The sequence below is a fragment of the Lathyrus oleraceus genome, chromosome 3, assembly GCF_024323335.1.
Source record: "Lathyrus oleraceus cultivar Zhongwan6 chromosome 3, CAAS_Psat_ZW6_1.0, whole genome shotgun sequence".
In the NCBI taxonomy this organism is placed as follows: domain Eukaryota; kingdom Viridiplantae; phylum Streptophyta; class Magnoliopsida; order Fabales; family Fabaceae; genus Lathyrus; species Lathyrus oleraceus.
In genome coordinates this window covers 14,443,701-14,587,879 of record NC_066581.1, presented here as the reverse complement: position 1 = coordinate 14,587,879, position 144,179 = coordinate 14,443,701, and the positions used below count along the sequence as shown (strand labels likewise).

Below are 144,179 nucleotides of genomic sequence, written 5' to 3'. Positions count from 1 at the left end.
ATGCTTCTATAAAAGGGACATGGAAAACCTGATTTGATACACAAGAAATACATAGCGAAATATTGAGAGAGAATAAGGGTTTAAGTCTTGTGTCGTCGTGTGACTTGTAAGCCATTCAATTCATCCATAGATGATTGAATTTGGTCTGATTTTTGAGTTGTAATTTGTCACTCAAAGCTTTTAAGCATGAGTGTGTGTCTACTTGATTGAAGCTGCTAAGTAAGATCAAGTGTGTGTCTTTGAAGAGTGTATTATTTTCATAAGTAATTCTTGTTTAATATCACTGGCGTGATTGAGGGGGGGTCAGTGGGATCTCATATCTAAGAGTTCTTAGGTAGAAGTCACACGGGTAGAGATTAGGAGAAAAAGACTGTAATTTGTGTAGTTTACTGAGAGTTTTTGAACTGATTCTATTTAGTGGGTTTCCTTCCTGGCTTGGTAGCCCCCAGACGTAGGTGAGTTGCACCGAACTGGGTTAATAATTGCTTGTGTCTCTTGCATTACTGTTCTTTATCTTTATCCTGTTTGTATTATTCAGTATTAGTGTCGTGACATTACCTTCGACATCTCATATCTGATACCAGAGTTTCAATTGGTATCAGAGCAGGCATCCTGCTCTGGTTCTGGGTGAGATCTAGGGACGATACTTTCTGGTACTATGGAGAGAGATGGAGGATCTGTTCACAGGCCACCAATTTTGGATGGATCTAACTATGACTATTGGAAACCTCGAATGGTAGCTTTCCTAAAATCTCTTGATAATAAGGCTTGGAAGGCTGTGTTAACAGGCTGGGAACATCCAGTAGTTACTAAGGAAGGAGAAGCCACAACTGATAAGAAGCCTGAAGAACAATGGTCCAAGTAGGAGGATGATCTAGCCCTTGGAAATTCTAAAGCATTGAATGCTATATTCAATGGAGTAGACAAGAATATCTTCAGATTGGTAAACAATTGTGAGGTGGCTAAAGATGCTTAGGACATTCTCAAGACCACTCATGAAGGCACCTCTAGAGTGAAGATGTCTAGATTGCAGCTGCTCACTACCAAGTTTGAAAATTTAAGGATGAAAGAAGATGAAAATATTCATGAATTTCACATGAATATCCTTGAAATTGCTAGTGCCTCAGGAGCTTTGGGAGAGAAGATGTCAGATGAAAAGTTAGTCAGGAAAATACTCAGGTCACTCCCTAAGAGATTTTCTATGAAGGTGACAGCCATAGAAGAATCTAAAGACATCTCAAATATGAGAGTTGATGAGCTAATTGGATCTCTCCAAACATTTTAGATGGGAATGTGTGATGGATCTGAAAAGAAAGCCAAGAGCATAGCCTTCTTGTCAAACACTGAAGGGGAAGATGAGGAAGGTAGTCAAGATATTGATGAAGATTTGGAAAATGATGTAGCAATGCTGGGAAGACAGTTCAACAGACTTATGAAAAAGATGGATGTAAGATCTAAGGCCAATGTCAAGAACATCGCATCTGACATCAGTAAATCCAACAATATTGGAAGAAGAACAAGGTCAGATGAAAAACCCAAAGAAGGAAAAGGAGTTCATTTCCATGAATGTGATGGGTATGGTCACGTTAAAACTGAATGTGGGACCTACCTCAAGAAACGGAAGAGGAGTCTTGCTTCCACTTGGTCTGATGAAAGTGAAACAGAAGAGGTTGCAAATCTTGTGACTGCCTTGACTGGAAGATGGGGTTCTGATGAAGATTCAAGTGATGATGAAGTAACCTTTGAAGAGCTGGCCACTACCTACAGAGAGCTGTGTCACAGGAGTGCAGAAGTGTGCAGACAAGTTGAAAGCCAGAAGAAAGTGATAGCTCAGCTGGAGAATGAGAAGGCAGAACATGCGGAAACCATCTCCAAGTTGAAGACTGAAGCTGTACTCTTGAATTCTAAACTGGATGAGATGACCAAGTATGTAAGAATGCTTAACAATGGATCTGACACTTTAGACAAGATTCTCCAGACTGGTCAAATAATAAGAGATAAATCTGGCATTGGGTTCAATGAATCTAAGGCTGAGTGCAGTTACACTGGTGGCAAACCTAAATCCAAACCTAAGTGCAACCATATTGATAGTAAACTTGCGGTGTCACATCACATGTCACAACATCATAAAGGAAGACAACAGAAAGGGAAACACCAAAAATGGAGATGTCATTACTGTGGGAAGTTTGGCCACATAAAACCCTTCTGCTATAAGCTCTATGGTTACCCTCAGCCTGCTCATTATAAACCTAGACCCAAACATCACAGACCTGTCAATAAAAAGCAATGGGTTCCTAGGACTAATGTTACAAGTTTGATAGCTCACACTTCCTTCAGAGTTTCAGCCAAAGAAGATTGGTATTTTGACAGTGGGTGCTCCAAACACATGACTGGAAACAAAAACCTGCTAACTGGCCTTCATCCTCATGCCACAAGTTATGTAACCTTTGGTGATGGAGCAAAGGGTGAAATCAAGGGGATTGGTAAGCTTGATTGCCCTAGAGTTCCTGACCTTGATAATGTCCTACTTGTTAAGGGATTAACTACTAATCTAATTGTAGGAGAATTGTCATCCAAGGCGCAGCGGAATTTAAAAATTTCTCCATTTAGTGATCCTTACGAATGGGCATGATGAGAGATAGAATCGTTACCTCTTGTGGCGATTCAAACCTTTGGTGCAGATCTCTGATAATGATCAAAACCTTTGATACAGATCCACGGGGCGATCACGAACGTTGAACGATGACAACGTCTCTACTTAGTCCACACGAACGGATTCCTTCAATCGCAGTGCTAGCTGTTATGAATGAAGGCTTTGAGTGAGAGAGAGATACGAAATTCCAACTCTGCAGTTGTGTTGTCTGTCTCAGTGAGTTACTGTGGAGTGACAATGCTTCTACCCAAGGGGTTCTATTTATAGAACCACTTGTGTGGGCTTCAAGCCAAAAAGCCCACTTAAGTGCATTTTGGCCCATATCTCATAATATGCCAAAATCACTTAAGTATTTGGTACCTTACCATATTTCGTATTCTACTTAAGTACACCGTACCTTACGATGTTCCTTAATTATTCTATCTCTCATCAATCCGTCCTTTGTGTGTGACCCTATATATTTTCGCGGCGTTGGCAATTATATTAAATCACGCATTTAACATAATAAACAGTGAGCGGTATCTAGCAACACATCACTGCTACCCAAGTCACGAAAATGTCATGTGATCTGACAAAACCTCCTGTGATAATAATTATGTGTATAATTACCCCTTTGCCCTTATGTCTATATTGAACACAAGGTATAGACCGTGTTACCCTTGTCCAGTTCAATATTGGGTCCATAGACATTTATCCTGTTACGCAAGATTGGAAAATTCCATCTAGGACACTCATGTCCCTCAGCATGCTTCGTGGAGTACCCATCAACTGTCTTTATGGTTATCCAGTTACGGACAACGTTGGATCAGCAATAAAGCACTCGACTCTACATCTAGGATCCATAGTGGTTTCAGGTCGAAGAGTGGTATACACTATTATCACCATGAGAATAACTTATGACACTTTGCATAACTTTCTATATAGTATTCTCATAGCGGGTCAATCCGGTATAAATATTACTCCTAATATTCATACCTATGTTTAAGACTTGATAACTCTTTATCCATGATCTATGAGATGTGATCATCAGTCTACAAACATAATAGTCTTAATGCTTTAATGTTATCCCACTTCACATTAAATCTCGACTACTGATACTTTAAGAACAGTGCCCTTATATTTAATGTGTTCTCATGATTAAGTCACACTTAATACATTAAACGGACTATCTATTCTAGGGACTTTATTAATCAACCATAATAAAGAAAACGCCTTTTATTATTAATAAATAATTCGATACAAGTACCAAAAGTATTGGCCTCTAGGGCTTACACCAACAATCTCCCACTAGCACTAGAGCCAATCAGGCATACCCCGTATGCCCATTGATCCAGTATGGCCATCATGCTTCTGCTGCGCAAGAGGCTTTGTCAGTGGGTCAACTATATTGTCAAGTGTAGGTACTTTACATATTTTCGCACAACGCCTAAGTATGTGTTTGGATCGTTGGTGAGATCTAGGCTCCTTAGCTTGTGCGATAACACCATTGTTATCATAATAGAGACCAATGGGATCCACAATGCTAGGGACTATGCCAAGTTTAGTGATCCAAACAGCTTCCTTTGCTGCACTTAAGGCAGCAATATACTCGGCCTCAGTTGTAGAATCAACAACTGCATCTTGCGTTGAACTTTTCAAGCTCACAGTGCCACCATTTAAGCAAAACACATAACCAAATTGGAATCATTCATATTAAAGCATCTCAGCACTTTGTCTATGTATGTACTCTGACTTAAGCAGTTTTGTGATCTATCTCTATAGATTCTGATTCCTAATATATAGGCTGCTTCACCTAGGTCCTTCATAGAAAAGCATTTCCCCAACCAAGACTTTACTTGTTGCAGGGTAGGGATATCGATTCCAATGAGTAATATGTCATCTACATATAATACCAGGAATACGATCATGCTCCCACTAACCTTCTTGTAGACATAAGGCTCATCTTCATTCTTGATGAATCCATACAGTTTTATTGTTTCATCAGAATGAAGATTCCATGAGTAGGTCATAGGCTCATCTTGATCCATGAGTAATACATCACCTTGATCAGATATCCATATATCTCAGGTAGGTGACGTATCTTGCCTGACCTACGCTGGTCTTGTTCTACTTGAGTAGGTTGCTCTTACACAACTACTTGTGTTTCCTGCTCTAATTCCTCCATAGGTGTATCGATACTTTGTGATTCTTGAATTTCTTCAAGTTCTACTTTCCTCCCACTGATTCCTTTGGAAATAAAATCCCTTTCTAGGAAAACTCAAGTTCGAGCGACAAACATTTTGCCCTCAGAAGGATTGTAGAAATAATATCCTCTTGTTTCTTTAGGATACCCCACAAATAAGCATTTGTCAGATTTGGGCTCAAGCTTAGTTGAAATTTGTCGTTTCACATAAACTTCGCAACCCCAAATCTTCATGTAAGACATATGTGGTCTCTTACCACTCCATATCTCATATGGTGTCTTTTCAACCTTTTGGATGGAACACGGTTAAGTGTGTAAGCTGATGTCAATGGTGTATGTCCTCAAAAGGAGTTTGGAAGATTGGTGTGACTCATCATGGATCGGACCATGTCCAACAGGGTTCGATTTCTTCTCTCAGATACACCCTTCCATTGGGATGTTCCATGAGGAGTAAGTTGGGATAGGATCCCACACTCTTTCAGATGGTCATCAAACTCTAGGATTAAATACTCATCACTTCGATCTGATCGAAGAGTTTTAATATTCTTACCTAGTTGGTTTTAACTCGTTAGGTTTCACCCTTTTGTATTAATGTTATTAATAGGCATTTCAAGATCAAGGACATATAGTCCATTGTTCATTTGTGCAGTAGCATAGAATATATCATTCAAATAAATTGAGCAACAATTGTTCTTTATTATAAATGAAAAACCAAACTTGTCCAAACAAGCAATGGAAATAATATTCCTGCTAATTGCAGGTACATAATAACAATTCTCTAACTGAATTATTAAACCATTAGGTAAAGTCAATACAAAAGTTCCTACGGCTAAAGCAGCAACCTTTGCTCCATAGCCAACTCGTAGGTGACTTCACCTTTTGCCAAATCTCTACTCCTTTTTAGTTCCTGCACATTTGTACAAATGTGAGAAGTGCATCCAGTATCTAATACCCATGATGCAGAAGTAGATAAATTAATAACAAAAATACCTGAAGTTGAAGTCTCTACTCCATTCTTCTTATCTTCCAGGTACTTTGGGCAGTTCCTCTTCCAGTGTACAGTATTACCGCAATGGAAGCAGGTGCCTTCTTTTGCTATGCCTCCACTAGGATTCAAAGCAGTAGTGGGTCTGGGATTGGCAACTTCCTTGCCCTTCCCCTTATCACTCTGCTTAGTGGGCCTTTTGTTCTGTCTCTTTCCATTTCCGATCATCATAATGGACTTCCCTTTTGACTTCAGATTCTGCTCGGTAGTTCTTAACATGGCGAGCAGTTCAGGAAGAGATTTGTCCATATCAATCATATTGAAATTTAGGACAAATTGACTGAAACTATCTGGCAACGATTGCAAGATCAAATCAGTTGCAAGTTCCTTTTCAAGGGGAAAACCCAATCTCTCAAGGTTTTCCACATACCCAATCATCTTGAGTACATGGGGACCTACAGGGGCTCCCTCAGCTAACTTGCTTTGAAAAAGGGCTTTTGAAACTTCAAACCTCTCATGCCTTGCTTGCTCTTGATAGAGCAACTTCAGGTGTTCGATCATATCGAATGCTGACATGTTCTCATGTTGCTTTTGCAATTCTGAGTTCATGGTAGCCAGCATGAGACAAGCAGTTTCATTGGCATCATCGACATGCTTCTTATAAGCATCTCTTTCTGCCTTAGGTGCAGAACTAGGAGGTTCCTCTTCAGGAACAGGTGTCTCCAAGACATACAGCTTTTTATCATGTTTGAGGACAATCCTCAGGTTTCGGTGCCAATCCAAAAAAATTGTCCCAGACAATTTTTCCTTATCAAGGATTGATCGCAGGATGTTGTTAGAGGTGTTTGCTGTCATGGTAATCTACATAAGGATTAATGAAAATATAAGTATCATTGACATATTTAATTAGGCCTTTTAATTAAATATGCTCCCACTATTTTACTCAAAACAAATGACCCTTATCATCTGATTCGGAAAATCCCGTTGGAAGATTTTCTAGTGGGTCGAGATCCATATTTCACTTCGTTCTAAGTCCGCGTAGGCGGATTACACAAAACTAGGTTATTTAGGTAGGAACTCCTTCCAATTGTATCTCATACAACTCTCGAAAATTTCAATTGGGTGAATAACTCCTTATTCCAATCCATCATATGGATCATTCCCAACTCTTGCTTCTAAACATATATATAATCTTATTATAATTTGTTTAGTTAAGTTTGACCCATTGTTTTAACAATTGGATATTACAATTATCCCATCGCACCTTACTAATATAGAACATGCACCTCGCGTAGGCGAAACCTACATTATTTGATACTAGTCTTGATGAGTGTTAAAACTTGGAAAGCTTAAAACTTAATATTTATTTTGAGGGAATTGCAATTTTTCTGATCTCATCGGCTTGTTTATCATATAAACCGTCTCTCACATGCATCAACATACATTCACATGCATCAACATACATACATACATAATGAAACAGTTATGGCCCCTAGCGCAATTGTTCTCCCAAGCCAATGAGAGAACCTAAGCTAACCTACAACGATCTAAGCTTCTCCAAGCAAGATCTTCAAGGTTGTCCTCCTTTGGCACTGACTTCTTTGCTTTATTCATATCATTACATTACATGAAAGAAACTCGTTTTACATACGAGGGAGTGAGATGAGAAAAGAAGTTACATTTGGGAGATTAAGAGAGAGGCACGACACGCAGGTCGTATTTTAAAAACCCAAAACAAAACAAAAGAAAACTAAGGCCATAACCGATCACCACAAGACAATAATAAACACTTTATTATTATTATTATTATTATTATTATTAATTCCTTTAATTAATTAAAATCAAATTAAATTTCGACGACCGATCACACTACGTAGAGTTAGCCGGGGGTCCGCTGCCCGGTCAGCGGACGGTGGTTCCGCTGACCGTTCAGAGGACAGGGGGTCAAGGGGGCAGTGCCCCTGCTCGAAAATTTTAATGAACAATTCATTTAAAATTGACGTCGTTTTTCGTATCAACACTTGATACTTCAAAGCACTTTTTCTAGCCGAACGGGTGAATTTTTCCTTGCGTTAACCGGTTAACCATATGCGTTAACCGGTTAATAATGTTTGAAAACTTTTAGAAAATTCTTTGCTGCCTTGCGTTAACCGGTTAACCATATGCGTTAACCGGTTAACACTGTTGAAAAATTTCTTGAAAAACTGTTTTCCGCCTTGCGTTAACCGGTTAACCAAATATGTTAACCGGTTAACACTGTTTGAAAATTAAAAAAAAATTATTTCGTATTGCGTTAACCGGTTAACCATACGCGTTAATCGGTTAACACTGTTCGAAAAAGTGTTTAGAACGCACAACTCTTGTGTAGTCAAACCCCAATCGCATAACTCTCTGACAACACAACCCTTGTGTCGTCACTAACCCTGATGCACCAATTTTAGACCGTCAAACACATCTCGATTGTTAATTCAGTATGATTGATCAACACGTCATTGCTTCACCATACTAATGTCGGATCAAGAAGCAAACGATCATTGATCGCTCAAAGGAAAACAATCATTGAGGGTTTGAATGAACGAAACGAGAACATTATATCTTATATAATGTATTTTGCATCAGGATTACATATATCACATATATGTAACTTGATCGATCTCAATTTAACCTTTGATTCATTTTGTCTTTAATCATATTATTACAGAACAAAACCAGTTATCAGATTCATGGTTTCCTAAGTGGCTCTGATACCACTGTAGGAGAATTGCCATCCAAGGCGCAGCGAAATTTAAAAATTTCTCCATTTAGTGATCCTTACGAATGGGCATGATCAGTGATAAAATCGTTACCTCTTGTGGCGATTCAAACCTTTGGTGCAGATCTCTGATAGTTATCAAAACCTTTGATACAGATCCACGGGGCGATCACGAAAGTTGAACGATGACAACGTCTCTACTCAGTCCACACGAACGGATTCCTTCAATCGCAGTGCTAGCTGTTATGAATGAAGGCTTTGAGTGAGAGAGAGATACGAAATTCCAACTCTGCAGTTGTGTTGTCTGTCTCAGTGAGTTACTGTGGAGTGACAACGCTTCTACCCAAGGGGTTCTATTTATAGAACCACTTGTGTGGGCTTCAAGCCAAAAAGCCCAGTTAAGTGCATTTTGGCCCATATCTCATAATATGCCAAAATCACTTAAGTATTTGGTACCTTACCATATTTCGTATTCTACTTAAGTACACCGTACCTTACGATGTTCCTTAATTATTCTATCTCTCATCAATCCATCCTTTGTGTGTGACCCTATAGGTTTTCGCGGCGTTGGCAATTATATTAAATCACGCATTTAACATAATAAACAGTGAGCGGTATCTAGCAACACATCACTGCTACCCAAGTCACGAAAATGTCATGTGATCTGACAAAACCTCCTGTGATAATAATTATGTGTATAATTACCCCTTTGCCCTTATGTCTATATTGAACACAAGGTATAGGCCGTGTCACCCTTGTCCAGTTCAATATTGGGCCCATAGACATTTATCCTGTTACGCAGGATTGGCAAATTCCATCTAGGACACTCATGTCCCTCAGCATGCTTCGTGGAGTACCCATCAACTGTCTTTATGGTTATCCAGTTACGGACAACGTTGGATCAGCAATAAAGCACTCGACTCTACATCTAGGATCCATAGTGGTTTCAGGTCGAAGAGTGGTATACACTATTATCACCATGAGAATAACTTATGACACTTTGCATAACTTTCTATATAGTATTCTCATAGCGGGTCAATCCGGTATAAATATTACTCCTAATATTCATACCTATGTTTAAGACTTGATAACTCTTTATCCATGATCCATGAGATGTGATCATCAGTCTACAAACATAATAGTCTTAATGCTTTAATGTTATCCCACTTCACATTAAAGCTCGACTACGGATACTTTAAGAACAGTGCCCTTATGTTTAATGTGTTCTCATGATTAAGTCACACTTAATACATTAAATGGACTATCTATTCTAGGGACTTTATTAATCAACCATAATAAAGAAAATGTCTTTTATTATTAATAAATAATTCGATACAAGTATCAAAAGTATTAGCCTCTAGGGCTTACACCAACACTAATAAGCATCAGTCAACTGTGTGACCAAGGTCTAAATGTAAACCTCACTAGAACTGAATGTCTGATTAGTAACAAAGAAAATAAAGTGATCATGAAAGGAGTTAGGTCTAAAGACAACTGCTAAATGTGGAGTTCTCAAGAAACTGGTTACTCTTCAATATGTACTTTGGCCAAAGAAGAATAAGTGAAGATATGGCATCAAAGATTGGGCCATCTGCATCTTAAAGGTATGAAGAGGATTATATCTGTTGAAGTTGTTAGAGGAATTCCCAACTTGAAGATTGATGAAGGAAAAGTCTGTGGAGAATGTCAGATTGGAAAACAGACAAGGATGTCACACCAGAAGCTCAGACATAACACCACTACCAAAGTTTTGGAACTCCTCCATATGGATTTGATGGGACCCATGCAGGTGGGAAGCCTTGGTTGAAAGAAGTATGCATATGTAGTGGTGGATGACTTCTCCAGATACACCTGGATCAATTTTATAAGAGAAAAATCTGATATTTTTGAAGTCTTCAAGGATCTTTGTCTAAAACTTCAAAGAGAAAAGGAAAGTCCAGTTATCAAAATTAGAAGTGATCATGGGAAGGAATTTGAGAACAACAAATTTGCTGAATTTTGTTCTTCAGAAGGAATTCATCATGAGTTCTCATCTCCCATTACTCCCTAGCAAAATGGTGTGGTGGAAAGAAAAAATAGAACTCTTCAAGAATCAGCCAGAGCTATGATTCATGCTAAGAAATTGCCCTACCATTTTTGGGCTGAAGCCATGAACACAGCCTGCTATGTTCACAACAGAGTGACATTGAAGAAAGGGACTCCTACAACCCTATATGAAGTCTGGAAAGGAAGAAGACCTACAGTCAAATACTTCCATGTATTTGGTAGTAAATTCTATATCTTGACTGGTCGTAAACAAAGAAGGAAGATGGATCCCGAAAGTGATGAGGGAATATTTCTGGGTTACTCAACAAACAGCAGAGCATACCGAGTCTTTAATTCCAGAACTAATGTAATGATGGAATCTATCAATGTTGTGGTTGATGACCAACAGACTGATGTCACAGACGATGTCGAGACATCTCTGAATGATTCCCCAGCGGACTTCTCAAACAAAAATAAGGAGAGTGAACCTCCTCAAGCTGAACCTGAAGATGACAAAATCAACAAGGGACCCTCCATCAGAGTTCAGAAGGATCATCCCAAAGATCTCATTATAGGAGATCCAAATAAAGGGGTCACTACTAGATCAAGGGAAGTGATCTCACATGGCTGCTTTGTGTCCAAGATTGAACCTAGGAATGTCAAGGAAGCCTTGACTGATGAGTTCTGGATCAATGCCATGCAGAAGGAGTTAGGTCAATTCAAGAGGAATGAAGTATGGGAACTGGTTCCTAGACCTAAAGGAGTAAATGTCATAGGTACAAAGTGGGTGTATAAGAATAAATCTGATGAACAAGGGGTTGTTACTAAAAACAAAGCAAGATTAGTAGCACAAGGATATACTCAAGTTGAAGGAGTGGACTTTGATGAAACATTTACTCTTGTAGCTCGCCTTAAGTCCATTAGATTATTGCTTGGAGTGGCATGTATTCTGAAATTCAAACTGTTCCAAATGGATGTAAAAAGTGCCTTCTTGAGTGGCTACTTAAATGAGGAAGTATATGTTGAACAGCCTAAAGGATTCACAGATCCAAATCTTCCAAAGCATGTGTACAGATTGAAGAAAGCCCTCTATGGGTTGAAGCAAGCTCCTAGGGCTTGGTATGAGAGACTCACAGTGTTCCTCACTAACAATGGATACAGGAAAGGAGGTATTGACAAGACCCTATTTGTGAACAATGAAGAAGGGAAGCTCATGGTGGCACAAATATATGTAGATGAAATTGTGTTTGGTGGGATGTCGGATCAGATGGTTGAACATTTTGTTAGACAAATGCAGTCTGAGTTTGAGATGAGCCTTGTTAGAGAGTTGACCTACTTTCTTGGGCTACAAGTCAAGCAGATGGAAGATTCTATCTTTCTATCTCAAAGCAAATATGCCAAGAACATTGTTAAGAAGTTTGGCATGGAGAATGCAAGTCATAAAAGGACACCTGCTCCTACACATGTGAAAATCTCCAAAGATGAAAATGGTGTCAGTGTAGATCAAAGTCTATACAGAAGCATGATAGGTAGTCTGCTATATCTCACAGCAAGCAGACTTGACATTGCATTTGCTGTAGGTGTTTGTGCTAGATATCAAGCTGAAGCAAAAGTCAGTCACATAAACCAAGTGAAGAGAATACTGAAATATGTCAATGGCACCAGTGACTATGGGATGTTATATACTCATGGATCTGGATCTATGCTGACCGGTTACTGTGATGCTGACTGGGCTGGAAGTGTTGATGATAGGAAAAGCACATCAGGAGGATGTTTCTTCTTGGGGAACAATTTGATATCATGGTTTAGCAAGAAACAAAATTGTGTGTCCCTATCCACTGCTGAAGCTGAATACATAGCATCTGGGAGTAGTTGTTCTCAACTGGTTTGGATGAAACAAATGTTGACTGAATACAATGTCACACAAGATGTCATGACATTGTACTGTGACAACCTGAGTGCTATAAATATTTACAAAAATCCTATTCAGCACAGCAGGACAAAGCACATTGATATTCATCATCACTTTATTAGAGAACTTGTGGAAGAGAAAATCATAGCACTGGAGCATGTTACTACTGAAATGCAATTAGCTGACATATTTACAAAAGCTTTGGATGCTAATCAGTTTGAATGTTTAAGAGGGAAATTGGGGATTTGTATTCATGAGAATTTATAGCAATTAAAGTGGAGTGGAAAAGGTAACAAAAATATTGTCTGCCCACTTAAAAGAAAGTGCCTCATTTATGGTAAATCATTACCTAGTATTGGAACTAGTATCTACACCATTTCCATACACTACCTCAACACAACCACTTCCATCTTCATCAAACTGCTCAGACCATCTCTGCTAGGGCAACAAGATTTTTCTCAAAAGTTCAACAAAATGTCACAACATCCCTCATCCTCTGGCATAACCTCCAAAATGTCTTCATCTAGAAACTCCATGGAGGGAGTCCTTGCTTTGTGAGTAGGTTGTGCTCTCTAGGAAAAACCATGCCTAGCAAGAATCCTATAGATGCTTCTCATTCTAAGAAGCCTGACACTGCTGAGAGAGTAATTAATTTGGAGGAAGAGAGTTCAGAAGAAGAAGATGACACCTTGGTTCATCATTTGAAACCAAGTATTGCAAAGAAAATGAAGACAAGGAAGGGCAAGTCTGTGGCTGAGTTGTTGACAGCCAGAACTAGTTAGAAGGTTGCTGGTGTAGGACCTTCTAAATCATGGAGTAAAGTAGAGGTCAAGAAGAGGAAGGTCAGAGAAAGCTCTGATTCTGAAGATGATGTCGAAGACGATGTCCCAGACATCTCTCCTGCTAAAAGGCAAACTGTTAAAAAGTCTCCAGTTAAGGTTGCAGTTGTACATTTGGACAACATTTCCTTCCATCTGAAAGATGGTGCTGCCAAGTGAAAATTTGGTATACAGAGGAGAGTCGCTGTGGAGAGGGAGTTAGGGAAGGAGGCTGTAGAAGTGAAGGAGGTTATGGAATTGATCAAAACTGCTGGTTTGATGAAAACAGTTGTTGCATTACCCTAATATTTTGAAGGTTTAATGAAGGAGTTTGTGGTGAATATCCCAGAGGATATTTCTGACAAGAATAACAAAGAATTCTTCAAGGTGTTTGTGAGAGGAAGATGTGTAAGGTTCTCCCCTGTTGTTATCAATAAGTTCCTAGGAAGAGGAACTGAAGGAGGTGTTGAGTTAGAAGCCACAGACAATGAAGTCTGTAGGACAATCACTGCTGGTCAAATCAAGGAATGGCCAAGCAAGAAGCATCTATCAGCTGGTAAATTAACTGTAAAGTATGCCATCTTGCATAAGATTGGTTCGGCCAACTGGGTGCCAACAAACCATATCTCAACTATCTCTAATGGTCTTGGAAGGATAATCTATGTTATTGGAACCAGGCTCAACTTTGATTTTGGAAGGTTCATGTTTGAACAAATTGTTAGACATGCCTCCACTAATGCAGTAAAGATGCCTATTGCCTTTCCCTCTATCATTTGTGGAATTATTTTAAGCCAACAACCTGGTATTCTGAACACAAGTGATATTCCCAGCAGAAGGAAGCCTCCATTGTCCATTCACTACAAGTTATTTGAACGTAGTCATGTCAATGACATTGTCATGACATCTGTAAGGAAGGAGCCAGCCTCTCAAGATGGCCTGATTGCTCAATTGAAAGACACTTGTAAGGAGCTGGAAACTGGGATTAGGGTTGCCAAGGCTAGGAAAGAGGCTTTAGAGGTTCTCATTAGTAGCTTGAAGCAAGAAGAGATGGATAAGGTTGGTGAAGCCAAGGAGTCAGATGCCCATACCTCAAGTGAGAGGTCTAATGCTCAAGATCAATCTAGTGGCAGAAGATGCTACCTCCTCATACTAGGTTGTGGTGATGGTCCCCCTGTTAATGTTGTGTGATTCTGGATGTTGTTCTGGATGCTGTTTTGGCTGTTTTGGATGCTTGGATAATTTGTTGTTTTTCTGTTTGATGTTTGTAACTTTTTGCAGTCCTTTCTGATGCCATGATGTAATATTGGGGCTCTTTATAAGTTCCCTGGATTTCTGATTATCTCAGCTATTGCAACTGTGTATAATTATGGTTTGTACCACCTGACATTTATGTTTTAAAATTTTATATGTTATAACATCCCTTGAGACATTCTCTGCTAGACTAATTGACATTTATTTTGTCTAATTGGTCACTTTGGTTTATTTTTACTAAAAAGGGGGACAAGGTATTATGTGGAGAACTGCAGTTGTGTGGAGATGTGGAGAGCTGCAGTTATTATGTGCTGATGATGAAAACTGATAATGTTGAACAGAATGATATTCTATGATGTTATGTTCTGTGATGTTGGAGGAGATGTCTGATGGTGAACAGAATAATGTGTTACACAGGTGATGTTGAAGGAGATGTCATAGGGTGACTCTGAATGTTATAGGTGTTGTTGTTACAGGTGTTGTTATTACAGGTGATGTTGTTATTGAAGGAGATGTCTGTAGGTGAACAGACTTAGGGGGAGAAGAAGTACCCATGTGCATTTGTGTATTACTAGTTGCTATTATAGCTAGTAATTGTGTTTGCTTCTGCTGCTGCTTAAACTGTTGTTATGTTGTTTAACTGCTGATGTGTTTTTTTTCTTGTGAACAAAATGGACTGATATATGTTTTAGCCAAAATTTACCAAAGGGGGAGTTTGTTGGTTCTAGGTGTTGGCAGCAATTTTGGTAAAACCAAGAGTGTTCACAAGAAGTCACATGTGATATCTTGTACCTGCTGGATGTTGAAAAGATAATTATGCAGGATTGTTTCAGGATGTCATACCCGATGTCCTGACATCTGATATTATGTACCTGCTGGATGTTAAAAATATAATTATGCAGGATTGTTCCAGGATGTCAGATCCGATGTCATGACATTTGTATATAGAACATTCAGTCTAAATGTTATGTATTATGTGATTGCACTTTTAATGGCAATCTGTGTATGATTGATAAGTTGATTGAAAACGAAATCAATCAGTAAGTACAACGTGATTAAATTATTCTCCAAGGAGATCTAATCAACTGTCATAAGAAGATTTGAATGGAAAATAGTTTTAGGGTTTCATGATGTCCAAGCCCAGCTGAATGCTTCTATAAAAGGGACATGGAAAACCTGATTTGATACACAAGAAATACAGAGCGAAATATTGAGAGAGAATAAGGGTTTAAGTCTTGTGTGTTCGTGTGACTTGTAAGCCATTCAATTCATCCATAGATGATTGAATTGGTCTGATTTTTTAGTTATAATTTGTCACTCAAAGCTTTTAAGCATGAGTGTGTGTCTACTTGATTGAAGCTGCTAAGTAAGATCAAGTGTGTGTCTTTGAAGAGTGTCTTCTTTTCATAAGTAATTCTTGTTTAATATCACTGGTGTGATTGAGGGGGAGTGAGTGGGATCTCATATCTAAGAGTTCTTAGGTAGAAGTCACACGGGTAGAGATTAAGTGAAAAAGACTGTAACTTGTGTAATTTACTGAGAGTCTTTGAACTGATTCTATTTAGTGGATTTCCTTCCTGGCTTGGTAGCCCCCAGACGTAGGTGAGTTGCACCGAACTGGGTTAACAATTACTTGTGTCTCTTGCATTATTGTTCTTTATCTTTATCCTATTTGTATTATTCAGATATTAGTGTCGTGACATTACCTTCGACATCTCATATCTGATACCAGAATTTCAATTCTCAAGAGAAACTCGTCTGAGTGTAGTATCGCGTAACAACTGTTATCAAGTCTACACCTGAACAGTCTCCGCACTACGTTCTAAATAGGCCAAGAGAGGTTAAATGTTCTACGATCCTCAGCTTCTCGGACCCCAAATCAGAGATAGTAATGCCTAACCACAAATAACTTGTGTGACATTCATAACTCCAGAGGGGTCTTGTAACACCTCAAAATTTGCCCTCCTCTCTTGGGACTAGCTTAACATATTGCATTTCATTTTGTAGGTCATTAGTCATTGCATCTTTGCATATCATGTGGAAATATTAAGCAAGTCATCCTCCTAAGTCTTTCTCAGAAGATAGAGAGGTTAAAAGATTCAAGTTTGAGGGTCCTCATGAATTGATCACTAGCCATCTGAGGGTTTGTGCTTCAATTAGGGTTTCTTGGTTCCTCAAGGAGATTGGGTATTATCTTGGTTGAAGTGGTACATCACCATAATCATGGTCTTATCATCACCAAGAGGTTCATTATGCCTGATCATGTGCCTTGGGATTAGGGTTTTGACCTCTGGTCAACCCTAATCAATTGTTTTGTGCCAATCAGGGTTTTGCAAGGAGATGGGGTCTTTGTGGAGATGGGGATAATCATATGGTTTCATGGAGCTTGTATAAGCTAGGGTTTCATTTTGGAGCCATTTCATCAGAAGATTGAGGTTCAAATTCACCTGCGCATAGCCAAGTCATCTATCAATTGGAAAAAGTCAACCAAAAGTCAACTATTGGATTTGGGGGTGGGAAGTGGTTAGAAATACTTCATTCATGTTCAAACAAGTCTCATTTGACATTTCAAACATCATCAATGAAGGATTTGAGGTCAGATGAAAAGTTTCCAAAAATAGTAAGTGACCTGTAATTTGAAATTGCCAAAAATGGAAAGGTTTTCTCCTCAAGATTACATCATCAAGCAAGCTTCAAATGAAATTTTGTCCAACATGAAAGTTGAAGATCTTGTTCTCCCCTTTCCAAAAAGTCCAAGAACATGAATTTCTCATGTATGTTTGAAAAGATATGGATCAATCATTGCCAAGCTAATTTGAACTTCAAGAATGCATAACTTTCAAACCATAAGGCCAAATGGAGTGGTTCTTTTTGCAACATTTCTCTCTTGACATGAACTATCCAAAACATGCATCACATATCATGCATTTCCATCACAAAAATTTTGGACTTTTCATTTGAATTTTGGAGGGAAATTCCAAATTTGAAAATTAAGCTTTGTTTTCACTTTCCATCACTTGCATTTGGTTCAAAATAGCATTTCAAGTGGATTTCCAACAGAATTTGTGTATTGTTGGATTGCTTTCCATGCATGAGAGGTGAATTTGCAAATTGGCATAAACACTTGTTTTCACTAATTCCACTTGCATTAGCTTAATTGGGATTAAGAGCTTCATTAACAGATCATATATATAGATAATCCTAACAGAAAATTGCATCAACACATAATAATTTCCATATCTGAAAAATTTCACACATTGTGCTCTCAAACTTTTCTTCAATTTTCTTCATACACCTTGCCTTGTTCTTGATCAAATCATCATCCATGAGCATTGTGGAGCATTGTTGAAGCAGGATTTGAAGGATTTCATGCAGATTTGAGGACTGTTGAAGCTCACACTCATCCATGGCAGTTGGAGATTCAAGCAAGATCGTGCAAGATTGAGCTATCATTCTTCATCCATTCGTCCACCTAAGCATTGAGGAGCATCTGTTTCTGCTTTTCAAGACCTAAATCCATTGATTTCACTTCTGCATCTTCTTGAAGGTTAGAATTCGATTCTTATAATTCATGAAATTGTTATATGCATGTTGTAGATCCTTCATCACTGAGTACACTGAGCTTTAGATCCTTAAATTCCATGGAGAAATGAGTTAGATATGCTAAATTTAAAGTTTGATGGATGAACTTTCTTTTGCTCGAATCTTTGAATGTGTGTGGAATTAGGTTAAATTAGGCTTGGATTAGTGTTGTACGTTGAAGGATGAACGCATTGATGTGGTTGTTTTTAAAATCTGAGAAGTTTGTTCATGATGCATGAAGAACATGATGAACGCGTATGAATGCTAGGGTTTGCGTTTTCCAGAATGTGTTTGATCCTTTCAGCGTCTGTTTGCATGTTTTTAAGTGTTTGTCTCCATGCATTGGTCCACGCTGTCGCTGGCTTGGCATTATGATTGGCCCTGAGTGTTTCCCACTGCCACATAGATTAAATGAAACGGTGCGTTTCATTAGGAAATGCGCCTAGTTCAAATGCGTTCACCATTCGATTCCGGGCTCATGACATTTCCAAAATGCATTTTCATTTTATTCCATTTTTCTCATCCATGTTCATACATGCCATTTCATGTGTTTTTAATTTTTTATTCACTTCAAAAATTCATAAGTCAATAAATAATGATCCAAATGATGTTTGGTTTTTTGCATTTTGTTCCTCATCATGTCTAGTATTTTTTGACTATTTTTCCAGAAATTGTGCACGGTTGAAAAATGTTTTGGCCTAGGGTTTGTGTATGCATGTGCTTTTTGAACCTTGCTTGCCATATGCTTTATGAAATGATGAGTTTTCATCCAATGCTTTTGAAATTTGGTATGCTTAAACTAGACATCTTGTTGGACATTTTGGTGTTGAGTCTGAATTTTTCTCATTTGTGGTTGCTAAGTTATGATCCTTTGAATGTAGGTGTGACAATGTGTGTCACACCTTTGCTTGCTCAACTTGATGAATTTCTTTGCTATGCCAAATAAATGCCAAATGATGTGATTTTTTGCATGATGCTTCTTCTGGATGTTATGATTGATCATGAATTTTTGTGCAAGTTTTGGATTGATTTCTGATTTGTTTGGGTTTTTGCTTTCTGGATGACCATTTGTGGACTTTTGGATAGTCATGAACTTCAATGATTTGTGAAATGATGGTTGTTTATCATATGGATGTGAAATTTTGCACATTGTTTCTAGAAACTTTGAAGATTATTGTGGCTTTGGTTTGAGGCATTTATCATTTGTCAATTCTGTTTTAGGCTTGTGCTAAGTTGATGTAGCAAATTGTGCCCTATTTGAGCTTGTTTGTGCTTGTCTTGCCTTATGGAATTTTATTACCATGCTTAAACTTGTCCAAATGCCTTGATTTTTGGTATGCTGATCATGTGAGGTGTTCTGATTAGCCATGATTTTTCTTGAGGTTTATTGGATTATTTTTGAATTAATGTGGATTTGTTCATTTTGTTGCTTTAATGAGCTTCCAACTTGCATGCCTTGCCTTATTTGATTTGTGAAATGAATTTGGTTGATGCTATTGACATGAGACCTTTTGGATTATGTTCTTATTTGATTAAGGTTGATTAATGTCAATTTTCATGTTCTGTTTTGAATTATTTCTCCCTCTTTGACCCTAGGCCTTGTCCTAGTGGTTTGTGCTTATGTTTGAGCTTTGTTTTTAGGATAAGAAGCATATGGCCATGAGGAGATTGATTCACATTGCTTGAGTTGGAATATTTGGTTGATGTTGACTAACCTTGACTTGTTTTGTAGGTGGCTTTTAGCTCATTTGAGTTGAGCTCGTGCCTTGCATCTTGATGCATTGCTTGCTTGTCTGTTTGACTATGTTTGTTGACTGTTGACTATTAACTGTCTGTTTGACTTTGTGAATTGTATACTGGCTGAGTTAGATTGTTTTCAGGTACATTAGTTGCTTAAGTTCATTGTGAACTTGATTTTGCTTTGCTTGGTTGCTTAAGCATTGAGGTATAAAATCTCTGACTTCATGTAGTCTGGAAGACCTGTCCTGTTACTTGGGCAGGCACCTGTCTGAAGCCCTCCTTAAGAGGCAATGCTTGTGTTTGTTTAAGTTTGTGCCAAGCAGGAAAAGACCTCTATGAGGCAATTGGCAGACAAAAGAGATGTGCAATCCATCTCCTGCTATTCAGTGAGTCATCCACTTTGCTCACACCATTGTGTTGATGCATTGTGGATATTACCCCAAGATCATTGTTGAGTCAGTCATATGTGGAGAAGAGTTCCAACCTTCTGAACTCCCACACCTTCTATCTGAGTCAAGCTCTCCCAGGCCAGGGATAAGAGCTATGAGGCACACCCCTCATCTCCATTTCATTTGCTTCACCCTAACTCTCAATGTTAGGGTTAAGAGCTAATTGCACCCGATTCCAGTTGGCTTGTGTTTCACAGCCTAACCCTTGTGCGAGCCCACTTTGTTTGTATATAGTGTGTGTTAATTGTGTGTTTGTTTGCTTTGCTTTGCCTGTTTATGATAGCTTGCTGCCTGTGCAAGTTAGATAGAAACCTCAACCTAGGACCATTGTGGATTGCATGATAACTATTAGGCTCGAGTCAGTCTCCCTTCTAGTTTGTCATTTCCCAGTCTTTGGTTAGGAGAAAGTTTCTCCCCTGTTCAGGGGAACTACGTTGCCCTGATCCTCATACCAGATGAGGTACGTAGGCAGGAGGTCGTACGAGATCTCTCCGGGCACCCTTTTTGTTTTTCACCCTTTTTCTTTTTGTGTGTGTTTGCTTGACAGTTATTAGGCTCGAGTTCTCGACTCCCTATTAACTTGTTTGTTTGTTACCTTTCTTGTGTGTGTTAGGAGATGGATGTAAGCCCAGCGATTGGCATTCCATATCCTATTGTTGTGTGTGGAGTCCGACGTAAGTCCAACGATTGGCAGTTGGTTTCCCGTGTGTGTTGGTTGGTTCGGAGTCTGATGTAAGTCCAGCAATTGGCATTCGGTTTCCATGTTTGCCTGTTTGTGTGTGTTTTGTTTGGCGTGCGTGAGCCGAACTACGGTAGCTCTGATTCTCATTCCAGATGAGATACGTAGGCATAGGATGCGATATCCTAGCGAGCCCTTTCCCCTCTTTTCCCACCAGTGTCTTATTCTGGTGTGTGTGTGCATTCTTTTGAGCAGTGTTTTGCAACCTTTCTTCTATCTTTTTGAGCGTGGATCCCGTCGAGTACGACGGATGCGTAGGGGTGCTAATACTTTCCCTTCGCATAACCGACTCCCGATCCCATCTCTCTTTGGTCGCGAGACCATGTCTTTTCCAGGTTTACTTCGAGCGTTTCCTTTCCCTCTTTTGGGATAAATAATGCACGGTGGCGGCTCTGTTTGTTTTGTTTTAGCCCACCGGTTGTTTTTCGCGGATGCGACAGCTGGCGACTCTGCTGGGGACTAAAGAAGTTGACCTCTGGCTGGTCCACCTTCCCTAAGCGAGTCTCTCCTAGCGTTCTCTAGGACAGTTTAGGTTGCTTGTGTTGCTCTATTTATTGCATTTATGATTATTATGTTGTGTATATATTTGCATAAATATTTGCATGCATCATACTATCATGTTGCTGTCCTCTGTACAGGTGGTTCCTATGATTTGGGGTGGGTGTTCTGAGTGGGGCTAAAACCCAGGCCCGAGTATACACCTAGGATTAGTGTGGTCTCACGTTCCTCACATGCTGGTTAGGCATGTTGTTGCGACGTGACATACCACAAGCCGGATGAGGTTCATCTGAGAGAGCTCTTCCATTGTGGAGTATTCCACTTTGGTCTAGTTACCTCTTTTGAGCTATTGACTTCGGTGACCGTTCTTTCCCGGATCTTTGGTTTAGACGATCTTACGAGAGCTGCAACGGCACACCCGAAAGGGCAAACCCGTTGAGTATCTTTGCCCGATTGTCGAGACCATTATCCGCCTTAGGATGACTTGATTAGAATTCACCTGTGAGGGGAGGGTTGATTCTTACAAATGCATGTTCTGATGGTGACTTTGATAGAGACTATTGGTTCAGCCGTTGATCAGAGTCCTATTTATAAGTCGGATTTATGGATTTATTTCGGAGACGCCGGAGTTCTGTCCGTGTTATTTATCAGTGGGGATCCATTTATTTCAGGATTCCCCGGGCTGGTTCAGAGGGTCTTATGGTTGTCTGTTCAGAGAATCTCTGGCGGTGATGATGATGGTGTATTCTCCAGTTCCGTTTATTTCGGAACCCAGAGTTGGATCTATGATTGCTCAGTATCTCAGATGAGTGTGATCAGTTCAGAGGCCGTAACTCAGTGCAACAGATGTTCAGATGACTTGGAGGATGGCACTATGCATTGCATTCATACATCAGCATCATCCTCATTTTGCATTTATCCGCATCTAATTCATGTTTATTCATATGCAGGGACATTTTCGATTGAGATCCTGGTTGGGAGACTTCTTTGCTCAGATATGAGGCCCGGTTTGAAGGATGATGTTGTCTATAGTTTCTTCGACCCAGAGATCAGCGTACTGAGAGATATGATAGCATTGATTACACCCGACCATGTGGGGTTGTTCCGTGAGACGTATGAGGGTATTCTGAAGATGGTTTTCAGGCTCACTGACAGGGATAGGAGCGCCGTCCATACTTTTCTCCAGTTCTATGACCCGGGCTTGAGGTGTTTCGTCTTCCCGGATTACTTATTAGGGCCTTTGATGGAGGACTATGCTGGTATCTTGGGCATTCAGATCAGAAATCAGGTTCCTTTCTATGCTACTAAGGAAGAACCTGATATTGGTGGGATATCCCGTGTTCTTTATTTGAGTCCAGAGATGATTAAGGGTGGTTTGAAAGAGAAGGGGAAGTTGCCTGGTTTTCATCTAAGTTTCCTAGAGGCTAAGGCTAAGGAGCATGTTGTTTTGGGTGATTGGAAAGTTGTCTGTGCTTTGATTGCTGTGAGCATTTATGGTATCATCCTATTCCCTAACCAGAAGAACTTTGTGGATATTAATGTCGTCCGTTTGTTTGTTCAGAGGAATCCTATTCCTACTCTGGTTGGAGATGTCTATTACTCGGTTCATAATCGGAACGAGAAGAGGCGTGGGGGATTGATTAGGTGTTGTGCTCAGCTATTATATAAATGGTTTATGGGATATTTGCCTTCCAGGGGTGCTTTTGTTCTCCTTGACCATACTGTCAATTGGGCGACCAAATTAATGGGTTTGCGGGCCAAAGACATAGCTTGGACTCACAGTAGTGGGGTTGGACAGGACTTCATTTGCAGTTGTGGGAGTTTTCCCAATGTGCCTCTTATAGGGGTCCAGGGTTGCATTAATTATAACCCGACACTTCTTAAGAGACAAATGGGATTCGCTATGGAGGTTCCTCCTCTCAAGAGTGAGATTCAGGAAACTTTGTACTTCCCGGTTGAGGGCAATTAGGCCAGATTGAGGCAAGTATCTGATGCATGGCGCAGCATTCAAAGGAAAGGCAAGTTTTCTTGGGGTAGAGCTAATAACAGGTCTTTTCCTCCGTTTGATGACTGGCTCAACAAGAGAGTGGAGCTCACTTGTCTACCATTTCCTGTGGTTGATCCTTGGTATCCGTTGATTGAGGAGTCCCATCCTTTCGTCAGTATGGAAGAATTCCTAGAGATGAAGAGAGAGAGAGATCAGCTGCAGGTAGAGAAGACTGAATTGGAGATGAGTGTTGCTCGAATTCAGATGGCTAATCAGGAGATCAAAGGGAGAATGGAAGACCAGGATAACAGGCATGCTCTTGTGGTGAAGCGCTTTGAGATGGATACCGCTTACTATGGCAAGGTCAGCCAAGCTTTAGAGTCATCCATAAGGGAGCACGACATCACCAAGGAGAGGTTGGCCAGAGCTTCGAAGGTCATTGAAGATGAGAAGAGGAGGCAAATCCTTGTGAGGGATCAAAGGGAAGACAGAGTCAGAGTCCTTATTGCTGAGTGGGAGGCAAAGCTGAAGATTAAGGAAACAGAGAAGGTAAAGATCATTGCTGAGAGAGATCATTGTATCACCGAGAGAGATCATTATCAGGCTGAGAGAGATCACTACTTCAGACAGATGAAGATTCACCAGAAGGAGATAGGGAGATTGCAGCAGGAGAACACTGAGCTTAGGTTCGCGGTGAAGTTTACCAGGATGGTTGATGATGTAGGGCCTTCTGTGGGACCTTCATCAGATTAGACCTTTCTTTTGTGTTGAATTACCGTCAGGCCTGTTAACGGAATTCATTTTTTTGTATTTCCTTTCCGATTCTGGAGAATTGTATTGATTTGTATCAGACTTGATGTATGACTATGGCGCTCATTGTGCACTTTTGATATGCAATGGTTATTTTCATTTAGTGATCAATCTTCAAGCTTTATTTGCTTTCCTGTATGCTCTCACATAGCACACATGGTTGGGTGTTATTTTGCTAAATCATATATCTCTGATCTGTATGATGAAATCAAATGATGAATGTCAGAATATTATCGCCGGATTATTATCTGTCTCGATGAAGCCGGGATCGAAAGACAGAGTGTTCCTCATATGGATAGACATTGCATTCATGCATGATCATAATAACTTGTTTTCTATTTTGCAGGTATCAGTTGCTAACGTGCTTGATTGTTTCAGGAATCATTGCTCGTGCGCGTAGAGTTGTACCCTTGCACACAACCCGTCCACACAGATACTTCACCAGACGCAATACACCTAGGCTGATGGATCTACCGAATACAGATGTTCTCGAGCTGAAAGAGAAGATGAATGAGTTGATTAACATCATGCAAGGGTTTGCTGTGGGCCAGAAAGCACTGGCTGATAAAGTAGAGAAGCTCGAGCAGGCTTCAGCTGCCAACAGTGGTGTTAATCTGGATGGTGTCTCTAGGTGGTTCTAGGGACGGTGGAAAGAGGACAACTGGGGGTGTAGTGACTAACAATGCCGGTGGGTTTGGTGTTGCCACAGGTGGTGGACCCGGTCAGATGGGCAATAACATGAAGGACAGTTTGTTTCCTCCTTTCTTTGGGGTTGAGGATGATAAAGAGGAAGACCGAGAAGCTGATCAATTCTCCTTGATGAATGAGCCGTTTGGTCAGTACGGTGTCCAACCACCGAATAAAGAGATTCAGTTGCTGGCAGAGAAGATCAGGGCTCTGGAAAGCCATGCTACTCCAGGGTTTGTTAACATGTCAAATATGGGGCTGGTCGAGGGGATTGTGATCCCACAGAAGTTCAAAGCGCCTGCATTCGACAGATATAATGGGAGTTCTTGCCCGGAGACTCACCTTCAAGCTTTTGTTCGCAAGATTTCTACGTATACGATGGATCAGAAGTTGTGGATGTACTTCTTCCAGGACAGTCTGTCCGGAGGATCCCTGGAGTGGTACACTAAGCTGAAGTCTTCTGACATCAAGAGCTGGCAAGATCTTGGAGATACTTTCTTTAAACAATACCAGTTCAACGCTGACATGGCTCCTAGTCGTACCCAGTTGCAGGGTATGTCTCAGAAGTCTACTGAGGGGTTTAAAGAGTATGCACAAAGGTGGAGGGATTGGCTGCCAGAGTTCAACCTCCATTGGTGGATAGAGAGATGTCTGGCCTGTTTATGGGTACCCTGCAGGGGACATTTGCCGAAAGGATGGTTGGATGCCCGGTTACCAACTTCGCTGATATAGTGGTGGTCGGGGAGAGAATAGAGAGTTGGTTGAAGCTGGGGAAAATCCAGGGTAATGCTTCATCATCTGGATCGAATAAGCCCTTTGGAAATGGTCAGAGGAAGAAGGAGGGTGATACCAGCGCAGTGTATACCCAGAGAGGACCGAGTAGGGATCGTTACTACCAGCACACCGCTGCGGTAACTATTCCTGCTGATAATCAGCCTGCGCAACAACAGCAACAACCACAACAACAAAGACAGCCATTTCAGCAGAGGCCGCAGAGGGCTGGGTATCAGGTGCGTGGGAGGATGAATGATCGTCAGTTCGATAGGCCACTTGTGACCTATTCCTTCTTGTTGAAAAAGCTGAAGGACTTGAGGTTGGTTCAGCTGAGAACTTTGGCTCCTTTGAGACCTGATCAGAGGCCAGCCAGTTTTGATGAGAATGCTAAATGTGAATTTCACTCGGGTGGACCTGGACACAATATAGAAAATTGCAAAGCTTTTAAGCATGTGGTCCAGGACTTGGTGGATTCTAAAGCTATCAACTTTGCTCCATCTCCAAACGTTAATGCTAATCCCATGCATGCGCATGGTCAAATGGGGGTGAATGCAATCTCTGAGGAGGACAGAATTAGGCTGTTGAGTGTTGATCAGTTAAAGACTCCGTTGGCTGAGGTCAAGCGACAATTGTTGAAGAATGGGGTCTTTCCGGGCTGTAGTAATGATTGTGTTGCGTGCACCGTTACTCCTGATGGGTGTATATTGTTGAGGGAGGTTGTCCAGAGGTTGATGGATGAGGGAAGCCTCAGGTTTGAGAAGATGGATCTGGTGAAGGAAGATGTCTCCACCATAACTATCTACTTCAACCTGGTTGATTTGTCAGCGCTAGCAGATGCGGCTCCAGTTACTATTACGGTACCTGGGCCAATTCCCTATGACAAAGATGATGCCGTGCCGTGGCATTATGGTGGGGAGGTGTATTGTAATGGAGAGAAGCTGGAGGACCAAACTGCAAGTGAAACCACCGTTTCAAAGGTGGATAATGTCGGACCCAGTGGTTTCACTCATAGTGGAAGGTTGTTTGCTCCAGACACTTTGAGGGGTGGAGAAGGAGAAAAAGAAAAGAAAGAAAAGGCCGAGGCTTTAGCCAGGGCAAGGGGAAAACAAGTGGTGAATGAAGGTACTCCAGTGGTGACACCGGCGCCTGGTGGGTCGGAGAAGAACTTGATGATGAAGCGGAAGAATTCCTAAGAATCATCAAGAAGTCTGAGTACAAACTTGTTGACCATCTGCAGCAAACTCCATCCAAGATTTCGATCTTGTCCTTGTTGCTAAGCTCCGAGGGGCATAGAGAGGCTTTATTGAAAATTCTGAAGAGAGCCTATGTTCCCCAGGAGATCACAATCAATCAGTTGGAGACGGTGGTGTCAAATGTCAATGCCAGTCATGGGCTGGGTTTCACCGATTTAGATCTGACTGTGGATGGGCGTAATCATAACCGGGCTTTACACATTGCAATGGAATGTAAAGGAGCCGTGCTCTCGCACGTGTTGGTTGATACCGGCTCCTCTTTAAATGTGTTGCCTAAGAAAGCCTTGGCGAAGCTGAACTGTGAAGGGTTGATTTTGACGCCCACTGACCTGATAGTTAGAGCTTTTGACGGTTCGAAGCGGGCGGTGTTCGGAGAGGTTGAGCTCCCGGTGAAGATCGGACCCGAGGTGTTCAAGTCGGTATTTTATGTCATGGATATTCAGCCGGCATACAGTTGCCTGTTGGGTCGTCCATGGATTCATGCTGCTGGGGCAGTGACTTCGACTTTGCACCAGAAGCTGAAGTATATCTGGGACGGGCAGGTCGTCACCGTTTGTGGAGAGGAGGACATCTTTGTCAGCCACCTATCATCGTTCAAGTATGTGGAAATGGACGGTGAGATATGGGAGACACAGAGTCAAGCATTTGAAACCGTTAAGGTGGAGAATGCTCTTTTTGCTAAGGAGGAGGAGAAGCCGTCCATTTCTTCGTATAAACAGGCCGCCGAGGTGGTGAAGAGTGGGGAAGCTCCAGGTTGGGGGAAGATGATAGACATCGCCGCTAAGAAGGACAAATTTGGGGTTGGTTATCAGTCGGGCCGAGGCTCGTCTGGACAAGGCAGAGGACGTCGTCCGTCATTCACATTCACCAGTGCTGGAATGCTGGATCCAGATCACATCTGTATGGTGGGTGAAGAAGTCGACAGTGACTGCGAGATGGATCAGTGGATAAAGCCGTGCGCACCAGGGATGGGAGTCCAGAACTGGAAGGCTGAAAAGATCATCACTGTCACTCTGCTCGAAGAGTAATATTTTTCTTGTTTTCAATTTTGTTTGCATGAAAGCCATACGTTTTACCCGAAACGTAATGGTTCATTGTAAGGGTCACCTCATGTTTCATTTTGCAATATCTTGCATCATAAATAAAAGGATGTTTTTCAATTAAAAGCGGTGTTCCCTGTTTTTCATTTATTTTTGCAGTTTAAAAAATAAAATAAAAATGGCAATGTTTTCATTTTCCTTTTCAATTTGTCTCGCTCCGGTTCTAAAGCAATGCATGAATTAACATTCATGCAGATGTGATTTCTCTCCGGATCTCATTGATAACAATCCTGTTACACCCTCATATGACTTCGACAATTCGATCTATCATGCCGAAGAAAAAGGCGAAGAAGATTGTGAACTGCCGGAGGAATTAGCCAGGTTGTTGAAACAAGAGGATAAGGTGATTCAGCCGCATGAGGAGCAAATTGAGGTTGTGAATCTGGGTACCGACGAGGTCAGGAAAGAAGTGAAAATCGGGGCCGCTTTGGAGGAGAGTGTCAAGAGCAGAATGGTAGCATTGTTGAAAGAGTATGTCGACATCTTTGCCTGGTCTTATCAAGATATGCCAGGGTTGGATACCGATATCGTTATGCATAAGTTACCATTGCGAGCAGATTGTCCTCCAGTGAAGCAGAAGTTGCGCAGAACTCGACCTGAGATGGCCATGAAAATTAAGGAGGAGGTTCAGAAGTAGTGAGATGTTGGTTTCCTTGCGGTCACTAATTATCCGCCTTGGGTTGCGAACATTGTGCCAGTCCCGAAGAAAGATGGGAAGGTGAGAATGTGTGTGGACTACCGGGATCTGAACAGAGCTAGCCCGAAGGATGATTTTCCATTACCTCACATTGATGTGTTGGTAGATAATACAGCTCAATTCTCGGTGTTTTCCTTCATGGATGGCTTTTTTGGCTATAATCAAATCAAAATGTCGCCAGATGATATGGAGAAAACAACGTTCATCACACCGTGGGGCACTTTTTGTTATAAGGTGATGCCATTTGGTCTCAAGAACGCCGGCGCTACTTATCAGAGAGCCATGGTGACTTTGTTTCATGATATGATTCATCATGAAATCGAATGCTATGTTGATGACATGATAGCAAAGTCCCAGACAGAAGAGGGGCATTTGGTAGATCTGGCCAAGTTGTTCGACCGGCTGAGACAGTTCAGACTGAGGTTGAATCCGAACAAGTGCACTTTCGGAGTGCGGTCCGGTAAATTGCTGGGGTTCATTGTAAGTGAAAAAGGAATCGAGGTTGATCCTGCTAAAGTAAAAGCAATAAGAGAAATGCCTGAACCGAGAACGGAGAAAGAGGTTCGTGGTTTCTTAGGTAGATTAAACTATATTTCACGGTTCATATATCACCTAACAGCCACGTGTGAACCGATATTCAAATTGTTGAGAAAAGATCAAACGGTCAGGTGGAATAATGATTGCCAAGCGGCATTTGAAAAGATAAAAGAGTATTTGCAGAAGCCTCCGATTCTGATGCCTCCTGTGGAGGGACGGTCGTAATTCTGTACTTGACGGTCCTCGAGGGGTCTATGGGGTGTGTATTGGGGCAGCATGACGAGTCTGGTCGAAAAGAGCATGCCATATACTACCTTAGCAAAAAGTTTACCGACTGTGAAACAAGATATTCACTGCTCGAGAAAACTTGATGTGCTTTGGTCTGGGCTGCTCGCCGACTAAGGCAGTATATGCTGGTTCATACCACTTTATTGATTTCTAAGATGGATCCAATCAAGTATATTTTTGAGAAGCCAGCATTGACCGGACGGGTTGCGAGGTGGCAAATGATTTTGACAGAATATGATATACAGTATACCTCTCAGAAAGCGATCAAGGGGAGTGTATTGTCTGATTACCTCGCCCAGCAACCCATTGAGGATTATCAACCGATGAAGTTTGAATTCCCTGATGAGGACATCATGTTTCTCAAATCGAAAGATTGTGAGGAACCGATCCCGGAGGAGGGGCCTGACCCTGAATCCGAATGGATTCTGATGTTTGATGGGGCCGTTAACGTGAATGGTAGCGGAGTTGGTGCTGTTTTGGTTACGCCGAAAGGATCCCATATTCCTTTTGCTGCCCGGCTAACATTTGAGTGTACCAACAACGTGTCTGAATACGAAGCTTGTATACTGGGGATTGAAGAGGAGATTGATTTGCGGATCAAGAGCCTTGTCATATATGGAGATTCAGCTTTGGTTGTGAATCAGGTTAACGGAAAATGGTATACGCATCAGTCTCATTTAATTCCATACCGGGATTATACGAGGAGATTGTTGACGTTTTTCACTAGGGTGGAATTGCATCATGTGCCTAGAGAAGAGAATCCGTTGGCAGATGCTTTGCTTACTCTGGCTGCCTTGATCAAGGTGCAGTGGTGGAATCAGTTCCCCAGTGTTGAGGTGGGACGCCTGGATAGACCGGCTTATGTGTTTGCTATTGATACAGCGCCTGATGATGAGAAGCCGTGGTATTACGATATCAAGCGCTATCTGGAGACTCAAGAGTATCCTGAGGGAGCATCCAAGAAGGACCGAAAGACTCTGCGGAGGTTGGCCATGGTGTTCTACCTGAATAAAGATGGGGTTTTGTACAAGAGAAATTTTGATTGGGTTTTGCTCAGATGTGTTGATGATAAAGAAGCAAGCCAACTGATGAAAGAGGTTCACGAAGGATCGTTCGGTACCCATGCCAGTGGAAATGCAATGGTGAAGAAGCTGTTAAGAGCAGGTTATTATTGGATGACAATGAAGGCCCAATGTTTCAATTTCGTGCGGAAGTGTCATAAATGCCAGATTTATGCTGACAAGGTGCACGTGCCTCCAAATCCGCTGAGCTTAATGTCGTCTCCATGGCCGTTTGCTATGTGGGGCATCGATATGATTGGGAAGATTGAGCCTACGGCTTCGAATGGGCATCGGTTCATATTAGTGGCTATTGATTACTTCACCAAGTGGGTGGAAGCAGCCTCTTATGCAAACGTGACGAAGCAGGTCGTTGCCAGATTTCTCAAGAGAGACATCATTTGCAGATACGGGGTTCCCGAAAGAATCATTACTGATAATGGTTCTAATTTAAACAATAAGATGATAGCGGAACTGTGCCGAGAATTCAAGATCGAGCATCACAATTCTTCTCCCTATCGTCCGAAGATGAATGGGGCGGTTGAGGCGACGAATAAGAATATAAAGAAGATTGTGCAGAAGATGGTTGTGACCTATAAAGACTGGCATGAGATGTTGCCATTTGCATTGCATGGGTATCGAACTTCGGTGCGTACATCTACTGGGGCAACGCCTTTCTCTCTGGTATATGGAATGGAAGCGGTGTTACCGGTTGAGGTTCAAATTCCCTCTTTGAGAGTCCTGATGGACGTAAAATTGCAAGAGGCTGAATGGGTAAGGACTCGGTATAAAGAGTTGAGCCTGATTGAGGAAAAGAGGCTGACAGCCATCTGTCATGGGTAGTTGTACCAGCAGAGGATGAAGCGTGCTTTTGACCGAAAGGTACAACCCCGTGTGTATCATGTAGGTGATATGGTGCTGAAAAGGATCCTTCCTCCTCAGAACAATCGTAGGGGCAAGTGGACACCCAATTATGAAGGTCCATTCTTGGTTAAGAAGGTTTTCTCTGGCGGAGCCTTGTTGTTAACGACCATGGATGGCGAAGATTTTCCATCCCCTGTGAATGCGGACGCAGTTAAAAAATACTTCGTGTAAAGAGACCCGCTGGACGAAAAGAATAAAATAGTCCAGGAAAAAATGGGCATCCCGGCGAACCGGAAAAAATGAAAGGTTCGGGAAAAAATTAGGGATATAAAGAGAAAAAACTGTACACCCGGCAAGTCGAAAACCTGAAAAGGCGGCTTGGGCAAAAAAGGGTATCCCGGTGGACTGAAAACTCGAAAGGGCGGTCCAGGAAAAAGAGGGATTGAAACGAACAACTGCGTCTGGCATGATCGTTTGTACATTGGATATGACATGGATAGTCCCCGGTAGGGATCAGTCGGAAGCGTCTTGTTCAAAAGGCAGAAAGCACGGAGAGTCTTGGGACATATGGGGTGTAACCGAGTTGGATTTTCCTTTTGTGCGCAATTACCTCTTTTCAGGAATTGCTTCCTTTGTATTGCTCAGTTTGAGCCACATTTTTCAATCAATAAAATGCATATTCAGTCAAATAATTTTGCTTTTTGTTTTTCATTACCGCTTTGATTGCGAAAACATCCAATTGTTTGTGATAAAGAATCTTTGCATTTTAAGACATACAGGTCCCTTCCAATGCATGTTTATAAGATTGAAAACTTGAAATCTTATTCGGAAGGTTGAGTGACTCAAGTGTTGAATCTCGACACGCCTGGGGCACGTTTTTATCTAACGATCTCGTTTGCAGATACGGTTAGATATTCACACTCACTTGCAGGTTGTGGTGTGAGGTTTTGACAAAAAAATCTCCACGGAGTCCAATCAGGGACGAAAGAATTGAGGGATGGTGAAAAGACGACGATGAAGACGTAAGACGATCCTGGATATTAATCAAGAAGACTCTTCAAAGTCTGAAGATTTGGAAAGTCTGTATGAATCCAGAGAGTTCGATCTCCGTCGAGTACGGAAGTCGGGAATACAAGGTGATGAATCAGAAAAGTCCAGACGAGTCTGGGAGCTCTCAAAATTGGAAAGCTGACATTGGATTTGGATGTTGAATGCCATGGTTCGACTAGTCGGCGGGTGTTCTGTGCCAGAATTCCCTAGTTTCCCCAAGCAAGGTCGGGATTCTTACCTCCTCAGCAGATTCAAGGTCTGTGTTTCCCCTAGCAGGGTCGGGATGGTTATCCCCCAGCAGGTTTGAGATTGGTATTTCCTCAGCAGCCAGGCCTGAAGGTTGCTATTTCCAGTGGAGGTATCTGTTGGTAGTGGTTTCTCCAAGCAGAGTCGGGATTGTTGTATCCCCAGCAAGTCAGAGACCGTTGTTTCCCCACAGAGTGCGTTGGTGGTTCTTTCCCCAGAGAAGTCCCCGAGCGGATCGGGTGCAGAGGAGGTTATTCCTGGTAAGGGTGGCCTATTTCCCAGCAGCGGTGTTATTCCCCAGCAGGGTGGAGATCGGAGTGTTGGCGAGTTCCTCAGTAGAGTGCTTCGAGCTCCTCGGAAGAGTTCCTTAAGGGGGATGCTTTTTTATGCATTCATCATGTAGATAAGCATAGCATATTGCATAATAAATCGCGTAGCATTTCCATGATTATGGAGCATTACACTGAAAAAGTCATGCATCATTATTGCAAGCATAAGCTAGTCTCAGACCGTGGTTATTGTTTGAGAGATGGTTTCGCCGGATGGTGAAAATGTTGCTCCGAGGAGTTTGGCATCGTGATTTTAAATCAATGATATTCCCCAGTAGTACGATATTGGAGGAACAATTTCTGTCGGGCGGAGATGGAATGATAATCCAAGAAGTTTCGGGGTTCAAAAAGAAAAAGCAAACAAGAGAAAGAATAATCCCCAGCTAAATGCAAAGTGTTCGTTGGCTAGGGGTGAGTAGAAGATAGCCGGTTCATGGCTTGTTATCCCCAGCATGGGTCGTTGACACGTGGGCCGACTCATTTATCACTATTCCTTTTTGCCGACGCTGACAGGCATGGAAGTTTTTCCGGTGTTCAGACCGAGATGGCAGTCCGGCCAGTTTTCTGGTGTTCAGACCGAGGTGGGTATTCAGACCAGTTTCCGATTTCCAGATCGAAGAAGTTTCCGACGATCAGGTCGAAGTACTTATGGCAGTCAGGCCAGTTTTCCGGTGTTCAGACCGAGGCGGGTGTTCAAACCGATACGGCAGTCAGGCCAATTTCCGATATTCAGATCGAAGAAGTTTCTGATTTCCAGATCGAAGAAGTTTCCGACGATCAGGTCGACGCACTTGTGGCATTCAGGCCAAGTTCCGATTTTCAGATCGAAGAAGCTTCCGAAGTTCAGATCGATGCAGCTTGTGGTTTTCAAGCCAATCTTTCGGTATTCAGACCGAAGTGGTGTTCAGACCAAAGTGGCATTCAGGCCAGTTGTTGGGCCTTCAGGCCAATCTCCCGGTATTCAGACCGATATCAATACTCTCATATTCTGATGTTCAGTATTCAGACTAACGTGCGGCGTTCAGGCCATGGTATTCCTGTGCTACCATTTATTTTGGTATCCAGACCGATATTCCTGTTTCGGTATTCAGGCTGATTTTCTCCGTACCAGATGGATTCTTCTTTCGAGATTGCTTCTTTGCCGACTCCGACAGGCGTTGTTAATTATTTCCCATCAGAGTGCAAATTATTCGTCTGTTCTTGGTATTCAACCACTTTTCACCCTGATCATCTGAAAGTCGAGGCTATTCATATCGACAGGTTCACAGTGGATTGAATAGGGGCAGCTGTAACACCTCAAAATTTGCCCTCCTCTCTTGGGACTAGCTTAACATATTGCATTTCATTTTGTAGGTCATTAGTCATTTCATCTTTGCATATCATGTGGAAATATTAAGCAAGTCATCCTCCTAAGTCTTTCTTAGAAGATAGAGAGGTTAAAAGATTCAAGTTTGAGGGTCCTCATGAATTGATCACTAGCCATCTGAGGGTTTGTGCTTCAATTAGGGTTTCTTGGTTCCTCAAGGAGATTGGGTATTATCTTGGTTGAAGTGGTACATCACCATCATCATGGTCTTATCATCACCAAGAGGTTCATTATGCCTGATCATGTGCCTTGGGATTAGGGTTTTGACCTTTGGTCAACCCTAATCAATTGTTTTGTGCCAATCAGGGTTTTGCAAGGAGATGGGGTCTTTGTGGAGATGGGGATCATCATATGGTTTCATGGAGCTTGTATAAGCTAGGGTTTCATTTTGGAGCCATTTCATCAGAAGATTGAGGTTCAAATTCACCTGTGCATAGCCAAGTCATCTATCAATTGGAAAAAGTCAACCAAAAGTCAACTGTTGGATTTGGGGGTGGGAAGTGGTTAGAAATACTTCATTCATGTTCAAACAAGTCTCATTTGACATTTCAAACATCAACAATGAAGGATTTGAGGTCAGATGAAAAGTTTTCAAAAATAGTAAGTGACCTGTAATTTGAAATTGCCAAAAATGGAAAGGTTTTCTCCTCAAGATTACATCATCAAGCAAGCTTCAAATGAAATTTTGTCCAACATGAAAGTTGAAGATCTTGTTCTCTCCTTTCCAAAAAGTCCAAGAACATGAATTTCGCATGTATGGTTGAAACGATATGGATCAATCATTGCCAAGCTAATTTGAACTTCAAGAATGCATAACTTTCAAACCATAAGGCCAAATGGAGTGGTTCTTTTTGCAACATTTCTCTCTTGACATGAACTATCCAAAACATGCATCACACATCATGCATTTCCATCACAAAAATTTTGGACTTTTCATTTGAATTTTGGAGGGAAATTCCAAATTTGAAAATTAAGCTTTGTTTTCACTTTCCATCACTTGCATTTGGTTCAAAATAGCATTTCAAGTGGATTTCCAACAGAATTCGTGTACTGTTGCATTGCTTTCCATGCATGAGAGGTGAATTTGCAAATTGGCATAAACACTTGTTTTCACTAATTCCACTTGCATTAGCTTAATTGGGATTAAGAGCTTCATTAACAGATCATATATATAGATAATCCTAACAGAAAATTGCATCAACACATCATAATTTCCAAATCTGAAAAATTTCACACATTGTGCTCTCAAACTTTTCTTCAATTTTCTTCATACACCTTGCCTTGTTCTTGATCAAATCATCATCCATGAGCATTGTGGAGCATTGTTGAAGCAGGATTCGAAGGATTTCATGCAGATTTGAGGACTGTTGAAGCTCACACTCATCCATGGCAGTTGGAGATTCAAGCAAGATCGTGCAAGATTGAGCTATCATTCTTCATCCATTCATCCACCTAAGCATTGAGGAGCATCTGTTTCTGCTTTTCAAGACCTAAATCCATTGATTTCACTTCTGCATCTTCTTGAAGGTTAGAATTCGATTCTCATAATTCATGAAATTGTTATATGCATGTTGTAGATCCTTCATCACTGAGTACACTGAGCTTTAGATCCTTAAATTCCATGGAGAAATGAGTTAGATATGCTAAATTTAAAGTTTGATGGATGAACTTTCTTTTGCTCGAATCTTTGAATGTGTGTGGAATTAGGTTAAATTAGGCTTGGATTAGTGTTGTACATTGAAGGATGAACGCATTGATGTGCTTGTTTTTAAAATCTGAGAAGTTTGTTCATGATGCATGAAGAACATGATGAACGCGTATGAATGCTAGGGTTTGCGTTTTCCAGAATGTGTTTGATCCTTTCAGCGCCTGTTTGCATGTTTTTAAGTGTTTGTCTCCATGCATTGGTCCACGCTGTCGCTGGCTTGGCATTATGATTGGCCCTGAGTGTTTCCCACTGCCACATAGATTAAATGAAATGGTGCATTTCATTAGGAAACGCGCCTAGTTCAAATGCGTTCACCATTCGATTCCGGGCTCATGACATTTCCAAAATGCATTTTCATTTTATTCCATTTTTCTCATCCATGTTCATACATGCCATTTCATGTGTTTTTAATTTTTTCTTCACTTCAAAAATTCATAAGTCAATAAATAATGATCCAAATGATGTGTGGTTTTTTGCATTTTGTTCCTCATCATGTCTAGTATTTTTTGACTATTTTTCCAGAAATTGTGCACGGTTGAAAAATGTTTTGGCCTAGGGTTTGTGTATGCATGTGCTTTTTGAACCTTGCTTGCCATATGCTTTGTGAAATGATGAGTTTTCATCCAATGCTTTTGAAATTTGGTATGCTTAAACTAGACATCTTGTTGGACATTTTGGTGTTGAGTCTGCATTTTTCTCATTTGTGGTTGCTGAGTTATGATCCTTTGAATGCAGGTGTGACAATGTGTGTTACACCTTTGCTTGCTCAACTTGATGAATTTCTTTGCCATGCCAAATAAATGCCAAATGATGTGATTTTTTGCATGATGCTTCTTCCGGATGTTATGATTGATCATGAATTTTTGTGGAAGTTTTGGATTGATTTCTGATTTGTTTGGGTTTTTTCTTTCTGGATGACCATTTGTGGACTTTTGGATAGTCATGAACTTCAATGATTTGTGAAATGATGGTTGTTTATCATATGGATGTGAAATTTTGCACATTGATTCTAGACACTTTGAAGTTTATTGTGGCTTTAGTTTGAGGCATTTATCATTCGTCAATTCTGTTTTAGGCTTGTGCAAAGTTGATGTATCAAATTGTGCCCTATTTGAGCTTGTTTGTGCTTGTCTTGCCTTATGGAATTTGATTACCATGCTTAAACTTGTCCAAATGCCTTGATTTTTGGTATGCTGATCATGTGAGGTGTTCTGTTTAGCCATGATTTTTCTTGAGATTTATTGGATTATGTTTGAATTAATGTGGATTTGTTCATTCTGTTGCTTCAATGAGCTTCCAACTTGCATGCCTTGCCTTATTTGATTTGTGAAATGAATTTGGTTGATGCTATTGACATGAGACCTTTTGGATTATGTTCTTATTTGATTAAGGTTGATTCATGTCAATTTTCATGTTCTGTTTTGAATTATTTCTCCCTCTTTGACCCTAGGCCTTGTCCTAGTGGTTTGTGCTTATGTTTGAGCTTTGTTTTCAGGATAAGAAGCATATGGCCATGAGGAGATTGATTCACATTGCTTGAGTTGGATTATTTGGTTGATGTTGACTAACCTTGACTTGTTTTGTAGGTGGCTTTTAGCTCATTTGAGTTGAGCTTGTGCCTTGCATCTTGATGCATTGCTTGCTTGTCTGTTTGACTATGTCTGTTGACTGTTGACTATTAACTGTCTGTTTGACTTTGTGAATTGTATACTGACTGAGTTAGATTGTTTTCAGGTACATTAGTTGCTTAAGTTCATTGTGAACTTGATTTTGCTTTGCTTGGTTGCTTAAGCATTGAGGTATAAAATCTCTGACTTCATGTAGTCTGGAAGACCTGTCCTGTTACTTGGGCAGGCACCTGTCTGAAGCCCTCCTTAAGAGGCAATGCTTGTGTTTGTTTAAGTTTGTGCCAAGCAGGAAAAGACCTCTATGAGGCAATTGGCAGACAAAAGAGATGTGCAATCCATCTCCTACTATTCAGTGAGTCATCCACTTTGCTCACACCATTGTGTTGATGCATTGTGGATATTACCCCAAGATCATTATTGAGTCAGTCATATGTGGAGAAGAGTTCCAACCTTCTGAACTCCCACACCTTCTATCTGAGTCAAGCTCTCCCAGGCCAGGGATAAGAGCTATGAGGCACACCCCTCATCTCCATTTCATTTGCTTCACCCTAACTCTCAATGTTAGGGTTAAGAGCTAATTGCACCCGATTCCAGTTGGCTTGTGTTTCACAGCCTAACCCTTGTGTGAGCCCACTTTGTTTGTATATAGTGTGTGCTAATTGTGTGTTTGTTTGCTTTGCTTTGCCTGTTTAGGATAGCTTGCTGCCTGTGCAAGTTAGATAGAATCCTCAACCTAGGACCATTGTGGATTGCATGATAACTATTAGGCTCGAGTCAGTCTCCCTTCTAGTTTGTCATTTCCTAGTCTCTGGTTATGAGAAAGTTTCTCCCCTGTTTAGGGGAACTACGTTGCCCTGATCCTCATACCAGATGAGGTACATAGGCAGGAGGTCGTACGAGATCTCTCCGGGCACCCTTTTTGTTTTTCACCCTTTTTCTTTTTGTGAGTGTTTGCTTGACAGTTATTAGGCTCGAGTTCCCGACTCCCTATTAACTTGTTTGTTTGTTACCTTTCTTGTGTGTGTTAGGAGATGGATGTAAGCCCAGCGATTGGCATTCCGTATCCTATTGTTGTGTGTGGAGTCCGACGTAAGTCCAGCGATTGGCAGTTGGTTTCCCGTGTGTGTTGGTTGGTTCGGAGTCTGATGTAAGTCCAGCGATTGGCATTCGGTTTCCATGTTTGCTTGTTTGTGTGTGTTTTGTTTGGCGTGCGTGAGCCGAACTACGGTAGCTCTGATTCTCATTCCAGATGAGATACGTAGGCATAGGATGCGATATCCTAGCGAGCCCTTTCCCCTCTTTTCCCACCTGTGTCTTATTCCGGTGTGTGTGTGCATTCTTTTGAGCAGTGTTTAGCAACCTTTCTTCTATCTTTTTGAGCGTGGATCCCATCGAGTACGACGGATGCGTAGGGGTGCTAATACCTTCCCTTCGCATAACCGACTCCCGATCCCATCTCTCTTTGGTCGCGAGACCATGTCTTTTCCAGGTTTACTTCGAGCGTTTCCTTTCCCTCTTTTGGGATAAATAACGCACGGTGGCGGCTCTGTTTGTTTTGTTTTAGCCCGCCGGTTGTTTTTCGCGGATGCGACAGGTCTCCACTGAGTAAATGGGTCTCAATCCAACTTGTTAAGGACTACTCCACACAAGTCGAACATGACTATACCATCCTCCTATCTTAAATGCACTCAAGTGGGTTAGAACTTATCTCACCATTCAGAGATCACCAAGCACAACAAGCAGATTATATCACACAAACAAATATACATACATCAAATATACAATTATATACACATAAAAAAGTAGGCTAAACCCACTAGAGACTACTCCCCAGATGAGTCGCCACTTAATTTCTGTAGCGGTAAATTCATGACCATCAAGCTATGGGTAAGCTAGACGTCAGTTAAACCAGAGTCGCCACCGCGCTTTTATTTTTTCCAAGGGAAAAGGGAAAAGTACGAAAAAACCCAAAAATAAGAAGTTTTCAAATCAAAACTAATAAAATGCCAGAGATTACAGGTTAGGGGGTTGGTTACGCAGTGGGAAGGTGTTAGCACCCAAAGTGTCCTAGGTACTCCTAGGGAGCCCTTTCTTGTGTGCATATGTGTTTTGGTATAAAATGATGTTTGCAATAAATAGAGTGGAGGGATGAGAAAAGAATTAATTAATTATATTTTTGTGTTTGACATGACCTTCGTACTTGTGACTACGTACCAACATATAATGAGGGATCAAAACCTCGTAGTTCGTGGTAACAATTTCAAAGTGGATGCATTGCTTTTAGCAAAAATTTAAGTTTAACAAAGTCACAAAAAGCCTAAAAGTTTTGAATGAGTGTTAGTTCTTTTTGTCTTTTGAAATTTTAAATCAAGTATAGTTAGGTTCTTTTACAAGTTTGATTTAAGAAAAGAATTAAAAAAATGCAATGGCATAAGGCTAAAGTTTCTAATTTTGCAATATGGTATAAGTTTAGAAAACAAAAGCAAATAAGGTTTTAAAAGGAGGGAGAGATTTGAAATTAAAGAAGTGGGGAAGAGATGAAGAGACTAATCCTAAGCAAAAAATTAAAAGTTAAGAGTTGAAAAGATCTGACCAATGGGCTGCAATCCAATAGACAAGAATGTCATACAGAAACCGAAATTTCCCTTGGACTTTAGAATCAAGCAATATCAATACACAAATAGCAAGATGAAGAGCAAGGTATCAAATAAATATAGCCACATCCAAGCTTAGCAACTTCATGATCTTCTTCATAATCTCTCATGCATCAGATGAATTCAAAGATAGGCACCAGGCACAGGTTCAAAGTAATAGCTTCAATAAGATCATGTAGCAGATGAACTCGGATGGGATTACAACACTTGCTTCAAATGAAGTTTCAAATCACAAGCACTTGGTTTCATGAAAGTTGGCATTGGCCAAGTCCTTTTGCATAGGGAATGTTGCCTAATTCTAAGTCCAATGTCTCAGAGCAAATCCAACAGTTCACACAAATGTCTTTTAGGGTTTTGGTTATTATTATGTACATTAAGGCCAAAAGACCACAAACACAAACAAGTATATACAATCACAATATAATCACAAAATAAGGCTCAAATGGGCAAAGTGAAAATGGCATTGAAGTAAACAAGTTGAATGGTATGAATAATGGCAAATGAATAAGAACTTAAAATTAAAGTGCATAAAAGTAAATGACTTGAAATTAAATGTTAGTTGTTAGTTTATTAGGAGTTAGTATTGCTTTTGCTTTTGTTTTGTTTAAGTCATTCTTTGGAGAACACTCAACCCACTATTCACAAGCATGGATCCTTGAACCAAGACATCTTCCAAAGGAAGAAAAAAAGACCAAGTTTCCACATAATACCTTGAAAGAGGGGAGACTTACAATCTCACTTACTAGAATGTTATGCATTTTGTGTCAACAATTTAACGTTATGTTAAGCAATCGTAATTGGACTTATGTAGAAGTCTCAACTATTTGAGGCAGGGCAATAGAAATTTTAGTGTTAATGCATGTTAGAGATATGGTATTATGAACCATACTCCTAAAACATACCACACTTACAAGAATATGCAAAAGGGATGGACCTAATCTCATCCACACTTATGTTGATTTTGCAATCAACTAGCCTTAGGATATAGAGACACCATAGTTCCATGAAATGAATGAGAAGAGAATGGGATTGAGATGAAGAGGAAGGGGAAATGGAATCAACACAAATTGGTCAAAGGAGGACTTTTATCAAATTAAAATCACTCATTCATTTTGGGAGATGAAATGTCCATTTCATCAATCTCCTAAATCCAATGATTTTAAGTCAACAAAGTCAAATTAACCTTGACCAAGGCCTAACAACACAAGTCAAACTCCACAAGTCAATATCAAAAGCTCAACACAATTTATTTTGCATTTAAACAATTAAAATCAATTAAATAATGCACTAAATTAAATTATGGTTGGTCAAAATCCTAAAACCTCATCAAAACACCAAATAAATGGCCATGAGATTTATCATAGGTCAAACAACGTCAAAGGACCTTGGAGAAAAAATTTCATTAACTTTGGAAACTTAAAACTATTTTTAAACAATTAAAAGTATTCACAAAAACAATTAAATCATGAAAAATATTAATAATGATCCAAAAAATAATTTTAATTCAGAAAATGAAATAGGAATTTATTTAAATTTTTTTGGTGAAACTCTCATATTTTTTCGGATCAATATTAAAATTAATATGAATTAATGAAAATAAACCAAATAAAATGAAAATCAGAAAATAGAAAAAAAAACGTGGACCACTTGATCTCCCTCATTAATTGAGGTGGAAGATCAAGTGGTCCTCGGCGCGCATTCCATGATGGACACGAGTCAAAGCGCTGCAGGGATGGTATTCAAAACCAATGCACGAGATTAAAATATTTCAAAAGGATCTTCTCGTTCAGATGAATGCCAGCACACCACCAGAGTCAAAGCTCCGGTCTCCTTCTCTGGTGAGCTTCATCGGACTGGTTCACTCACAACCATCACCAAAATTAAAAAGAAGGACATGAATTTAAAGTAAAAATGCCCAGGAGCTCGAATCTGGCCTCAAGTTTTCCTAACTCCAAGTATATTGAAAGATACAGGGAGTTAAATTTTGAGGATCATGATCTGAGTTGCTTCGATTTGACCTCAAAGCAACCCAATCTTGTTGCCTACATTGGTAGGACTTCAGACAACCAAAGATCAAGAATAATTATGGAGAATTGAGTGAGAATCGAAAAGATGAAAATTTCTGGAAAATACCTTCAATGCAGGTTTGTATAGACTCGATCTTGCTTCCACTTGCTCTTGATCTTTCTCAGGACACTTGAAGGAATGGAAATGAATCAGCAAAAGGTACAAGACTCTTGGAGATTTGAATCTCAAAATAGTGAGATTCAAACTCAATTTCCAAAGGAAATTCTCAAGGTTATCCTTTGAATGAAAGGGTTTTGGAGATTGGGATTCAAAGCTAGCCCGCAGGGTTCTTAATTCTGATCACAAGAGTCTCTATTTATAGCCATATGATTGCTAAATGCACACTTGAAATCAAAGTTCCAAAAATAGCAATGTACATTGCATGGGTGCATGGGCGTGTGATAGTCCCATGTAATCATCTCTTCAGGTCCACAAATGAGTACAAACATTTCTGAAGTCACATTGGTAAGCCATGCAATTGTGTATGAAAGTTTCAAGTTCAATTGTGCCAAATGGTCATCCATGTTCAAGCCATGCACAAGTCACTCATATCTTTTCCAAATGGGATGAAATTTAACTTTTTGGAAAGGTTAGATCAAGAGGAATAACTTTCATGTTGAACACTTTTTTATTTTAAGCTTGGATCATGATGAATTTTGAGGTGGAAGTTGGGAAAATCAAACATGTAAAAAAAAATTCTAAGGATCAAGCCATATGTTCACTTATTCCACCTTGGCTAACTTTTTATGTGAGCTTCAAATGAAAACGGTTCCTTCATAAAAGTTGTATTTCTCTCATAGTCCTTCAAAATGGTAACAAATTTGACCTCATTTAATTTTAATATGAATGAGCTATACATTATTGAAGTTGAGGAAAATCACTTGCTCAATGGCATTGATCCAAAATGACCTATAATGTATCCTCATATCACATGCATATAAATGTTGAATTTGCTCATCCTCCAAACATAAAAGTTGAATTAGACATCTTGAATTTGATTGTGCAACTTGAATAGCTTTCATATCATGAAAATTGAGCAATTTGTGGTCTTGGGAAGTTGACCTCCAAATTAGGGTTTAGACAAAATGACCTATAATCTCTCACCATAAAACATGACTTTACAAGAAAAACTAGATCTTTACCTAAACATGAAAGTTGTTTGGAATGTCATTTAGAGTAACTTTTCTCTTGGAATCATTTTCATATGACAAAACGTGTACGAGATAGGGTCTAAGGGACCCCAGTTTTGATTAGTTGACTTCCTCTGGTCAACCACCATGAACCAACTTGCTAGCTTGATATTCTCTTGACTTTTGGGACTCATGGAGGATCATATATGCATAATATGATGAAATTTAAAGTATCCATTGAAATATTTGATCAATTGGTGAAGAAACTTGTTGAATAAGTTACACAAGATACCCAGATGAATTAGGGTTTCCAAGGCAAACCAACTCCAAACTCTTGATGATTTCTTGATCAAAATAACATGTAAAGATCATGGGTATCCATATATGATGCTTAGATCCATAGTAAACCAATTTTTATTGAACTCCTTGCATTGAGGGTCTTAAACCCTATATGTGAGCTTGATAGATCAAAGGTGAGCACATGCCCTACCTACAAAAGAGTTAGTTTATACAAAGACATATTTTTGGTATTTTGGTTACTAAAGATGATAAAATACAAAGTATGATACAATCAAATATGCTTGGTGATCTCTCCCAATGCAAACCCAATGAATGAGGGGTAAGGAGGATGCCAAGGTGTGATCCCAATGCATATGCGTATGATGAGATAACATGAGGGATCTTAGGGTCAAAATTGGGGTCTTACAGTCACCACCGAATTTTATTTAGTTTACCTCTATCGGAGAGGCGAGGGAAAATAATCGATAAAACCCTCAAAAAAGAGAGTGCATGGGAAGCGCTAAAAGAGAATAAGTAATCGTTCTCGCAACCGAGATTTGGGTTTGGAAGTCGGTTCCGCAAGGGGAAGGTATTAGCACCCCTCACGTCCATGGTACTCCATGGGAACCATTTGGGTTATTTTACACACATGGGGATTTATCTATCATTATTTTATTTTCAAAATAATATGTCTGAAAAGGGGGTGTTTTTATTATTATAGTTCTCGCCAAGGATTGGGGCCCTTGTGCCTACGTATCACTCATTCGGGGATGGGAAATCAGAGCTCCATGGTTCGGAGTAGAAAGTGTTTGTGTGTTGGTTGATTTTATCTTTGAGAAAAGGGTTTTCGGGATGATGTCCTAAGGCACAAAAATAAGTTTGATGAGTTGTATTATTTTCACCTTAAATAAGGGTTTTATGAAATGAATGTTTGTGATTATATTGCACTGAAGTCTATGGGCGTAGGCGATTATTCTAAACAACAAGCCAAGCGTCTTGCGTCTAAAATAATCAGAGTAAGAGTAGAAATTCTCCATTCTTACTCATTCTCCACCACTTAAGCCTCGTGACGCACAATAATAATCGTAATTTTATTGTATTTTAAGTTTGATTATGAAAATGCCACTTGACGTTGAATCAAGGGTTTGGTTTATTTGATTATGAAATTTGGCATATGCAATATGAATGCAAAGTAACCAACAAGAAAATAAAGGGGTATCATTGTAAGGTAGCCCAAGAGAAAGCCTTGTGTGTGCCAAAGTGACATATGCTAAACAAAGGATAATGGTCTTACAAACATGTCTCCCTAAGGTGATGCCATTCTTACAACATGCATGTAAGTTACAGATGAAAATCCAAGTGTTTACAAAGTATCACAAAGAATAATGAAAAGGCCTCCAAGCAAAGGTCCTAAGATGAAATCCTCTAAGTCCAAGTTGATTAAGAGTGAAGTGAATATTTTTGGTCTTATCATTTTATCATGTTTTTGTTGTTTTTAATGTTTGATGACAATAAAATAAATAACAAGTAAATAAACATGCATGATGAATTTGTACAATGATGATGGTGATGAGTACTTGAATGTAAATTACAAGGTAATTACATAAAAGTAAATTACAAGATAAAAAATAAGAATATCACAATAATAATGGTTAGTGAATATAAATGATATAAAACAAATAATAAGTCAATAGTACCAAAATCACAATAACAAAGGTTAATGATAAACAAAGTTAGTGAAGTAAAATCAGTGGTTAGTAATATGTACAAAATGAATATTTTTTTAGGACTATTTTTTATAGGTCAAAAAGACTCAAAATATGACACATTAAGGGATAACTTATCATTGATGCAAAGTATTGAAGATGATTAAAAAATCAACTAACAATAGATTTGTAACAAAGAAAGTTATGCAACCCTAAGTCCATCTATCAATATTTAAAAAAAATATGATTTGTTCTCTTCCTTTTATTTTTACTCCTCTTTTATTTAGCAAGATAATAAGATAGTAAATAAATTATCATAATGTAAATGATATAGTTAGATAACAATAAACATTAACATAAAGAACTTGAAATAAAGTGAACAATAAAATAAATTGCAAGGAAGTAAAGTGCAATAATGTAAATGTTAGGAGTTAGTAGATAATGAATATAAACATAAAGTAAATGAAATAAAATGAACAATAAAATAAATTAAAAGGAATTAAAGTGCAATAATATAAATGTTAGAAGTTAGTAGTTAGTAGAATAACAATAAGCAAATGGATTAGCAAGTTAATGTAGAGAATATGGTTTCATCTATGCATCAAATGACTCAAATATGGTTGAAATAAAGGCAGTCTATCAATACCTCAAAGTATAATGAATGATCTATTGATCAAGCATTAATATGTTTGAAATATTGAAGATTTAATCAACTCTAAACAACCATGCCCATGATCTAATAGACCTCATCAACCAAACAAATGCAACAACAAGTCCACAATAAAAGAAAATGATAACAAACACAAAGCAAGACTAAGGAAGATGAACAAAAAGGTAGTAAGAGCAAGAAATCTCAAAAAAAGTGTGTAAACCAAAGTTAACCATTTTTTTGCAAGCTTTAATCTAAAACCTCTCAAAAGATCAACCAAGAACAAACAACCATTTTCAACACAAAACAGAACCAAAAAGTTAACAAAGTTTAAGCTAAAATCATTACCCAAAAATGTGAAAAAAAGCTAGGTTGAAATGGTGTTGAGCTTGAATGTGAAGCAAGGGGTTTGGGATGAAAGTACTTATGGTGGAAATTTAGTAAATGGGCTGATTTGTGAGTGTTAGAGAGTGAGAAGTTTTGGAAAAAAATGTGAAGTGGAAAAAAAGTTGGTGGGGGTGACTTTTGGGAGAGAATTTTTTTTTTGGACCAATGTTTAGAGAGAAGAGTGAATGGTGTTTGGACAAAACTTTTGGGGGTTAGGAAGCATGGAAAATAAGGGGAAATAGCACCCCTATTTATAGGGAAGGCAAGTGGGTAAGGGGGTGAAATAAAAGTCACTCTGTGTAAAAAACAAAGTTACTGCTGTTGTCTTTGCAGGTGTAATCGCTTACCATGATTGGGGTAATCGATTACACACACCAAAATGGCCTGGGAGCCTAATTTTTTGCCAGGTAATCGATTACCATGATTAGGATAATCGATTACATAGTTCAAAAATTGAATTTTTCCTGTTTTGTTGGTGTTTTCTCATGTATGAACACCATGCCTTGAGCCCGTGCAACATGCCTTTGGTTATGGATGTTAATGCAATTATGGTGATGGAACGGTAAATGTATGTAGGGGTAATAGGGATACGGATTAGATGAAAGTTGTATGGGGGTAGGGTGATGGATCAAATGAAAATTGTATGGGGGTAGGGTGAGTTTTGGGGTATGACAACGTTAACCCCAGATCCTGTCCCTTGTACTAGGGAGGTTATGTTAACTACTAGTTCTGAAAATGTCGAAGCAGCGTTATCTAAACTTGCCATCACTGAAGTTGGCATTCCATATGGCTGTTCTCGACCACCAAAGGGTATAGAGAAACCAGGGGGTATCGAAGGCCTGTTTAGAACATTCCCAATCGGTGGGGGTGTGAGGAGGCCCCCTAGGCCCAATGTAAATCAAAATAGGTTCAATATGGGGAATCGAATGCGTAGGCATCGAACTTGCCATAGATGGAACCGGTTCAGACACATGCATTGTGGTCGTGTTCGCCCCTATCGAAGAAGAAGATGAGGTATATTGCTGGTTGATGGATTTTGAGAATTTTGGTTATTTGGCGCATTTAAATTCTCCATTCTCCTAGTGGATCTTCCCCTTGGTCTGTGTTCGTTGGTTGTGGCTACTTTACCACTCCTTAATAGAATACAACGAATTCTCTCGGAAGGGAGAAGATGAATGAATAACCAGAATGAGAAAGAACAATTTCACTTTTCTAAAAATGTTAGCACTGTCCCACTAGGCGTGCCAATTTGTTTACCGTGAAAATTGGTAAACAACCGTTGATCTTCCAAATTAATAAATTTGGTTACTTACAGGATTGATCAGATTGACCCTAGGACATGTGCTAATTGTTTAAAGTGAATTCTAGTAAATGTGAACACTTCGACGATGTTTGTAATGATGGTGATTAGTGAAAAATACTTAAACAGTAAAAGACCAACACAAATTAGAGAGAAGCATTGTAAGAACGAAGATAACTAGCAACAAATATGAATCCTTAAAATAAAGAAGTATTTCTGGAAAATAAAGATAAATTGAATTACTTCAAAGTAAATGACAATGGTGTAAAACAAACGTACATTTCTCAATTTACTATTTCTCTACACACGGGTACTTGGTAAATTTTTCAGATTTTGTACATACTTTGACACACACACGATCCTAACACTAAGACCCTCTATTTATACTAATCGAAATAACCGTTTCTAACGACCTTTCAATCACGCCGAGACAAATGGCACTTTGCATGGATGCAACTATCCATTATGCTCCACGTGTACCTTTAGCAATTTCAGATAAGAACAAAGTTCCCTCCTTTATTTGAATTTTGAATTTCTAGTCGAAACCGTCTTCAAACACTAAAGAATATTTCTAAGTCCCTAATGCATACTGATCCTTCTCATCCAGGAACTTTCGACTAGAGCTTCCAATATCAGATTCAGTCGAAAGCATCTTCGCATGAGATTCCTTTTTTTTTTAACTCTTAAAACGGGCGTCGAAATTAGGAGCCAACACCTATCCAATGTTTTCAAAATTATATTTTCAATGGTTGCAAAAGAGGATAACTGTCATGAATATCAATGGGACATTCTCTGACACAATGAAGTAATGCAAAGAAAGAAAAAGGGTCGCCCAAACACCACCCGTATTCGAACCCAAATGGATACGGCGAACAAAATGATTCGATTATGTAGTTCATGTCGATAGCCCGGTCACAATCGTAATAATTGTCCCAGTGTTGGAACAAGCACAACAAGATAATTTTAATTGTACCTCTTTTGCTTTATATTTAAAACAATATTTATTTCACGTGATAACTTTGTGAGGAAATACCATCACAAATAAATACAACACATTCAACACACAAGCAACACATAAACAACAACACAATATACTACAATAAATAAAATACCATTACTATAACTAAGCGATTACAACCTTCAAAACAATTTTGAACATATTATACATCATCCTGTGAACGTCTCTGTCAGTCTTAATATCCACTCATACACGCACTTCTCCATTTTGGTTGAACGTGGACTCAAGCCATTGAATTCTTCTAATTCTTTCACCATCTGCAATTTCTCCATCTAATCAACGGTTCAACGTCCGATTAAGACGTTCAAACGATTCTATATTCCAAAGTCGAATCTTTATCAGAGGCTGCACTGCTGAAAAGATTAAATCAACATTTCTCTTGTGAATGTATTCAGACATGGTTAAAGAACAAAAAATTGAAGGAGATTGAAGTAGAATGAAAGAAAATGAGGTTAGAGGATAAGAAATTGTCTGAAAAAATATGGGAGACACACATGTTATTTATAGATGAAACCATGAATGCATGCGCTAATATCCTAGGCGCCACACTAACCATCTGACACGCACACACTAAATCACACATGCATGCGCCAACTACCATGGCGCCTAAGGGCAATGCCATTGGGAGCATGCGTCAGCTCCAATGACGCCTCCTTTTAATGGTTATTGGATGCGTCAGTTTAATAACTGACGCATCAGTTGAAAAATGGTTATTTTGATAAAAAAATTAAAAATTTATAATTTTAGTATTTTATTTTAAAAAATGGTTATTTAAAAAAAAAGAAAATTTACCTTTATAAAAAAAGTTGGTAGTGTAAAACTACATTTGATTTAATTCGAGTAGTTGAAATTCTATATAACTTTCTTTTTAATTAAATTGATTAAGCATTTTATGAAAAATCATATTTCATTTTTTTTATTGAGCAAAACAATATCAAACTAATTGCAAACACCGATGTAAAAGATCACAGTATTAATCAATATCTCTCTTTCTGTTCATTTCCTTTCCGCTCTTATTGCTTTTCTTTCACTTTTCTTTCACTTTTCTTCTTAGTTTAACAAGTTGGTCACCTCTCTCTCTCTCTCTCTCTCATCTTGTTCTGTATTTCCATGGCCTCCAAGCGGATCCTGAAGGAACTCAAGGACCTTCAGAAAGATCCTCCAACTTCATGCAGTGCTGGTAAACCTTCCTACCTTCAAACACTACTCTTCCTTCCCGTTTTCTTCGATCTACGACTTTCAACTTTTATCTATGCTTTGAATTATGTGTGATCAACAACGATTTCTAAGTTTTCTGTTGTTTACTAGTTTTGTTAAATAAGTGCTTTTTTTTAATCTTTAATTTCAGTTTCGGAGTAATCAAAATTGATTCTAGGATTATAGAAGCTAATTCGATTGTCTCTTTGTGTGGTTGTGGATTTCAATTTGATGCATGTCTTGTAAGATAACTGTTGCTTTAAGATCAAGCTGATTTTATCTCTCTGATATTTGTAATTATTATTTTGTTTTGGTTTGTGAAAAATCTATTTATGAAACTGTTTAATGAGTTCATATTATCTGAAGTTTATGAAACAATTTTGCAATATTTTGTGATGTAAAGTTTGTTATTTTCTTGTGTTTATCTATCACTTTCACAGGCCCTGTAGCAGAAGATATGTTTCATTGGCAAGCAACTATAATGGGTCCCCCTGATAGCCCTTATGCTGGAGGTGTTTTTCTAGTTACCATTCATTTTCCTCCTGATTATCCATTCAAGCCACCCAAGGTATTGCGTTGGTCAATGCGATTTTAACAATTCGAACTTTTGTTGTACTTAACATTTCACGATTCGTATCAGATTTGCGTGTTCATAGTTCAATCGTTAGAGAGCTTTTCCAAGTTCTTGCCTTGATATAGCTAGTTGTACCTTCTAAGTTATAAAAGTCGCAATTTGTTCAATTTCTAACCTCTCTATTTTGCCCGTTTTTACTTGCAGGTTGCATTTAGGACTAAAGTTTTCCACCCAAATATCAACAGCAATGGTAGTATTTGTCTGGATATCTTAAAGGAGCAGTGGAGTCCCGCTTTGACAATATCTAAGGTTCTGCCACTGCTTAACTCTTTAACTCAAATCTGTCATGGACATCACTAATCACTTATGTTAGAAACAACATTTTGCACTGCAAAAATGCGTATAAGTATAAGCACAGTGAAATGCTTTTATAGTGAGTCTAGTTGTAAATGCTAAACATTTTTTGAGTATCATGTAGTACAAGGTTGCATGCATAACTATGATCTTTATGATGATGATGTTTATCCGGCATTGTCTCAGCTATGCATGATTACTTTTACTTTCTGTTGATTTATTATTACTGCTGTTTCTTAAGTGGGTGGGAAGGACTCGTATTTGGTTTTTCCAGGTATTGCTATCCATTTGTTCGCTATTGACGGATCCAAACCCAGACGATCCCTTGGTGCCTGAAATTGCTCATATGTACAAGACAGACAGGTCCAAGTACGAGACGACTGCCCGGAGCTGGACTCAGAAGTATGCAATGGGCTAGCAAGCATGTTGGAAGTACATGTTACTTCCATTCCATTTGCTAAGTGTCATGATGTGTAATATCATATAACATATCTTTTCATTCCTGCCTTTAGCACATTGAAGAGTAGATCTCTATCTATGTTGCTGGTAAGAGTCAAAACATGAGGATTTTATTTTGTTTGTATGAAGATTCTGCTTCTGATGTGAAATATCTGTAGTCAATAATATCAATATTCGTTTTTTTTATTGATAAATAATTGTATTTCCATATGCACTAATGAAGACAAATCCCTTACAATAAGATGTTAACATCAACTTAAGAGATTGTGTTGATTATGAGTTTGCAGTAATCTATGTGGTATTTATAGCTTGTCTTCTGCTTAGTTTCACTAAGCTAAACAGCCTACGAGTCCATTTCTTTATTACCATGTCTTTTCTGAGAGGAATCTTGCTGCCCCCACTCATTTTAAACCCAGCAACCTCCGTGTGATATTATTGCCCTTGTGAGAAATTAAGACCAAAAATCCGGACGAACTATCCGATAGTTGAAACAAAACATCTGGTTCTGACCAAAATATCTGGTAGTGTATACAAAATATCCGATGCACCGGATATTTGAAAATATTTGGAATGTTTACGTAGAATCGATTTTTTAAAAAGATCCGGGAACTATTGGATATTAGTCCATTATTAAAAAATCTGATAATTATGGAAGAGTGTGCAATCGAAAGGCTACGATTTTGTTGACACTTTTATATGGATAGGATTGTACGACGTATTGTATGGTCCAGAATGACTCCATAGTTATATAAATAGGGGTCATGTGTTCTTAACTTGCATAACATCATACAATGCCTCTTTCTTAGTTCCCGTTCAAGGCAGAAGTGTACTAGTTCCCGTTCAAGGCAAAAGTGTACTATGCCTCTTTCTTAGTTCCCGTTCAAGGCAGAAGTGTACTTTAATAGAATGAAAACTCTCGTAGAGTTTCGGCTTCCGGAGGATGTCACATGTCTCGCCTCCTTCACATCCAAGCTGAATGAGTTGTTGGAGTGTACTTTAATAGAATGAACACTCTCGTAGAGTTTCGGCTTCTGAAGGGTGTCACATGTCTCGCCTCCTTCACATCTAAGCTGAATGAGTTGTTGTCTGACATTGATAACATAAATTGGGAGAAATATTGAGTTTCGTGAAGATTTGATCGACAATGATGGCAGGGTGAAATACAATCTTATTGAGTTGAAGATTGGTGAAGATATGAAAGCTATGTGGAAGACATATCACCGTAAGCTAACTAAGGGGTCAATTAAGTTTGATGCAACAATCTCTAGATTTGTGGACGGCATAATCAAGATGTTGAAACGTCCAAAATCATCTAGTAGTGTCTAGGTTTTCATGTCCCTTATTGTTATTTTATGTTTGTTGTAATGTGTTAAGTTATGTTCATTTTCCAAACTTGTAATCGATAAAATATTATGTAATAAAAAGTACGGTGCTAAATAGTCTAGTCATAAAATATACAAATAAGATAAATCTAAAATCAAATATCTAAATAGGCCCCCGACGAGCACTGTGTGATGTCCGCGCTGCCAAACTATAAACCTCTCCATTTGGGTTCATCAAACCTATGAGGTTATCCATAATGAATTCTATTATCTGCATGTGCTAAGCGTCATCTGCATCATGTGGAAGCGGTGGAGGTGGCACTATGCCATCAGATGGTACCCCAACATCAGGATGAGAAGTACCATCATGTGAAGATCCAACATGAGAAGGTCCAACATCATCTCTATGATGCCTAGGTGAGATGATGCGAGAGTGTGATACAGTAAGGTATCAATCAAATTACTCATCCACATACTTCGCAGGGAACTGAACCCTACTGCACGATCTTTAATGGCACATGCAGAACTCGTAATGTTACCACAAAACCCACTATGAATGCCCTTAAATGAAATATTAGAGATTGGTCGGGGGATGTCATGTACATATCCAGACTAGCGCAAACACATCTTAGGTAAGCGTCTAGCCACTAACCCATCCCATCGTAGGTAAGCAGAAAAAGTATAGCGTCCTCGACCTCCTCATCCACTCTATGGCCTATGTAGGGTGTCCAGATGACATCATCTAGAGTCAGCGCATTAATCATCCTCATGTACTCCACGACACCTCCCTGATGTGCATGTCTGCTCCTCCATTTCTTGGCCCGTGGGGACCCAACAATGATAGAAACAACCCATCTGTCACAAATGGATGGAAAATGCTCGTATATCCAGTACTGGACACAGTAAAAAAATACTCATGTAACCATAAATAATATCATAAATATAAATAACATAATAAGAAATAATAATTTTAATTATACCTGAAACAAACTCATATAACTGGCAAGCTGCCTAGTCTAAAAAACAGTCGCCTCTCCAAGGGCAACATGTAGAACCGTCAATGCAGCACACCCCTATGCACATATGCAATGCTCAAGGGTGTTATACAACCACGTTCATTTCAGACCGATGTATACATGAAACTTATCCCATAAGATAATACATACTACAAGATGTAACATATATACCCTAGCACTTGCCTCATACATACTTCTATGCACTAGCTCGCCATACGTATCCCGCAACCAAGATAGGAGAAAATGAGCACCCCTCATATAATTAAACTCCTCAATCAAACTCTCCTCTGTAACCCCCATGTACTATACAACTGTCAAACATGCAGTCTCCTGACTAATGATATGAGCGGTGAGGAAAATACTTGCTAGCATAATATGGAAAAGCGATGAGACATCATCCAATGTAATCATCATCTCACAAAATGGAAAATGGAATGAAGATGTCTCCTTGTGCCACCGCTCAACAAAGGTTGTCAATAGATAACCGTCAAGCATGGTCAGCGAATTTCCTACCGGGAAACCCCCATTTGTGTGCACAGACAGGTTTGTCGAAGCAGTGGCATAGACATTTGTCTCAATAGAATGATTAACCTCAAAATCATCAGTAGGTGGCGCCTCAGTAGTCTCTAGAGTGACCACTACAGTACACGATGACTCTGCTCATAAGGATGGGGCACTTCTGCCATCTCAAAAGTATGAGCAACATCTATCTCTGTTGGATCATGCACATCTATCTTTGTCTCTGTCAGATGAGGCACATCAACTACCTCATCCTCAACATCTCTCATCCATACAGAAGCAAATCGAGATCATATACGTCAGATAGTGCGGGGTGCACGAAACTGAGTGTGATCGAGATCCTCCTGTGAGAACCAATCGATGCCACTCTCCCTGCCATGAGATGCGTGTCCTCCACATCATATACCCTCTCTCGAGCCCTGCAAACAGCTATATCATGCAGTCAACCAACAATCGTACCATATGCGCCTCTGGCCTTCACTGAAAAAAGAAAATAACTTTTTTTAGCCTACCATATTTTTAAAAAAATCCATAAATTTCAAACTTTTTGGATTTTTCAAAATGTGCAGTAACGATGCATACACGTATCCAGATTTTTCAAAAAATCTGGTTGAATGTATGCATTTTTATCAGACATTTCAAAAATCTGGAAAAATGGATGCATTTTTACCTCACATTTTGAAAATCGGAAAAAATGCAAAAAATCCAAAAAATACTTAAAAGTGCGGTAAAAAATCATACTTACTTGTCATCAAACGCAAAATATTCGGTAGTGTATGTGAAATGTCCATAAATTTACAGAGGTTTTGTAACAATTCGAATTTCTCCAATAGTTTTTGTGAAATGAAATATAATTTTGTTCAAGGATAATATAGTAAAAACATAAGGGTGTGGAGGTGCCAAGTACAATTTAAGGGGTGGAAGTAAGATTCCTCATTTTCTGAATTAGGGTTATTTTCATTTAATATCTCATAATATTGAAAATATATGATATTCTAAAATATTTTTCGGATCCGGTACATCACCGATACTTAGGATTGACAATGAATCGAACCAACTCGAACATAGTTTGAAACTCGATTCGATAACTAAATCGTTGAATTTGGTTCATGAACCAAATGGGTTGAATATGAACAAAAAATTAAGTTAGTTAACTAAATGAGCTGAATTTGAACTATATATAGTTCAACTCGTTAGGTTCATGAGTCAACTCGATTATATATATATGAGTTAACTAAAAGTATTTATATTTTATTGGAGTTTTTGAATAAAGATGAGAAATCAAAAATTTAACAAGTACCAGTTTTTTCAAAATAACCTTAAGTTACCAGATTTTTTATTGATCAGTAAAAAATTCGATAGTGTTAATTGAAGGATTGAGATTTTCTCAACAATTTTGTATGACTGTGATTGCACCGATAGTTTTTTGTGGTCCAAAATGAATTTAAAGTTGTATAAATAGGTGTCATGTGTTGTTAAGAAAAACATCTTATAAGACCTCGGTTTTTGTGTAAGATAAAAGTGTACTTCAACAGGGTGAAACATCCTATAGTGTTTTGGCTCCCGGAGGACACCGCATGTCTCTCCCTTCTGAGATCCAAGTTGAATAATATGTTTCCCGACATCGAGAATAGAAAGGAGAGTAAGATCGAGTTTTGTGCAAACTGGAGTGATATCGACGGAAAGGTGAAATACAACCTTATTGAGTTGAAGACTGGTGAAGATTTGGAAGTTATATGGAGAACATATCACCCTGGGCTAACTAAGGGACCAGTTGAGTTTGATGCGACAATTTATAAGTTCTTCGATGACACAATTAAGATGTTGAAACATTCAGAATCATGTGGTATTGTTTAGGTTTTCTTATTTACTATGGTTTTGTTAAGTTATGCAATCTTCTATCTAAGTTATGTAATTGTTTTTTAAATGTTAAGTTATGTTCATCATGCATCAATGGAAGTTCCAAAATGTTATCTAATCAACAATGTTGTGCGAATGTCTGAGTAATACCACACATAATATACAAATAGTACAAAATTGATAGAAGGTCTAAATAGGTCCTCAATAGGCTATGTGTGTTGTATGTGATGCCAAAGTATAAACCTCACAATATGGGTTCACCAAACCCATGAGGCTATCCAGAATGGTCGCTATCATATGTAGGCCCTAAGCATCATCTGCACCATGTGGAGGTGGTGGAGGCAGAGGCATGTCATCAGAAGGTTTGCTAGCATGAGAAGATCCAGCATAAGAAGGTCCAGTAACATCTCTATGTTGCCTAAGTGGGATAATGCGAGGGCGTGCTACAGTAAGGTACCACTCCAAGTACCCATCCACGCACTCCATAAGGAATTGAACATCCATTGCACAATCTCTATTGGTACAAGCAGAACATAAAATGTGACTAACAATCCTCAACAATTGTCTTGACCACCGTTGGCATCAAGACATTTGAGAACTTCATTAGTTTCCTCCATGGGTGGGCACCTTTAGCGGAATTTAGTCATGTAACAAACAAAGTAAAAAATGTTAGTTATTTTCAAAGTATGAATAATAAATAAAGTCACATCATCAAAATATCATATACGTACCTCTTCTTGCCATAATTTGAATGCCACATTATCAACATATCTAGTGGGCACAAAATAGTCATTAGGCTCTTCAGGAAACTCTCCATCAGTGTGTACATAAGGCTCTATGAAAACCAAAGTAGTGACATCTGTCTCAACTAGAGGAGTAACCTATGTAGTAGTCAGAACCTCTATCTCAGAAGGATGGGGCACCTCTGCCATCTCAAAAAGATGTGACACATTTGACTAATCCACCACCTGCATGGCATCCTCAACATCTGCTTGGACATCCTCAATAGCAGGGCCATCATTAGGATCTTTGGTACATCCAACAACAACTCTCAATCCTCTACTGTGAGTACTACGGGGTGCACGAAACTGATCGGTCAATGAACGCCTCATGTGAGAACCGACCAGGGCTACTCTCCCCGCACATAGATGCGAGTTCTCTATGTAATATCGCTTCGCTCGAGTCGTAGCTGCAACAGCTTCGGCTCTACTAGGTTGTCGAGAAGCAATCGTGTCATCTGATCCTCTATTCCTCACTAGAAAAATGCAATTATTTAACCTATCGGATTTTTGAAAACACCGATAACACTGACAATTATGGATTTTTCAATAAAAAACTAGTAAAAATGCATACATTTTCTAGACTTTTTTAAAAGTCGGTACAAACCATACTTGTTTCCAAATTTTCCAAAAAAACCGATAAAAATATATGAATTTTTATTGGTTATTTTAAAAAACCGGGTTTAATGTATGCAGTTGTTTTGTCAGATTTTTGGAATTATCTGGTAAAAACACATATTTTGTATCCATTTTTATCATATTTTAAAAAAAACTGTAAAAATGCACACAAAATATGTGTTTTTACCAGATATTTTAAAACATCCGACAAAATTGCATGAAAATATAATAAAAACAAAAAAATACGGTTAAAAATTAATGTTTACTGGTCATAAATTTTAAATATCCGGTAGTCTGTTTGAAAAATCTGGTTTTGATTGTTGGTGCACAAGAACGAAAAAGATGATAGAAGATGATGAAAGAGCGAGAAAAATGTTGTAACTAACTTCTTGATCAAAAAATGAAAAATAGTTACAAAATAAGTTCTAACAAACTGAATTTGGATTACACTTTAACATCATCCATTAATCCACGTTCAAGACTAAAATCAGCAACACCAATTCCATCCCTCAAATGGATAAAGTGTTCAATCTTGATAGGTTTAGTCAACACATCTGCAAGATTCTTCTGAGTGCTACAGTGAACTATTTCTAGCACTCCATTTTGAGTTTGATTTTGCATAAAATAGAAATTTCTGTCAATGTGCTTGCTTCTTCCAAGCAACACTGGATTCTTGGAAAGACTTATAGTTGATTTATTGTCAATCATCAACCTCACATTCTTTCTCACCTTGATCTTCAGATCCTGTAATAAGTTCATAATCCAAACAGCTTGACACGCAGACAAAACACCAATAATGTACTCAGCTTCACAAGTTGGAAATCAACCACTGGTTGCTTCTTAGAACATGAAGAAATGGGACTTCCCAGATACTTACAGAAATATCCAGAAGTACTTCTTCTGTCAACTCTGTCTCCACACCAATCAGAGTCTGAATAGGATATCAGCTCTGAATCAGATTTAGCATCAGAAGGGAACAAAACTTCATACCTCAGAATCCCCTTAATATACCTCAGTACCGTGACAACATCTTGATAATGTGGCCACTTTGGTTTGTTCATAAACCTACTCACCATTTCAACTGCATAGCAGATGTCAGGTCTGGTGTTATAGAGATATCTCTATGAACCCACAAAAGTTGTAGCATCTACATCATCATTCTCAACATCAGAATCAAACTTGTGATTTGTTTCAGTAGGTGTGATTGCAAACTTTTAATTTATTAGCTCAAACCACTTCAGAAGATCAAGTTCATACTTCAGTTGATGCAAAATTATAGCCTTATTAGAGTAGATAATCTTCATCCCTAGAAAATATACCATATTTCCTAAATCAGTCATCTCAAACTCATTCATCATCACCTTCTTGAACTTAGCTAACTCATCTGAACAACTCACTATTAGCAATATGTTATCAACATAGAGACACACCAGAATCATATTGCTATCAAATGTATGCTAAACATTAACACCATACTCCATCTCACATTTTCTGAATCCTAGAATCTTGAAAAATGAATCAATCTTCAGATTCTAAGCTCTAGGAGCTTGTTTCAGTCCATATAAGGCTTTATGCAACTTGTACACCATCGCTTCCTGATTCTTTTTCATAATTCCATGAGGTTGTGACACATAAACTTCCTCTTGTAAATGACCATTCAGAAATACAAATTTCACATCTAAATGCATCAGACGCCAATTTTTATTAGTAGTTATAACAATCATCAATATGATTGTTTCATATCTAGCTACAGGTGCAAACACCTTAAAAATAATCTAATCCATATTTCTGTAGAAATCCTCTAGCTACTAACCTTCCTTTGTGTTTTCCAATTGATCCATCTGGCTTCAGTTTCAACTTGTAAACCCATCTCACACTATTGGCTTTCTTGTTCTTTGAAAGTTCAGTCAACTTCCAAGTCTTGTTTCTTTATAAAACCTCAAGTTCTTCTTTCATGGCCTTCAACCACACTTCCTTCTTGAGAGGTTTTTCAATACTTATTGGTTTATAGTCTACCAACATGGCACACTGAATGACTTCCCCTTCAGAGTCTATCTCAGTATCTTGCAACATGTCAAACTCTACAAATCTTTTTGGTATTACTATGATTCTTTGTGGTCTCTGAACTTGTTCAGAATCTTCTTCAGATGCTAGAATAGTATCAGATGTTAGACTACCTTCAGAGACTGGACCACCTTTATAGGCATGATTACCACCAGAGTCTAGATCATCATCAGAATCAGATTCACCTTTAGAGACAGATTCACCTTCAGACTCTACTTCAGTATCAGAGTTACCTTCAGACTCTGACTCATCTCTAGAGACAGAATCTCCTTAACACTAGTGTTTCTCAATCCCTCATAATCAAGAAATGTGATTCTTTTTCGATTTCAAACGTCAATTCAACGTGAATTTAAAAAATGAAATCAATCACACACGTCTCACGTACACTCATGTTTCTCGTTTTTGAATCTGAACCGAAGCTCTAGATATCAATTGCTAGTGCATAATAATGAAGAAGATGGAAGATGATGAAAGGCAGAGAAATATGTTGTAACTAACTTCTTGATCACAAAATCAAAAATAGTTACAAAATAAGTTCTAACTATCTGGATTTGGATTACACTTTAATATTGATAAGAGGTTTTGCAAATATTTGAATGAGTATAACGATTATGTAAAATAAATTTTAATATTTTACAAGGTTAAAATGATAAATTTATACGATCCGTGGGAATGTTAGGTCAAAATAAGGGATAATAGGATAAAATTTCTATTTTATTTTATCTCGTTATGATTCATATTTAAAAAACACTCATAAATTTTTTTCCTCTTTAATTAATCTTCTTTATCCTCTCGCGACTCTTAGTATTTATTTATAACAAGAATCAAACTTTTTTTTAGTATTCTTCTCTCAAGTTTAATTATAATTTTTATTTTGCGTCTATTTAATATCCTCACACTATTACTATTTTATAAGTTTGATTTCTTATTTTCATAAGTCTTTTATCAGTTATTAAATTTTGCAAATTTAATTCAACTTTTATTTTATAGACTTTATTTTATATACATATCTGAAATATATTATCTTTTATATTTTTTAATGATTGACATTATTGAATTGTAATTCCCTGTGTCGAAGCAGGTTGCTCGAGAGAGCAAGGAAGTGTCGAACCACCTAGTGTATTGAGTTGTGTTAGTGTGTCAAAGTTACTCAAGAACCAAAATCCCAAAACTATGGACCACATTAAATTGTTTTTTTATTATTAGTACTTATTATAATAAAAATAAGAAACCGTTACATTCTCCCACTTGGTCCATAGAACTAATTATTGGCATAAATGAGTTATGGAAAACTTACTCAAGAAATAAATATGTGAATCATAGAGATAGTCCCTCTTAAAACGAGTAGTCTCATCTATGTATTACAACATGTCTATTTTCAAGTATATATCCGTAATGTGGTAACTAACTTGATGAATAAACCAATGTTTACTCTTGGTCCAGATGTAACATATTTTCTCAAACTGGTGTGCGCATGAAAATGAGAAAACATCACAATATAAGAGTTTTATTAATAAACTGTATGTATACAATCATAAGGAGGATCCAAGTCCCATGTTCTCTACATGATCCTTAAATTTTATTGGTGGCATGCCCTTAGTCAAAGGATCAGCGATCATTAAATCAGTACTAATGTGATTAATAACTACTATTTTATCTTTAACTCTTTCTCTAATGGCTAAATACTTTATGTCGACGTGCTTGCTTCGACTTCCACTTTTATTGTTCTTAGCCATAAAGACAGCTGCTGAATTATCGTAAAAAATCTTCAGAGGTTTAGAAACATAATCCATGATTCTAAGCCCAAAAATAAAACTCTTAAGTCATACACCATGAGAAGTAACCTCAAAATAGGAGACAAACTCGACTTCCATAGTAGAAGTAGCAACCAAGGTTTGCTTAGTACTTCTCCCTGAAATAGCTCCATCAGCCATCATAAAAATATATCTTGATGTTGATTTGCGAGAATCAACACAACCAGCAAAGTCGGAGTCTGAATAGCCGATCACATCAAGATTGTCCGTCTGCCTATACATTAGCATGTAATCTTTTGTTCCTTTAAGATATCTTAACACCTTCTTTGCAGCTTTCCAGTGATCCATACATGGATTACTCTGATATCTTCCTAAGATTCCAACAACAAATGCAATGTTGGGCCTTGTGCATACTTGAGCATACATAAGACTTCCAACAACAGAAGCATATGGAATGTTCTTCATTTGTTCCCGCTCAAAATCATTCTTAGGGCATTGATTCAAATTAAATCTATCGTCCTTGACAATCGGCGCAACACTTGGTGAACAATCTTTCATTCTAAATCTCTCTAAAAGTTTATTGATGTAGGTTTCTTGTGATAGACCCAAAATTCCTCGAAGTCTATCTCTGTGGATCTTAATGCCAATGACATAAGTTGCCTCACCCATATCCTTCATATCAAAGTTTTTAGAGAGGAATTATTTCACCTCATGTAGAAAACCTTTATCATTGGTTGCAAGTAGTATGTCATCCACATACAAAATGAGAAAACACATTTTACTCCCATTGATCTTCTGGTATATACATTGATCCATGGGGTTTTCAATAAACCCAAGTGAAGATATCGTTTCATGGAATTTAAGATACCATTGACGAGAGGCTTGTTTTAAACCATATATGGATCTCTTAAGCTTGCAAACCAAATGCTCACCACTATTAGAAGAGAAACCTTCAGGTTGTTTCATATAAACCTCCTCCTCTAAATCACCATTAAGAAAGGTTGTTTTCACATCCATTTGATGCAACTCAAGGTCAAAATGTGCAACTAATGCCAATATGACACAAAGAGAATCTTTCTTAGATACAGGAGAAAAAGTATCAGTGTAATCAATTCCCTCCTTTTGAGTAAATCCCTTAGCAATGAGTCTGGCCTTGTATCTCTCAATGTTGCCTAATGAATATTTCTTGGTTTTAAAGACCCATTTACAACCAATGACCTTTGCCCCATTAGGTAACTCTACAAGATCCCATACGTCGTTGTTTTTCATGGAATTCATTTCATCATTCATGGCATCATACCATAAATTTGACTCTTTACAACTCATGGCTTGTCTAAAGCTCTCAGGATCATTCTCAGCTCCAACATTATAGTCAGATCCTTGTAGATACACAATGTAATCATTAGGAATAGCTGATTTTCTTGTCCTAGTAGATCTTCTTAATGTTTGATCAACATTTTCTTGTGGATCTTGTTGTTCAACTAATTGTTCATCATCTTGATGACCAACTTGATTTACTGGATCATCAGTAGCTTGTGGAGTCTCGATGATTGGTTGATCAACATCCATTTGAACTTGAGGGATGTTGTAAATAGTAACCAATCTATTACTTGAAGTGGAAGGTTCATACTTTATATCATCATGCACAGAAATTGAATTTTTGATTTGATCGCTCCCACTAGTCAAATGATTTTCAAGAAACTTTGCATTTCTTGACTCCACAATCCTAGTTGTATGAGATGGACAATAAAATCTATAACCTTTAGACCTTTTGGCATATACAATGAAATACCCACTAATGGTCCTCGGATCTAGTTTCTTTTCTTGTGGGTTATAAATCCTCACCTCAGACGGACATCCCCAAACACGCATATGTCGTAAACTCGGCTTCCATCCTTTAAATAACTCAAATGGTGTCTTTGGGACAACCTTGGATGGAACCCGATTTAGAATATACACAACCGTCTTTAGTGCTCCATTCCATAATAATTTAGGAAGATTAGAGTTGCTAAGCATACTCCGCACCATGTTCAATAATGTTCGATTTCTTCTTTCTACAACACCATTTTGGTTCGGAGAACCGGGCATGGTGTATTGGGCAACAATCCCATATTCTTGAAGAAACTTAGCAAATGGACCAGGTGCTTGTCCACTCTCAGTGTATCTACTATAGTATTCACCACCTCGATTTGATCTCACTATCTTTATTTGTTTTCCACACTGGTTCTCAACTTCAGCCTTAAAGACTTTGAAGGCATCCAATGCTTCATATTTATTGTTAAGCAAATAAATATTCATATATCGTGAGTAATCATCTGTGAAAGTGATGAAATATTTCTGACCATGTGCATCCATATCAGGACAACATATGTCTATATGTTTTATTTCTAATATACTTGAACTTCTATTGGCACCTTTCTTAGACATGTTGGTCTGCTTTCCGTTAATGCAGTCAACACAAGTTTCAAAGTCAGCAAAATCTAGAGTATTAAGTACCCCATCTTTAACTAACCTTTTAATTCTCTCTATGGAGATATGTCCTAATCTCCAAGGCCATAACATAGAAGAATTCTCATTAATATTACACCGCTTAGTGCTAGTTTGAACATGCATTGAACTATAAATGGATTCGATTTGTAAATTAATACGATAAAGACCATCAGACAATATACCATTCCCAACACATTCCGAATTATAAAATAATTCAAACAAGGTGTCTTTAAAATTAAAGGAATATCCAAAAGGTACAAGTCTAGAAACTGAAATTAAGTTTCGTGAAAAACTTGGTACATAAAAGGTCATTTCTAATTTCAAAACAAAACCATTATTCAAAATTTTGCAAGTTCCAATAGCTTCCACATGTGAGCCCATCCTGCTTCCTGATAGGATAGTCCATTCATTTCCCACTGGCTTCCTTAGGTTTTGCATACCCTGTAAGGAATTTGTTATATGGATTATTGATCCAGAATCAATCCACCAGGTGTTAATATTAACACCGGTCATATTACATTCATAACAAACAAATGAGAATAAATTACCTTTCTTCTCAAGCCATTCTTTGAATCCAGGGCATTCCTTCTTCATGTGTCCTCCCTTTTTACAGAAGTAACACTTTGATTCTTTCTTGATATCACCTTGCGGTGGTATTTTGAATTTCCCTTTCTGATTGGCTTGTGACTTGTCAATTTTGAAAGCTTTGTTCTTCTCGCGAGTGCTTTTCAGCAATGCACTCTCACTCTGTTCCATTACAAGCCTTTCTTCTTCCTGAACACACATGGTCATTAATTTATTGATTGACCATTTATATTTATGTGTATTGTAGGAGATCTTGAAATGCCCATACTCAGACGGAAGGGAGTTCAGAATATAGTGCACCAGAAAGGAGTCAGACATATCAACCTCAAGTTTCTTAAGTTGAGCTGAAATGTCATGCATTTTCATTATGTGCTCACACACACCTTTCACACTGGTGAGTCGGTAGGAGGAAAATTTCATAATTAATGTGCTTGCCAAAGCCTTTTCAGAAGTGACGAACTGATTGTCAATGACTTTCAGCAAATCACAGACATTCTCATGCTGATTGACAGAACCACGTATTCCACTTGTGACCTTAGTCTTAATGAACATCACACTGAGCCGGTTGGATCTCTTCCACCGCTCATATAATGCGATTGCAGCTGGAATACTTTCATCTGTAATTGCAGGTGGTTCGTCTTTCCTAATAGCATAATCTATGTCCATCAATCCTAGATGGAGGAGAATTCTTTCCCTCCACACCTTATAGTTATCTCCTCTGAGCTCGGGAATATCACATCAGATATCAGAAAAATTAGCAGGTTGAGAAGCTAAAAAGATAAACAAAATTGATGTCAAAATTTGAGGCATAAATATTATCCAAATTGTATGTATTATTAATATAAACATACCATAAAATAAATCTTGCAACATAAAAATTACCTGTGCGCTAAATTTTAATGTAATAAGATTTCAAAAAAAAAATTGTGATAGATTTTTCAAACCTCATACTTTACGTGCATTATATAATTTTGTTTTTCTATCCAAAATTAATACTTTATGATAAAACTATCAAATTATGTACCAATTCATAATTCCTGTGGACAAGTTATGAAAATATTTTGACATTTTATCCCAATTAATCATACAAGTATAATAAAAATTCTTGTAGGATAAAATTCATTATACCACGTATAATTAATTACAATTTTGTGTCTAATAATTTATGTGATCTCAAAACTTTACAAAAAATAATCTCAATTAATTTAAGGATGCTATGGCTAATCCAAATTAATCAAAATTATAACGACCACTAGACATAGTAACTCAATTATATGAGAGAACAAAAATAAATAAATAAGATCTCTTATATAATTGCTTAACAAAATAATAACATTATAAATCAATTTTAATTTTTGCACAAATTGAATTCAAAGATTAAATAATAAGGCATAATAATCAATAAAAATGAAATCATATGGATATGAACATAATCAAAATACATGTTTAACAAAGTAGTCCAGTGGTAACATTAATGAATGCCATGAATTAAGACTTGGGTTCAATATCTAGCCATAGCAAAAATAAAAAAATAATTTTATTATTGCTCACGCGATTACTGTTCATGCCGTAAGTGAAAAAAAGTGAGAAAGTAAATTATTTAATCTTTTGATATGTTCCTGATAACAAAAGAACAACAAGATCAATCAAACAAAATGCAGAAATAGAATTAGAGGTTTTACCTCCAGCCATCTCTCTCAATATAGATGGTATATTTCTTTTGCGATGAGAGAAAGCTTTGATCTTTTGCAATGAGAAAAAGCTTTAGGGATCAAAGACTATTTACAGGCTTGATTCTACCATCAAGAATTTAAAGTCATTAAAACTCATTATCACCCAATTAAGTGGTCATATCAATTTACATTAAAACCAAAATAAATCATACCTTTTTCAGAACCAAAATCCCAAAACTATGAACGTATATTTCTTTTGCGATGAGAGAAAGCTTTGATCTTTTGCAATGAGAGAAAGCTTTAGGGATCAAAGACTATTTATAGGCTTGATTCTACCATCAAGAATTTAAAGTCATTAAAACTCATTATCACCCAATTAAGTGGTCATATCAATTTACATTAAAACCAAAATAAATCATACCTTTTTCAGAACCAAAATCCCAAAACTATGAACCACCTTAAATTGGTTTTTTTTATTATTAATACTTATTATAATAAAAATAAGAAATCGTTACATAAGGTAGGTTCAGAATAGAGATATGCTGTGACATAAAAAACAAAGGAAATAAACAAAAAAAAATAGTTAGATGATCAAATATCCAATAGTAGCAATATAATTAAGCCAAAAGGAACTTAAATCAAAAAAGACTTATGTCTTTTAGCCACCACCAAGAAATGATTATGACATTTTCAATCAACTACACAAGTTTTGATTCTTTGTTATCGAAAGCACACAATTTTACCCCCCTCTTCTATATATTTGTCAATGAAATGACTTGAAAGAACTTACCGGTCTCCTTATTAAAAGAATTAGATCCACAAATTTGAAAAACAAAGATCTAATATCAAACTTATTGAAGGACAATCTTTCAAATCTGAGACAAGTCTCCGATGAAGATGTTCTTCTAGAATATTCAAAGTTTCGAGCAACTATAGAAGAATTTGATTCGTTTCTTAGATGTAAATATATCTAAAGTTGAAAAAAATTATAAGTATTGAGAGACACGGTGTCCAATACTTATAAGGAATGCATAATCATCTTCCAACTGATGAATGCACAATCACTAGTCACTATGGAGACTGTTCACATGTTGTTAGGTGTGAGTGTGAATGGTTTAGTAGTAGTTGAACGCACAAATGTGGCATATGAGACGGTTCTAGAATTATTGGGGTGCCTTTAGAGGACAGTGATAGAAAAAGGCAAAACATTAAAATTAAATGGCTAGGGGACCATTACAATGCTATGAGATTAGACGAGAATTCTACTGAGAAAGTGAAACTTTGGAAAATTTGAATGTATATTTGATTGCTTTTTGCAGGCTTATTATTTCCTAATACTAATGGTAACACTATAATCTTCAGTTTTTACCATTATTAGCATACATAAATAAAATAGGTAGACATAGTTGAAACGTTGTTACTTTATCGCATCTATATATAAATTTGTGTAGATGCGCTAAAAAAATATGCATAATTTTGTTGGCTGTGGAGTTTTACTTCAAGCTTGGGGTTGGTCCAAAATATCAAAATTGTCACCAACAAATCTCAATCCATTCCAGTTTCCATATGCGACCAAATACGTATAAAAAGTTATTTTTTAGATATATTTTTTCTACGTATTTTTTAATAACTATTTCTTTTTTAGGTGGTTCGCATATGAGATGAATTACGAAAAAACCGTTCATCATTGTGCTCCTGCATATCAGGCGTTCTTCGATCATTTTGAGGCGGATGATGTATTATCTTCAAGACTTATACTACTAATATTTAAAGTTTATTTATATTTTTTTAACTAATCAGTTTTACTACTACGTAACAATTTCTATGGAGGCCCTATCTTGGACTTTAAGATGGGGGTCCAACTGAAAGTGACATGTGGAGTGCAATAACGCTTTTAATATGTTTCACTTAGTTGAATTGCATCATTCAGAAAGGGTTAAACTCCAATTTGGGATTCAACAAGAAATTTCAAGTCCACCTAGGTGCATGGAGGAGTACCACAAAAATTAGATGTCAGACCAATGAAAATTTCAAAATTGAAAAGATCATTATAGACAAGAATGTCAACAATGGAAAAATCATCGTGACACTGTCTTACAAGGGGATATCATGCCAAATGAATGTAAACCCAGTAGGGAATACATGAATTGGTATAGATTTGTGTCTAATTTGTATCTATCACAATTTTTTTTACCTATTTGACCCTTGTAACCAACACACATCTTTAAACTTCTAATACACCAAACCATCAACCATCACTTACACCCAACAACCTACATGTAACACCTAACAACTTTTCAACCTAACACAACAACCTTATACCGCTAGCCAACATTGCCATCAATCATACACATCATGTAACCTAACTCCCTACAACACCCAACAAAACAATCCAAAATTTACCCCTCAACATCATACACCTAACCACAAACACCATCCCACATCCATTATAGCCAATATTCATTCTCACAAACTACCCCCACAAGAACACAACCACCAAACACCCAAACCGCAAATGCCTTTTTACCATTCACAAACCCTTACCATAAATTCTTCTCAAGACCAACAACCATACACCCCATACATGCATAACTCAATGCCACCTACTACCCAACCAAATTAGAATAACGAGAGAACTAGATTAAGTTATAACAGTGCGGCGACGATAGAGGAGTTTAACGATGATATAGTTGTTGAATTTATGAATCCTATGAATGACGCGAGACCTTCTACTCAACCAACAAATGTAGATGAAAATCGTAGAAGGGCTACCCGAATTGTACATGTGGAACCCACCAACGCTTTCATCAATCGGGTCAAAATCAAGGTTGGATAGGAGTTTAATGTACTTTTTTATTACATAAATAAATAAATATTCCTTTTTATTATTATTTATTTGTTTTTATTGTTATTTTATTTATTAATTAAATATAACTTTAATTATAATAATTATTTTTATTTTGATTATTTAAATACATAATTAAATATAAATAATTATAATCAATTAAAATAAAGTAAAAATGATTAATATTATATTATTTATATTTAAATTTTAATTCAATTATAATTCAAAACAAATACAATACATTTAAAACATTGTCGCCATTCAATGGGCGGTTCCTCTTAATAGTAATACATTGTCGTCCATTCGATTAGTGGTTCCTTGCTTATTTATACACTGCCACCCTTTCAATGGGCGGTCGCTCTGAAATAATAATGATTTTTTTTAAACTATGGTACTTTGGTATATAATCGAAAATACATGGTACTTTAGTGTTTTTTCTCCAATACAATGGCAGGATAGTAAAAAACTCTCCATCTACACACCCCGTCCCTCACTCTAGCCAGGTCCCTTTATCACTCAGACTCCCTACTACTGTCACCCTTAATAGGACCACCTTCTACCCCATATTTCACTACTAAAACCTTGTACCACAAACCATTGTGGTAAACATTCAACCTTTACTACCACTTACCTAAAAAATTTAAATAAAAACTCCTTCATTATTTGTACCTCCTATGGATCTATGTGCTTGCCTGTATGAAGATAATGATCATGCTAATAACCTTCATAAACTTTTGATGACAATAACACCAATGATTATTGAAGTCGGTGAAGACAGCGGTAATGGTTTTCCAACTCTCTAATGATGGTGACCAGACTTAAGGACATCTCTAGTCTCGTCTAGTAGAAGACTATAGATTCCATTGAAGTGCTTATACAATAAATGTATCTAGAAAAGGATCTTGAAAACCTCAAAATTGTGAAAGAGAGGAAATGTGAAAACAAGTGTGGTGGTGTTTATCTGAGTGACTAGAGTTTTGTAAAATTAAGGGATTAACTCCTAAGATACTAAGGCAACTCTCTCTCTCTCTCTCTCTCTCTCTCTCTCTCTCACACACACACACACACACACACACACACACACACACACACACACACACACACACACACACACACACACAAAAGCCTTTTTCTAACATTTTTATATCTTAAAGAATGTTTTCTAGGCTAAGCCAAGTGATTAAAAAAATATTCAAACTCTTTTCAAAGGTCTTTTGAACTAATCAATCGATTTTGGACTTAAGCCAATCGATTGAAAAACTTTTTTTAAATATCCAATATGTTAGAGAAAGGCTAAATGATTAACTAAACGATTATAACAACACTTTAACAAAATACAATGGATCTATATCAAATATTTCCATATTGAGCATGATAATTGTCGTATCTCGAAAAATACGATTCCTCGCGATGGTCGCGGAAGAAATTTATGTTCGAACAGAGTCACCACCGAACTTTATTTATTCCAATGAAGGAATAAGAAAATATCAATAAAACCTTTCTAAAATAGAATAATGGTCGTCGCAACCATATTCGGGTTCGGGAGTCGATTACGCAAGGGAAAGGTATTAGCACCCCTCACGTCCGTTGTACTCAATGGGAACCTTTTAGTCCAATTTTGCGATTTGAATGTTAACTTATGTTGTTTGTTTTCTTTGAGTGAATAAAGGATTAAAAATAGAGATGGATGGAAACCTCAGGAGAGGGAAAATGGAGGTTTTTTTATTAGTGTGCTCGCCAAGATCTCGCAATCTCGTGCCTATGTATCCTTATAGTGCAATAAGGAAATCAGAGCATTCGTAGTTCGGGGAACTACGGTTTGGTTGGTGTTTTTAAATGAACGATTGTGTTAGATCGCGTTCTAAAGGCTAAACGTTGGCTTATCTACTCTCAGCGGAGGCTTAAACACTAGTTCGTTATGCGCATTAGAAAGAATTAAACAAGGTTCTTTTTTAAAAGAGTTTTGGTCACACAGTAGTGACAAGTTGAATTAATATGTTATATGTTTTGTTTGATTGGTTTTGATCGCACGGGGGCGAGGACAAATAGACTTGATGTATTTAAGATATTTTTGAAGAACGACAAAAGATTGAGCAATGTGGTGCACGCCAATCGTTCAATTATTTCGAGGAATAAAAAGGAGAATGCCTTCTACTCCTTTTTCGTTTAAATTATTATTGAAAATTTGTTTGCAGAATTTGAATATGCACGGTAGTGAGGTGTGCGCCTCCCACTCGCTTCTTCTAGAAATAATGAGGCATGCACCACGTATTCCTTTATCCAAATTTATTTAGCGTGTTTTAATCGGAAGTCAATAATTTGAGCAATGTGGCGAACACCAATTATTCAATTATTCGAGAGATGGTGAGGCGAACGCCTCCCATTCTTTTTTATTAGAAGTTTAAGGTGTAAAGTTTATTCTTAAGAAGTTGTGTTTGATATAAAAAAATGATTTACATGATTGCGGTTTTAATTGGATGACGAGAATTCGAACAATATGGCGTACGCCAATCATTCGAATACTCGGGAGATAATGAAGCAAACGCCTCTTATACTCTTTTCATCCAAAAGTTTATAAAAATGACCTTTTAGAAGTTATATTGATTTGAAAAGGATTTAAATTTGTACGACTAATTGGATTAAAAATAAATACTCGGCATTGGACCAAGATTGGATTTACTTTAGGAAAAAAATATTTGTTGGCATTAATAATTAATTTCTTATTTAATTAATTGTAATGTTCTAACGAAATGAATAAAAAAAATCAAAATCAAGCTACTAAATATTTCTACTATTATTATTATTTAATCATAGTTATCTTAATATTTAATTGAAACATTTAAAAATAACATAAACCAAATAAGATAAATCAGGATGTATGGGAAATAAAAGGGGTGAAGTTTAAAATAAGGCAAACTATAAACAAAGCCCAAAAGAAGGCCCCAACAGTAATATCTCGTAATGGGTCCTAAGGCCCAAAACTCCTCTATATGACCAAGTCAAATCGAGCAGGAAAGGAGAAAGATGAAAGAAAAAAACCATAGGTCAGAGTGGGCCTTAAGCCCAACTCCTCCCGAGCCCATCAGAACAAGGTGTAGCGGTGTATTCGTCGCTATATGATTTATTGATTAAACCATAAGCAAAGCATACAATGAATCGAGTCGCCACCGCACTTTTATTTATCCTAAGGACTGGTTAAAAAGCAAACAAAAACCTAAGAAGTTTTACACGTAGAAAACTAATGAAAAAGATCAGAGAGTCTGGATAAGGGGTAAATTACGCAATGGGAAGGTGTTAGGCACCCATCACGTCCTAGGTACTCCTAGGGAGCCCTTTTCACACTTGTTGTATAAGAAAATATTTATTTGTTTTGACATATTGTGCAAACATGAGTGGGATGATGAGAAAAGAATGTACAAGTTAATTATTTTTGTGTTCGAACGGATGAACCCGTTGCCTACGTACCTTCCATCAAAGGTAAGGATCAAAACGCCGTAGTTCGGCTAAAAAATTTCCAAAATATGTGTGAGTTCATTTTAAAACAATAGCACTAAGGCTTTACGTTATCCACGGGAGAAAACTCAACCTTATGAAACAACACGTCCACCATGTGAGAAAAGCTTCCACTCGCTAGTGAGGGGTTAACCCTATAATAAGCGAGGAAGACTTACAATTCAATCAACTTAGGACAAATAGGTGAGGTTAACATCAACCAACTAGGATAAATCAAGCCTATAGCTAATGTATGAAAACTTAATAAGCATGGACAAAGCCACAAAATCATTGAATGGATGAGGTTAATTGATTTGGAATTATTTACAAAATGGGGTCAAAGTATGATTAAAGTCAATTCAAAATGAAGTATTCACAAAAATGGGGTTTGGAAAAATCATGGACTTAAGGTCCAAGTTTCTAATTTGGAAAGAGGTGAGAATGTTTGCACAACATTTATTTCAAGTTTTAAAACATGTGTGAAAAGTTTATGACACAATGGGATGAATGGAATGGTGGAGTGAATGTAAAACTTCTTAGGAGGGTTCACCTCTTGAAATCATATAGAAGATGATTCAAGTGGGTCCTTAGGAATAGGCTACAAATGAGCAATGAACATGGTAATAGATGAAAGTCAATAAAAGCGGATACTGGATGCCACTCAATGGTCTTATACCTGTCTCCTAAAACAAGTAAGGACATCAGAAGCCACTCTATGGACTTACACTAATCTTCATCAGAATAAGACAAAAAAACAAAACAGGGAAGTCAACTGCCAATCTATCTGGACTTATGTTAACCTCCACAGTATGATCCTAGGAATACAAATGCCACATCACAGGGACTTATAATGAATCCTCACATACAACAACACTGCTCAAACAAAGAGCAAAGAAGATATGAGTGACCAATGAATTGGTCTTACACTCTATCTCTTCCATATCCTAGGAGCAAAAGCCAATCTACATGGACTTACAATTGTCCTCAATGGGCAAACGACAATGTGCCATAAAGACAAATGAAATGATCATGCACTAATGGCAAACAAAGATGATGAATGCACAATGGCGAACTCAAGTAATCATGTATAAATGAATTAAGTAATCAATCACATAAATTCAAGTAGCACACGCTATAACCATTCAATTAGGCTCAAGCAAAAGGGTGAGGCATTAAAGCCAACTGTAATAGGGTTAAAGTTGCTCTTAACCTTGCCATTGAGGGGCTAAGGTGAAGCAGATTAAAGGATATGAGGGGTGTGCCTCATCACTCTTATCTCTGGTCAGAGAGAGTATTGAATATCAGAAGGTGTGGGAGTTCAGGAAGTAGGAACTCTCTCCACATTTTATTGACTCGATAGATCTTGGGTTTGGATCTCAATGCTACAACCATGTAATGGGAGCAAGGAGAAGACTCACAGAATAGTGGGAGATAGGCTACATATCTCTTATATCCACCAATTGCCTCAAATGAGGACTTTTCCTGCTTGGGACAAACATAACAATCACAAACATCGCCTCTTAAGGAGGACTTCAGACAGTTGCCTGGCTAAATAACAAGCCAGGTCTTCCAGACTACATGGAGACAAGAGAGTCTACCTCAATGCAAATTGCTATTAAGCAAAGCAAAGCAAGTTCTTAAGAGAACTGAGCAACTAAGGGTACCTGAAATCAATCAAATATAATCAGCATCCCAGCATAAACAAAAAAACAACATAGGAATCAGCAACAATGTACAATCAATAATGCAATATGTGCATAGCACCAATCTCAAGTGAACCAAGCACCCTACAAAACAAATAGGTTAGTCAACAATAGTCAAATGAATTCAACTCAAATATGCATCAACCTCCTTAAGGCATTAGCTTTTTAACCTGAAAAGTCAAAGTCAAGCTCAAACATAAGTAACAAGACCACTAGGACAAGCCTAGGGTCCAAAGGAGGGAAAAAACTTAAAACAGCAAGTAAAACATAATCAATGTCAAGATAATTCAAATAAGAAGAGATCCCAAGTGGTCTCACATCCAAACTATGCACTAATCTCATTTTATGCACAAATTAAGACAAAGTAAGCAATGTTGCATCACATATGGACAACCAGAATGATTTCAATCTAAAAAATATCAAAACAGCACAGTAAATTCCACAAAAATTATATCCTAAACAGAGGGCATTCAATGAGCTACATATCAATTTTCATGCCATTTGGACTAGTGGAGCTATGTCAATTAAATCAACATGTTAAAGCATGCAAAAACGCAACCTAAACTAGGTCACAACATGTACACTAACTTCAATCAAATGTAAAACAGTGAGATTAAATTAGAAATGAGTGGGACCAAAGCCAAATCAAAGCTATACATGTTAGGAAGCACTCCATAAATTTTCATAATCATAGGATAAGGGATGAGCATTTAATGATACATGTACATTTTGTTACACATAAAACAAGCCAAAATTGCTAAACAGCAATCAAAAATCCAAATCAAATGGAAAATAGATCAATTAAATCCACAAAAATTCATGTTGAAAGTTAACATATACATTGTATCTCATGCAAAAATCAGAGCCATTGGCCTAAGGGAAGCATGGAAAAATAATTCATGAAGTCAGCATGGCATAGTGTGACACAAATTGTCACACTCAAAAAGAATAAATCATATCTACCAAACCAGAGGTCCAAAAATCACAAATGATACACCAAAATCTCCAGAAATGTGTCAAGAATCATCATATGAAATTTCATTAATTTTGGATAATGTATGAGTATTTGGTGATTAAAATGGCAAAACATATGAATATTGCACACATGTCAAAAATCAATATACCATTCTAAAATTCTACCAGGCACAACTTAAGTTTCTATGCCTAAAAAAAAGTAGATTAAATTTGGAATCTATCAAAAAAAATCCCACCTAATTTGGACTAATATTGAATTTTTTATGAATTTTGTAAGTTTGTTAAATTTATTGAGATATTTGTATAATGTTAATACGAATTAATTGTGGAATTTTTGAATTAATGGTACAATGAATTAACTAATAGCAATAGCAGTAACGTGAATGCATGTCAGGCCAAAAACAATACTGTGCTCATTAATGAGCTGTCGCGCAGGGATTGGAAGGTACAGGCGCTAAACACGTATCGAATTTGGCCATGCGAATTAACGGATCAAATGCAATAAATTTTCCAGAATTGCTCATCTTCTTCAAGTGTTCGTCGTTCTTCACCGCCAGATTCCGTTAGGAGCATTTCATCACCAAATCGCGTAAACCGTATACCGTTGGAACCGTTGTTCGATCAGGATTACAAATATGGCTATGGTTTCGTCTATAGTTTAACATACATAAAGATCCTCTCAAGAAAAGTTTTGCTACACAAATTTCAAATCCAAATATCTACATGAATACTCCATGAAAATGCAAGATTCAAACTCCATTCTACTCTACATTCAAGGCACTATCAAATCCCTATAGTAATTACAAGAATTAAAGAGGTTGAATTCCAACCTTCTTGATGGACAGTTGGAGATTCGGTGCGTTTTTGGATCCAATTCGTGCAAACAGATGGAGTATTGTGATTAGGAAGGTGAAGGACGAAGAATTTTCAGCTCAACGATGCTTGGATCATGAAGATTTGCCGATTGCCATTGATGCTCAAAGCTTGGACAGTTGCAATTGTGCGCGGTTCTTCCACCAATTACCAAAAACAGAACTCCACAAGTACCTGCAAATGATGAATACAACAAAAAATTCACAAAGATTGATGGATTCTTGATGAATTGAGCAAAAAAAGTTTGTGTGAAAAGTGGAGAAAATTGAGAGAATTCTAGAATTTTTGTGATGAATCTGAAATTGTGATTAGTGTTCTGAGTTTCTGTTATAATTAGACTTATATATGATTGCCTAATCCAACTCATAATCATGCTTAAGCCAAAAATGATAATTAGTGAAATATGCACTTGTAAGCAATTTGGCCTTTTTGCCCTTGGAGAGTTCCATGCAATGTAACAGTGATTTATCACTTCAAACAAGTCATAATTTGCATTTAGAAGCTATTGGAATTGGTCCCATGTCAAAATTCCATGTACTTTGAGTTTTGGACCATTTTGCCCCTGGTTTTTAATTGGTTCACTTAAAAAATGACCTTTTTATGTGAAGGTTTTTGGCAAAATGTGATGATGGATTATGAAAGTACATATCAAATTTGGTTTGCTCAAAGAAGAACCATCCAATTTGGCCATTCCATGTGAAAGTTATGCCACTTTGAATTCGGGCATTTTCTGAAATTGATCTGACCATATCTTGTCAACCACACATGGGAATTTCAAGTTCTTGGACTTTTTGGAATGGTGAGAACAAGATCTTCAACTTTCATGTTGGACAAAATTTCATTTGAAGCTTGTATGATGAAGTAATTTTGGAGAGAAAAACTTTCCATTTTTGGCAGGTGAGAATTATAGGTCATTTCCAATTTTGGAAACTTTTTGTCTGACTTCAAATCCTTCAACCTTGATCTTTGAAATGCCAAATGAGACTTGTATGGACATGAATGAGGTCTTTCTAACCATCTCGCACCTTCCAATCCCTGATTAAATGCACAGTTGACCACAGTTGACTTTTCTGGGGTTTTGGATGACTGAGCCATGTTCTGGTGAATCCCAATCCTCTTTCACATGAGATCTTGGTTCCAAATGATATCACAAGTTATATGAACTCTTTATGAATGATCATGGTGTCCAAATTCTTCAAGAATGGTCACCATCCAATGCTCAAGGCCTGATTTGACTATTTGACCTAGTTAGCTTCATCTGCAAGTAACATGGTTAGATGACAATATTTTTGTACTTTTGGTTAGTAAACATATGAAAAGCAATGATATACAAATGCAATACACGCTTGGTGATCAGGAACCACACTCACAAGGTAACCCACCCATTAGGAGGGAAGCTAGGGTATGCAATGATCCTTGAGGCCATGATATGATATGATATGGGCCATGAGGGATCTTAGGGCCAAAATTGGGGTCTTACAGATGCCCCTATTTAAGGTCATTCTAGCCGGAGAAGTGAAGTTTAGAAATCTTCATCTCGACGCGATAGAATGGGCTTAAATAATAGTAATGAGACGAATTTTGGTCCCTAAGAGACCTCATGATGCAGATGTATGCGTGCAAAAAGCAAATCCTGTGGGGAATATATGATTCACACAGAAGAAAAAGACGATCCATCGGAGTAATACACTCACCAGGAACAGAGACTCAACTAATAAGACTCTTATTGGACTCTATTAGGGGATAGTAAGAAAAAATGCGTGAGCAGGACACGACTCTGATTAGGGAAAACAAAAACTGACACAGCGTGAACTAGACACGACTCCGAGTGGGGATAACAGACATCGGGCTGGAGAGCTTGCTGGGGAAGCAAAGGACTCACACTGGGGGATAAAGAATTCCTGAGGAGAATAAATCCATCGGAAAGACATAAGCTGACTCAACTATCCATAAAGGATACTTCGGATAAAAATCCGGACTCGGACCAGGAAAGGATTCACATAGAACCTCCCCGCCGGGAAATGCATATATTGGGGGAAACGCCCATATAGTAAAAGGGTAAAAATCACCAAAGGAAACTCCGCAGGGGAATGTCTAACAAAGAGACTCTCCTGGGAAAGCAACAAGAAGTGAGGGGTTACCGGTATAAGGGTAACAAACTCAGGAAGAATGAATATCTAAGACCGGTATAAGGGTGAGAGATATCAATCAACCAACATCTGAGAAAGACCTACAAAGGGTATAATACTCAGGAAAATCTGACTCCACAAGGGACCAAAGTCATAATAGGGAGTAGACAGAAAGGAACACCAGGGATACCGAGGTATATAATAGGTGACCGACAGAACGTGAATTGGTATATATGCCAAGACACACATCATCCGAAAGGAGAGCTTGAAAAAGCAAATCAACTTAGAGGATGGACATTCGAATCCACAACGGGAAAACGAACCTTACTCAACTGGGGACACAAACCCAAAGAGTACATGAGATATAATATCCATTACCGGCAGACCGTGGATAAGATACTCGCATGAGACATATTATCTATTACCGTCAGAACGTAGATAATAAACTCGCATGGCAAGAAACACCAGGGATACCGGAGTATATAATAGGTGATCTACCGAAAACGTGAATTGGTATATATGCCAAAACACTCATCATCCAAAACACAAACTGGTTAAAGGATGGGTATTCGATTCTACAAAGAATACGAATCTTACTCTACTGGGGGAAGATCAACAAAGGATTCCAACCAAAGAGTGAAAGAGATATATTATTCATTACCGGCAGACCGTGAATAATACACTCGAAAGGAAAAGACACCAGAGATACCGAAGTATATAATAGGTGACTAACCAAAAAGAGAGACAATCGATACCAAGCATCCGGGTAAACGAAATACAACTCAAAGAGGATAAATTGCAAGCATCCGGCAATTATCCGACAAATATTCGACTCCGCAAAAGGGAAACAACGAATCTTACTCGACCAGGGAAACACAAAAGGCTTCGACTGAAGAGCGCATGAGATATATTATCCATTACCGTCAGAACGTGGATAACATACTCGCATGGAAGATTATCCACAACCGGTATAAGGGTTAATAAAGGATAAACCGACCGAAAAGAAAGGCATCGGGATACCAAAACTGGGTATATAATGATGACCAATCAAAAGGGAGCAACGATCATTACCAAGCAAACGGGTAAATGAAAGGCGATCCGCTGGGAATGAATTGCAAGCATCCGGCAATCATTCGCAGGGACTGGCTGGGGATACATTGATAAACAATCAATGATCCGGGGAACAAAACACTAGCAAACGGTGAAAAGACCCACTGGCAACTTCAAAAGGGATAACACTGCGAGCATACGGCAATGATCCGGAAGACTACTTGCTGGGGATAAATTGCTAGCATCCGGCAATTATCCAAAAGCAAAGAGGTAATATCAACATCGAACAACGAATGAAGATAACCACAAAGAGTAACCGTCATCGGTTAGGATGAACAACAAGGTTGACTCTGCAAAGGAGAGAAATTAGGGTTTACAACTACCGAATACGGGGTAGAATACCAAAAATCTGGCTGAAGAAACAAGAGGTTAACAATACCGACTACTGGGTAGAAACCAAAGATTCAGCTGGGATAAAATTACTAGCAACCGGCAATTATCCACTCGTACCATAAGGTACAAACTCCGATGGGGAGAACAATCACAACATGGGATTTACAACTACCGAATATGGGGTAGAAGACCACAAACTCCACTGGGGATAAAAATCACCACAGGGAAACGCAAACTCTGTGTGGGGATAAAAACCACAACAACAGAACATTCACCAACAACCAGACGAACCACAAAGGTTACCTCTGCTAGGGGAAAACAAGATAGGACTTACAACTACCGAATACGGGGTAGTAGTCATACTCTGGTGGGAATAACCACAAAATTGGGGTTTACATCTACCGAATATGGGGTAGAAAACCAAAAACTTTGCGTGGGGATAGAATAAATCACGAATCCGCACGAGAAACCAAAAATGAGTTTTTATAACAGACCGTAAACTCTGCTGGAGAGTAGGGAATTAGGATATACGACTACCGACTATCAGGTAGAAAACCAACAACTCTGGCTGGGGACTAAAAGGTATATAACCACAAGTTCTGCCAAGAAAGCCAGGAAAAATAGGACTTACAACTACCGGTATAAGGGTAGGGGCCAAAATCGACTCTTGCGGAGGAATGAAAGGTATATAACCACAAATTCCGCCAAGAGGAAAGGAACAATAGGACTTACAACTACCGGTATAAGGGTAGAGGCCCGAAACTCCGCTGGGGATAAAAATCACCACAGGGAAGCACAATGAACAGACGACAAATGTCAATTCAGGAAAGATCCGAAAAGACAGACTGAATCAAGACACGTCCTAATGAGGATATAACTCAAATAGGAACCTCCATCCCAATATATGTGTCGGGCGGAAACGGAAAAAACCGTCATCCACGAGGGTATATCTCAGTGGGGAACTGCAGAAGGAAAGACAAACATTTTTTGCTTATGGGCTGACTCTACATGGAGAGATTTAACACCCGACATCTGCTTAGGGAGATCTATAAAGATCTATATCACCATAGTAGGGAACAACAAACAAAGGATATATGGCAAAAATGCAACATGAATATCTGAATGTTTTATGAATATGCATGAATATGCGTGGTTTATGTTTGATGAATGCTGACAAAACAGACATATCTAACACAACAGGTCCAGGAATCAAACGTCCGGTATTACACTTCTGGGGGAAAAACCAACTGGAAAGCCAATCTGCTAGAGATCCGCATGCTGTAAAGCAAAGATCTGCGGGCACTGCTGAGGAAACAAAGAGATCAGGATACACTAAATCTATGAGCAATGGATCAGCAAAACAACCCAGACAGGGTACAGAAAGTCACAACAGGCAAAACCGCCACCAAGACCAATCTGTAGGGGATCAGGAGAATCCTGAGGATATCTGCAGGGGATCTCAGCATCAACTGAGAAACAAGAGTCCATATCTCAACCAAGAACTGTTGCAAAAGCAACTCCAAACAAACCCGGGGAACAACCCACTGAAGGAGAAACATCCGAGTAGAATCTAACTGCACAAGCAACTCTACCGGGGAAAGCTATCAGCTATCCTCTTGGGGAACAATCCACTGAGGGAGAAAGCACCACACAAGTAGATTCTGCAACAAGCCATTCTACTCGGGGAGAACATACATCTGACGGATCACACAAGTAGATTCTGCAATAGCCACTCTACTGAGGATCAAAAGTAATCAGGAAATCAATCCAATCTTCGGGGATGCTAGAGCCACCAACCGACCTTACTGGGGATTGAGGTACCTTCCAACAGACAGAAACTGCCACAACAACCATTCTGCAGACTAAGCTGGGAAAAAGGAAAGCAATCAGGCTGAGGAGAGACACAACAACTCTTGTCGGCAACTGCACTGGAGAGAGATTACTGCTGGAGAAGAAAACAAAGTCTTCAACAACATCTCTGCTCACGACTATACTGGGGAACAACCCCACCAACAGCTCTGCTTGCGACAATGCTGAGGAAAGCGGTAAAGTACTGGGATATCAACCCATCAACCACTGATTCTACCACAAGGAGAACAAACCATGCTGGGAGATTACTGCTGGAGAAGAAACTGAGTCTTCAACAACCACCTCTGCTTGGGGAGCAACCCCAACAACAAAGCGAGAGAAAGAGGATACAACCAAACGCCAGGAATATGAACTAATGTCTTACCTGTTGGGAATCATACCACTCTCGGGAGAGCACTGAGACATCCCTGAGTATCCTTTTGTCGTTGTGAATATTCACTTTGTTTAAAACAACAATTTTGAAAATTTTTGTTTTTAAAACAATGATATTTTATCAATTAAAACATGCAAAACATTTGTTGAATTGAAACAAATAAGAGTGCAAATAATCGGATAAAAAGCTCAAATTTATTTGATGGAATGGTAGCCTGCAAATGGCAAGACTCCATAGATCTGTACAAATTTGAAATCAGTGATATATATTGGAAGAGGGCTACATTGAACATAATGATCCTTTCTCTACCAATTTGAATCTCGATGTATTCGAAGCTTCAGCTGACGACGAATCGAGAATCCTCTGACGAAAAGACAGCTGGTGAAACAGAAAGTCTTGTCAGGATGCAGTTACTTGCCTGATCCCTAATTTTTGCCTAGATTGCCCCAGGGTGAGGTACTCAATCTAGCGGGATGCAAATATGCTTTTTTATCAAGTCTCTAACTTTTTCCTGGATTACCCTTGCAGGTTCTCCACCGAGACGCTCATTTTTGTCTAAGCCGCCCTTTCGGGTTTTCAACTTAGCGAGCTATTCTGATTTTCATTTGCATATACTTTTTTTCTAGGCAAAGTATTTCTTAACTGCATCTGAATTCACAGGACGAGTGAAATCCTCCCCATCCATTGTTGTAAGCATCAAAGCACCGCCTGAAAAGGCTCTCTTAACAACATATGGACCCTCGTAGTTTGGAGTCCACTTGCCCCTGGAATCGGGCACGAAAGACAAAACTTTCTTGAGCACAAGGTCTCCTTCTCGGAACACATGAGGCTTGACCTTCTTATCGAATGCTTTCTTCATTCTCTGCTGATATAACTGACCATGGCACATGGCAGTCAATCGCTTCTCTTCAATCAGATTCAACTGGTCATAACGGTTTTGAATCCATTCAGCATCAGTCAACTTGGGACTTGAGGGTATAATTCTTTTATTTATTTTTTTGAAAAAATCTTGAAAATTTTTTTGCTGACTTTTGAATTTTTCATCTTTTTTCACCCTCTTTTCCTTTTTTTCATCATTCATTTTTTTTACATTACATTTGTAATGCCCCAGTTTGACTGGTTTGCTGATTCTCATGATACATCTGAATGAGCTTCTCTGGTGCTCAAGAAGTCGGGTAATCTCATCAGGAATCCCCTTCAACATCATCTTCCTCTGCTTCGAATACAAGGAATTCAAGATTGGGAGATGGCGTTGGATCATTATGTTCAATGGGTTTAGAAATCCCTGCATAATGATTCTGGATAATGAAAAGCTTTTGAATTTAAACAAGCAAATCATTTATGCAGATGAAAAGATTGTTTTCTTGTTTTTCAGGGTTTTTTGTGATCACTGATTTCATGCGAAAAGCAAAAAGTGAAAACAAATGGAAAAAACAAATGTTTAACAATGCATTAACTGAATGAAATATCATTGTATTAAATGCTGCCAACAATGTCATCACTTCTCCTTTTGGCATGGGAGAAGGGTTTTAAACAAAGTGAACAATTACTCTGATCTATGGATAACTGTTGGAACATCCACAGCGACCCAATTGTGGCAGACACCACCAGGAATAACAAAATTGTTCAAATCCTCTGCATCTTCTTCAATGATAGCAGCAGCTTCCTCAGATTGCTCATCATACGCCCCAGAATAGTAGCCAATGCCAGCCCGGGATTTAATCCATCAAAAGCACTCGGTCGGGAATATTCCTCCTTGAGTTCGCAATTTTCTTGCTCAAGATGATCCATCAATCTCGAAGAATCGGCTCTGGTATAGTACCGGCGAGGTGCGTCTTCAAAATAAATGAAGATCGCAGGGTCAGACCACAGGACGGGAGACTGGAACAAAACACCCGCTTATGCAAATGATGCATGAAGTGTTTGTGCATATGCTTGTTTTTATTTCAAAGGAACTCGAGGGTTTTACTTGCAAACTTCGAAATGTTTAAGCATTTTGATCGTATATGAGAATATCTCATCAGATACATCAGGTGAAAAAATTTTCCCGGTTTTTCCCATGTTTGAAATTTTTTGCAAATAAACTCCTTTGAGTTCCATGAAAATTTTCTTTTTATCTGATGATATGGATGTAGATGAATGCATGAATGTATGAATGCAACAATCACACTCAAGGATCAAGCAAGGCACACCAAACAAAGGTCGTGGGAAAGCTCATTGTATCCCTAATATCAATCATCCATTTTGGTGGATTTAGGTTTTCACCTTATCAACACCCAAGTTTCATTGATATTAACGGTACATGAACCGGCTCTAACATCCTTAATATCAATCATCCATTTTGGTAGATTTAGGTTTTCCACCTTATCAATACCCAAGTTCCATTGATATTAACAATGTTTGAACGACTCAACCACAAATCACGGGTTTGCTGAGAGTCACGAGCATGGAGTCTCGGTTAAGAACCACCCAAAGGGAGTGTACTAGGGTTTGAACCTGCCAGACATGTTCTACCAGAGGTTCCCATAATCATCGTCCCATCTCTCGGATACTATCGGAGGAACGAATACTCGTATTCCAAAAATATTCTCGAGAGAGACTCTTATGAGTGTAGTATCGCGTAACAATCGCATCAGATCTTACATCTGAACGACCTCCGCACTACGTCCTAAAATAGGCCAAGATGGGTTTAGTAAACTAAGGTCCTTGGCTTCTAAGGCACATGATTGAACGAACAATGCCTAACCACAAATAACTTGTGTGACATTATCAATCCAACATGACCTCCACAAAGTGAATGGACTCGCAAGTCAACTGGCTAAGGAATACTCCACACCAGTCAACAAGACTACGCCATTCTCCTATCCTAGAGTGCACTCGAGTTCGGGTATAGAACTCATCTCACAGAGATCACCAAAGCAAACAGCAATTGTATATCAAGCAATTCAAGCATTACAATCAATACAGTTATCCCAAATTGTACAAAAATATGTCAAATAACAAATAAACAAATATCATACAACAAGGGTGAAAAGTAGGCAATACCACCAGGGAAGGTCTAATGTGATCCCCAGCAGAGTCGCCACTTTTCTGTAGCGGTGTATTCGTCGCTATATGATTTATTGATTAAACCATAAGCAAAGCATACAATGAATCGAGTCGCCACCGCACTTTTATTTATCCTAAGGACTGGTTAAAAAGCGAACAAAAACCTAAGAAGTTTTACACGTAGAAAACTAATGAAAAAGATCAGAGAGTCAGGATAAGGGGTAAATTACGCAATGGGAAGGTGTTAGGCACCCATCACGTCCTAGGTACTCCTAGGGAGCCCTTTTCACACTTGTTGTATAAGAAAATATTTATTTGTTTTGACATATTGTGCAAACATGAGTGGGATGATGAGAAAAGAATGTACAAGTTAATTATTTTTGTGTTCGAACGGATGAACCCGTTGCCTACGTACCTTCCATCAAAGGTAAGGATCAAAACGCCGTAGTTCGGCTAAAAAATTTCCAAAATATGTGTGAGTTCATTTTAAAACAATAGCACTAAGGCTTTACGTTATCCACGGGAGAAAACTCAACCTTATGAAACAACACGTCCACCATGTGAGAAAAGCTTCCACTCGCTAGTGAGGGGTTAACCCTATAATAAGCGAGGAAGACTTACAATTCAATCAACTAAGGACAAATAGGTGAGGTTAACATCAACCAACTAGGATAAATCAAGCCTATAGCTAATGTATGAAAACTTAATAAGCATGGACAAAGCCACAAAATCATTGAATGGATGAGGTTAATTGATTTGGAATTATTTACAAAATGGGGTCAAAGTATGATTAAAGTCAATTCAAAATGAAGTATTCACAAAAATGGGGTTTGGAAAAATCATGGACTTAAGGTCCAAGTTTCTAATTTGGAAAGAGGTGAGAATGTTTGCACAACATTTATTTCAAGTTTTAAAACATGTGTGAAAAGTTTATGACATAATGGGATGAATGGAATGGTGGAGTGAATGTAAAACTTCTTAGGAGGGTTCACCTCTTGAAATCATATAGAAGATGATTCAAGTGGGTCCTTAGGAATAGGCTACAAATGAGCAATGAACATGGTAACAGATGAAAGTCAATAAAAGCGGATACTGGATGCCACTCAATGGTCTTATACCTGTCTCCTAAAACAAGTAAGGACATCAGAAGCCACTCTATGGACTTACACTAATCTTCATCAGAATAAGACAAAAAAACAAAATAGGGAAGTCAACTGCCAATCTATCTGGACTTATGTTAACCTCCACAGTATGATCCTAGGAATACAAATGCCACATCACAGGGACTTATAATGAATCCTCACATACAACAACACTGCTCAAACAAAGAGCAAAGAAGATATGAGTGACCAATGAATTGGTCTTACACTCCATCTCTTCCATATCCTAGGAGCAAAAGCCAATCTACATGGACTTACAATTGTCCTCAATGGGCAAACGACAATGTGTCATAAAGACAAATGAAATGATCATGCACTAATGGCAAACAAAGATGATGAATGCACAATGGCGAACTCAAGTAATCATGTATAAATGAATTAAGTAATCAATCACATAAATTCAAGTAGCACACGCTATAACCATTCAATTAGGCTCAAGCAAAAGGGTGAGGCATTAAAGCCAACTGTAATAGGGTTAAAGTTGCTCTTAACCTTGCCATTGAGAGGCTAAGGTGAAGCAGATTAAAGGATATGAGGGGTGTGCCTCATCACTCTTATCTCTGGTCAGAGAGAGTATTGAATATCAGAAGGTGTGGGAGTTCAGGAAGTAGGAACTCTCTCCACATTTTATTGACTCGATAGATCTTGGGTTTGGATCTCAATGCTACAACCATGTAATGGGAGCAAGGAGAAGACTCACAGAATAGTGGGAGATAGGCTACATATCTCTTATATCCACCAATTGCCTCAAATGAGGACTTTTCCTGCTTGGGACAAACATAACAATCACAAACATCGCCTCTTAAGGAGGACTTCAGACAGTTGCCTGGCTAAATAACAAGCCAGGTCTTCCAGACTACATGGAGACAAGAGAGTCTACCTCAATGCAAATTGCTATTAAGCAAAGCAAAGCAAGTTCTTAAGAGAACTGAGCAACTAAGGGTACCTGAAATCAATCAAATATAATCAGCATCCCAGCATAAACAAAACAACAACATAGGAATCAGCAACAATGTACAATCAATAATGCAATATGTGCATAGAACCAATCTCAAGTGAACCAAGCACCCTACAAAACAAATAGGTTAGTCAACAATAGTCAAATGAATTCAACTCAAATATGCATCAACCTCCTTAAGGCATTAGCTTTTTAACCTGAAAAGTCAAAGTCAAGCTCAAACATAAGTAACAAGACCACTAGGACAAGCCTAGGGTCCAAAGGAGGGAAAAAAACTTAAAACGCAAGTAAAACATAATCAATGTCAAGATAATTCAAATAAGAAGAGATCCCAAGTGGTCTCACATCCAAACTATGCACTAATCTCATTTTATGCACAAATTAAGACAAAGTAAGCAATGTTGCATCACATATGGACAACCAGAATGATTTCAATCTAAAAAATATCAAAACAGCACAGTAAATTCCACAAAAATTATATCCTAAACAGAGGGCATTCAATGAGCTACATATCAATTTTCATTCCATTTGGACTAGTGGAGCTATGTCAATTAAATCAACATGTTAAAGCATGCAAAAACGCAACCTAAACTAGGTCACAACATGTACACTAACTTCAATCAAATGTAAAACAGTGAGATTAAATTAGAAATGAGTGGGACCAAAGCCAAATCAAAGCTATACATGTTAGGAAGCACTCCATAAATTTTCATAATCATAGGATAAGGGATGAGCATTTAATGATACATGTACATTTTGTTACACATAAAACAAGCCAAAATTGCTAAACAGCAATCAAAAATCCAAATCAAATGGAAAATAGATCAATTAAATCCACAAAAATTAATGTTGAAATTTAACATATACATTGTATCTCATGCAAAAAATCAGAGCCATTGGCCTAAGGGAAGAATGGAAAAATAATTCATGAAGTCAGCATGGCATAGTGTGACACAAATTGTCACACTCAAAAAGAATAAATCATATCTACCAAACCAGAGGTCCAAAAATCACAAATGATACACCAAAATCTCCAGAAATGTGTCAAGAATCATCATATGAAATTTCATTAATTTTGGATAATGTATGAGTATTTGGTGATTAAAATGGCAAAACATATGAATATTGCACACATGTCAAAAATCAATATACCATTCTAAAATTCTACCAGGCACAACTTAAGTTTCTATGCCTAAAAAAAAGTAGATTAAATTTGGAATCTATCAAAAAAAATCCCACCTAATTTGGACTAATATTGAATTTTTTATGAATTTTGTAAGTTTGTTAAATTTATTGAGATATTTGTATAATGTTAATACGAATTAATTGTGGAATTTTTGAATTAATGGTACAATGAATTAACTAATAGCAATAGCAGTAACGTGAATGCATGCCAGGCCAAAAACAATACTGTGCTCATTAATGAGCTGTCGCGCAGGGATTGGAAGGTACAGGCGCTAAACACGTTTCGAATTTGGCCATGCGAATTAACGGATCAAATGCAATAAATTTTCCAGAATTGCTCATCTTCTTCAAGTGTTCGTCGTTCTTCACCGCCAGATTCCGTTAGGAGCATTTCATCACCAAATCGCGTAAACCGTATACCGTTGGAACCGTTGTTCGATCAGGATTACAAATATGGCTATGGTTTCGTCTATAGTTTAACATACATAAAGATCCTCTCAAGAAAAGTTTTGCTACACAAATTTCAAATCCAAATATCTACATGAATACTCCATGAAAATGCAAGATTCAAACTCCATTCTACTCTACATTCAAGGCACTATCAAATCCCTATAGTAATTACAAGAATTAAAGAGGTTGAATTCCAACCTTCTTGATGGACAGTTGGAGATTCGGTGCGTTTTTGGATCCAATTCGTGCAAACAGATGGAGTATTGTGATTAGGAAGGTGAAGGACGAAGAATTTTCAGCTCAACGATGCTTAGATCATGAAGATTTGCCGATTGCCATTGATGCTCAAAGCTTGGACAGTTGCAATTGTGCGCGGTTCTTCCACCAATTACCAAAAACAGAACTCCACAAGTACCTGCAAATGATGAATACAGCAAAAAATTGCACAAAGATTGATGGATTCCTGATGAATTGAGCAAAAAAAGTTTGTGTGAAAAGTGGAGAAAATTGAGAGAATTCTAGAATTTTTGTGATGAATCTGAAATTATGATTAGTGTTCTGAGTTTCTGTTATAATTAGACTTATATATGATTGCCTAATCCAACTCATAATCATGCTTAAGCCAAAAATGATAATTAGTGAAATATGCAATTGTAAGCAATTTGGCCTTTTTGCCCTTGGAGAGTTCCATGCAATGTAACAGTGATTTATCACTTCAAACAAGTCATAATTTGCATTTAGAAGCTATTGGAATTGGTCCCATGTCAAAATTCCATGTACTTTGAGTTTTGGACCATTTTGCCCCTGGTTTTTAATTGGTTCACTTAAAAAATGACCTTTTTATGTGAAGGTTTTTGGCAAAATGTGATGATGGATTATGAAAGTACATATCAAATGTGGTTTGCTCAAAGAAGAAACATCCAATTTGGCCATTCCATGTGAAAGTTATGCCACTTTGAATTCGGGCATTTTCTGAAATTGATCTGACCATATCTTGTCAACCACACATGGGAATTTCAAGTTCTTGGACTTTTTGGAATGGTGAGAACAAGATCTTAAACTTTCATGTTGGACAAAATTTCATTTGAAGCTTGTATGATGAAGTAATTTTGGAGAGAAAAACTTTCCATTTTTGGCAGGTGAGAATTATAGGTCATTTCCAATTTTGGAAACTTTTTGTCTGACTTCAAATCCTTCAACCTTGATCTTTGAAATGCCAAATGAGACTTGTATGGACATGAATGAGGTCTTTCTAACCATCTCACACCTTCCAATCCCTGATTAAATGCACAGTTGACCACAGTTGACTTTTCTGGGGTTTTGGATGACTGAGCCATGTTCTGATGAATCCCAATCCTCTTTCACATGAGATCTTGGTTCCAAATGATATCACAAGTTATATGAACTCTTTATGAATGATCATGGTGTCCAAATTCTTCAAGAATGGTCACCATCCAATGCTCAAGGCCTGATTTGACTATTTGACCTAGTTAGCTTCATCTGCAAGTAACATGGTTAGATGACAATATTTTTGTACTTTTGGTTAGTAAACATATGAAAAGCAATGATATACAAATGCAATACACGCTTGGTGATCAGGAACCACACTCACAAGGTAACCCACCCATTAGGAGGGAAGCTAGGGTATGCAATGATCCTTGAGGCCATGATATGATATGATATGGGCCATGAGGGATCTTAGGGCCAAAATTGGGGTCTTACACAAGGCATTTAAAGATGAAACCAAGGGGGGGGGGGGCAGCTGTACAGCTGCCCTAGGCGCGTGTCACACGAAGTGTGACGGTTAGACTCCTATGGGAACACATGTGGTTTCTTGGGAAGGTGGAGCGACGATACTCATTGCATGGTGTACTGTTATCACCAATTAATGAAATTTCCCATTATTAAATATTCTACCATTAATTAATAGTAAAGCTTATAATTAACTATTCATTAACAGAAAGAAAATCAACGTATACAAAAGATGAAGAATTAATCTTCACTTTCTTCTCTCTCATTGAACACCCTTATCTCCTTCAAAACAACAACCCACTCGCAAACCATAACCACAGAATGAACACAAGACTAACCTTCACACTCACACTATCCAGATCGGAACACCTTGCTTTTAACTCAAATAAACAAAAACCAAAAGGAATCGAAAATTCCAAACATAACAATCGTCTCTGTTACCCAAATCAAAAATGATTTACAATGAGAAAAACACAGAACTAACATTCACCACATGCTCGAAGAATGAGATAGTAGAGAAATAAATGGAGGAACGATATGAATTTACCCAATTGGAGAGTCCGTATGTCCAAGATCAAACGCTTTTACTTGAGCTTTTCCGGCAAGGATTCCGGCCGCGGATGAACGTCCAGATGAGGTATGGCTTCCTTTCGTGGTTTCGCTCGTCACTTTCCTTTGTCTATTTCCTCTGTGGTATATGCTCCACTTGATCGTGCATTTGTTTGTTTATCACTCCTATTGATGGGATTTTAGCTTGTTCTCCTCATATTTCCAATATGAAACTCTAAAAGAACTAGAGTAAAAGCTTTTTGGTGAGGGCGAGGGTGAATTTCAGCAGGGTAACAGTATCCTTTTTTCTCCTCCCTTCTTACAATAATCGATAGTCTTTATATAGAGCTCTGGAGTACCAAGTTTCTCATCTGTGAGCTGGAAAAAATCCAAAATTCCGTTAGAATGAAATCTCCTTTAGATCTGGTGTGGTCCCCAAATCAATGCAAGTGGCAAGGCGAGTTTGTTTTGTTGGTAAGATCCCAAGGAAAATGCGTAACCGTTCTCAATAGCTCTTTTAAAGCAGTAAGACCTGCACTTGTCATGGTAAGAATTTCTATTTTACTGTCACAAAAAATGATTTTTAAATGGTATGTAGTTCGTATTTTCCTTGGCTCAAAGATTAGTGTAAGATCCCAATTTTGTCCCTAAGATCCCTCATCATATCATATCATTGCATTGTATAGCCTCAAGGATCTCTGAGCTTCTTGCTTCCTTTCCCTTTGGGTGGGATCCTCTTTTGAGTGGTTCTTGATCACCAAGCATACTTGCATTATATGTCATTGCTTTATCATTTTAATCACTAACCAAAAGTACAAAAATATGTCATTAACCTTTGTTACTTGCAGCTGAAGCAATAACAGGTCAAGGCAATTCAAGGCATTCATTGAGCAATAGATGGTGGTTATTCTTGAGATATAGACCCCATAATCATTTACATGAGTTCTCCTTCCCTGGTTATCAAGCCTGCAGGCCCTGTGCCTTATTCCTCTGATAGAGCAGTTCCGTTCCGTTACAGTGCTGTTACTGTTGAAGATGGGAAAGAAGTGTCGTTGCCTTCATCCTCCGTGGTGAATATTGCTGATGTGAGCGGGTTGACCCGAAGTGGTCGTGTGTTTTCAGCGCCTCCTAAGCCTCAGGCTATGACTGATTGTGTTGAGCGTCCGGTTGGGAATGCAGTGAATGCTCCGAATCCGGCACCTGTTGCTAAACCCTCCTCTATACAAAAGACTCATACTTCTTCTGTTGGCCCTAGTGGCACCGTGAATGAAGACTGCGATGAGATGCTGAGGCTCATCAAGAAGAGTGAGTATAACGTTGTAGACCAACTTCTACAAACGCCGTCCAAGATATCCGTGTTATCTTTGCTTCTGAATTCAGAACCCCATAGGGAGGCTCTGCAGAAAGTTTTGGACGTGGCTTATGTTGACCATGATGTCACTATTGAACAGTTTGACAGCATTGTTGCAAACATTACTGCTTGTAACACTTTGAGTTTCTGTGACTCGGATCTCCTTGAGGAGGGAAGAGACCACAACATGGCTATACATATATCTATGAATTGCAAGAACGATGCCATGTCCAATGTGCTGGTGGACACTGGGTCATCTCTCAATGTATTGCCGAAAACCACTCTTTCTAGATTGTCATATCAGGGGCCTCCCATGAGGCAGAGTGGTGTTGTTGTGAAGGCTTTTGATGGGTCGCGTAAGACTGTGATTGGGGAAGTTGATCTCCCAATCAAGATTGGACCTTGTGATTTCCAGATCACCTTTCAGGTTATGGATATCCACCCATCATATAGCTGTCTCCTTGGTAGACCATGGATTCACGAGGCTGGTGCCGTGACATCCACCCTACACCAGAAGCTGAAATTCGTTAAGAATAAGAAACTGGTAGTGGTAGGGGGAGAAAAGGCTCTCCTGGTTAGCCACTTGTCTTCCTTCTCATATATTGATGCTGAGGATGAAGTTGGAACTCCATTCTAAGCTTTATCTATTGCTGAGCCAATTGAGAAGAAATCTCCTTCATTTGCTTCCTACAAAGATGCGAAACTGGCCATTGAATGTGGTGCAGTTGCTGGTTTAGGGAAGATGATTGAGCTTGAAGACAACAAGTCCCGGGCTGGCATTGGCTATTCTTCTGGGGTCTTCAACGATAAAGGGCTGTTCAAGAGTGGAGGTTTCATCCACACTGCTCAAGCTGAAGAGACTGCTGCTATTCTGGAAGAGGATGCAGAGGATTCGAGCAATTTTGTCATCCCTGGCGGGATCTGCAACAATTGGGTCACTGTGGATGTTCCTACGGTCATTCATAAGTCAGCGTAATATGTTTGCTTTGTTTAAAAACCCTTCTCCCATGCCAAAAGGAGGAGTGATGACATTGTTGGCATCATATATACAATGATATTTTCATTCAATTGATGCATGTTAAACATTTGTTTTTCCTTTTGTTTTCACTTTTTGCTTTTTTGCATGAAATCGGTGATCACAAAAAACCCTAAAACAAGAATAAAATCAATCTTTTCGTCTGCATAATGATTTGCTTGTTTAAATTCTAAACTTTTCATTAACCAAAATCATTATGCAGGTTGATTCTAAAACCCATTGAACATAATGATCCAACGCCATCTCCCAATTTTGAATTCCCTGTATTTGAGGCAGAGGAAGATGATGTTGAAGAGATTCCTGATGAGATTTCCGTCTCCTTGAGCACGAAGAGAAAATCATTCAGCCGCATCTCGAGAATCTGGAAACAGTCAACTTGGGGTCTGAAGATTGTGTTCGTATGGTGAAGATTGGGGCACTCCTTGAAGAGTCTGTCAAGAAGGGGTTGATTGAGTTGCTACGAGAATATTCTGATATCTTCGCCTGGTCGTATGAAGACATGCCTGGTCTAGATACTGATATTGTGCAACATTTCCTGCCTTTGAAGCCTGAGTGCGTGCCTGTGAAGCAGAAGCTCAGAAGAACTCATCCAGATATGGCAATGAAGATCAAAGAGGAAGTTCAGAAAAAAATTGATGCGGGGTTTCTGGTGACTTCTACATATTCTCTATGGGTGGCCAATATTGTGCCTGTGCCTAAGAAAGACGAAAAAGTCCGAATGTGTGTGGATTATCGAGATTTGAATAAAGCTAGTCCGAAAGATGATTTCCCTCTACCACATATTGATATGTTGGTAGACAATACAGCTAAATTCAAAGTCTTCTCGTTTATGGACGGATTTTCCGGTTATAACCAGATTAAAATGGCACCCGAGGATATGGAGAAGACAACATTCATCACACCTTGGGGAACATTCTGTTATCGAGTGATGCCCTTCGGTTTGAAGAACGCCGGAGCCACATATCAACGTGCTATAACTACCTTGTTTCATGATATGATGCACAAGGAGATAGAGGTCTATGTCGATGACATGATTGCTAAGTCTAGAACGGAAGTTGAACATGTTGAGCACTTGTTGAAGCTTTTTCAGCGTTTGAGGAAGTACAAACTTCGTCTGAATCTGAACAAGTGTACATTTGGAGTCCGTTCTGGCAAGTTGTTGGGCTTTATAGTCAGCGAGAGAGGTATTGAAGTTGATCCTGCAAAGGTCAAAGCAATACAAGAGATGCCTGCGCCCAAAACTGAGAAGCAAGTCTGAGGTTTTCTTGGCCGCTTGAATTATATTTCCATATTTATATCCCACATGACTGCCACATGTGCGCCGATATTCAAGCTCCTCCGGAAAGATCAATCTCATGATTGGACCGAGGATTGCCAGAAAGCTTTCGACAGTATCAAAGAGTATCTGTCTGAACCTCCGATCTTGTCTCCACCTGTAGAAGGAAGACCTCTGATCATGTATCTGACTGTTCTTGAAGACTCCATGGGTTGTGTCCTTGGTCAACAAGACGAATCGGGAAAGAAAGAGTATGCTATTTATTACCTCAGTAAGAAGTTTACTGATTGTGAGTCTCGATACTCAATGCTTGAGAAAACATGTTGTGCTTTGGCTTGGGCTGCTAAGCGTTTACGCCAGTATATGATAAATCATACAACTTGGTTGATATCCAGAATGGATCCAATCAAGTACATTTTTGAGAAGCCTGCTTTAACCGGGAGGATTGCCCGTTGGCAGATGTTGTTGTCTGAGTATGACATCGAGTATCGAGATCAGAAAGCTATCAAAGGTAGTATCTTGGCTGACCATTTGGCACACCAGCCGATTGAAGATCATCAGTCTATTCAGTACGACTTCCCAGATGAGGAGATTCTGTATTTGAAAATGAAAGATTGTGATGAGCCTACACTTGATGAAGGTCCGGAACCTGGTTCCAGATGGACGATGGTGTTTGATGGCGCTGTAAATCAATTCGGAAATGGTATTGGGGCAGTAATCATTACTCCTCATGGCACACATATTCCTTTTACAGCAAGGCTAACTTTCAAATGCACAAACAATATGGCAGAGTATGAAGCCTGCATTATGGGACTGGAAGAATGCATTGATCTGAGGATCAAGCATCTTGATGTGTATGGTGATTCGGCCTTGGTTGTCAATCAGATCAAGGGTGAATGGGAGACGAATCAGCCAGGTCTCATTCCGTATAGAGATTATGCGAGGAGGATTTCAACGTTCTTTAGTGAAGTTGACTTTCATCATATCCCTCGGGAAGATAATCGGATGGCGTATGCGCTTGCTACGCTTGCATCCATGATTGTGGTGAAGTATTGGAATGAAGTTCCCAATATCACTGTGATGCGCTTGGATAGACCAACTCATGTATTTGCAGTTGAAGAAGTCGAAGATGATAAGCCTTGGTATTTTGATATCAAGAATTTCCTTCAGAGCCAGATTTACCCACCTGGGGCATCTGTGAAAGATAGGAAGACTTTGAGGAGACTAGCAGGCAATTTCTACCTCAATGGTGAAGTGCTTTACAAGAGGAACTTTGACATGGTTCTGCTCAGATGCATGGATAGACACGAAGCAGACCTGTTGATGACTGGGGTCCATGAGGGTTCATTTGGTACTCATTCCAATGGACATGCCATGGCTAGGAAGATGTTGAGAGCAGGCTACTATTGGCTGACAATGGAGTCTGACTGCTGCAAATATGTGAAGAAATGCCACAAGTGTCAGATTTATGCGGATAAGATTCATATTCCCCCGACACTTCTGAATGTGATTTCATCACCATGGCCTTTCTCCATGTGGGGAATCGATATGATTGGCATGATTGAACCGAAGGCGTCCAACGGACACAGGTTTATTCTCGTAGCAATTGATTACTTCACCAAGTGGGTTGAAGCCGCATCGTATGCGAATGTGACCAGGCAGGTGGTCGTGAAGTTTATCAAGAATCAGCTTATTTGCCGTTATGGTGTGCCAGATAAGATCATTACTGATAATGGATCTAATCTGAATAATAAGATGATGGAAGAGTTATGCGCTGAGTTCAAGATTGCACACCATAATTCCTCTCCTTACAGACCCAAGATGAATGGGGCTGTTGAAGCTGCTAATAAGAATATCAAGAGAATTATCCAAAAGATGGTTGTTACGTACAAAGATTGGCATGAGATGCTGCCATTTGCTTTGCATGGATATCGTACATCTGTCCGCACTTCAACAGGGGCAACCCCTTTTTCTCTTGTTTACGGCATGAAGGCTGTTCTCCCAGTAGAGGTGGAGATCCCATCAATGAGAGTCTTGATGGAAGCCAAGTTGACTGATGCTGAATGGATTCAGAGTCGTTATGATCAGCTGAATCTTATTGAAGAGAAGCGATTAACTTCCATGTGCCATGGTCAGTTATATCAACAGAGAATGAAGAAAGCATTCGATAAGAAGGTCAAGCCTCGTGTGTTCCGAGAAGGTGACCTCGTGCTCAAGAAAGTCTTGTCTTTCGCGCCCGATTCCAGGGGCAAGTGGACTCCAAACTATGAGGGTCCATATGTTGTTAAGAGAGCCTTTTCAGGCGGAGCTTTGATGCTCACAACTATGGATGGGGAGGATTTCACTCGTCCTGTGAATTCAGATGCAGTCAAGAAATACTTCGCCTAGATAAAAAAAATATTGCTCGCTAAGTTGAAACCCGAAAGGGCGACTTAGGCAAAAATGAGCGTCTCGGTGGATTGAAAACCCGAAAGGGCGTTCCAGGCAAAAGTTAGAGACATAAAAAAAAATGATATTTGCATCCCGCTAGATTGAGTACCTTACCCTGGGGCAATCTAGGCAAAAATTAGGGATTTGGCAAGTAACTGCATCCTGACAAGACTTTCTGTTTCACAACTGTCGTTCGTCAGAGATTCTCGCTCAGTCATCGTCAACTGAAGCGTCAAATACATCGGATTCAAATTGGTTGAGAAATGGTCATTATGTTCAATGTAGCCCTCTTCCAATATATATATCACCGATTTCAAATTTGTACAGATCTGTGGAGTCTTGCCATTTGCAGACTACCATTCTATCAAATCAATTTGGGCCTTTGTCCCATTATTTGCACTCTTATTTGTTTCAATTCAACAAATGTTTTGCATGTTTTGATTGATAAAATATCATTGTTTTAAACAAACATAATTTTTCACAAATTGTTTTTAAACAAAGTGAACATTCACAATGATGAAAGGATACTCAAAGAGATCCACAGTGCTCTCCCAAGGGTGGCATGATTTCCAATAGGGTAAGACTTTTGTTCGTTATTCCTGGCATGGCTGTATCCTCTTTCATCCATTTTTCTTTGGTTGGAATTGCTCCCCAAGCAGGTTTGTTGTTTGGATCTTCTCCCCAAGTGAAGCATTTGTTGGGATTTCTCCTGAGCAGAGCCTTTGTTAGGACTCTCCCCATCAGCGTTTGTTGAGGTTTTCACCTCCCCTCCCTTCAGCAGAGCAGTGATTTCTTTCCTCCTCAGCAGTTGTGGTATTTCAGAAGGTTTGATCTTTGGCGGCTGGTTCCCCATTCTCCTTCTCTTTCTCAGATAAATCCCCAGTAGATTTGTGGTGGTGGTTTTTATCTTTGACGATTCATCCCCTGCAGAGATTCTTGCTGTTCCCTGATCCCGTCAGATTTGGTTATTCTCCAGTGATCCTGGCTTTCTCTCCTGTGGTGTAGTACCGGGCGTTTGTTCCCTGGGTCTGTTTGAGTTAGAATTGTCTGTTTTGTCAGCATTCATCAAACATAAATCACGCATGTTCATGCATAATCATAAACATTCAGATATTCATGTTGCATTTTTTTGCCATATATCTTTTGTTTGTTGTCTCCTGCTAGTTGGTGATATGGATCTCCCCAGTAGATCTCCCCAAGCAGATGTTGGTGTGTCTGATCTCTCCATTTAGAGTCAGCCCCATAAGCAGAAAGTGTCTATCCTTTCCTGCCATTTCCCCACTGAGATATATCCTCGTGGATGACGGTTTGTTTCCGTTTCCTCCCAACACATATATTGGGATGGGTTTCCCTATTGAGTTATTTCCTCATTAGGATGAGTCTTGATTCAGTCCGCCTTTTAGTTTGATCCTGAATTGGCCTTTTTTGCAACTGTCTCTTGTGCTTCCCCGTGGTATAATTGAATAATTAATTCATATTATCCCCGGTGGAATATCTTTGTGGGCCTCTACCCAGTAACCGGTAGTTGTAAGTCCTATCTTTTTGGTTTTCTACCCAATATTCGGTAGTTGTAAATCCTATGTACCTTTTTTCCCGCTTTGCGGAGTCTGTGGTTGTTTAACCCAGTGATTGGTATTTGTGAACCTTGTGTTCCTCAGCAAGAGTTTGGTGGCCTCTACCCGTTAACCGATAGTTGTAAGTCCTATTCTGTGGTTTCCTACTCATTAGCCGGTAGGTGTAATCCCCTCTTTGGTGTTTATCTTCACTCAGTATTCAGTGTTGGTATTCTACCCTTTTGCGTGAATATTGGCTCAGTGTTTGCTTATTCACCTTTCCCTCAGCGGAGTTTGTAGGTCTTCTACCCAGTATTCGGTAGTTGTAAATCCTAGTTTTTCTTGATCTCCAGCCGAGTTTGTGATTTTCTACCCCGTAACTGGTAGTCATAAATCCTTTTGTTTCCCCCGTACGGAGTATTGATTCTTTCCCTCCCCACGTAGAGGCTTTGGTTTTCTACCCAGTAGTCGGTAGTTATAAATCCTATTTTTATCCCCTAGCAGAGGTAACCTTTGTGGTTCATTCTGGTTGATGGTGGATTTTGTGGTTTTCTACCCAGTATTCGGTAGTTGTAAATCCTATGTTGTTGTTGTTTCTCCCCATCGGAGTTTGTGCCTTCCTGTGGTATAGGTGGATAATTGCTCAGTAACCGGCAATCATTCTCCCTATCCTCAGTTGAGTCTTTGGTCTTCTACCCAGTATTCAGTAGTTGTAAACCCTATTTCTCCCTGTGCAGAGTTAACCTTGTTGTTCATCCTAACCGATGACGGTTACTCTTTGGTGTCTATCTTCATCCAATGCTTGATGTTGATATTCCCTCTTGTGCCTGGAAAATTGCCCTGTGTGTTGCAATCTATCTCCAGCAAGTTTGTGGTCTTCTACCAGTATTCGGTAGATGTAATCCCCCTTTTCAGGTTATCATTATCCAATATTCGGTCTTGATATTCCCTCCTTTTTGTGGATGATTGCTCTGAGTAAGCAATTTTATCCCCAACGGGTCCTTTTACCGTTTGCTAGTGATTGTGTTCCCCGGATCGTTGATTTTTATCAATGTATCCCCAGTGAGTCAGATTTCATTTGCCCTTTTGTTGGTAATGTCTGTTACTCCTTTTGATTGGTCATCATTATATACCTAGTTTTGGTATCCCGATGCCTTTCTTTTCGGATGATTTATCCTTTATTAACCCAGTGGCCGGTTGTGGATAATGTTCCATGCGAGTATATTATCTATGTTCTGACGGTAATAAATAATATATCTCATGCACTCTTCAGTTGAAGCCTGTTGTGTTTCCCAGTTGAGTAAGATTCGTGTTCCTTATGGAATCGAATATTCCTTTCTACCCCTTTTTTGAGCATATCTCCCAGTAACCGGTGGTATGTCTCCTGGATAATTGTCGGATGCTTGCAATTTATCCTCAGTGAGTCATCTTTCGTTTACCCTGTTGTTGTTGGTAACGATTGTTTCTCCTTTCGGTTGATTTATCCTTTATTAACCCAGTAGTCGGTTGTGGATAATCCTCCATGCGAGTATATTATCTACGTTCTGACGGTAATAGATAATATATCTCATGCACTCCTTGGTCAAAATCTTTTGATTGTTTCTCCAGCGGAGTAAGATTCGTATTTCCCTTTGTGGAGTCGAATGTACATCCTTTAACCAGTTTGTGTTTCGGATGATGAGTGTTTTGGCAGTAAAAACCAATTCACGTCTCGGTTGGTCACCTATTATATACCCAATAACCGGTATCCCTGGCGTTCCTCCCATGCGAGTATACTATCCATGTTCTGACGGTAATGGATGATATATCTCATGCACTCTTTGGGTCAAATCTTTTGATTTTCTCTCTAGCAGAGTAAGATTCGTACTTCCCGTTGTGGAATCGAATGTCCATCCTTTAACCCGTTTGTGTTTCAGATGATGAGTGTTTTGGCAGTTAAAACCAATTCACGCCCTGGTCGGTCACCTATTATATACCCAGTAACCGGTATCCCTGATGTTCCTTCCTGTCTTCTCCCTATTATGACCTTGGTCCCCTGTGGAGTCAGATTTTTCTGAGTTAAAATATACCTTTTCAGGTCTTCCTCAGATGTTTGAAGTTTTGATATCTCTCACCCTTATACCGGTCTTTGATATTCATTTCTTCTTGAGTTTGTTACCCAGTAACCGGTAACACCTCATTCTTGTTATTTCCCCAGGTTTGTCTTTTTAGACATCCCCAGTGGAGTCCCTTAGTGGATTGTTCCCCTCTGTTTCCGGATTTTTATCCGAAGTATCCTTTGTGGATAGTTTTGTTGTCTTGGGAATATTCCCCAATACATGCATTGTTCCCCGACAGGGATATTTTGTTCATTCTTCCCCAGCCCGTTTCCGGATTTTTATCCGAAGTATCCTTTGTGGATAATGCTGCTGTATTGGCGTATTCCCTGATACATGCATTTTCAGTCAGTCTTGAGTCTTTCCAATGGATCATCCCCTTTGGAAACCTTTTTCCCAGTTTTAAGTCGTGGCCTGCTCACGCATTTTTGAATCTTTGTTCCCCAGTAGGGTTTTTCCCCCATAGAATGAACTATTCTTGGGATTTGTTTTTATCCATTTGTTCTTTTCTTCTTTGTGGACATATATCCCCACAGAGTTTGTTTTGTTTTGCATACATACATTTGCATCATGAGGTCTCTTAGGGACCAAAATTTGTCTCTTTGTTATTATTTAAGCCCATTCTACCGCGTCGAGATGAAGATTTTAACCTTCACTTCTCCGGCTAGAATGTCCTTAAATAGGGGCATCTGTAAGATCCCAATTTTGTCCCTAAGATCCCTCATCATATCATAGCATTGCATTGCATAGCCTCAAGGATCTCTGAGCTTCTTGCTTCCTTTCCCTTTGGGTGGGATCCTCTTTTGAGTGGTTCTTGATCACCAAGCATACTTGCATTATATGTCATTGCTTTATCATTTTAATCACTAACCAAAAGTACAAAAATATGTCATTAACCTTTGTTACTTGCAGCTGAAGCAATAATAGGTCAAGGCAATTCAAGGCATTCATTGAGCAATAGATGGTGGTTATTCTTGAGATATAGACCCCATAATCATTTACATGAGTTCATATGAGCTATGGTGTCATTTTGAAGCAAAATCCCAAGTGGTAGAGGCTTAAATTTCATCAGAACATTTCCAGGTCATCTGAAGACCCAGAAAGTCAACTACAATGTCAACTGTGGATTTGGAGGTGGGAAGTGATTAGAAATACTTCATTCATGTTCAAACAAGTCTCATTTAACATTTCAAACACTCACATTGAAGAATTTGAGGTCAAACCAAAAGTTTCCCAAAATGGAAAGTGACCTATAATTTCAAGTTTCCAAAAATGGAAAGTTTTTGGACCAATTTCAATTCAATTTTACATCATCAAAAAAGTTTCAAATGAAATTTTTTTGAACATGAAAGTTGTATATCTTTCTCTTACCTTTCCAAAATGTCCAAGAACTTGAGCATCTGATGTGTGGTTGAGGAGATATGATCAAATCATTGCCAAGGGTGCTTGAAACTTCAAATGGGCATATCTTTTGACTCATAACTCCAAAATGAGTGGCTCTTTTTGCATTTTGCTCCTCATGACCTCTAATTTCCAAATCATTCATCACATTTCTTGAAATATCATCACATAATCATTTGATTTTCCATGCCCTTTTTGGAGGGAAATTCTCAAATTTAAAAATGGTGCATCATGGGAACCAATTGCCATTGCCATTGTGTGCATGGAGTGTTTTTAAGTGCATTTGATCATTGGTTTGGCACTGTTCACGTATGCATGCTTCACACACCACCAATTTTCCAATTTTGTCACAACACCTTATTTTTGCTAATTACCATTAACCATTGCTAATTAACATTTTCAGTGTGATTAGTACAACATATAAATACCATAATCATAACAGAATTGGGAGGTTTTTCTCATTCTAGATCCAAATTCTCTCTCCCTCCAAAATTTTCTCTCAATCATAATTCAAATATTTCTCACATAAGCCTTCAATATTCTTCCATATTCTGGTTCTGTGACATGGATTTGGTGTAGATCGAGCTCTCAATTGCAGAATTTGGCCAAGAATTGTGTGGTGCAAGCTCAAGAACTCAAGTATGGAAGTTGATTGTTAAGCAAGATCTAAGCTGTTTCAAGCCTGAATTCACTCATCAATCTTCATAACAAGTGTTCTGGAGTAGATTTGAAGCTTGCCAAGCCTTGGATCGTGCATTTCAAGAAACTGCTCTTCAAGAGGTTCAGTTTTCAAATCTCATAATTCTTCAATTCATTAACATGTTAGTGTAGATCTTGTGTTGCTGATGATTCTGGTGGAAATTTCATGTGAAATGGTGCATTATTGACAAAGTTATGTGGAATTGAAGTTTTGTAGATCTAGAATGTTTTGATTCGATTCTTAAGATTCATGATGAATTAGTGTGAAATATTAATGGATTTGAAATCTACGTTGCATAAGCTTTAAAATGATGTACTCATTTCAAAATTCTGGAAAATTATTTTGAGATTCATACTGTTCATCACCGTCTTCACGAAGAAGACAGTGTTTTCCTCCGTCCATGGCAGTTTCCGCCCGTTGCGTCAGCCTAGCATCGGCTTAGTGTCCATTCTGGTTGGCTAGGGTTTTATGTCCAAAACGACTGTGTTTCGTTCCAGGCGCGCCTCACTTGATTGGCCAGCGCGCTCCCTCCATTCGATCCTTGCCTATGCCATATTTCAAATTAATTCCTCATTTTGGCATTTCCCTCCAAATTCCATGTGCTTGATCTTTTTTATTTCATATTTTTTCTCCAACTTTAAAAATCCATATCTAATTGAAAAAGGATCCAAATAATCCCATTCTTTTTGAAAAATGATCCTTGGAATGTATAGAATTTTATGGTGTTGATTTCATAATTTTGCCATTTCTGGATTTTGAATTGTGTCTGATTATATGAACATGTATGATTTTGTGACCTTGCTCCCTTCTTTCTATCATAAAATGCTCAAAAATAATCCAATGGACATAAAATTTTGTGTGTTGATTCTTGACATGATAATTGACATTTGAGGCTTGGTTTGATAATTTTCCCATGTTCCATCCCTGTTTTGTGTACATGTTAACATGGTGTGACAATGTATGTCACACAATTTGTTGATCAACTTGTGCATTTTCATTTCCATATCAAATGAGCTCTTCTATTTATGATTTTTGGTATGATGATTGCATTGGACATGTTGTATGCTCATGAAAATTTCCATAATTGTTTGAGTCATTTCTGTTTTGATTTGGAATTTTCATTCTCAATGATCATTTGTGTGCTTTGAACTTGTCTTTGCCATACTTTGCTCATTACATGCCTTTGCTTATTGATTTTGATTTGGAACTTTCTATGACATGTTCTCATTTGATTAAGGTTGCTTCATGTTAAATATCCATTGTTGTTTTGATTTTTTACCTCACCTTTGACCCTAGGCTTTGCCCTAGTGGTTTGTTCTTATGATTTGAGTTGTGAATTTCAGGAACAAGCATCCATCTACATGGTTGATGTTGCCTCATCATTTGAACTTTGTTATTTGTTATGTTTGCTAACCTTTGGTTCTTTTGTAGGTCCTTTGGTGAATTGCTTGAGTGTTTGCCTCTTATGGCTTACATGTTGTACATATTGGGATTGTCTGACTGTTATTAACTGTTGGTTTTTTGTCTGAATATCCTACTGATGTTTTTGATTTTCTTACAGGTACCTTAGTAGCTTTAACTCATTATTTGAGTTGCTTTTCTTTGCTTGTGGTTGGTATACCACTTAGGTAAATTCCTTGAACTTCATGTAGTCTGGAAGACCTGCTGTTATTGGCAGGCACCTGTCTGAAGTCCTCCTTAAGAGGCAATGTCTGTGTTTGTTTATCTTTATGCCATGTACTAAAAAAGACCTCCTAAGTGAAGAGGCATTGGCAGATAAAAGGGATGTGCAATCCATCCCCTGCTACTCAGTGTGTCATTCATCTTGCTCACACCATATGTTGATGCATTTTGAATAAAAACCCAAAAATCTTGTTGTGTCAGTCATTGTGGAATAGAGTTCCTTATTCTGGACTCCCACACATTCTTTGATTAAAGCTCACCCAGGCCAGGGTTAAGAGCTATGAGGTCTAATCCTCATCTCCCACTTCATTTGCTCACCCTAACTCTCAATGTTAGAGGTTAAGAGCTCCTGTTTAAACTGATACAATGGCTTGTTTGTGGAGGTTGATATGACCCCTTGACTAAAGCCCACCCTTTGTGTGAAGCCCCCTTGTTTGTGTATAGTGTGTGCTTGCTTGTTCATCTGTGCATAATTGTTTGTTTGTGCCTTTGTGCATTTGTTTTCATTAATTGTATACCATGTTCATGATCATTTGTTCATACTTTGTGACATTTTTGTTTGTCCATTGAGGAGTCAATTGTAAGTCCAGCTATTGGCATTTGTCTCCTGTGATTTGGTGAGACTAGTGTAAGTCCATTGATTGGCATCTGGTATCATTTGTTTTCTTTGTTTTGTGAGACTAGTATAAGTCCATTGATTGACATCTGGTATCATTTGTTTTCTTTGTTTTGTGAGACTAGTGTAAGTCCATTGATTGGCATCTGGTATCATTTGTTTTCTTTGTTTTGTGAGACTAGTGTAAGTCCATTGATTGGCATCTGGTATCCATGTTTTGTTTGCTTTGTGAGACTAGTATAAGTCTATAGATTGGCATCTGGTATCCATGTGTTTGTTTGTTTTGTGAGTCTGGTATAAGTCCATTGATTGGCATCTGGTTTCCATTTTATTTTGGTTGTCTCTGATACCATGTTCTATCTGCTTTTAGCTTTGTGTTTCCTTATTCCAAAGGAACTTCCTTGGATCATTTCTATGATCTTGAGAAAGCAACTCCTATCCTGTGGCTGTGAACCTTTAACCCTTTTGTGCTTAACTTTGAACTTTATTTTCATCCTTAACCCAAAACCAGAAAATTTGTGCAAACATTCTGACATGCTTTCAAAACTAGAAACCTAGGCCTTGTGCCTTTGATTTTCCAACTTTCTTTCATAATACTCATTCTTGAATTGGACCTCTAATCAACTTTGACCACTTTTTGTGAATAATTCTAATTGGTTAATTCCACTCATTCAATTGTCTTTTGTGATTCCAATGATCACTTCTTAATCAAATTTTCATGCATTAGCCATAGATCTGAGTTATCTTAGTGGTTGATGTTAATCTCACCTGTGTCCTTAGTGGTTGAATTGTAAGACTTCCATGCTTATTATAGGGTTAACCCCTCACTAGCATGTTGAAGTTGTTCTCACATGGTGGACTTTGTTGATTTAGGTTGAGTGTTCTCCCTTTGATAACGAAAGACCTTAAGGCTTTTGTTTAAAATCAATTCATTCACTTTTTGAAATCTTTTACCCGAACTACGGGGTTTTGATCCTTTTCTTTCATGAAAGGTACGTAGGCAATGGGTTTCATCCATCCAAACACAAAATGTAAATAATTTGTATATTCTTTTCTCACCTCTCCAATCAATGTTTGCACAAAAATTTCATAAACCGATAACATTTTACAACAAGTTGTGAAAAGGGCTCCCTAGGAGTACCTAGGACGTTTTGGGTGCCTAACACGTTCCCATTGCGTAACCAACCCCCTTACCCAGATCTCTGACCTTTTATTAGTTTTCTTCGTGTAAAACTTCTTAGGCTTTTGTTCGCTTTCTAGCCATTCCTTTGGATAAATAGAAGTGCGGTGGCGACTCTATCTTGTATGCTTTGCTTTTGATTTAACCAATAAATCATAAAGTGACGAATACACCGCTACAATTAGCTTCGTGGCTTTCTGGTTTTCTCAATGATGTGTAGTTTTGGAACGTAAAGGATTTGATGTGGTTTGTGCCAATAACTGTTTTACTAAATCCACCAGGAGCTGTTGATTGACTCTTGGTTTCAACTTGAAGGTTTGAAACACTTTGGGGTATCCTGATAAATGAACATGGATGGCATCCAAACGAGGTATCCTTTTAGGGCGACTTGGAGATGAGGCTTAATCCCTTTCATTTGTTTGTACTCTACTCATACTATGTTGATCGCTTGGCTTATGGTTTTTAACAGGTATGGACTATTTGCAACTTGCTCTAATTGGTGTTCCTCTTATGGTTTAACATGGCTGGTGCATTACGTTTTCAAAGTGGTTGGCAAGGTTGTATTTACCCTGGCAATAGAGTTAGGTCATGTATGTTATACATGTTTGGATTTGGCCTGCAGCGGGTTATGGCTTGACAAATGCTGCTTTTGTTGCAGGTTCTACACTCATAGAGGATGGTGATAATCTTTAGGGAAATAGAAATGACCCATGTATTCATTTGGATTTGTCTTTGTGCACATGTACTCTTGTTCGCACTAACGACATGGCGCTGCTGGCTCTTGGATTTGCAGGTCATGGTATAATGCTAGAGGATACCCTGCAATTTCTTGGAGTGAGTTTGCAATGGTCTGTGGAGGCAAATGCAAGGAGAGGCATGGGCAAGTGTCATGGAAAAATAATATGTAGCTTTAATCTTGAAGTTTATTTCTTTCATTTGGCTTGGTTGTAACATAATTTAGAACCTATGATTGCTTATAGTCGACCATATGATGCTTTTATTAATGACATTTGAAGCAAGTATGTTTGTAAATCCAGAACTTGTAATCCAGTTAAATGTAATTTCAAGCTATTTATCCCAAACCATACGATGTTGTGCCATGAAATCAATAGTCATACAATGCACAAATGAACGCTTATTATTCATTCTAAAAGACTTCTCAATTCATCACCCTAGAAAAAAATGATGATTATAAATGAAGAAAAAAACTGTGAATTTATTTTAAATCATTCATCAATATCTCGTCAACCTTTGTCATCTTGGTTCGAAAAGAAGCAAGTTTAAAGTAAGCAATGCCTTCAAACCAGATGTGAAGTTAACAAAAATATGAACTACTTTGGCACATTAACGATTATTGCTTGGAATAAAACATGATCATGGCTATGCTAATGGATTCATCGACATGGTACTTGCATGATGAAACTCACCCATGACCTTGATTCAAATTAGTATTCCACCTCAGGTAGTATCCTTTCATTATATCCTTTTCCTCGTATTTGAAGGTGAGAAAAACAAGAAAGGGGGGGTTTGAATTGTTTGGAAAATAAGCGCTTTTTCAAAATGAAAATCACACAAGGATTTTTATACTGGTTCGCTTATAACACAAAGCTACTCCAGTCCACCCGGCCAAGGTGATTTCGCCTTCAACAAGGACTTAATCCACTAATCTTGAAAGATTGTTTACAAACAACGTCTAAGAGAAAGATCTCTTAGTCCTCTCAAGTCTACAGACTACACAGAGTCACTTGAGGAAAATAAAACAATAGATGAAAGCTTATGTAATCTAGAGTGCTTCTAAGATAAGCAAATATTACAACAATAAGAACAAAGTATTTCACGTACTAAGCAAAAGCTTCGTGAAGATTGAGAGAATAAACAGTATTTTTGTGTGTTGATGTTTCAGTAAAAATCTTGTTGTATATATTGTACGCTGAATGTTGATTTGCAGTCCTTTATATAGAAGAGAAGGATCCGTTGAAAAATCATGGCAGATAATAACTCTTGAATAATAATTAGTGCCATATCTTATGTTGCTTGTTGTCAAAGCAACTTTCACTTCTTGAATGACTACTTACCACAAATAGTTCCTTATCATTTGTATTTTTGGAGTTAACGTCTCTTCCTGTATTAGGAAATCCATTTCCATAACTTTATTTGAAGTTAACGTTACTCTTCCTTATTTAACAATTCCATAATCAGAGTCTTCATGTTTCTGGAGATCTTGGAATCTGCTATCTAGCTTCTAATGTTGATCTTTTGAGTTCTGATGATTTCTTCAGATAGCGCCAAGAGCTTCTGAAGTTTGACATACCGTTGTTCAGAATCAGAACTTCTAGAGCGTACTTCTTGTTCAGATGCTTCTGATATTTTGCTGTTTTGCTCAGAGTTAGACTTTCTTGAACGTGTTTCTACTTCAGATGCTTCTGGTCTTCTGATAATGTGAATCTGATATGATTCTGTATCTGATGATTTCTTCCTTCTTTCCTTAGAACCCTGCACACTTAGAAACTTTTTGTTAGGGTGCCATTTTTGGTTTCATCCTTTGTTATCATCAAAATCATGGAATCTGTTGTAGAACAATTTTTGTTCTTACAGTATTCATATAATAAATCATACTTTTAGACGAAATTGGATTCAGGAAATGCATGTTTCTAGGTAGTACGGAAATGACATAATAGTGATGTGAATCTAAGGTGATGTATCTTCATGATTTGGATAAATGCCCAACCGAATCAATTAATTAATGTAATGACTATCCAACTTCAGTCAAATACACATCCACAAGTCCATTCTAGAAGCGTGCGATGAGACCTTTACCTAGAGGATCCTGGTGGAGCCTAAACCCTAAGTGCAAGCTAGTAAAGTTTCAAAACTTAAAGAGATAAAAGTTTTAAGGTTATGATGCACGCATTGTGGTATCCATAAAAACAAAAATGTCTGGACAAAATTGGGGTATTATAGTAATCAATTAAAATTGACTTGTCAAATCGATAAGAGCAAGATGTCAATTGATTGGCTCATCAATTCTGCTCATGGATCATTTCCTTTTTTGGTTTTTCCATCTCCTACATAAGGAGGCTCGCTTTGTCTTCATTTCACGCCACTTTCTAAAACTTTATTTTTTATTTGAAATTTATCTTTCAATTTTCTCTCCTTCTCTCTCTACAAATATCATCTTCTCACTTAAAGTTGATGTAACGCTTTTGAGTGAAACTTTTTGAAATTCTGTTATTTGCATGAAAGATGTTGGGCACAATGTTTGGGACAGTTGTGTATAACTTTTGTATGAAAAATTAACATAAACAAGTTGATAAATTGTAAAGTAATAAAGAACACAAAGGAATTGGTAACCTAGTTTGGTGCCAAGTCACATACGTTTAGGGGGCTTCCAACCCAAGAAAAGAAATTCACTCTACATAGTATTAATACAAAGTGGCTTATATGAACAACCCTTGTTCAATTCCACTCTTCCTAATATTATCTATATCTTTCTATTTATGACCCCCCATAAATATGAGAATCCCTCTAACTTTCTCTCAACCACTAACCCTAGTGATCAATACAAAACTCAAAATAATGTTTGTTGAATTACAACTCTAACAAAACAAACAACATCTATATCTTTGATATGAAACTTAGGCTCTATAGAGGTGAACACATAGAAACAATTACAATGACTCAAATAACAAAACCTAACACTCAAGATATTTAACTCTATATCGTGTCTTCAACGTTTTTTTGAGGAGTTTGTATATAACAGTTCATTTGTTGGGCTTTTCTCCGGTGGGTAATAGATTTAAGAACAACCATATTTGATTTAGAAGCATATTTGATTTGTTTTTAAAAAACAACCACAAAGAAATTTGATTTGATTTGATCTTCATTCAATTTAAATCTTCATATAATTGGATTTGATCTTATTAAATATTTTTAGCAGAACTTACTAAATAACATATTGTTGAAAGATACAACACACAAATCTCCTTGGAATCAATCAAAATTTTCTCAGAATAACTCAAAAACCTTGGCATATAGACTGATTGCGACTTAGTGAGTCTATCAAATTATCTAACTGCAAGTGCACAATTGTATCACGTAGTTTTAAAAGATATTGAATCCACAGGGACCAATAATCAAGTTTATCTCTATTTATTGGTTTTATATAAATCTAAGGCTAATGAAAAATTGATTTCGGGGAAACCAAAACTAAAATTAAAATAACGTTTATAAAATATATCAGAAAGGAGAGACCTGGATCCCATGTACCTCAGGGACTCATTAATTTATTGGCGTGTGTTAATGTATTAAATCACTTTTCAGTAGAAAAATATTAATTTAAAAACATTTATCTCACACTCCCGTGTTATTGACTTTAGATATACTTCTAAACCATATGTTTTCTCTCGCTAACCCATTTGAATCAGGAAATACTTTTTGAAAACCAATAAGTTCTAATTAATCCTAAAGCACTCTGAATGTGTTTAGAATTAATGTCCAATTTTTACTATCCGGTTCAAGTCTCACACTCTCGTGGTATTGACTCGAAACCTTAATGCTTTCACTCTCGTGCAAAACTTTTTAGACTTAAAATAAAAAATCAAACTAGAAAAATAATTTATAAAAAGGTTTACGTCAACTTATTACTGAGTCCCGTTGGAATGAAGGTCCTCACATACTGGACTCAAAGAAATTTAACCGGACATGGTATTAAGCATAAACATGCAATTCATGGTAATGGAAATTAACAGCAACATTGCAAGTAGAAAAAAATTAAAGCAATTATATAAAGAACCTGAAAGGCTGGAATTAATGCGGAAATAACTTCGAGTACAAAGAACGGAACGAAAAACAACTTCTAATGTCGACACGATTAATTTGATCCAAGCTTACAACAGAAATTCCTAAGAACTATGGTGTGATAGTCTCCCAATGCGAGAGCTCTATCACTTTGGAATGTATTTTCTACTTAAAACTAAGAACGAAACTTATACGTACAAACTTGGATCCCAAAATCTGATGAAAAGTACCAATATATAGTCATATGCTACTGGAAAATGTCCATAAATCATGTGGAATATGTTGAGAAGAAGTAGGGAGATGGGTGAGGACTAAGCAAGTTGGTTTCCTCATTTTTCTGTAATGCGCGTTCATGGAAAATGCCGTGAGGTCCATGATGAACGCCATGGCCTTAAAAAGTGGAGTACGTGGCTGGGTGAGGTGCATGGTGAACGCCATGAGGTGGCGGCGAACGCCATGCACCATAAATGGTGATTTCTATGCTTTTTCTTCACTTCTTTCTCTTTTTCCCGATTTTCTCACACGGATGCTCTTCTTCGATAAATACCTGAAACAATTAAATAATATCGGCATAATACTACAAAAACATATGAAAATGACACTAAATTGCATGCGAATCGAGTCAAAATATATATGCATTCTCACGTTATCAGAGACTGAGGCTAAATGTTGTACACATGCTGAAACATCTTGTCCCACATGATGCATCTCCACCAAAATGCATCTTGTACTACCCATGTTGTTTCACCTAATGCATACAATCAAAAGGAACAACACTTTACTTATGAAGAAGAGTTTGTAAGTGGTCGTCGATGTGTGTTAACCGCAAGTGCACGATTGTGTCAAGTAATAAAAAGAACCGATCCCATAGAGAGATGCATGATTACCAATTCTTACTTCAACTATGCTTATCTAAGTTGATCACAAAAGTTTTGTTTGATGTAGATTGAAAAATGGATTTTAACGATTAATAAAAAATAGGATTATGATTTATGATCATCCATCTAGACTCACCCCTAAGATCATTCATGTTTGAATTACGAGAAGTTCTAAGCTTTTTTTATAGAAAATTAGACAAATATGTGAGTCACCCACTTTCGTGGTGTGTGCAACTGAACGTGTTTCAAGTACGGCTAAGCAGTTCAATTAAGAGTGTTACCATTTACCACGTGATTATGTATCTTGATTGTTTCTCAACAGAGATCAATTCTCCTTTTTCAGTGGTGCCTCAAACTCAATTGTTTAGTAACTTGCTTCGGATGTCAAATCATTATCTTTCGGTACAGGATCAATATCTATTTTGAATTTGCTTTTTCAACTGACATAAACATGGTTTAGAACTTGAATTCTAAGTTAGTAGGGGTTTATCATTAGATGAACTCTCAAAACCCCATGTCCCTAAGATGAAGATGAAGGAAAGATTATAAAAAAATGTAGGAAATTATAAAGGAGTAGCAAAAGTTTAAGCTAAGAACTTAAAGAAAACAACAATTTTGCAAGGAATGATAGTAGTGAAAGTGTTACCTTCTCTTGATACTCAAGCTTATATTTATACTAATACAAAGCATAAATCACTAATTATTGACACTAAATTCGAGCTTAATAGACACTAATTATTAATCATAAAAGAAATGGAGGTTACAGATGGCAAAAGGTCACAAAAGCCATCCAAAGATCAAAAGTTTTGTAACTGCATGAGTGCTGACATGGGTCGTGTCAGGCAACATAGGTTGGTCGTGTCATCCTTTGGTTGCTTGTATCAATGTGCTTCAAAGGTGCCAACACGGTGTGTGTCATGGGACATAACAAGGTCGTGTTGGTCTCGACAAATTTGTACTGGAAACATGATACATTTACTATTTATCAGCCGTGATGTTCGTTTTAATTCTTGAGAGTGTGATACTCTTGGGATATTGATTTTGGTTTGTGAGATAAACCATTTGTAAAATCTCTGTTTTGGTTTCTTAAGTTTTACTGGAAAAAACTCTGTTTGGTTATCGAGATAAGCCTTAAAATATCTAAACGATTTGATAGCTTAGCCTGGGGTAAAACCTATCTTTGGTTGGGGATAAGTCTGTGAAATCTCAAGATCAGGTTGTATTAAGGTTCGTAGGCATAACCTATAACAACTCAAATTTTATAGTCAAAATCTCAAGAAGATCTCTTGAGAATAAGAGTAGGCCAACATTCGACAGAACATTGATAAATCTCTGTTGCAATCTTTATAACCCTTATCCTCTTTAATTTCTCCTATTTACTTATCGTTTTTTACTTTATGTTATTATACTATGTATTTAATACTAACACAATTCTAAGTATATTTGAGAAAATCACTAAAGTAATCACGAATTTTGAATACCATAATTCACCCCTTTCTTAAGCTTGAAGTCACATGTCCAACAAGTGGCATCATACCCTAACTCCTCCTTAAAACTAATCGTCCCAGAAGGAAAAAAAACTTCAAGTTATTCACTAACAAACCCCCATCCATTAATGGAGAATGGTATGATTTGTGGAAAGATAAAATGAAGTTTTCATAGAAGTGATGAATCATGGTATTTGGAAGGCTGCGAAGTTAGGTCCAGTTGTTTCTACATACCAAGTTAATGGTGTTGTAGAAAAACAAACCTAAAAAAGTATTAAACTAAATATGATAAAGAAAAGGTGCAACGCAGTTTGAAGGGGAAAGATGTAACACCCTATTTTCCCCGCGCATAAATATACAAAAATCAGAATATTCATCAACACAAAGATATGACGTCACACATTCTCAAATCCAAACATACATGTCCTGTAACACTTTAACATATAGTAATAATAATCAACACCTTCTCTTAGGGTGTATTCGCATGCTCACCTTCACTTAGGGTATCATCACAACAAAATTTCTCATCATCAAAGCATGCAATCAGCAAATCATTTAATTTTAAATACTTTATAACATAAATGAAATCATAAATGCAATCTCTTCAAAACCTCAAAACATCAACCATGAGAGTATACAACAACTCTATAACGAAAGGTTAGACAAAAACTTGCAAACGTTTCCTAGTGTTATATATAAGAGCATATAAACTAAACACATAAAAAAAATAAGAAACAAGCTCATGTCATCCTCCATTCTAAGCAGCTACTTAGTTACCTGCTTTTCTATACCCCGAAGGGGAGCACAAACCATAACAACAACATTAACAACAACAAAGGGGGTGAAAAATCACAAACAATAATAACAGGCATATACTGCAAGATAGAGTAATACCATAACATTCTCTACACAATTTCATTCATATTATATCTCATCACAATCTCACACCCAAACTCATCATTCAATCACAACTCAACAATTATGCAAATAACTCATTACGCAATGCAACTCGACTATGCAATTCTCTGCAATATGCATGTGGTACCAACTAAACATTTGGTTCTTTATACAAACCAGGTTCCAATATTTGCGAACCCCGAGCCCCCTCCTTGAGCTCCAAGCCCTCTCTCTGAGCTTGAGATAAGTCATTAGTCCCCTATCTGAACTAGCAGACATGCCTTTTGACACAAATCTTATGATGGATGGTCATATCACCAAATCAATGTAATATAACCCCTCTCTGATCCTAACATAAATGCATTGACAACTTAAGTAATCCCCTCTATAGATTACATCACACAAAAATCACAAAATACACATTATGAATCAACAATGATACACAAGCATGCTAATAATTCATCTCAAAAGAATCATATTTGAAAAATGCAACAATACAATAAACATACCTCAAAATAATCCATATTCACAACATTCCCATATTTCATATCTATTCTTAACGCTTAACATCTCGTCAGATCACATATTCAAACATTTCCACAACTATTAAAACATATTCCTCAAACTCGTATAACTCGTCATTTACTCGATCAAATAATTTTTAAAAATTGTTTTCATAAATTACCCATGTTATAACAACATATCCATCCTCTGAAATTATTACCAATTGATAATAATTTGTGTTATCTTTCTAACACTTTGAACCACGTCTCGTCCTGAGTTATGGAACTCAAGTTATGATAAAAATAAAAACAAAAGAATTTCGTCGCTGGAGCATCTCGCTATGCGAGGACCTCCCTCGCTAAGTGATGACTCGTTAAGTTACACTTCTCTCGCAAAGAGACAACGTACATACCTTCAAAAACCAGAATACGATTTTCACCATTTGAGGACCTTCAAAACTCCAATTTTGATTTCGTAAAAGATAGACATTTAGGATTCGACATACTACAATTATACCATGATTAAAACTCAATTTAACACATAAACTCCATTATTTTCATGAAAATTATTGATTTACAAAACCTTTGACAATGCAATAATGGTGGAAAAACATCAAGTCTCAAAACAGAAATATCAGTCATGAATAGTGCATGCATTCATCAATTATTACAGAAGCTCTATTTTATTTTTCTCCCCTACTAACAAAATAATTGCTCATAATTATATTTTTCTCCTCTACTAACAAAATAATTACTCCTTCCTCCCATTAATTTATCTCAATTTTCATTTTCACCCTAAAAGCTCTATTTTCCTTTTAATTAATTAAATATAGTAAATTATTATTATTAAAAGATTTTCTAGTAATTCTGTCCCACTTCTACTCATCACCTACAACTATCTATATACCCTTAACTTAAGGGTACACACAATCACTCCTATATTTAATTAATCACTCACAATTAAATTAATACGCAAAAATTAATAACTCAAATAATTCTATAATTCAAGAATTTAGGTGTTACAACTCTTCCCCACTTTAAAACATTTCTCCCTTGAAAATTACCTTAAGCAAACAGAGTCGGATGCGACCCCCTCATCTGGATCTCTAGCTCACAAGTCTCGTTTCCGCCAACATGTCCTCCCCAAGCTACCCAAATTGTGGTTTTTTTTGTACCACACAATGGCTTCACTTTCCTATCCTCTATCTATATGGGTGATGCCTCAACAGTCAGGTTATCTCTCATTTGTACATCGTCCACTTGGACCACATGGGATGGACCCGAAATGTATCTCTCAACTGAGACACATGAAATACATCATGAAGATAAACAAGCGGTGGTGGTAAAGCACGCTAATAGGCCACATATCATATCCTCTATAAAATCTGGTATGAACCAATGAAACACGAAGTGAGCTTTCGAGACTTCCAAGTTCGACCAACACCAGTTATCAGAGTAACTCTAAGGAACACATGATCATCCTCTTGGAATTGAAGTGCTTTCCTCCTCTTATCATGGTAACTCTTCTGGAGTCTCTACGTAGCTCTCATCTTCTCTTGAATAAATTTAATCTTATTTGTCGTCTGTTGGATAATCTCATGCTCAATTATGACACTCTCTCCCGATTCATACCAATACAAATGTCCTACACCTTATACCATACGACGCCTTAAACGGTGTCATTCCGATGCTCGAATGGAAAATGTTGTTATAGGTAAACTCTATCAACAGTAAAATTTCATCCCAAGTGTAAGACCCCAATTTTGACCCTAAGATCCCTCATGGCATCATAACATTGCATTTGCATCTTGCATCAAGGATCATATAGCATCTTGGCTCCTTACCCTCGGGTGGGAACTTTTGTGAGTTGGTTTGAGATCACTAAGCATGCTTGAATCGTATATTATTGCTTTTCTCATTTTATTTACTAACCAAAAAGCACAAAAATATGTCACTAACATCTTTTGTTTGTAGCTTGAGCAGTCACAAGATCCAAAGCTTCTAGGAGATCCTATGTGCATTGATATGGTCAAGAGAAGATGAAAGAAAGAATGGAAATGGTTCCTAAGGCTCTCATCCATCAAATATGCCTCCCAAGTATCTCAATTCATCATTTTGATCAAAGCAAACCAAAGGGTTTGAGGCTTGTTTCCCAAGGAAACCCTAATTCATCTGTTCATCAACTGTGCCTTGCTCATGAAGCAACCTCAACCCATGATCAAATATAATCAAGGGAAGTTCTTCCATTCATAATTTCATGCATATTTGAACTTATTTGAGGGTCCTTAATCATCAATTCATCAAGATATGAGGTGTGGACTTGAGAAGTTGATCAGTCAATTCATCTGACTATTTTGAAGTACACTGAGACCTAACTTCTAATGTGTTTGTCAAATGGATATGACCCCAACAGAAAAAAATGTTCTTAAGAACCATATGAACAACTTTAATGTTCATAAAAAATTGATTTGAAGCATGGAAAATCATCATCCATTTCAAGACATTATAGGTCATTTTGACTGAAACCCTAATTTTGGGTCAACTTCCCAAGGACATAACTCATTCATTTTTCATTATTTTGAGATGGGATCAAATGAATTGGAAATATTAAGATGTCTAATTCAAATGTTATGTTGAACAAAGTTTCAAAATCCTAAAATAAATACATGTGATAATGCAAAACATTAAAGGTTACTTTGGACAAAAAGCATTGAAATGTGAAAATGTCCAACTTCAAGTGCCCATAACTTCTTCATAAAATATCCAAATGATGAAACATTTAAGTCCAAATTGATTGTCTTGAAACGATATACAACTTTTATGTTGAAGGGTTTGTCATTTGGATCTTGCATCATTGAAATAGAAGTGCTTAAAGTTTGGCCATTTTTGAAAATCTCACATGTACATGTTTTGCACCCTACACTTCATGATCATTTTTCACCAATTTCCAAGTTTCAAATGAAGTTTTGGTCAACATAACAAATGATCCTCATGCAAGAATCTTTCCAACCATTACCCATAAGGTTATACTTCAGTTTTGGAAATGCCATTTTCGAAAGGATGAACAAGTTGGTACAATTTTGGAAACTCAATAAAAATGCATTGCATGAGCTAAGCATACACAATCTGCACGTCCATTCTGATTTCATTGGGCATAAGCTTGCAAATCCAAGTGGAATTGGGCCCTCCATACGCATGTACAGGCCGATGCATGGAGGCCCTTTCCATCCATGCAATGCTTTATTCAACATTAGGTGATCGTGCTCTCAAGCTCTGCAAATCAGAGGTTTACTTCAAATTTTATTTTCTTCGAATCTGCTCATATATTGCTTGTTTCTTGTTATTGTTGTGTTGTCTGAAGTCCTCTTCATAGAGGCAATTTTTCTGAGCTTTGAATTTTCAAAATCCAACAAGTTTCAGTTGAACTCCATAAAATTCAACCTCTGATTTCTCTCTCAATAGAAATCTAGAGTGGATTTGGTTGGCACAGGGGTGATGTACATCACCCCAACTTTCGTTTGGTACCTAGATCGTGGCTTTTCATGAACTTTTATTTCTCTGCAATTTTTACCTTCACCGCAAGCTGGTCGGAGAAGACGGTGGTGTACACCACCGTCCAGACTCCAGATTCAATCATGGTCGTGCATTTTGTTTTCCAGATTCAATCTGATCCGTCCCGTGTTATGACTTACTTAATGGCCATGTGTGATACATTGACTAAAGAACATGGTAGGCGCGCGCTCAGGGGCCACACGATTTGCCAACTCATTTAATGAGCTTTGCATCTAACGCTCCACGCTTTTTGCTATTTTTAAATTCTGATTTTAATTTTCTTTTATTTCTTTTAATTCCATTTCATTTTAAAAATTCATATCTCCTTCATTATTGGTCCAAAAAATATGAGACCAATTGCATTCTTCTTCTTTTAATTTCTAGTTTCTAAAAATGATTTTTAATATTTTTTTTATCATTTGATATTTTTTAGGAATTTTATCTTTTCTGCTTATTTTTAATTCATTTAAAATAGTTTTTGATATTCAAAAAATAAAAAATATTTTTCCAACCTATTTGAATGATGATAGATCTATGAAAAATATTATCATCAATTTATTAATTGATTAAAGATTTATTTGAGATTTTAATTCAATTAGGTTATTTTTATGCATTTTTAATTGATTAAAAATAGTTTCTGACTTCTAAAAATGCTGAAATTTTTGTCAAACTTTGTTTGACCTTGTTGAACTTGGGATAATTCACTTGGACTTTTCAAAGTTGATTTGAAGTGAATTTGAAGTTTGACCTTTCTTTATTATTTTAATTCAAGTATTATTTTAATTTTGAAAAATACCAAAAATATTTTATTTGTTTCTTGACTTCTAATTTCCATCTTATTTTTGTTTGACCTTGGTCTCATATATCTTTGGTCAATGCTTGTTGATTATTTTATTTTTTATTTCCGCTAATGCACTTTAATATTCTTCTTCTTCTTCTTCTTCTTCTTCTTTTTCTTTTTTGATCAATGAGTTAAAGATTGGTGGTTAGCCTTGATACATGGGAGGTTTAACCTTCCTTGATTCAAATCTAATTCATCTTGATCATGGATCAAGTGAATGGCTTTGCATTAAGGATAGGTTGCTTCCTAATCAAGCAAAGAACCTAAATCAATAAAAGATCATTTCTCTTCTTCTTTTGGCATGGCAAGTTGTAGGAGTTTGATTCACTAATCAAAATCTCTAACTTGTGTTGTTGCCTATATTATTATTAACCGGCCTCAGATAGTTGTGACTTCTACATAAGTCCAATTACGATTGCTTAACATAGCGCTAAATTGCCTTATGACACACTAATACTAACCATTAACCATTAACATTTAATTCTTGCACTTTATATTTATGCAATTTACTATTCTTGTACATATTATTCATTTTCTTTTTCCTTTTGCTCATTTGAGCACATGTTTATGTTAATGCAATTTGCCTTTTGCTCACTTGAGCACATAATTGTGTATATATTATTATGCTTGTGTTTTGTTTTGTTTGTTGTGAACCAAATGCAAAAAATGCATAAAAAGGACTTAGACTTTAGGACATTCCCTATGCAAAATTGGAGTCAAAGAGCAACTAGGCATTGGGCCTTTAGAGTGCTATAAAAGTCAAAGAGCAACTAGGCATTGGGCCTTTAGAGTGCTATAAATGTTGAAGAAAACTTTGAAAGGACCAATTTCTAAACTCCTTCTTGTTCATTCTTTGTTTGCTTGATAGAACTTTTTGATGTGTATGTTCTTGTGCTAGGGATTCCAACATTGAGCCTAAGTGAAGAACCATTATCATGAGCTTCTAAAGAGAGAGATCTAAGAGTCATTGGGGATCTTCTAAGAGCTTTCTTGATTGATTGATTGCTTGAGTATATGCTTATTTGCTTGCTTATTCCAAAGGATGGGAGCTACTTGGATCATTAATATGATCTTAAGAAAGGAACTCCGTTTGTGGTCTTATTTCTTCTCCTTCATCTCTTGTATGATTAGGACTTTAGCCATTCTTCTTCTTCTCTCCACTCTAACCCAAGCCAAAACTTTTGTGCAAACATTAATACTTGCTTTCAAACATTAGAAACCTAAGCATTAAGCTTTTGATTTTCAAACTTTCTTTTCATAACACTTATTTTGAATTGAATATTTAAGTCAACTTTGACCATATTTTGTAAATACTTTTCATTGGTAAATATAACCCATTCAAATACTTTTGTGGTTTCAAAGGCCACTTTCTTATCAAAACTTTTCATAACCTTTAGCTATTAGGTTTGAGTTATCCTTGAGGTAGATGTAATACTCACATATATCCTTAGTGATGGACAATGAGTCTTCCATGCTTATTATAGGGTTAACCCCTCACTAGCATGTTGAAGCTATCCTCACATGGTGGATTTATGGTTTTAGGTTGAGTTTTCTCCCTTGGATAACTAAAGACCTTAAGGCTTTTGGACCAATCAATTCACCAACTTGTTTTTTTTTTTGAGATTTTTACCCCGAACTACGAGGTTTTGATGCTAATCTTTTTTTAAGATGGTACGTAGGCAACGGGTTTATCCATTCAAACACAAAATTGTAAATGACTTGTATATTCTCTTCTCATCTCCCCAATAATGTTTGCACAAACAAATTTTCACAAAAATACCAACCTTACAACAAGTGTGAAAAGGGCTCCCTAGGAGTACCTAGGATGTTTTGGGTGCTTAACACCTTCCCATTGCATAACCAACACCCTTACCCCGATCTCTGACATTTTTATTAGTTTTTGATTCGATAAAACTTCTCGGTTTTTGTTCGCTTTCTAACCTTTCCTTTGGATAAATAGAAGTGCGGTGGCGACTCGACTTGTATGGTTTACTTTTGATTTAGTCAATAAATCTAAAGGTAACGAATACCCCGCTACACCAAGCACCTCCTTTCTCGAATACACAAGCTCTCAACAAGTCTGATAAATATTGGATAGTCATATCCGTCTGACCATCCGTCTATAGGTGATAAGCAGAACTCAATCGCAACTTCGTACCCAACGTTTTCTGCTAGCTCTCCCAGAACCTTGAAATAAACCTCAGATCTCTATCTGATACGATACTGGAAGGAGCACCATGGAAACTGAAAATCCTTTCAATATACATCTCTGCTAGTTTCTCCAATGGATAATTAAGTCTCATCAGAAGGAAATAAGCCAATTTATTCAACCTATCGATGATGACCCAAATCGTATCACAACCTTTTGCTGTCCTCAGCATACCAGACACAAAATCCATTAAAATGTTGTCCCGTTTCCACTATGGAATAGACAACGGCTGCATCAAACCCAACAACTTCTTATGCTCAACCTTTGACTTCTAACAAGTCAAACATGCATTCATAAAACTAGCAACCTCCCTCTTCATTCCTGGCCACCAAGAGATCCTCTTCAAGTCTTGATACATCTTAGTAGCACCAGGATGAATACTCATGCTACTTTTGTGACCTTCATCAAGAATACTCAGCTTAAGCTCTGGCACATCCGAAACACATACACGATCTCAAAATCTTATCATTCCGTACTCGTTGAATCTGAAATCACCACCCTTATCTTGATTGATTAACACAAGCCAATCAACCGATATCACATTGATCTTCTGACCCTCTCTGATCTCTTCGAGAATACCACTCATCGATTTCAACATACCCAACCTCACACTATTAGTAGTCTCTTCACATACCAAACTCATGTCTTTGAATTGCTCGATCAACTCTAACTCTAGAACCATCAATATTGACATATGCAAAGACTTCCTACTCAATGCGTCAGCTAAAAACATTTTCCTTACTCATATGGTAACTCACGCCAAAATCATAATATTTCAGAAACTCGAGTCATCTCCTCTGTCTCATATTCAATTCTTTTTGATCAAATAAATATTTTAAATTCTTGTGATCATTGAATACCTCAAATTTAGAGCCAAACAGATAATGCCTCAAATCTTCAACACGAATACCACTACTTCTAACTCAAGATCATGCATATAATAATTCCTCTCATGAACTCTCAATTTTATATAAGCTTAAGCCATAACTTATCGATTCTACATCAACACGACTCCAAGTCCTATAAAAGAAGCATCACAATACACAACAAAAACTCAACCGGACTCAACAAAATCAGAACAGGAGTCGGCGTTAACTTCTTCTTGAGCTCTTGGTAACTTTCTTAGCACAAAGAATCTGAGACAAAATCCCGAACTTTCCTTGTTAGCTATGTTAACGACAAAGCTAAATTAGAAAAACCTTCAATAAGATAATAATCAGCCAACCCAAGAAAACTTTGAATCTCAGTAACAGACTTTGGAGTCTCCCACTATAGCACATCACCAACCTTTGAAGGATCAACAACAATCCCTCAGCTAGAAATCACATGACCAAGGAAACTCACTTCCTTCAACCAAAACTCGCACTTAGAAATTTAACATATAACTTCTTCTCTTGTAAAATCTCCAATACCAACCTCAGATGAGCTATATGCTCTTCATTTGTCTTTGAATAAATTAGGATGTCATTTATGAACACAACCACAAACATGTCTAAATACCGATGAAAGATCTTGTTCATATACTCCATCAACACACCAAGAGCATTAGACACACTAAAGAACATCACTGAATACTCGTAATTACCATATCTCATTCTAAAAGCAGTCTTTGGAATATCTTCAGCCTTTACATGAATCTGATGATACCTAGATCTCAAATCAGTCTTGCTGAAAAAATAAGCACCTACTAACTGGTCCATCAAGTCATCAATCCTCAGAAGTGGATACATGTTCTTAATAGTTACTTTGTTCAAGTTTCAATAGTCGACACACAACCTCATATTACCATCTTTCTTAATGACTAACAACACTGGCGCACCACACGGTGAAACACTTGGACGAATAAACTTATTCTCAAGAAAATCCCTTAACTGCTTCTTCAGCTCACTCAACTCTGAAGTAGACATTCGATAAGGAGCCATCGACACGGGACTAGTACCAGGTACTAAGTCTATAGTAAACTCAACTTCACGCCCAGGCGACAATTCACTGATATCATTTAAAAATACTTCTGGAAAGTCACACACTACCGACAACTAACCAATCATAACTTTACTCTCAACCTTCATAGAAGCTGATATCATAAAAATTGTAGCATCATCCTTCACAAACTCATTCACTTTTTTAGAAGACACGAACAACTCATCACTTTCATCAAACTCTGGAAATGACAATAACTTGTCGAAACAGTTGATATGAACTTCAAATCTCCATCTTCAACAAACTCATGAAACAACACTATGTTATCCAACAACATGCACTCTTGCAAACCTCGGCACGGCAAACCAATCTCCACACCTAAAACATCTCAAAGAAGCAAAAGTTTATCCCCCATTCGTTTCAATCCCGCTCCTGTTAACAAGAGAATAGAAAAACAAATTAGTATCGACAGTGTTTCACACACATGTCGCATACCAGAGAACATACAAGAATTAAATAACCTAGGTGGATGGACCGACCTGCTTTGATACTAACTATGTAACACCTTATTTTCCCCATGCGTGTGTATATATATATATATATATATATATATATATATATATATATATATATATATATATGTGTGTGTGTGTGTGTGTGTGTGTGTGTGTGTGTGTGTGTGTGATCTCAAAGATTTCAAAGATTTCTCATTAATAAATCATTTAATTTCAAAGATTTTATAACTTAAACAAAATCATAAATGCGATCTCTTTAAAACCTCAAAACATCAACCATGAGAGTATACAACAACTCTATAATGATAGATTAGAAAAAAAACTCAAAAATATTTCCCAGTGTACATATCAGAGCACGTAAACTAGACGCAGAAAGAAAAAGAAGAAACAACCTCATGCCATCCATCACTCTAAGCAGCTACTCAGTTACCTGTTTATTTATACCCCGAAGAGGAGAACCGGTCACAAAAACAACAACAACAAAGGGGTGAGAAATCACAAATAATAATAACACACATATACTGAAAGGTAGGATAGTAACATAATATTCTCTACACAATTCCATTCACCGTATATCTCATCACAATCTTACACTCAAACTCATCAATCAATCACAACTCAACAATTATGCAAATAACTCATTATGCAATATCAACTCGACTATGAGACTATATGCATATGTATGTGGTACCAACTCAACATTTGGTTCTTCATATGAACCGGTTTCCACTCTCTAAGGACCTCGAGCCCCCTCTCTGAGCTTGGGAGAAGCCACAAGTCCCATTTCTAAACTAGCGGACATGCCTCTTGACACAACTCTTATGATCCATGATCATATCACCAAATCAATGCGTTAAACTCCCTCGCTGATCCTAACATAAATGCATTGATAACTCAAGTGATCCCCTCTATGGATTATGTAGCGGGGTATTCGTTACCATTAGAGATATTAACTAAATCCAAGGTAAATCATACAAGTCGAGTCGCCACCGCACTTCTATTGATCCAAAGGAATGGTTAGAAAGCGAACAAAAACCTAAAAGTTTTATCGAATCAAAAACTAGTAAAAATGTCAGTGATCTGGGTAAGGGGGTTGGTTATGTAATGGGAAGGTATTAGGCACCCAAAACATCCTAGGTACTCCTAGGGAGCCCTTTTCACACTTGTTGTAAGGTTGGTATTTTGTGAAAATTTATTTGTGCAAACATGATTGAAGAGATGGGAAAAGAACAAACAATTTTTTTTACATTTTGTGTTTGAATGGATGAACCCATTGCCTACGTACCATCTTAAAAAAGATTAGGATCAAAACCTCGTAGTTCGGGGTAAAAATCTCAAAATGAGTTGATGAATTGATTGATCTAAAAGCCTTAAGGTCTTTTGTTATCCAAGGGAGAAAACTCAACCTAAAATCACAAATCCACCATGTGAGGATAGCTTTAACATGCTAGTGAGGGGTTAACCCTATAATAAGCATGGAAGACTCATTGTCCATCACTAAGGATAAAGGTGAGTATTTACATCTACCTCAAGGATAACTCAAACCTAATAGCTAAAGGTTATGAAAAATTTGATTAAGAAGTGGCCATTGAAACCACAAAAAGTATTTGGATGGGTTATATTTACCAATGAAAAGTATTTACAAAAAGTGGTCAAAGTTGACTTAAAGGTTCAATTCGAAATAAGTATTGTGAAAAGAGAGTTTGAAAATCAAAAGCATAAGGCTTAGGTTTCTAATGTTGAAAACAAATGTCAAATGTTTGCACAAAGATTTTGGCTTGGGTTAGAGTGGAGAGAAGAAGAAGAATGGCTAAGATCCTAAGCATACAAGAGGTAAAGGAAAAGAGAACAAAACCACACAAGGAGTTCCTCTCTTGAGATCATATTGATGATCCAAGTAGCTCCCATCCTTTGGAATAAGCAATCACAAGTATAAGCAATCAACAATCAATGAATTATGAGATAAGGTTCCTCAAGGCATCTTGGATCTCTTTCTCTCTTATGAGCTCATGGTAATGGTTCCTCAATTTGGCTCAAGGTTGGAATTCCTAGCACAAAGAAACACACACATCAAAATGTTCTATTAACAATCAAAGAATGGACAAGAGGGAGTTTAGAATATGATCCTTTCAATGTTCCTCCTTAAGCTTTAAGCATTCTAAAGGCAGGAGGCCTAGTTGCTCTTTGACATTTAAGCACTCTAAAGGCATGAGGCCTAGTTGCTCTTCAAACTCCATTTGCTTGGGTAAGGTCCTAAAGTGTAAGTCCATTTTGTCCAATTCTTTGCATCTAGGTCACAACAAACAGACAAACACAAGCACAAAAGATATATACACAATTATGTGCTCAAGTGAGCAAAAGGCAAATGGCATTAACATAAACATGTGCTCAAGTGAGCAAAGGTAAAAGCAAATGGATAATATATGCAAGAATAAAAACTTGCATAAAAGTAAAGTGCATAAAATAAATGTTAATTGTTAGTGGTTACTAGTTAGTGTGCCATAAGGCAAATTTAGCGCTATGTTAAGCAATCGTAATTGAACTTATCTAGAAGTCACAACTATCTGAGGCCGGTCAATAATAATGTAGGCAACAACACAAGTTAGGAGTCTTGATTAGTGAATCAAGTCCCAACAACTTGCCATGCCAAAAAGAAGAAGAAAATTGATCTTGTATTGGTTTAAGCCTTTTGCATAATTTAGGAAACAACCTATCCTTAATGCAAAGCCATTCACTTGATCAATTGATCAAGATGAATTAGATTTGGATCAAGGAAGATTAAGTCTCCCTAATCAATGCTAACTTATCAACCTTCAACTCATTGATCAAAAGGAAAAAAGAAGAAGAAGAAGAAGGAGATGAATAATGGAAATAAAAATGGCAAAAGATAAGAAATGCATTGAATGAAATACCATGTACCAATCATCATATGTTGACCAATAACATTGAAAGTCAAAGTCAAACAATCAAAAACAGAAAGGAGATGAAGATTGGAAGTCAAGAAATGAACAAAATATTTTTGGCATTTTTTAATATTTAAAATTAAACTTGAATTAAAAATAAAAGAAAGGTCAAACTTCAAAATCACTTCAAATCAACTTTGAAAAGTCCAAGTGATTTATCCTAAGTCCAACAAGGTCACACAAAGTTTGACAAAAAATTTCAGCACTTTTAAAAGTCAGAAACTATTTTTAATCAATTAAAAATGAATAAAAAATAACCTAATTGAACTAAAATCTCAAATAAATCTCAAATCAATTAAAAAATTGATGAGAATATTTTTCATAGATCCATCATCATTCAAATAGGTTAGGAAAATATTTTTGTATTTTTTGAATATCAAAAACTATTTAAAATGAATTAAAAATAACCAGAAAAGAGAAAATTCATGAAAAATATCAAATGACAAAATAAAAAATATTAAAAATCATTTTAAGAAACTAGGAATTATTTGGAGACTAATGCAATTGGTCCCATAATTTTTGGATTAAAAATGAAAGAGATATGATTTTTTGAAATAAAGAGGAATAAACAAAATAAAATCAGAAATTGAAATAATATGGAAAATCAGGGATCGTTGGATGTGTTTCATTAATTGACGTGGCACATCAAATGGTACAGAGGCGCGCGCTCACCATGAGTCCAGGTTAATGCGTAACACACAACATTAAAATAAGTCATAACAATCAGAGGCCAAGATCAAATCTGGAAAATGAATCCAAGGGTCCACAATGCATCCGGCAATGGGACGGCCACCGGAGCCACCTTCTTCTCCGGTGAGCTTGGACTTTCCGGCCAAAATTGCAGAAAACAAACCTTAACCAAAATGCACGATCTATACATCTTTAGAAAGCTGGGATGATGTACATCATCCCTGTGCCACTCAATTCCACTCTAGATCTCTATGTTGAGAGAAATCAGAGATGGAAGTTATGTGGTGTTCATCATGAACTTAATGGATTTCAAAAATTAAATGCACAATCATGATGACTCTAGTGAGAGGACTTCAGCCAACACAAGATCCAAGTAAATAGGTCAATGGATGATGAGATTCGAAGGAAATACCAGTTGAAGAGTAAGCTTGATTTCTGGAAACTTGAGCTCTATTCCTTGCTTTCTTTGCCAAAACAGAAGATCAATGAGATGAATGATGAAGGTTTAGAAGCTTTAGATCCAAGGATTCAACCAGATGTAGTTGAATTTTGGATCTGAAAAATTTGGAGAAAAATGAACTAGCTTCTTTGGTAATGGTATGGATTCAATTGTGCAACATCTTAGGCGCCATTAGGTTTAGAATTGAATGAAGAGAAACATGTATTTATAGCTGAACTTGAAGCAATGCAAGGCAATACTCGTGTGCATGAGAATTGGGTCCTCCATGCATGGGCCTGTACAGGCGCATGTGAGGCCCAAAAGTTGATGCAAATGAATGTTGAACATAAACCAAGTTGAATTGGACGTGTAATTTGAATGACATTTTCTTGTGTATCAAGTTTTCCTGTGAATTCCATATTTGGACCTAAATGTTCCCTTCTTCGAAAGTCCCATTTGGAAAATCCAAGCATAAGCTTGTGAGTAATGGTTGGAATGGTTCTGATGTAAGGAACAAATGTTATGTTGGGAAAAAATCCATTTGAAGTGTGGAAATTTATGAAATTTGAGTTTAAAGTGTAAGGTGCATGACATGTGAAGACAAAGTTTCCAAATTTGGCCAATGTTCAAGCCCCTCTTTTTGGATGATACAAGCCTGAAATGGAAAAACTCCAACATCAACGTTGTAGAACTTTTCAAGAAAATCAAAATGGATTTAAATTTTGCATCATTTAGATTTTTTATGAAAGAGTTATGGGCACTTGAAGTTAGACTTTTTTGCCTTTTAATGCATTTGGTCCAAAAGGACTTATAATGTCTTGCATTATCACATGTATTTCCTTTGATATTTTGACCTTTTGTTAAATATAAAATTTGAAGTAGACATCTTAATCTTTCCAACTCATTTGATCCAACCTCAAAATCATAAAAAATTAATGAGTTATGTCCTTGGGAAGTTGACCCAAAATTAGGGTTTCAGTCAAAATGACCTATAATGTCTTGGAATGGATGATGACCTTCCAAGCTTCAAATCAATTTTTGATGAACATGAAAGTTGTTCGTATTGTCCTTAAGAACATTTTTTCTTTTAGAATCATCTCTATTTGACCAACACATAAAACGTTAGGTCTCAGTGCATTTTAAAATAGTTAGATGAATTGACTGATCAACTTCTCAAGTCCACAACTCATACCTTGATGAATTGATGATTGAGGATGCTCAAATAAGTTCAAATATGCATGAAATGATGAATTAAAGGACTTCCCTTGATTGTATTTGACCATGGGCTGAGGTTGCTTCATGAGCAAGGCATTGTAGTGTACAAATGAATCAGGGTTTCTCTGGGGAACAAACCTCAAATCCTTTGACTTGATTTGATCAAAAATGATGAATTGAGATATTAGGGAGACATATTTGATGGATGAGAGCTTTGGGAACCATTACCATGCTTGCTTTCATCTTTTCTTGGCCATGTCATAGCATAGATGATCTCCTAGAGGCTTTGAACCTTGTGATTGCTCAAGCTACAAACAAAAGATGTTAGTGACATATTTTTGTGCTTTTGGTTAGTAAACAAAAATGAGATAAGAAATAATATACAATTCAAACATGCTTGGTGATCTCAAAACCACTCACAAGGAGTCTCACCCTAAGGCAAAGGGAACCAAGATGCCCATGATCCTTGAGGCTTTGCAAATGCAATGTTATGATGCCATGAGGGATCTTAGGGACAAAATCGGGGTCTTACAGATGCCCCTATTTAAGGTCATTCTAGCCGGAGAAGTGAAGGTTAAAATCTTCATCTCGACGAGGTAGAATGGGCTTAAATAACAACAAAGAGACAAATTTTGGTCCCTAAGAGACCTCATGATGCAAATGTATATGTGCAAAAGGATAATACTCTGTGGGGATATGTGTCCACAAAGAAGAAAAGAAATCAGGAGAAACTGACAATCCATAGGAGTAATTCACTCCATGGGACAGAGACTCTAGGACTCTTATGGGGGGATAGAAGAGGGATAGAAATGCGTGAGCAGGTCACGACTCAAAGCTTAGGGAGCAGAATTCCAAAAGGAATAAATCAATTGGAAAGATCCGAACTGACTCAAAAGCGCATGTGTTGGGGAATATGCCAATACAGCAGAAACTATCCGTAACGGATACTTCGGATAAAATCCGGACTCAGATGGGGATCATCCACTAAGGGACTGCGCTGGGGAAAACCCAACAGGACTATCCTGGGGAAGCGGCGGGATGAGGTATTACCGATTACTGGGTAATAAGCTCAAAGAGACATGTGATCTGAACACCGGTATAAGGGTGAGAAAATAACATGCTCGGGAAGAATGAATATCTAAGACCGATATAAGGGTGAGAGATATCAAACATCCAAAATCATCTGAGGAAGACCTAAAAAGGTATACTTCAACTCAGGAAAATCAGACTTCACAGGGGACAAAAGTCATAATAGGGAGCAGAAGGGAAAGGACACCAGGGATACCGGTTACTGGGTATATAATAGGTGACCAACCAAAACGTGAATTGGGGAATATTCCCAAGCCACTCATCATCCAAAAGAGGGCTGAAATCAAACTCGATTATAGGATGGACATTCGATTCCACAAGGAAATACGAATCTTACTCGATTGGGGAAGAACATAAGGCTTCAACCAAAGAGCGCATGAGATATATTATCTATTACCGTCAGAACGTAGATAACATACTCGCATGGAAGATTATCCACAACCGGTTACTGGGTTAATAAAGGACAAGTCAACCGACAAGGAAAGGCATCGGGATACCGAAGCTAGGTATATAATGATGACCAACCCAGGAGAGAAACAATCGTTACCAACAACAAAAAGGGGTAGACGAGAGATGACTCGCTGGGGATGAATTACTGAATCAGAGCAATTATCCAAAAGATGAGGGAATATCAATACCGAATATTGGATAAGATAACCGTCAAGGAGGGGATTACATCTACCGGATACTGGGTAGAAAACCACGGAAAAGGTAACCGTCATCGATTATGATGAGCAAAAGGTTAACTCTGCAAGGGAAAGGGATAGGGTTTACGACTACCGGTATAAGGGTAGAAAACCACAGATTCCGCCGGGGATAATATAAATGATTACTAATTACTGAGCAGTCATTCATTTATACCACGGGGAAGCAAAGGAAACAAACACAAGAGGCCAACCTGGGATCAAACCAAAGAGGCACATTGAATCAAGACTTGTCCCAATGAGGATATAACTCAATAGGGGAATCCATCCCAATACATATGTTGGGAAGGAACAAAAACAACCATCATCCACGAGGATATAACCCGGTGGGGAATATGGAAGAAAGGATAAACGCTTTCTACCTATGGAGCTGACTCTATATGGAGAGATCAGACACACACATCTGCTTGGGGAGATTATATCACCAAATGGCAGGAGACAACAATCAACGATATATGACAAAGAATGCAACATGAATATCTGTGTGTTATAATTATGCATGTAGATGCGTGGTTTATGTATGATGAATGCTGACAAACAGACAATTCTAACACAAACAGGTCCAGGAATCAACCACCCGGTACTACATCTCAAGAGAGAAAGCCAAGTCCACCGAGGGCAACTGGTACTGGAAAGCGAAGATCTTTGCGAGGGATGAACATCAGTCATTCTAGCTGGGGACAGGAGTTATCACAGACAAAGTCCACCATATCAACAACTCTATTGGGGAATCTATCCGAGGAGATAAAAGAATCCTGGGGACCAACCACCCAATACCGCTCTTTTACCAAAGAGATCACATCTGCTGAGGAAGGAAAAAAGTCTTACCACACACTTTGCTTGGTAGAAAAGCCACAAAAGGATCTGGTAGAATAGGATACAGGCAATGCCAGGAATATGGACAAAAATCTTACCCTGTTGGGGATCATACCATCCTCGGGAGAGCACTGCAGATCTCCTAAGTATCCTTTCGTCATTGTAAATGTTCACTTTATTTAAAAACAAATTATGAAAAATTTGATTGTTTAAAACAATGACATTTTCTCAATTAAAACATGCAAAACATTTGTTGAATAGAAACAAATAAGAGTGCAAATAATTGGATAAAAGGCTCAAATTTATTTGATGGAATGGTAGTCTGCAAATGGTAAGACTCCATAGATCTTTACAAATTTGAAACTGGTGATATATATTGGAAAAGGGCTACATTGAACATAATGACCATTTCTCCACCAATTCTGAATCCGATGTATTTGAAGCTTTGGTTGATGATGAATGAGCAATAATCTCTGACAGACGAAAGTCGTAGAACAAAGTCTTATCAGGATGTAGTTACTTGCCAAATCCCTAATTTTTGCCTAGATTTCCCCAGAATGAGGTACTCAATCTAGCGGGATACATATTTTTTATGTCTCTAACTTTTTCCTGGATTGCCCTTTCGGGTTTTCAATCCACCGAGACGCTCATTTTTTCCTAAGCCGCCCTTTCGGGTTTTCAACTTAGCGAGCTATTCTGTTTTTATTTTCAGGCGAAGTATTTCTTGACTGCATCTGAATTCACAGGACGAGTGAAATCCTCCCCATCCATAGTTGTAAGTATCAAAGCACCGCCTGAAAAGGCTCTCTTAACAACATATAGACCTTCATAGTTTGGAGTCTACTTGCCCCTGGAATCAGGCGCGAAAGACAAGACTTTCTTGAGCACAAGGTCACCTTCTCGGAACACACGAGGCTTGACCTTCTTATCAAAGGCTTTCTTCATCCTTTGCTGATATAACTGACCGTGGCACATGGCAGTCAATCTCTTCTCTTCTATCAAATTCAACTGGTCATAACGACTCTGAACCCATTCAGCATCAGTCAACTTGGCTTCCATCAAGACTCTCATTGATGGGATCTCCGCCTCTACTGGGAGTACAACTTCCATGCTGTAAACGAGAGAGAAAGGGGTGGCCCATGTTGAAGTGCGGACAGATGTACGATATCCATGTAAAGCAAATGGCAGCATCTCATGCCAATCCTTGTACGTGACAACCATCTTCTGGATAATTCTCTTGATATTCTTATTAGCAGCTTCAACAACCCCATTTATCTTAGGTCTGTAAGGAGAAGAATTATGATGTGCAATCTTGAACTCACTACACAGCTCCTTCATCATCTTGTTGTTCAAGTTAGATCCATTATCAGTAGTGATCTTATCTGGCACACCATAGCAGCATATGAGTTGATTCTTGATAAACTTCACGACCACCTGCCTGGTCACATTTGCATATGACGCCGCTTCAACCCACTTGGTGAAGTAATCAATTGCTACAAGAATGAATCGGTGTCCATTAGACGCTTTAGGCTCTATCATGCCAATCATGTCAATTCCCCACATGGAGAAAGGCCATGGTGATGAAATCACGTTCAGGAGTGTCGGGGGAATATGAATCTTATCCGCATAAATCTGACACTTATGGCATTTCTTCACATACTTGCAGCAGTCAGACTCCATTGTCAGCCAATAGTAGCCTGCTCTCAACATCTTTCTAGCCATGGCATGTCCATTGGAATGAGTACCAAATGAACCTTCATGAACTTCAGTCATCAACAGGTCTGCTTCGTGTCTATCCACGCATCTGAGCAGAACCATGTCAAAATTTCTCTTGTAAAGCAAATCACCATTGAGGTAGAAACTGCCTGATAGTCTCCTCAAAGTCTTTCTATCTTTCACAGATGCCCCAGGTGGGTAAGTCTGGCTCTGAAGGAAACACTTGATATCATAATACCACGGCTTGTCATCTTTTACTTCTTCAACTGAAAACACATGAGCTGGTCTGTCCAAGCGCATCACAGTGATATTGGGAACTTCATTCCAAAGTCTGACTACTATCATTGAAGCAAGTGTAGCAAGAGCATCTGCAATTCCGATTCTCATCTCGAGGAATATGATGGAAGTCAACCTCAGTAAAGAACGTTGAAATCCTCCTTGCATAATCCCTATAGGGAATGAGACCAGGCTGATTCGTTTCCCATTCACCCTTAATCTGATTGACAACGAGGGCCGAATCACCATAAACATCAAGATGCTTGATCCTAAGATCAATGCATTCCTCCAATCCCATAATACATGCCTCATACTCAGCCATATTATTCGTGCATTTGAAAGTTAGCCTTGCTGTAAAAGGAATATGTGTGCCCTGAGGAGTAATGATCATTGCCCCAATACCATTTCCATATTGATTTACGGCGCCATCAAATACCATACTCCATCTGGAACCAGGCTCTGGCCTTTCATCGAGTGTAGGTTCAACACAATCTTTTATTTTCAAATACAGAATCTCCTCATCTGGGAAGTCATGTTGGACTGACTGATAATCCTCAATCGGTTGATCTGCCAAGTGGTCAGCCAAGATACTACCTTTAATAGCTTTTTGAGCTCGATACTCAATATCATACTCAGATAACAACATCTGCCAACGGGAAATCCTCCCAGTTAAAGCAGGCTTCTCAAATATATACTTGATTGGATCCATTCTGGATATCAACCAAGTCATATGATTCAACATATACTAGCGCAAGCGCTTAGCAGCCCAAGCCAAATCATAGCATGTCTTCTTAAGCATTGAGTATCGATACTGACAATCAGTAAACTTCTTGCTCAAGTAGTAGATAACATATTCTTTCTTTCCTGATTCATCTTGCTGACCAAGGACACAACCCATAGAATCCTCAAGAACAGTCAGATACATAATCAATGGTCTCCCTTCCACGGGTGGAGACAGAATTGGAGGTTCGGACAAATACTCCTTAATACTGTCAAAAGCTTTCTGGAAATCCTCGGTCCAATCATGAGACTGATCTTTCTGGAGGAGCTTGAATATTGGCGCACATGTGGCAGTCATGTGGGATATGAATCTGGAAATGTAATTCAAGCGGCCAAGAAAACCTCGGACTTGCTTCTCAGTTTTGGACGCAGGCATCTCTTGTATTGCTTTGACCTTTGCAGGGTCAACCTCAATACCTCTTTCGCTGACAATGAAGCCCAATAACTTGCCAGAACGGACTCCAAATGTATACTTGTTGGGATTCAGACGAAGTTTATACTTCCTCAAACGCTGAAAAAGCTTCAACAGGTGCTCTACATGTTCAACTTTCGTTCTTGACTTAGCAATCATATCGTCAACGTACACCTCAATCTCCTTATGCATCATATCATGGAACAAGGTGGTCATAGCTCGTTGATACGTGGCTCCGGCGTTCTTCAAACCGAAGGGCATCACTCGATAACAGAATGTTCCCCAAGGTGTGATGAATGTTGTCTTCTCCATATCCTCGGGTGCCATTTTGATCTGATTATATCCGAAAAATCCATCCATAAACGAGAAGACTTTGAATTTAGCTGTATTATCTACCAACATATCAATATGCGGTAGAGGGAAATCATCTTTCGGACTAGATTTATTCAAGTATCTATAGTCCACACACATCCGGACTTTTCCATCTTTCTTAGGCACGGGCACTATATTGGCCACCCATTGAGGATATGTAGAAGTCACCAGAAACCCCGCATCAATTTGCTTATGAACTTCCTCCTTGATCTTCACTGCTATATCAGGATGAGTTCTTCTGAGCTTCTGCTTCACAGGCACGCACTCAGGCTTTAAAGGCAGGAAATGTTGCACAATATCAGTATCTAGACCAGGCATGTCTTCATATGACCAGGCGAAGACATCAACATATTCTCGTAGCAAATCAATCAACCCCTTCTTAACAGATTCTCCCAGGAGTGCCCCAATCTTCACTTCTCGCACACAATTTTCAGACCCCAAGTTGACTGTTTCCGGATTCTCAAGATGCGGCTGAATGATCTTCTCTTCATGCTCAAGTAGACGGGTAATCTCATCAGGAATCTCTTCAACATCATCTTCTTCTGCCTCAAATACAGGGAATTCAAAATTGGGAGATGGTGTTGGGTCATTATGTTCAATGGGTCTAGAAATCAACCTGCATAATGATTTTGAATATGAAAAGCTTTAGAATTCAAACAAGGCAAATCATTATGCAGATGAAAAGATTGATTTTATTCTTATTTTTTTAGGGTTTTTTGTGATCACCAATTTCATGCAAAAAATGAAAAGGGAAAATAAATGGAAAAAATAAACATTTAACATGAATTTATTGAATGAAAATATCATTGTATTTATGTGCCAACAATGTCATCACTCCTCCTTCTGGCATGTGAGAAGGGTTTTTAAACACGATGATCATTACGTTGACTTATGGATAACTGTTGAAATATCCACAACGACCCAATTTTTGCAAACCCCTCCAGGGATGATGAAATTTCCAGAATCCTCTGCATCCTCTTCTAAGACAACAGCAGCCTCTTCGTCTTGACCGGTGTGGATGAAACCTCCACTCTTGAATAGCCCTTGCGTATTGAAGACCCCAGAAGAAAAGCCTATGCCAGCCCGGGACTTGTTGTCTTCCAACTTAATCATTTTTCCTAAACCAGCGGTTGCACCACGCTCAATGGCCAGCTTTGCATCTTTGTAGGAAGCAAATGAAGGAGTTCTCTTCTCAATAGGTTCAGCAATAGATAAAGCTTGGAAAGGGGTTCCAACTTCATCCTCAGCATCTATATAAGAGAAGGAAGACAAATGGCTAACCAGGAGAGCCTTTTCTCCCCTACCACCACCAGCTTCTTGTTCTTCACAAATTTCAGTTTCTTGTGTAGGGTGGATGTCACGGCGCCTGCCTCGTGAATCCATGGTCTGCCTAAGAGACAGTTATACGATGGGTGAATGTCCATAACCTAGAAGGTAATCTGGAAATCACTTGGTCCAATTTTGATTGGGAGATCAACTTCCCCAATCACAGTCTTGCAAGACCCATCGAAAGCCTTCACAACTACTCCACTCTGCCTCATGGGAGGCCCCTGATATGATAGTTTCGAGAGAGTGGATTTTGGCAATACGTTCAATGATGACCCAGTATCCACCAGCACGTTGGACATGGCGTCATCCCTACAACTCATAGATATATGTAATGCCAAGTTGTGGTCTCTTCCCTCCTCAGGGAGATCAAAGTCACAAAAGCTCAGGTTGTTACAAGCAGTAATGTTTGCAACAATGCTATCAAATTGCTCTATAGTGACATCGTGATCCACATATGCCACATCCAACACCTTCTGCAAAGCCTCTCGGTGTGGTTATGAATTTAAGAGTAATGATAACACAAATATTTTGGATGGTGTTTGTAGAAGCTGGTCTACAACATTGTATTCGCTCCTTTTGATGAGCCTCATCATCTCATCACAGTCTTCTTTCTCATTGCCACTAGGGCCAACAGAAGTAGGAGTTTTCAGTACAGAGGAGGGCTTAACAGCAAGTGCCGGATTCGGAGTGCTCATAGCATTCCCAATCGGGCGTTCAACAAAATCAGCAATACTTTAGGGCTTTGGTGGTGCTGAAAATACACGACCACTACGTGTCAGACCGCTAACGTCGGCAATATTCACTACAGACGAAGAAGGCAAGGACACTTCTTTCCCATTTTCCACTGCTACAACATTGTAGCGATAGGGAACTACCTTTTCAGAAGAGTAAGGTAATGGTCCGACAGGCTTAATGATCAGAGCAGGAGAAGCCTTCTGCTTGCTACCATCATACTTGATGATAACAGGCTCGGGTATCCGGAACACTGGGGAAATCACGTTGACCTCAGGCTCGTCTTCATCAACATTCCTATTCTGAAGGATCTCAATGACTCCTTCATCCAGCATTTCCTGAACATCCTTGCGCACCTGGAGACAACCCAATCGATTAACAGAGCAGACTCGGCATCTATCATGGTCATGCTCATAATGACTGTAGTTAAATAACAAACGATGCATCTCGACCAGCGATTGTCGAATATGACTGACATATTTGACTTTGTATTTTCCAGGGCAACCCTGGACCATGTTGACAGATTTCCCATGCTCGGGCAATGGGTTCTTCTTCACATTAGGACCTACGTCCTCGAAACACAGAATACCACACCTCACAAGGTCTTGAACCTTGGTCTTCAAAGGGTAGCAATTCTCCACGTCGTGGCCAGGAGCACCAGAATGATAAACATAGTGCAATTCGGGCTTATACCACCACTGGGGGTTAATAGGTATAGCCGGTGGGTCTCTCGGAGTAATCAACTTCCTCTCTATCAAAGAGGGATATAACACTGCATATGTCATCGGAATAGGATCGAAGGTGACCCTTTTCCTCTCGTAACTTGTGCTGGTTTGATTACTGTTTCGAGGCTGGTAGGCCTGCTGTTGCGGACAGTGCTGTTGTTGTTGATATTGCTGAGGTGGTTACTGATTATTGTTGTGATGTTGATATTGTTGATTATCTCTAAAGACAGGTGCTATATGAGCCACCTGGTGCTGGTTACCGGCGGGACGCACGGTCTTCCTCCTCACAGAGGGTCTTCTTGGTTTCACATGGGAGGTCACAGCATGCACCTCTCCATCTTTCTTCTTCGCAAACGCCCTATAACGTTTGGCAGAAGAGCCTTCTTCTCTGGTCAGACGCCCTTCTCTGACCCATTCTTCTAGACGCATCCCCATATTCACCATCTCGGTGAAATCAGAAGGAACGCTAGCAATCATCCGCTCATAATAAAAAGAACTTAAGGTCTTCAGAAAGATCTTAGTCATCTCTTTCTCTTCTAGCGGGGGCACAATCTGTGCTGCTACCTCTCGCTACCTCTGGGCATATTCTTTAAATGTTTCTTTGTCCTTCTGGGACATGGCCCTCAATTGATCCCTATTGGGAGCCATATCCATATTGTACTTGTATTGCTTGACGAAGGCCTCGCCAAGGTCATTGAAGGATCGGATGTTCGCACTGTCTAACCCCATGTACCAACGTAGGGCGGCACCGGACAAACTGTCCTGAAAGTAGTGGATAAGCAGTTGGTCATTATCGGTTTGAGTCGACATCTTCCTGGCATACATGACCAGGTGGCTGAGAGGACAAGTATTTCCCGTGTACTTTTCAAAGTCAGGGACCTTGAATTTTACAGGGATTTTTACATTGGGAACCAAGCAGAGTTCGGCAGCAGACTTGCCGAAAAGATCCTTTCCTCTAAGAGTTTTCAATTCCTTGCGAAGCTCAAGAAATTGATCGTTCATGGCATCCATCTTCTCATAAACATCTGGACCCTCGGACGGCTTAGAATGATAGATGGTGTCGTCTACCCTGGGAAGAGTATGCACGACAGGAGGAGGAACAGCAAGGACCGGGCTAGATGCCGGCATAGAAGCAAAGGTGGGAGCAGGACCCTCGGGCATGAAATTGGGAGGCATCCCCCACGGGAATCCGGTTGGCATGGCTGTTGGAGCAAAGTGTGCACTGGCTGCAGGCACAGTAGAGGAGACAATCTCGGAGATAACTATCCTCTGGGGAGGAGTTGAAGGCGTCGGAGAAGACTGACTCTAGGCAGCCATGAAAGACTCCATTAGGGCAGTCAATCTGGCCACTTCCTCTTTCAGCTCGCGGTTCTCTTGTTCCAGATGATCCATCAGTCTTGAGATGTTGGCTCTAGTGTAGTACCGGTGAGTCAGCTTGTCTTCAAAATAAATGAAGAGCACAGAGTTAGACCACAGGACAAGAAGCCGGAAACAAAACCTGCTTATGCACATGATGCATGCAATGTTTGTGCATATGATTTGTTTTTTATTTTCAGAGGAACTTTTAGAGTTCTATTTGCAAATCTCGGGAAATATTACATTTGTATCATATATGAAAACATCTCGTCAATGATATCTAGAAAATATTTTTACATCAAAGAAGTACACTATTGGTAACCAAGATACAATATAAGAGAAAAGGAAAATGACCATCCTATGGATCCCTAGAAACAATCATCTAGAGCTCGGGACACGAGAAGATAGGATGCACGAAGCCTCTTCACCTCCTCTTCATAGGCTGACTCCATATCTGCCTTCTCCTTGGCGAGTCGATCGTACTTCCTCTTCCAGAACCGGGAAGACTGAGGAAGTAGAGAAGTCCATGCATCATCAGGATCATCAATAACCTGATGCTCGAGAAACTCTATCAAAGCATCCTTCTCCTTAATCTGCTGAAGCAACTCTTCACGTTCACGGATCCAAGCACGTGAACGGTCTTCACCTCTCAACTCCTCTACTCCTTGATTAGGGAGGGTTGAAGGCCCAACCATAATCATAGGTGTAGGTCTCGGATACTCGTAAGGCATGAGATACTCGGACGCTCTCTTCCTAACCCAAGTAGTGTAAGGCTCCAAAGCAATACAATTCTTAGGACCCAACTCCTTCCTTCCTTTCTTGTGAATCTTGCGCCAAGCGCGGACCATCCTAGCTTTCAAGCCTTGGGGATCTTTACCCTCCTGAAAGAAGACACCCTCTAACAGAATGTTATTGGGTTTATCCTTTAGGGGGAACCCAAGCTGACGACGTGCCAAAACAGGGTTGTAGTTAATCCCACCACATGTACCAAGAAGAGGTACATTGGAGAATTCACCACAAGAGTCAATAATCTGCACACCATCATACACACAATTGTACCAAGAGATATCATCATTAGTGAGAGACATAAGCCTCGTGGACCACCGTAGACATCCCTTGTTCTCCTTGAAAGCGACCGTCTAAGGTAAGTGAGAAATAAACCACTTATACAACAGAGGCAAACAGCACACAATGGCACCATCACCCTTTGCATTCCTCATATGCAAATAGAAATAAGCATCACCCAATAGAGTCGGAACAGGATTAAGAGTAGAGAAGATCCTAATAGAGTTCACATCCACAAACTTGTCGATGTTGGGGAATAACACTAACCCATATATGAGAAGTACAAATATGGCCTCAAAGGCGTCCTCACTCATGGTCTTCCCATACATAGTAGCTTGAGTAATGAGGAACTCAGAAGGGAGACCTTGAATTCCACCTTTAGTAGTCATATGAGCACCAACCAGAGGTCCATCTATGTGCAACATGTCCGCTATCTCTTGAGAAGTAGGAACATTCTCCAAGCCACTGAACGGCAACTGGTCTAGAATTGGTATACCCACAAGATAAGCATACTCCTCAAGTGTAGGCAAAAGCTGGAAATTCGGAAATGTGAAGCAACGGTACAAAGGATAATAAAACTGCACCAACACGCTCATCAACCCTTCATCCACCTGAGTAGTCAGAAGAGGAAGAAGCTTCCCAGAACGAGTTTTGAAACCCAAAGGATCTAGTACATAGGATGTCAAATTCCTTAGCTCTTTCAAATCCGGTTGTCTGAAGCTGTACTTCTTTGTGTTCCTTCTTTGTCTTTCCATGTCTGAAAATTTGCAAATAGACCTCTTAAGTTCCTTGAAAACTTTCTTATTATTTTGATGATATGAATGCAAATGAATGCATGAATGCAACAATCACACTCAAGGATCAAGCAAAGCACACCAAACAAAGGTCATGGGATGGATCATATTATCCTTAATATCAATCATCCATTTTGGTGGATTATGGTTTACACCTTATCAACACCCAAGTTCCATTGATATTAAAGATACATGAACAGATCAACCATGAATCAAGGGTTTGTTGCAAGTCACGAGCATGGAGTCTCGGTTAAGAACCACCCAAAGGGAGTGTACTAAGGTTTAAACCTGCCAAACATGTTCTACAAAAGGTTCCCATAGTCATCATCCCATCTTTTGGATATTATCGGAGAAACGAATACTCGTATTCCAAAAATATTCTCACAAGAGACTCTTATGAGTGTAGTATCGCGTAACAATCGTATCAAATCTTACATTTGAACGACTTTCGCACTACATCCTAAGAATAGGCCAAGATGGGCTTGGTAAACTAAGGTCCTTGGCTTCTAAGGTCTATATTGGAAAGAGTAATGTCTAACCACAACTTACTTGGGTGACATTATTGATCCCAACATGACCTCCACCAAGCGAATGGACTTACAAGTCAACTTGCTAAGGAATAACTCCACACAAGTCAACAAGACTATGCCATTCTCCTATCCTAAGTTCACTCGAGTTCGGGTATAGAACTCATCTCGCAAAGATCACCAAGCATACAAGGAATTAATATTCAAGCAATTCAATCATTACATACAATACAGTAATCCTAAATTGCACAAAAATATGTCACAAAACAAATATACAAAGCAATACAACAATATGAAAAGTAGGGAAAACCCACTAGGCAAATATCCCCAGCAGAGTCGCCACTTTTTTGTAGCGGGGTATTCGTTACCATAAGAGATATTAACTAAATCCAAGCTAATCATACAAGTCGAGCCGCCACCGCACTTCTATTTATCCAAAGGAATGGTTAGAAAGCGAACAAAAACCTAAAAGTTTTATCGAATCAAAAACTAGTAAAAATGTCAGAGATCTGGGTAAGGGGGTTGGTTATGTAATGAGAAGGTATTAGGCACCCAAAACATCCTAGGTACTCCTAGGGAGCCCTTTTCACACTTGTTGTAAGGTTGGTATTTTATGAAAATTTATTTGTGCAAACATGATTGAAGAGATGGGAAAAGAACATACAAGTTTATTTACATTTTGTGTTTGAATTGATGAACCCATTGCCTACGTACCATCTTAAAAAATATTAGGATCAAAACCTCGTAGTTCGGGGTAAAAATCTCAAAATGAGTTGGTGAATTGATTGATCCAAAAGCCTTAAGGTCTTTTGTTATCCAAGGGAGAAAACTCAACCTAAAATCACAAATCCATCATGTGAGGATAGCTTTAACATGCTAGTGAGGGGTTAACCCTATAATAAGCATGGAAGACTCATTGTCCATCACTAAGGATAAAGGTGAGTATTCACATCTACCTCAAGGATAACTCAAACCTAATAGCTAAAGGTTATGAAAAATTTGATTAAGAAGTGGCCATTGAAACCACAAAAAGTATTTGGATGGGTTATATTTACCAATGAAAAGTATTTACAAAAAGTGGTCAAAGTTGACTTAAAGGTTCAATTCGAAATAAGGATTGTGAAAAGAGAGTTTGAAAATCAAAAGCATAAGGCTTAGGTTTCTAATGTTGAAAACAAATGTCAAATGTTTGCACAAAGATTTTGGCTTGGGTTAGAGTGGAGAGAAGAAGAAGAATGGCTAAGATCCTAAGGATACAAGAGGCAAAGGAAAAGAGAACAAAACCACACAAGGAGTTCCTCTCTTGAGATCATATTGATGATCCAAGTAGCTCTCATCCTTTGGAATAAGCAATCACAAGTATAAGCAATCAACAATCAATGAATTATGAGATAAGGTTCCTCAAGGCATCTTGGATCTCTTTCTCTCTTAGGAGCTCATGGTAATGGTTCCTCAATTTGGCTCAAGGTTGGAATTCCTAGCACAAAGAAACACACACATCAAAATGTTCTATTAACAATCAAAGAATGGACATGAGGGAGTTTAGAATATGATCCTTTCAATGTTCCTCCTTAAGCTTTAAGCATTCTAAAGGCAGGAGGCCTAGTTGCTCTTTGACATTTAAGCACTCTAAAGGCATGAGGCCTAGTTGCTCTTCAAACTCTATTTGCTTGGGTAAGGTCCTAAAGTCTAAGTCCATTTTGTCCAATTCTTTGCATTTAGGTCACAACAAACAGACAAACACAAGCACAAAAGATATATACACAATAATGTGCTCAAGTGAGCAAAAGGCAAATGGCATTAACATAAACATGTGCTCAAGTGAGCAAAGGGAAAAGCAAATGGATAATATGTGCAAGAATAGTAAATTGCATAAAAGTAAAGTGCATAAAATAAATGTTAATTGTTAGTGGTTAATAGTTAGTGTGCCATAAGGCAAATTTAGCGCTATGTTAAGCAATCGTAATTGGACTTATGTAGAAGTCACAACTATCTGAGCCTGATCAATAATAATGTAGGCAACAACACAAGT

The 144,179-nt window shown here is 38.2% G+C and overlaps 1 protein-coding gene across 1 annotated transcript; it reads left to right on the top strand.

Moving 5' to 3' along the window:
• The first annotated feature begins 50,128 nt into the window (after window positions 1-50,128).
• On the top strand, window positions 50,129-51,928 carry LOC127132142 (ubiquitin-conjugating enzyme E2-17 kDa). The gene is made up of 4 exons (XM_051061017.1): window positions 50,129-50,338; window positions 50,796-50,923; window positions 51,134-51,238; window positions 51,558-51,928. The coding sequence occupies exons 1-4, from the start codon at window positions 50,269-50,271 to the stop codon at window positions 51,699-51,701; spliced, it is 447 nt and encodes a 148-aa protein (XP_050916974.1). The 5' UTR covers window positions 50,129-50,268; the 3' UTR covers window positions 51,702-51,928.
• Window positions 51,929-144,179: the final 92,251 nt, after the last annotated feature.

Bases quoted from the DNA above. Each gene is read 5' to 3' on its own strand.
- LOC127132142 (XM_051061017.1), top strand. From the start codon at position 50,269: ATGGCCTCCAAGCGGATCCTGAAGGAACTCAAGGACCTTCAGAAAGAT. The intron at 50,339-50,795 runs GTAAACCTTCCT...TCACTTTCACAG, and splicing joins TCCAACTTCATGCAGTGCTG to GCCCTGTAGCAGAAGATATG. The intron at 50,924-51,133 runs GTATTGCGTTGG...TTTTACTTGCAG, and splicing joins ATCCATTCAAGCCACCCAAG to GTTGCATTTAGGACTAAAGT.